The 144,179-nt window shown below is 32.6% G+C and overlaps 9 protein-coding genes across 10 annotated transcripts in view; 5 read left to right on the forward strand and 4 right to left on the reverse strand.

Moving 5' to 3' along the window:
• Nucleotides 1–3,120: 3,120 nt before the first annotated feature.
• On the reverse strand, nt 3,121–50,647 carry Nep1 (Neprilysin 1). The gene is made up of 10 exons (XM_065507863.1): nt 50,389–50,647; nt 31,396–32,532; nt 14,097–14,150; nt 5,693–5,820; nt 5,515–5,632; nt 4,447–5,450; nt 4,221–4,383; nt 4,034–4,153; nt 3,775–3,971; nt 3,121–3,718 (listed from the first exon to the last, which is right to left on the reverse strand). Exons 2-10 carry the CDS (start codon nt 32,090–32,092, stop codon nt 3,446–3,448), a joined length of 2,754 nt encoding a protein of 917 aa, XP_065363935.1. The 5' UTR covers nt 32,093–32,532; nt 50,389–50,647; the 3' UTR covers nt 3,121–3,445.
• A 3,188-nt stretch (nt 50,648–53,835) lies between these two features.
• On the forward strand, nt 53,836–64,681 carry Mipp2 (Multiple inositol polyphosphate phosphatase 2). Its single transcript, XM_065507864.1, has 5 exons — nt 53,836–54,178; nt 54,244–54,671; nt 62,452–62,813; nt 62,883–63,071; nt 63,143–64,681. Exons 1-5 carry the CDS (start codon nt 53,962–53,964, stop codon nt 63,303–63,305), a joined length of 1,359 nt encoding a protein of 452 aa, XP_065363936.1. The 5' UTR covers nt 53,836–53,961; the 3' UTR covers nt 63,306–64,681.
• On the forward strand, nt 56,172–62,591 carry raptor. Of its 2 annotated transcripts, none has more exons than XM_065507861.1 (3): nt 56,172–58,835; nt 58,900–61,309; nt 62,452–62,591. In XM_065507861.1, the coding sequence occupies exons 1-2, from the start codon at nt 56,867–56,869 to the stop codon at nt 61,305–61,307; spliced, it is 4,377 nt and encodes a 1,458-aa protein (XP_065363933.1). In that variant the 5' UTR covers nt 56,172–56,866; the 3' UTR covers nt 61,308–61,309; nt 62,452–62,591. The 2 variants fall into 2 exon arrangements, with proteins under 2 accessions (XP_065363933.1, XP_065363932.1); XM_065507860.1 differs by having other exon boundaries at nt 58,900–61,299; nt 62,452–62,589.
• Nucleotides 64,682–73,351: 8,670 nt separating the features above from the next.
• LOC135957760 (protein THEM6) lies at nt 73,352–78,799 on the forward strand. The gene is made up of 3 exons (XM_065508558.1): nt 73,352–73,530; nt 78,148–78,362; nt 78,427–78,799. Exons 1-3 carry the CDS (start codon nt 73,368–73,370, stop codon nt 78,772–78,774), a joined length of 726 nt encoding a protein of 241 aa, XP_065364630.1. The 5' UTR covers nt 73,352–73,367; the 3' UTR covers nt 78,775–78,799.
• A 2,663-nt stretch (nt 78,800–81,462) lies between these two features.
• LOC135956891 (protein THEM6) lies at nt 81,463–82,848 on the reverse strand. Its single transcript, XM_065507493.1, has 3 exons — nt 82,769–82,848; nt 82,288–82,453; nt 81,463–82,083 (listed from the first exon to the last, which is right to left on the reverse strand). The coding sequence occupies exons 2-3, from the start codon at nt 82,421–82,423 to the stop codon at nt 81,638–81,640; spliced, it is 582 nt and encodes a 193-aa protein (XP_065363565.1). The 5' UTR covers nt 82,424–82,453; nt 82,769–82,848; the 3' UTR covers nt 81,463–81,637.
• A 14,453-nt stretch (nt 82,849–97,301) lies between these two features.
• On the forward strand, nt 97,302–105,743 carry Tsp5D (Tetraspanin 5D). Its single transcript, XM_065508561.1, has 5 exons — nt 97,302–97,386; nt 104,014–104,205; nt 104,267–104,461; nt 104,581–104,744; nt 104,808–105,743. Exons 1-5 carry the CDS (start codon nt 97,324–97,326, stop codon nt 105,046–105,048), a joined length of 855 nt encoding a protein of 284 aa, XP_065364633.1. The 5' UTR covers nt 97,302–97,323; the 3' UTR covers nt 105,049–105,743.
• Nucleotides 105,744–107,534: 1,791 nt separating this feature from the next.
• Nucleotides 107,535–112,891, reverse strand: LOC135958857 (uncharacterized). The gene is made up of 4 exons (XM_065509792.1): nt 112,691–112,891; nt 109,555–109,677; nt 107,873–108,004; nt 107,535–107,790 (listed from the first exon to the last, which is right to left on the reverse strand). Exons 1-4 carry the CDS (start codon nt 112,889–112,891, stop codon nt 107,707–107,709), a joined length of 540 nt encoding a protein of 179 aa, XP_065365864.1. The 3' UTR covers nt 107,535–107,706.
• A 3,422-nt stretch (nt 112,892–116,313) lies between these two features.
• Nucleotides 116,314–117,111, forward strand: LOC135959209 (uncharacterized). The gene is made up of 3 exons (XM_065510295.1): nt 116,314–116,436; nt 116,500–116,741; nt 116,804–117,111. The coding sequence occupies exons 1-3, from the start codon at nt 116,316–116,318 to the stop codon at nt 117,008–117,010; spliced, it is 570 nt and encodes a 189-aa protein (XP_065366367.1). The 5' UTR covers nt 116,314–116,315; the 3' UTR covers nt 117,011–117,111.
• A 1,455-nt stretch (nt 117,112–118,566) lies between these two features.
• LOC135956881 (GATA zinc finger domain-containing protein 14) overlaps nt 118,567–144,179 on the reverse strand; it is a 28,970-nt gene continuing 3,357 nt past the window's right edge. Inside the window, exons 2-7 of the mRNA XM_065507482.1 lie at nt 138,521–138,654; nt 137,137–138,430; nt 133,586–133,945; nt 124,662–124,820; nt 119,536–119,706; nt 118,567–119,458 (exon numbers count right to left, since the gene is read on the reverse strand). Coding sequence (XP_065363554.1) covers nt 118,727–119,458; nt 119,536–119,706; nt 124,662–124,820; nt 133,586–133,945; nt 137,137–138,430; nt 138,521–138,654 — 2,850 coding nt within the window. The 3' untranslated portion in view covers nt 118,567–118,726. The remainder of the gene's footprint in view (nt 119,459–119,535; nt 119,707–124,661; nt 124,821–133,585; nt 133,946–137,136; nt 138,431–138,520; nt 138,655–144,179) is intronic.

Raw genomic sequence — 144,179 nt, forward strand, 5'->3', positions numbered from 1 at the left:
AGGAAAACTTTAAAATGCCTGCAAATGTTAAAATTATATTTTTGGAGAAAGGGACGTTAATCTATGATCAATTATAATTTTTATCAAAAATCCTTTTTTTTTTTTTGAAAACGTTAAAAAAATTTTAAGGGGTTATAACATTGTAAATATTGAGTTTCTTGAGGAAAAAACTTGAAATTGGCTGTAGCTTTTTTAATATTAGGAATAGGTTTCAACGGGCGAGAGATTCAGAAGTGGTGATTTTGACACGGAAGACAAAGATAGCCCTGCCAAGAACTGGAGACATTAGTTAATTTTAGTTGGCACTTTCACTCGTAGACCATAAGTTCCATTGTGATTCCCTAAAGAGTCCGATAAAAAGAAAAATAATGCCTTTCCTGGAAAAGGGGGACATGAAGAAAACAAAGAAGAATAATGGTAGTGTCTTAGAGATAGCAAAAGGAGAAACAAAAAGAAAAATCCAAATCTGCATAAACAGGAAAAAGTGGTTACGGATTTTAATTCACTGTAGAATATCCTTTAAATAGCCAACCTATTGCCCTGATAAAACCTAGTATGTTACTCAATTTACAGCCAGCAACACTCCCAAGTTCATTTAGAAATCTGTTACCTAGCCATTTAAATATATGACTCTGTAGTCTCGGGCAGTTGTACATAAGGAGTGAGATCGAAAAAAGTCTGCTGTCAAACTGATTCCAATGTTATTAAACAGTATCTGGAGAACTTGGCCGTTGATAGAAAACCTGGTTCAGGTACAAGGAATGGTCCACATCATGTTTCTAAAGCCAATAAATAGAAAGCATTTACAAAAGAGCTCCCAACACATATGGTAGGAAAGCAGTCCGGTTAGCTCAGTACTATTTGGACTATTTGGTACGAAAAGTTAAAGCCAATGCAGGTTTAAAAACATACAAGGCTCAAAAAGTTCCTCACATGAATTCGGCTAAAATTTAGAGGCTAAAGACAGAGCAAAGAAATTTAAGTCAAACGTATGTTCTGGAAAATTTTTCGCAGCTTCGGGGTCAATATTTTTATGTTGCTGATGATGGCGGGAATGTTGAAGAAAAGTTTAGCACCCAAAAGCACAAAAAACATTATAAATAAATAAAATTTACAAAAGAGGATGCTTCCATTCATAAGACTTCTTAATGTGTCCACTTATTTTTGGCCTAATTTGGCCACCTGTCACTATGGTAAGCAAGGTCTTGAGTGGTACAAGAACAATAATGTAGTATTTGTACCAAGAGAGGCAAATCCTCCAAACTGCTAGGAGCTAAGGCCAGTAGAGAAATATTGGGCTCTTGTTAAAAGAGAATTGAAGAGCACAAAAAAAGTGTTCAAAAGTGTGGCACTATAAAAACCTTAATGGAAGGAATTCCGGAAAAATAATATTTTATGTAAATTGTAATAACAATTTCAATCAAATAAAAAAAAATCAAAACTGTAGTTTTAGTGTTTTCATTTTTATTAACTGCCTGTTTCTCTAAATGCGAACGAAAGTTTTCTTTCGCATTTTATATTGAAAACAACAAATAAATTTTATATTTTTTTTGTTTTCAATATAAAATACGAAAGAATATGTTCGTTCGCATTTAGAGAAACAGGCAGTAACATTTACGTATGTTAAGTTTTTTTCCGATCTCACTTCTTAATGTGCTATACTGTCTCCACTCCTCCACATCCCCACACACACCGTACAAAAATCCTGTGTGCTATTATTCTATTTACCTATGAACAGTGACCTGTTATCACTCCTAGAATTCTGAGATTACGCCTATCCAACCCAATTAGTGTTTTGGTTGGCTTTGCATCCAATTTTGGCCAAAAGGCTTTGGACACTTGACAATCCGTCCTAATATTTCAATTCCGTTCTCTAGTACCATGGTCTAGATCTGAGTCATGTCTGGCCAGTTAATCTGCTACCTCATTTCCCTGTATGTTACAGTGACCTGCAACCCAACACAATCTGATTGAATAGTGGAGCAATAACTCTTCAAGAGCTCTCCTGCAATCTTCCACTCAGCTAGAATGTATTAAATGACATTTCAAAGCCTTAAGCGCCGCCTGACTGCCCACATAATTTGTCACTATAGACATCTCTGTGGCGTTAGATTTTATATACTCTGTGGAGGCATTACTCCATGAAGATTGTTGTCAAACTCAACAAGAGCTTGTAAAATCATTGGGAGCTACTCAGCAGAACGTTTGCGAGCAGCAGGATTCATCCAAAAGCAGGGACATTTGGTACGAATTGAAGCCGAGAGACCTTGAATGTCTCTTCGAATCATTACTTGCGATGAAAAATGGATCCATTACTATAAACCGAAGCGTAAGAGATCGTATGTGAAGCCCGGCCAACCTGACAAATCGAAACCAAAAGGTAATGCTTTGTATTTGGTGGGAGCAAAAGGGTCTTATTATGAGCTGCTGAAATCTGGCCAGACCATGACAGCGAACCTGTACCGAACGCAACTGATTTGTTTGAAGCGAGAATTGGCCGAAAAACGCCCATAATATGCGGCCAGACAAGAAACCATAATATTCCATCATGACAACGCTCGGCCACATGTTGCAATACTTGTTAAATACTGTTTAGAATGAAGTGCTTGAGAAGTTTTACCTCACCAGCCTCATAGTCCGGACCTTGCCCAGTCCGAATACTATTTGTGTCGATCGATGCAGAACGCTGTCTATGGGATACGCTTCAATTTGGAACAGAGTATCCGATATTGGCTTGATTCGTTCTTGGTCTTAAAAGATTAGCTGTTCTTTTGACTGGGAATAGCAAATGTTTCCAGAAAGTTGGGACAAGGTCATAGCTAACAATGGCCAATACTTTGAATAAAATTTATATACAAATGTATATTAAATATTAATGATAATAATCTGAAAACAGTGGCTGTAACATTATTTTTGGAGTTTTTGAAAAAAGAGCGTTAATCTGAGATCATAGATATTAACTTTCTTAAAATTTATTTTTTTGTCATTAAAAAATTTAATTTTTATCAGGAAAATCTAAAAATAATTTTAATAGTTTGAGAAAAGGGCGTTAAAACTGATCAGTTATATCTTCTATTAAATAAATATCTTTCTCTATTATACAAAAAACAAAGAAAACTGTTTTTTTTCTTCTTTTCATTACTATATTTATTTTATTTTTCTTTTTTAATTTACTTAAATTCATAATGCATTATTTTAGTTTTATTTGAAGGGATATTGATTGAAATTTTGTGTATTTATGCATGTTGGGTTTCTTTACTTTTCGCTTATTTGTTGTTGTCTCTTAATTATTTGATTTTGTTGCTGTGATTATTTATGTGTGTGTGTATGTGATTTTTAAGTACATATGTATGTGTTTGTGTGTGTTTGTCTAAACTATATCCATTTCTAGCGCTTGGTTGGCAGGGTCGGGTCCATCTATCTGTCTAACATTGTTCTTTCTTCATTACCACACACTACACTTTTCGATGGGATTCATCGGCGAACCCAGCTCACAATGATATGCTTCGGCAAAGTCTTTTGAATTTGATAGAGGACCTAGAACTCTTATGGAACCGGGCGAATGTACAGAGGAACGTATTTTAGTTAGAGCATCTTCGGGACGCATCGAACCACACCATATTTGGGCATAATTCAAGAAGAATAGTTGATCGTGTGTTAGATTAAAGCCGGGTAAACGTTGTTCGGGCCCATGACGTTGCACCCATTTTTTATAGGCCTGTAAAAGTATAATTTGATTAAAAATAAGTCAGCTTAAAAGTTTAATAAACTCACTCGAAATGCTTGCTTCAGTCCTCCATTGTCGGCTATATTTTCTCCCTGGGTCATGCGTCCGTTCATAAACAGGCCAACTTCATCGATTTTGTATTTGGAATACTGATCTATGATACATTGGGTGCGTTCGCGAAAGGCTTCTATTGTGGCATTATTCCACCACTGCATCATATTGCCATCTTTATCGAATTGGCGACCTAATAATGAAATGATTATATTATAAAACCGGCACTTTCAAACTAAATAGGACAGCATTTACCTTTATCATCAAAACCATGGGTAATTTCATGACCAATCACCACACCTATGCCGCCATAATTTAAGGATTTGGGAAAATGTTGACTATAAAACAAGGGTTGTAAAATGCCAGCGGGAAACACTGTCAAACAAATAAATTGTTAATTAATTATAAATTTAAGTACATATGTATCTAAATATGTTCTTACCTATATCATTTTTATTAGGATTGTAGAAAGCATTCACCACAGCTGGCTCGGTAGTCCATTTCTCTTTGTCCACCGGTTGTCTTAAGAGTTGCATATTCTTCTCCGACTCCCATTTCAAAATACTCAAGACATTTTCCATAAAATTATCAGGAACTATGGTCAACTGTAATTGAAAACTTAAATAAAGAAAAATAAACATAATTTTGGGGCCAATGCCTAAACATACATTTGCAAACTCTTTTTCCAATTCCTTGGCATCTGTTAGGATCTCTGGATAGCCTATGCGTTCATTCATGGTATCTGCCTTCTCTTTAGCTACCGCCCTGGTTTCATCATCCATCCAATGATTCTCACTGAGCAGTTCATTGAATGCCTCCCTAATGGTGTGTATCATTTCCAAGGCTGTATCTTTGCTATTCTGATTGAAATTGTCCCTTATGAACAGGGTACCCACGGCCATGCCCAACTTTTTATTGGTCCAGTCAACACATTGTGACCAACGCACACGTTCCGTTTGTATGCCTAAAAGAATTTTACGAAACTCTACACGCTCCTTTTGATAGTCATCGATCATGTGCGTCATAATTGACATGACCAGACGCCATAGCACATAGTTGTGCAGCACTCTTTCATCCGTTTCATTGAGTATTTTACCCATATCCACCAAATAAGGCATGGCATAACTAACAAGTTCCTCATTATCTTTTAAAATCATTTCCTTGCCCAAGGCGGTCTGCAAAAACAAAGTCCAATTGATTTGTGGCACTTCCTGTTGCAGTTCCTTCAAATTGATTTTTCTATAAATGGCACTGGTATCATGACGATCGGCTTCGGGTAGTGTGGCATTCACCAATTTCACCTCCAATTGTAAAACATCATTCAGTTCTTGGGCTGCTGTTTTGGGATTGGCACCCATTAATATGGCCGTTTGGGTCATATAGCGATGATAGGCTTTCAAATCATGTTCACTGCTAGATTTCAGATAATAATCTCGCGAAGGCAAGGCTAAGGTAAATTGATCAATTTGCAGAATGTGTATTGAAGAATTTTTATCATCCGCACCCACATAAAGTTCAACTAGTACAGGTTCACCATAAGTGCCTCGGAGAGTGCCAATCAATTCCTCAATTGTCATGTTTGGTGATTTCCAATCAGGGTCTATTACCGGCCAGCCGCCCAAAGATTTCAGAACATTCTTAAGCCGACCTTCACCAATTTTGCGTATTTGGGCTGAGTTAGAAAAGGATCCAAAAGATACATTGAATTGGTTTTATTTTATTTTTGAAATACTTACGTATGTCTATACAACTTTTGTAAAACATTTTTGCCTTAATGGTGGCCTGATTATCCATGTCATTAATGGGCTCTTCTAAAACTCCTTTTAGAATCACCTGTTGTTGATCGGCTAGAACCTGTAATTTGCAAAATACTTTAGAATTATGTCGCTTAAACTTGTGTTTTTTTTATCCTACCTCGAATGTACTTATAGAACTTCGATCTTCTGGTATTATATGCACTTTATTCCATGTACCACAGGCATATTGAAAGAAGTTTTCACATGGATTGGCTGAAGTGTCCATGGCTGATAGTAAATAAGCCGCTAAAAATAAAATAAGGACATGAATAATACTTTGAAATGCTTAATTAAGTAAAAAATCTAGACAGTGCAACGGATTAGTATTCCTTAATAGAAAATTTAAGATCCCAGAGTTCCATGTGTGGAAATTTCTAAAGAAGCCAACAATATTTGAAAATATTGACAGCAGAAAGCGAAAGTCCTAATGAGTTTTTAAATTTGCAAGAAAACCTTGCCTAATTGAAGGCGGTAAGCACAAAAAAAGAGGTTTTAATTAAGTGGAATACTAAGATATAAAATCCCAGAGCTTAAACCTCCATATCCAACTGGATGTTTCTAATGAAGACCATCTAATTTTTGTTCGGGAGATCTAAGAGTACAACGCGATCCGCTGATTCACTTGCTTTGGATTTAGCCCACCAAATAACGACTTAATAATCCTTGCTTCATGATACTCTATGGTATTTCTCGGAAGGTTTGGCTCTACGCTATCGTGGAAATATAAGACTATAAGCAATTCGAAAGACTATAAGCAATTCCAAAGAACTTAGTGCCTTTTACATATGCAAGAGTAGCTTTGGGAAATTAAGGTTTCTCAAACTGTATAAAAATTGTAGTTTGAATGTAAACTTTGGTCATTGTTCCTATTCTAACCAACGTGGCACTTGTCTCTATCAACCTTGAATAAATTTTAGAAGTTAGGTAGTCTTGGAATTGCTGGTGCGGTATAATCTACTAAGTCGAAGAGAGTAAATGATTTTTGTTATCCAGTTTTTGTCTTTACTCGAAAATATTATGATAAACGATTCAGTTATGCCCGTCTATCTGTGTAAAACATGTTCATGTCCTAAAATTCATAACCGAAATTAATGAGATTTACCTACAAGAAGTTTCGTATTGAAAAAGAGCGAAATCGATTTAGTAGAAAAAAAAGAAATTCTAGTGGGGAGTATTTAAGATTCGGCACAGACAATCAGTTTCAGTTAAGCAGTTTACTTTTGCACTGAATACAATTGGTCAATTCACAAGGTCTCTTATGATGTCATATTGTCATAATGTCCTAAAATAATACTACTCTGTATGCTATGTTTATTGTGTTATCGTAACCAACCAGCAGAGACCTTCGCCGAATGCCTAAGAGTCGGTTAAGCCGACCTGCCGAGTCTTGATATATTAGGACATTATTGTTGTTATATACTGTAAAATACTTTGTATTCAACATAATGAATTTGATCAAGTTTTTATTGTTAAATATGTTTTTTGTAAAATGAAAATTTTCGATCACTTCAAATATACTTTTCATACTTATTGTATCTATTTGGATAAACGTATCGCTGTTTCAATTACAATAGTTATGGGCCCAGATCCCATACGGATACAATAAAGAAATTTAAATTGAAGAGATAAAGAGGCTGATAATTTAAAATTATTTAAGAAATTTCTCAACACGGAGTTCAGGAATCCAATAATGAATTCAATGGCTGGTAGAATTCCATTATTAAATGGATCAAATTATGGAACGTGGAAGGCTCAAATGGAAGCGGTACTACACAAAAACAGATTGCTGAATATCGTGTTAGGTAAAGAAAAGACTCCAAGAGTAAGAAAACTTCCAGAAAATCCAACGGCTGAACAGGAACGTGAGTTTGAACGAGAAATGAATGCATTACAGCAGTATATCGATAAGGATATGGATGCAAGAGCAGAAATTTTAATGGCCATAGAGACAAATATTGTGACAATGGTGAAAAATTTGAAAAGTTCCAAAGATGTCTGGCAATATCTTCAAGAAACCTTTGATCGTAAGTCAATAAGGAAGAAGATAGAGTGTTACCGTAAGTTATTGAATATGAAAATGCCAGAGAATCAATCGATTTCAGAATTTTTAATTGATTTTGATGTATGCGTTTCATGTATATTGGAAATGGGAATTGAGATTGATGAAGACCTTCTTGTTGTTGTAATGCTTGATGCTTTACCAGATCGTTTTTCGGCAGTCAAAGCTGCAGTGGATACTGCAAATGAATTTCCAAAAGTAGCTGTTTTAAAATCAAAATTACTAGAAATTGGAGACAAGGATGATAACGATGCAAGCAATTCAGCATTTAAAGCTAAGTTTTTTAAAAGGAAATCCCATAATCAACAAAATAACTATAAAAATCAAGAAGAAGGTATGTCCAAAGATAAATTTAATTATAAATGTTTTCGATGTGGAAGAAAAGGTCACAAAGCTAGAGACTGTAAGACTAGTGAAAACGCTCGATATGTTGAACAGGAAACCAAAGATAGCATTTCCAATGAAGTATTAGTAACCACGACAGAAGCAACTTTTTTCACTAGTTCTTGTGAAACATGGATTATTGATAGTGGTGCGTCATCTCACATGTGCACCCAAATATCATTATTTGAAAATATAGATTCTCAGTTTAGTGGTAAAATCAGACTAGCAGATGACAATCAACTAAACATAAAAGGTATTGGAAAGGTCAAAGTAACTGTATATGCAAATGGAAAAAAGCAAGACATAGGCCTATGTAACACTCTGTATGTCCCCGACTTACGATGCAATCTTATATCAACTAGTAAATTGACTGATAATGGTTGTACGGTTGTTATGAAAGGAACAGAAGTAGTAGTTTATAAGGAAGGAGACAAGATAATTGAAGGAAATAAAAAAGATAACCTATATTATGTCAAGTTATTTAATAATAACGAAAATATGATGCATACAACCGAAATATCTTGTGATTCAAAAACAGAGATATGGCATAAAAGATACGGTCACCTAAATATGAACCAATTAGGAAAACTAAAGATAGATGAGATGGTTAAAGGGTTACCTGAATTGAAAAATGTTGGAATAAATTGTGTTCCATGTATTCGTGCTAAACAAACTTGTTTGCCATTTCCTCATAAAAATGAGAAATCAACTTCTGAAGTACTTACGCTTGTTCATACAGATCTTTGTGGTCCAATGAAGACTGAATCGATGGGTGGTAGTTTGTACTTTGCAACATTTATTGATGACTATTCTCGAAAAGTATTTCTATATTTTATTCGAAACAAAAGTCAGTATTTAGACAAATTCAAAGAATTTAAGAAGATGGCAGAAACACAAACAGGAAAGAAAATCAAGATTTTACGAAGTGATAATGGCGCAGAACTAGTTAGTCAGAATTTCACAAATTTCTTGAAAGAAAATGGAATCAAAAGGCAGTTGACAGCAAGTTACACACCACAGCAAAACGGTATCGCGGAAAGAATGAATAGAACATTAGTTGAAATGGCCCGTTGCTTTATGATAGAATCTGGTTTACCTATGAGTCTATGGTCCGAACTAATTAATACATCGGGATATATAAGAAATCGTTGTCCGACAAAGTTAAATGGTACTAAAACACCAGAAGAGTTGTGGACAGGCAAAAAACCAGATGTAAAATATTTTAGATGCATTGGTTGCATATCATTTGTGTTAGATAAAACAACTAAACGATCTAAGTGGGATCCTAGAAGCAATGAGCACATTCTTGTTGGTTATTCAGAGGAATCAAAAGCGTATAGATTGTGGAAAGCTGGAACCAAACAAATAGTAACAAGTAGAGATGTAAAATTTATAGAAAGCCAGATGTACAATTCTACAGTAGATAATATTCCGAGTTTTTATGAGTTTGTACCTAATGATAAAATACGAGATCAATCAGATAAAATTATAGATGACCCAAATATGAGTAATACAATTGAACAAGAATCAAATAACAAATCTACAAACCCTAGTGATCGGAAAGAGCAACCAAAAGCTAATGACAAACCCGAAGATTCTATTAAAAATCGACTTAGAAGTAGAATAAATCAAGAGACAACTCAAATAGTAAAGGAGAACATAATAGATCCTAAAACAGTAACAGAAGCTTTGTCATCCGATTGTTCTAAAGATTGGCAAGAAGCTATGGAAGATGAATACAAGTCATTATTAAAAAATGATACTTGGTGTTTAACAGATTTGCCAAATGGGCGAAAGGCAGTTGGATGCAAATGGGTTTTCAAATCAAAAATAAGACCTGATGGAACAATAGAGAAACGTAAAGCCAGGCTAGTAGCTAAAGGCTATTCCCAAAAATTTGGATTAGACTATGTAGATACATTTGCTCCTGTAGTTCGTCAAACCTCACTCAGATTGTTATATGCTCTCTCTGTTGAACATGATTTACAATTGCGTCAATTAGATGTATCAACAGCATTCCTGAATGGAAATTTGGAAGAGGAAATATATATGGAACAGCCTGAAGGTTTTATTGAGAAGGCAACAAAAGAAAAAGTATGCAAATTAAAGTGGAAGGCAGTGGTTCAAGAAAATCGATTCTGTTATAAAAGATTTTGGTTTACAACAATCACAATATGACCAATGTATTTACTTTGTTAAAAAAGATGGAAAAATGATGATTGTCGCCTTATATGTCGATGATATTATAATTGCTTCTAATAATACGAATTTTATAGACGATTTTGTAAGTCAATTAAAACATAATTTTGATATTCGAGACTTAGGAGTTCCAAAACATTGTATTGGCCTGGAAGTAAATGTAAAGGATGGAGAAATTTCAATTTCCCAACCAGGATATATTTCAAACTTGATTAAGAAATACGGTTTGGAGAATTGCAAACCTGTAAAAATTCCGATGAATCCAGGTATTAAATTGGAAAAAGAGCCAACAATTTCCGGAGAAGCAGAAAAAGTTGATGAAAAGTTTTATCAAGAAATTATTGGATCTTTACTTTATCTGTCACTGTATAGTAGACCTGATATAACGTGTGCTGTTAATATGCTATCGCAATTTTGTAAGGAACCGCGTAAACAACACCTTAATTCAGCATATCATATCATCAGATATTTAAGTCATACTAAAAATGCGGTGCTCACATATAGAAAATGTGGTTTACCACTTGTTGGTTTTTGTGATGCAAATTGGGCTCAAGATGTAAATGATAGAAAATCTCAATCTGGTTTTTGTTTTCTTCTCGCAGGTGGTCTCGTTTCCTGGGAATCAAAGAAACAAAAGGTGGTAGCAACATCTAGTGCAGAGGCTGAGTATGTGGCACTTACCGAAGCAACTAAAGAAGCCTCATATTTAGGGTATATTTTGAATGAACTTGGCTATTCCAACCACTCTCCAGTGATGATAAACACAGATTCTCAAAGTGCTCAAAGAATGGCAGAATTTGGTGCTCATCATTCTCGTACTAAGCATATACATTACAAGTATCATTTTGTGAAGGATGCCATAGAACAAAATATAATTAAATTGCAATATCTACCAACTGATAAAATGTTAGCCGATGTTTTAACTAAACCTGTACCTAAACCTAAACATGTATTTTGTTGTAATAATTTTGGAATTATAAATTCATAATGTTGAGGAGGCATGTTGTTATATACTGTAAAATACTTTGTATTCAACATAATGAATTTGATCAAGTTTTTATTGTTAAATATGTTTTTTGTAAAATGAAAATTTTCGATCACTTCAAATATACTTTTCATACTTATTGTATCTATTTGGATAAACGTATCGCTGTTTCAATTACAATAATTATGACAATATGACTGATAAGAGACCTTGTGAATTGACCAAATGTTTCCTTCTCAATCCATTCTTAATACAACCACAAGTTAAGATTGCTTTTCTGTGGCGGGCTCTGCTCTTAGAGTATCCTGCATTTTTTCTGCGGAACGTGGAATAGTGTCCTTGTTTCGTCTTGATTATGATGGCATGTTTCATGGCATATAACGAGAATAGCTATGTGCATTTGGAGAACCGTAACCAGAGATAAATTTGGAGGTTGATGGTAGTGTTAACGGGTTATTAGATGAGAATGGCAGTAGACTCAGATTATCATTCAATGACTTTTGTCGCACCTTCCGAGATTTTGGAAAAGATGAGTCAGTTTTTCACCTTCTCTTTTCATCCAAAACACATAAGCCAAGAACCATTTGAAGTATCGGGAGCTCGACTGAGTAGCCAAAGCTCTTTCTGTCAACATATGGATTCCGAGCCAAAAGAACTGGTCCTATTTTGAGACCAAGAACGAATCAAGCTAATATCGGATACTCTGTTCCAAAGTGAAGCGTATGCTAGATACAGCGTTCTGCATCGATCGATGCAAATATTATTCGAAAGGGGCAAGGTCTGCACCAGGGCACATTTAGAAGGGTGACTGCGATGAAACAGCTGATTATTTTTTTTATTCAGTTTGAACTGTCAATTCACTTGTGGTTGTTGTAGCGAAAAATACAACAAACGCAAAAGCAAAAACAACAACAGGCAACTTTGACAGTTCACCTACTTTTTAACCAAAACAAAGTATCTGTTGTTTTTGTATTGTTGTATTTGTTGTAGTGATGCAGTCACCTTACTAATTGTGCCCTGGTCTGCACTATAAGACGGTTGTGGCTAAACTTCCCAACCACATATTTCTAAATAGTTTTTAACAGGTGTTTCAAAATGTGGCCTAGCGTTGTAATGATGGATTATTACGGTTTCATTTCATGTTACGGTTTCATGTTCATCTGGGCGTTTTTCGGCCAATCAGTTGCGATCGGTAGAGCTTCCCTGGCCATCTCTTACGCTTTGGGTTATCGTAATGGATTCATTTTTCATCGCAGGTAATGATTCACTGCAGAAATTATTTTCTTTTATAGCTTTCAAGCAGCATTTCAGACATACAAAATCGCCTTTAAAAGTCTCTCAGCTTAAATTCGTATGGTACCCAATTTCCCTACTTTTGATTGAATCCTGCTGCTAGCAAAAGTTTTGAAATTGCTGATTGAGTAGCTCCCAATGATTTTGCAAGCTCTTGTTGAGTTTGACAACAATCTACATATAGTAATGCCTTCAATTCCAACTTTTTTGGCAGGTCTGGTTGATTTTTCTCTTCCGTCTTAAAATCACCACATCTGAACCGAACAAACCATCTCTCCCACATTGAAACCGATGTAACACATTAACCATAAGCTTTGGCGAGCTATCGGTTTGCTTCAGTTGCACTAAAGAAGTAAAGCAAAACTTCCTGGATATGACGCTTTGTTGGCACAAAAATCGACATTACCCAAACAAGGACTGTACAACGAATACGACTTAGCAATATGGTGGCGATGATCACCGTGTACAGAAAGTTCAATACTATCGGTTCCCATGCTGCAAGACTTGGGCAGTCTCACCACGACTTCTGCAGGAGTTGTCAACATAAGGAGAAGGCAGACCCCATCTTACACCTCTGGGTGATGTGTGTGCCAGGCTTTTAGATGAACGATCTTTTAGAAACCTCTCCGAACTATCTGGGAAGGAATTAGGTACATAGACGACTTTATTAGGGAAAGCAGGGGGTTAATAAGACCGAGCATGAAAATTGCACCTCATAGTTATCCAGTAACTGTCTGCGGTCTTTAAATTCTTCTCTCCTCTAACTTCTATTTATATCTTCTTTTACTTCTCTCCTTTATCTTCTCTTCCTCAGTTAATACAAATTGTTTCTTTATTGTTTTCCTAAAAAGACAAGATTAATAGTTTTTTTTTCGTTAAGAGTTGGACGTCATTCATTCATTTCTTCCAAGATAAGAAAACCAAATCTTGATTTATGTTGCAGCTTTCCATATTTGAATTGGCTTTTTGAAAAACTGAACGAAAACAACGCATTTTCCAACAAAATCATTTTTAGTGATTACTAAAATTATGCGGTTATGCAAAGAAACTAATGTTGACATTAGAAGAATGTGATGCTCTGAAAGATGAGATTAGGTGCTGCATTGAAAAAATAAGAGAAGCGGTTTTGAAAAATGTTCAAAATTGTGTTAGAGCCGATGTGTTAGAAGTGGATTTGCCAGACATCATATTAAATCCCATATTTTAACTTCACATTGGTATCAATAAAACTGAATGTTTAAGTCAATTTACTTCCTAACCTCAAATTGGTCCATCCTGTACTAGAGCTAATCCATTTCAGATAGAACGCTAATGAGTATGAATATCCTTACCAAAGATAAAGATTATTTTTACATATGTAATGAAAATATCAAGGAAAGTCTATTTAAATTTAATTTTAGCTTTGTGCTTACGAATATTAAAAATATTCTTACTTTCCATCCATACTCTTATCTAACGCTATTGATGGTCATTATCTGCCTTGAGGTAGGTTTAACTGATTGATGTATTAATTATAAAAAAATGGATAAGATAAAAATATCAAACCGGAAGAAAGAAAGTTTATTTCAAAAAAGGTATGATTCCATAGGCATTCAAACTTACCCGTTCTCACACATTCCTCAGTCAGACAAATATCATCTCTTTCACATGTTAAATCTGTAAAGAAAATGTATAAAGAAATGAAAACATATTGTTTAAATTATGCAAACAACTATAAATACACTTTGTAGCTATTAAACAAATGAAGGAGAAGTTATTAAATTTTGCAATCAATGATGACAGCAAAAATCAACTTTAGATGCTAAAGGCTCTATTTTCAAATTCATTCAGCCATTCATTCATTCATCCATTCATTCACTCATACATGAGAACAACAATTGACAACTTTTACTACCAGCAAGACCAACTATTTATAGCCAGCAAACACATGGAAATATCTAATGGGGAATATGTGTACGTTGATTAGAATTTCTTAGCAAAGTGTCAACTTTCAATGGCGTACGATTGCAATATATTTTCCATGTTGTTTAATAATTGCCTCACATTTCAGGAAAAAATTGTGTCTTTTTTTTTTGCGTTTCGTTCGAATTGCAAAACATCAGTCAATGTTTGAGAAAATATTAAAAAGAGATACACGTAGCCATTCTGGTACGTACGAGTAACTATTTATGGAATATGAACTGTTTGCCACCAACACGGAGTGAACGATGACGCTTTTACTTGATACATGTTGAATGAATTTCAGAAATTTAAGAAAAGCTGAAAACGCCATCTACTGTGTCTTGGTACAATTGAAAATCGATAAGTTAAAACAATTAATTACACTAGGAAAATATTAGTTTAAATTTTACTCAACTTAGCTACTCGCTATTCAATAAGTCGTAAAAGGAGCTGTCAAACTGGATTCCTATTCATTGCTAAGCACTTAAATAATGTCCAAAAATGTTTACCTTTGGGCATAAATTTAAACTGTTACTGAATTCTCGGTAACATTACTTACATCGAGTTCAAGGAAAAGTAAGATGGAATGGTTACTAATAAACGAAAATCCAAATATTTATAAAGTGCGGATATTGAATTGTCAAGATTTATCGGAGACCCATCAATTGCGATACCATTTAGAATAACTAGGTATGAACTAGATGTGAAGAGAAGAAATGAAATTGAAGAGAAAAAGAAATAAGTCAGCTGATAGCCTATTACCTTGATAAAATCTAATAGATTTCCTAGATCATGTCTAGCTATATCCCCCAGTTCATCATGGAATCTTTCCCCAAGCCATCTTTGTCCTGAGACCCTGAAATCTAGGGCAGTTACATATAATATGTTCCACTGTGTCTAGTTCCTCAACATTCTCGCACAGCCTATAGTCCTGTACGTACATATCCAAATGAAGGCTCCAATTAAGCAGTGCTCGGTTATCACTCCTACCTGAGACTTTTCCTATCCAACCAAATTAGTATTATGGTTGCCTTTGCATTCAACTTTTACCAAATAGACCTGGATATCCAGCAAACCGTCCTACTACACCAGGATTGCTTCGTAGAGTCCCAGAATCTTTCGAAGATCAACCTATAGTAGTGGCATATAGGAGGTTTAACCTCCCAGTCTCTATTAATATAGTTCAGATCCGAACACTGTCCGGCCAGTTCATCTGCTGTCTCATTTCCAATAACGCTTCTAGAACCCTCAAATCCAGTTCAACTCTATGCTTTAGTGTACCCCTTATCCATGGCTTCCCAGATCGCTAGGATCTGCCTGGATGACGCTGTATTCGTCTGGGAATCTTTATGACATAAACTCCGGCTCCAGCGTCAGATTCTATATTGGACCCATCAGTGAAAACTGCATCCCCTTCAAACAGCTAATCAGATCCAATTTTAATCAGATCGCATTTTAAAGTCGTTAAACTATCTCAGTAGGGTAACCTACCTCGTACAAAATTTTCGTCTGACCTATCCGCTTTGGTCTTACCAGAGAAGACTCAAAGAATCTAAGCTAGTTCCTAGCTGCCACACTTGTCACATAGTCCTCAATTGGCAGTAAGTTAAGGATTATATCCAATCCTGCCTGAGGTGTGCTACCGATGGCACCAGTTATGCCAATGAAAGCACATCTTTGAACTTTCCTGAGTATCTTCCTATAACATTTTATCATTGCCTCCCACCAAACCGTGCAACCATAAGTAATAATGGGCCTAACATCCGATGTGTAAATCCAGTTTACCATGACTGGTCGTAATCCGCAATTCTTACCAATAGAATTCCTGCGTGTGTAGTAGACATTGAGACCCCGTTTAAGGGGAAGGATCCTGAATTTGTTATCAAGGAAGGTCCCACCTATGGACCTTCGACATTAGCCAACATTCAAAGTCCTGCAAATAGTAATTCAGCTAGGCCAACACTCATATTCAGGCGGATACAGATTCAGCGCGATCAGCAGCGATCGCTTACTTTATATTCAAATTACACTAAGGAACATTGAATCTATACTGCAGAAGGTTTTGGATAAATTAATATGAAAAGACGAGACTGGCATAGATGGACGTAGGAACTGGACTCTGTCAAAGTCAATGCCAAAGGGAATGCATTCCATATCGAAGGTTACCTGGAAAAATACAAAAATTGTCGTTCAAGGAAGGCTGTAGAATAGTCAATATCCACAGGGATGTTAGCGGGAACATTGCCAGTATTTTCTGCAATACTGAGCCTGACCAAGTTTAAAGCCAACTGTTTGGCCATGAAGTCGATCGACAAATAGAGCACTCGTTCCTGAGCATCCATTAGCATCTTCTCGATAATCCAGCAGTAGGAAAACCAAGAATTGTGTTGACATCTTTATGGATCCTACTTCGTATAGTTGAATGCACTTGATTAATTGAACCCCCTCAATAAAGAAACATAAAATAAACATTCTATAATTTTTCGCTCAGCGTATGTGATGCGTATAATAGAAAAAAAAGGAAATTTTCTTCGTTATTGAAAACTAAAACATAAAGTAAGAAAACATTACATGTATCTCTATCTCTATCTATATACGAGTATGAGTTAAATGTTTCCAATAAGACACGTAGCCACGTAGAACGTTCGAAGAAAATAAGTCAATTTCCATGGGTAAAAGAGGAAAAAAACATAAAATAAAGTTCTATAAAGTTTAAACTAAACGGAAGCTTGTTAAATGGATGTCATTTCTTGAATGTGTGTGAACAGTGGTGGCGATGAAAGTAGCACTGTATGAGGAAAATCTTATAAAATTTGATTTTCCCAAAACTAATAGATACACTCCAATTGATAATACAGTTATACGCAGTCAAGTCAAGAGTCTTTCCTGTAGTTTAAAGAAGAATGTGATAGTTTAGTAAATTTGTAGCCAATAGAATTTACAGAATTTTTGATATGTTTTATGGGGAATCTTTTAAATTACACAATGAATTCGATGGTTTGGTCACATTATTGCCATGTGTCATTTAGGTGTTGTTCTCTTCTGTACAGATATTTTACAACTACATTTTTGTACACCGCTGTTGCTGCTACTCTTACATGTAGCAAAATTGTTTGTTGAAAATCAATTAATTTTTCCACATGCACCTACAAACTCACCCTACGGAGAATAAAAGTAGCAGTATCATTTCATTTATAATTCAACTCTTGTGCAGAGTCATAAAATAATACATTCTACAATTAGACTGATTTAAAATGTCATTTGCATGATAGTTCATCTTTGAATTTATTTTTGAGACTGATAAATTATGCGAGATCCATCGAGATCAAATATTTTTCGAAATGCCTTTTAAGGATTTTAATAGGAATATCAAAGTTCTAATTTCTTCCAGACGGGAATTGAGAGGGATGCTGATGACATGAACTAGGAATAAAGTTCACAATAAAGTTCTACGTAGTATATTTCGCAATTTCGCTGGGGACAATTAAAACAGAAATTTTCAGACACTATCTTCAAAAGACTAATAACAAATTGCCAGGATAATGTGGCCTGTATGCGATGAGAAATGCAATTTACAGCTCTTGAATAGGAACTTTCTTGCAGCAGTTTCTGTAACAGCTACCAAAGGATATGGTGATGTTTTCTTACAACAACTGATTTTGGACGATCTTTACTTGCATGATTTACGACAGCGAATATAAGTGCGATTAAAACCGTAAAAATGTGATCCACAGATGAATCCAAACAGATAGATTGTAAAACTTTTCTAAAGACTATTCCCATGCGAAGATATACTTCAATTATTCATCGTCACCAAAAAAGCACAACATTGTGCTGTATATCTGTTCGTGAGCTTCATTCTAGGAAAGCTGATATCTATTGGGTCATAGAGCCTCTAAATCAAATCAATTTGACTACATAAAAGGTGGCTTCATCCTATCCAAAAATCTGGTTCTCTCATCGTTTCTGTAATGTAAAAAATATGAGCAAGTTGCTCAAAAATTTAATCCCGATCTCGAGCTCTACATGCTCGAGATTGGGATTACAGATGTATTATTCCATCAGAGGCTCTGAACACTCATAACTGTATTAAAACTTTACTTAATGCGTTATATAAATAGGTGATACAATCTGCCTTTGAATGTTGGAGATCTAGGACGTATGAACAAAACTGTCACTACATTAATGCCTCTTACGGACTTTAATAAGATGATCAACATTTTTATTCCTTCCAGACGGGAATTGAGGGAGATGATATGATAAATGAATATGGCATACTGATGGTTCTAAGATGAACTGTGGCATAGGATCTGGTATCTTCTCAAAATTGCTAAAACATTAGCGATGTGGGGGGTAAATAAAGTTCAACGCGAAAGGAACATTCTTACTTGGTCAGACAAAGGAAGAGCTGTGATACGACATCTATCTGACATTACCCTAATTTGGAACAAAGGCAGACGAGCTAATTATGATAATAATAGTCTCAAATGCAGTATATTTCGCAATATCGCTGGGGTAAAATTTAAAGAGAAATCTTCAGAAACCAATTTTTTCCATTACCCCTCTTGGGAGCATATGGCTTCCACAAAGTAAGACTGCATTGTCTTAGTTCTTGGAGTATCGTGCGTTTCCATGTGTTCTTAGATCGACCACGGCTTCTTGAGCCTTGAGGATTCTACACTAGCACTATCCTTGTAATACTATCGGGCATCTTCCTGATAGCATGACCGATCCACCTCCAATTTCAGCGTTTGATTTGTTTCAGTATGAGTTCCTTATTAGTTAAGTTGCAGAGATCCGTGTTGCTGATGGTGTTGGGCTAGAATATCCTGCATATGATTCTGAGGTACTTATTGCTGAATACAGCAAAAGGCAGCTAAAAGGAAATTTTTGTAATTTTTGCGTACTTGTGCTCGATGTTAGCCAGGTTTCACTTCCTTACAACAGAGTAAACTTTACCCATGCATTGAATATTCTGAGCTTGTTTTGTCTGGATATTTGCTAATTTATCCATTAAGAATACGGTCGCCTGAATGCCGCTCTGTTGAGCCTGTTGCTTGCGTCTGTTTCCTGTGCCGCCATTAGTTTCTTAATTCTCATGTCTTTGGTTTTCTTGATATTTATCTCAAGTCCAATATTACTCCCTAATCTTTACAAATCTTGTAGTTTCGTTTCCATGTTGGAGATTTTGTGCGAATATCATTCGCATAATCCATATCCTCGAGTTGGCGTGAGAGACTCCTTTAATTCCTCTTCTCTCTAAATAGTATTCGCTCATTGTATCATCCAGCACGATGCTGAACTGTTGAGGTTTTAAAGGGCATCCTTTTCTAAAGATTGCTCTATTATAATGCGTAGAATGTTTGCCTGATCTATTTGGCCGGAAACCTACATGTTTATCTCGTACTATAGGAACCGAAAGGACATGCAAGCAGTATTGGACTTTCTTTCAGCAGTTTCTGTAACAGCTGGAGATGATTTTTAACCTTCTCTGGGAATGTGCGGCTCGTCATTTATTAAGAGATTTATTCCTGAGCGAATATATGAAAAAACAACATATCTCAGTCATAAGAAAGCAGACTGTGAGACCTAATTAGATTCCTGATTCACTAGTATCTAGGCTAGAACTAGTTCGTCGATCTTATTGATTGTTTGCGGGCAATGAACTAACAATTATCCATTACAGCTCATCAGAGTCGAAGGAATTGTGAAAACAGTTGGATTTTTCGGACAAATCGAAGACGAAGTAAAAAGTCAGGTAGTTTTATTTCATGGTTCTTTGCTTAAAGGTACAGAATGGACACCTCAAGGAAGCCGAAGAAGGGGTCGCCCATCCAACACCTGGCGCAAACTAGTGGAAATGGAAACAGCTGAGGCTGGTGTATCCTGGAGCAAACTCACATGGAAAACCTTTGTTGAAGCCCTATGCTCCTAAATGGAACTACGAGAAGGCCAAAAACCAGTGTGTTTCTATAAAGAGATTGCATTGCTATTATAGAAATTTAGAGTAATTCGCTACAATTTTATGTCTGACTATTGTGAAAATTGAAATTTGCATGAAATAAATGGGAGAATACATTCATTTACATTCTGTTTAAGTTGACAATTTCTCAAGTGTACGGTTACAATTAAGTCGATTTGTACTCTACATACGTTTCAAAGGGAAGAAAAAAGAAACAAAACTAAACCTTGTTGCTCTTATTTTATGTTGGACTCGTATTTTATTTATTTCTTTTTTTAAACTTTTTTTAACGCAATAATCGAGTTTAACGATTTGTGTCATAAACTTGTGTTTGCTCATATGTGTAGTTTGTATTTGTAAAAGAGAGTGTGTGTGTGTATGTCTATCAGTGTATTTGTGTATAATTGTAGATGTGTTGACAAAAAGGAAATGAAAATGTTGAAAAGGTTTCCTTTTAGCTGCCTGTTGCTCATGATAAGACATGAAAGGAAATTATATATTTTCTTCTTGTTGCTGCTGCTGTTACTGCTGTTGTCTGTATGTCTGCCTGTCTATTTGTTGTAGATTTTGCTCTTATTATTTACAAATTTATTGTAAAAGTAACAACAACTATAATAGCAATATATACAACTATAAACGACACAAAGTTGTTGAAGAAATAGAAGAAAAACAATAAATAAAAAGAATGATAACAAATAAAAGAACAATCATAAATATTTACAGCTACTGGCATGACAAACAGACAGACAGATATTTCTACAAGCATACACACACTCATACTCCCATCTACATATATAAACAATCACACAGTCTTTTTCACAGGATATATGATGTGTGAGTGACACCTTCATACCCCAGCAGTTCTTGGTAAATGTCCTGAACTACAGATTTTACCTATTATTTGGGATGACAACTAGTTATATATGCAGTTACGTGACTAGTTATTTTAACACGTGCATGTCCTAATCAGGGAGTCAATTGACCCATTTTGATTACAATGAGACTGTCTGATAGCTGGTCCAACGGTAGTAAACGCATTGGATTCATATGCTGGTTACGTTGAGTCAGTTACCTTACTAGTTCCTAACTGGTTACTTGATCAGCTACACAACTCAAATAACCTCAAATAGTCAGTTAAAAAGGCATTTCATAGACAGTCTTATAACCGATTGCTTGTAAACAAACCTTTCTCCGTCAACTCTCCAATAGATTACATCTTTTGGGTAAAATAACTACTTTCTAAAGTGACTACACTCTAGGTTACTTAGAGACACTAAAGTGACAATTGGCTTCAAGCTACGTTAAATGGAAGAAAGAAAATAAACTATATGAGAATTATATCAACACAATTTGTATGAAACCAGTTTGTAAGTTACTCGCAATAAGGTACAGTACAAAATAAAAGTTTGAAGTGACTACTTTCTATATTACTTAGAGACACTTAAGTTACGATTGACTTCATGATAGATTACCTGGCATGTATAAAGTAAACAACTTTTATTAATTTATAAAATGAATTTAAAAAAATTATCTTCAGCCATTTTGTAAATAGATTTGAATTGAAGAAAAATAGAATCATTTCGTTGGGAACAATTAAAGAGAAATCTTCCGACAATATCGTCAGAAGGCTGATAATAGGAAAGATTGTCTTTTATTTGATTAATTTAGATAAAAACAAGTACGAGAGCTATATTCGGCTGTGCCGAATCTTATATACCCTTCACCAAATTATACTTTAAAATAATTTGTTTTAAATATTTTTAGGTAAACAAAATTAATTTTTTTTTTAATTGTTTTTCAAACATTTTTTTTTTTGAAATTATTTTTTAATTTTTTTTAAAAAAAGTTTTTTCTAAATTTTTTTTTTTGTAAAAAAATGTATGACAAAAAATGTTTTGATGAAAAAAAAATTCGGGTTAAAAAATATTTTTCCCGATTTTGACCCATTGTAGGTCCAACTTACTATAGCCTTATCTACATCGTTGCAATGGACTTTGAAATATCTATCATTAGATATCCATATTGTCTATATTAATGACTTAGTAATCCAGATATAGATCAAAAATAGGTAAAAAATCGAGGTTGTCCCGGTTTTTCCTTATATCTCAGTCATTTGTGTGCCGATAGCAACCGAGCCGGGAGAATTCTCGATATATTGATGTATCAATCAAGTTTGTAAGTTATTTGGTGGCTACGGAAAGTTGATTTCATCATGGCTATATCGACCTAGCTATCTATAACGATCCAAAATATATATACTTTGTGAGGTCGCAAATGAAAAATGTTAAAAAAGTTTCAGGAAGAATAAAAAGCAAAAAATACTTACTATGCTAATCGGTTAATTTAAATAAATAAAGCTGAGGAGAAATGTAAGACTCAATATGACAAATATTCGTGGAGACTTTTGCCACACAAATCATAGTAACCCGTACAATGTAAGGAAGAACTCTACGAACTCTCTATGCATAGAGTCTAATATGGTAATGAGGAAAGGAACGAACCAGTCGCAGCTTTCAAATAGGACTATTAAAGTGAAATCCTTAAAGTGCTGAAAACAGTTGAATTAAAATGGATATTTGTAGATTTGAAAGCATATAGAAGAGCGATTAAAATGAAAAACTTCCTTTACACCTTTTGAATTGGATGGACTTTAATAGTTATTTCCAAGGGATCATGGAAAGGAAGAATAAGTTTCTTATATGTTTAGCGAATGTCCGACTATTAATGGGGAAAAAGTGCGAAGGAAAAAAATCGGCTCTGATATTTGATATTTAATGTGGTACACATGTTTCTTCTTGTAAGCTGTTATACAAAACTATTAAATGGCTAAAGATATATGGTTCAACGAGTCCACTTGCTCCAGAACAACAGAAATATGTCCAACAGTTTACCCAATAGGAATTGCATTACACATTTGATTGGAGTGTACACAACTCGGCAATATGACAATTACTAGCTAATATAGGTTCGGGATCCGTGCGCGACAATTCCGCGATATGTGGAACGATATAGAGTAAATGACATTTTTAAGGCAATTTTGTAATGGATTTGAATTAATGAAAATTTGAATGATACAATATGGAATGAATTCAATACATCTGAAGTACAAACACAGAAAAAATTATATTTCAATTCAAACATTTATCCCATATTGAACTGGTTTCAATTATTTCATAATTAAATCAAGTATTCATTTGCTCAAAACAAAATTTCTTGATATTTTCTATTGAATTTTGAGTTTTGAATTTGATTATTTTGACAATTGAATATACAATTTTCGTTATTGGTTGAATTTTAAATACAAAAATTATTGAATAGATAATTTTCGTAATTGAAAACACATTTTTGTTATTTTTTGTGTTTCAATTACGAAAATTATCTATTCAATAATTTTTGTATTTGAAATTCAACCAATAACGAAAATTGTATATTCAATTGTCAAAATAATCAAATTCAAAACTCAAAATTCAATAGAAAATATCATGATATAAAAAATACAAGGTAGTTTCATTTTCTCTTTATGTCAACCTAATTAAGCATTTGACAATAAAGGGGATTTGAGTTTATGTCTAAAACAAAGCTACCATATTCATTAAACTTAATCCGATTTTTGCCTTTATTGAAGTATATTTAAAAATATTTTATTCAAAATATTATTGTGCGTTTATCCAAGGCATTGAGCATCAACACAATTCTGGCCAAGGTTTTCAATTCCTGAGTATCGTTAATATAAGTATTTAGTTTATGCTTGATTGTGGTTATATCTGCAACTAAATCACAAAGCTGTTTGCCGGCACAAACCTCTTGCACCTCTACGAATAAGAGAACAATTAATAAGATTTGAGAGACAATTTCATTGGGACAACTCTCCGATACTTGGTATGATGAATGATACAGTGGAATAGTTGACGATATTCCACTATATCATTCAACAGCTGGCTCTTGAAGTCGACCACAAAATCCTTTTGATGCAACATTTGGGACAACGTTAGAATTCCTCTGATAAATTTAAAAACATCCAATTTTTAAAGTCTGATTGAAAAAGGCAGCTCTTAATTGTCATGGCCTATGTGATATAAAGGCACACGTCTTAGATTAATCCGTTTTTTATCTATTTTAAATATAAATTGCGGTATTGTGAACTGTTACTACACATATTTCATTGAAAATTTCTCGGATTATTGTAACATTTTTCTAAATGTGGCAACGCTTCACTGAATATTTACAAATAAAATAAACTTCAAAAATCCCCTTTCTTGTCATGAAAATATAAATGAAACTACCTTGTAATTTGTTTATATCATGGAAAATATCAAGAAATTTTGTTTTTGAGCAAATGAATACTTGATTTAATTATGAAATAATTGAAACCAGTTCAATATGTGACAAATATTTGAATTGAAACGGTTTAAGAAATAGTTTTTTCTGTGAAGGAATGAAGCCTACGAATTATTTGATAATGAATTCATTAACGGAATGGTTAAGAGATCAAATTCATTTCGATTTCGAAAATGAAATTATGAATTCTTTCGAACCTTTGATGCACAGTATTGTCATCTGTAAATATCTTTAATGTAGATAACAAACTAGCGATTTTGTTGGAGAAAATCAATTGACTTTGCATGATAAAAGTAACTATTTCGACATATAAAGACGTGTTGAAGTAACTAGTGCAAAGTACAAAATTGATGTCTTAAAACAGCAGGGCACTTTTTTTACATATATGACAAGACATGTATTTGTTCATACACACAAATCCAAACTTATATTTAAATAAAATAAAAAAAGGGTGGTTTGATGTTGGTCACTTTAATATAGACATTTAAATTTTATTCATTATAATTACACTAGTCAACAGAAAGTATTGATAGATTTAAAATTCTATAGAAGTTATTGATTTTTATTTACACACAAACATACTTACATTCCCATTTATTTGTTTGAAACAAATAAACGTTCTCATATTATTTAATAAACTGTTGCATTTGCAATTTGTACTTATACTGCAAAGAGGTGCCATAAAAGGAAAAAAGTATTTTTTTCAGAAAGTCGTATGAATTCTTCAGACTGAGTGTAATTGTAGAGAGATAGATATTGATGCACAATCTCAATATTTTTATTTGATAAAATTACGGAAAACAAACAATCCCACGTATTGGACATAGAAATATGGGATTTACAATAGATGGCGTATCTTTTGAACACGATTTTCTTTTTTAACAACTTATATGTAATTTTTAAGGGTAAATCTCTGTAATTTATTGTCACTTAGTTATTGAACATTATAGTGTAAACAACAAAGTTTTCTTTGCTTCGAAAAAGTTGAATTTTGTGTCAACAAAGCCTCATATGCGGGAAGTTTTATTTTACTTCTTTAAATTGAAAAAAGTGCCGCTGAAGTCTACCGATTGCTCACAACAGCTTATGGTGAATGTGTTCCATCGGTATCAACATGCGAGAGATGGTTTGTGCGGTTCAGAAGTTTGAAGTCCAAGAATTAGAGGCATTAATCCATGAAGATTGTTGTCAAACTCAACAAGAGCTTTCAAAATCATTTGGAGCTACTCAATCAGCAAATTTCAAAACGTTTGCAGGCAGCAGGTTTTATCCAAAAGCAGGGAAATTGGGTACCTTGAAAATCGAATCATTACTTGCCATGAAAAATGGATCCATTACGGTATCCCGAAGCGTAAGAGACCCTAAGCGAGGCCTGGCCAGCCAGCCGAATCGATACCAAAGCCAAATATCCATGGCGCTAAGGTAATGCTCTGTATTTGATTTGCTGCTGAAATCTAGCAAGACCAGGATCACAGGTAACCTGTACCGAATGCAACTGATTCGTTTGAAGCGAGCATTGGCCGAAAAACGGCTAATATTCGGCCAGACATGAAACCATTATGACAACACTCGGCCACATGTTGCAATACTTCTTAAAAAGTATTTAAAATGAAGTGTTGGGAAGTTTTGCTTCACCCGCTTTATAGTCCAGACCTTGCACCGTCTGACTACTATTTGTTTCGATCGAAGCAGAACGCTCTCTCTGAGATATGCTTCACTTTGGAACAGAGTATCCGGTATTGGGTTGATTTGTTCTTGGCCTTAAAAGATGAGCAGTTCTTTAGGCTTGTAATCCATATATTACCAGAAAGATGGGAATAGGTTATAGTTAACAATGGCCAATACTTTGCATATATTCCTATTGCACAAATGTTTCAAAATAAAAGCTTAAAATTTGACAAAAATCCCTCATTTTTAAGTCATTAAAAATTACTGAAATGTCTTCCAAATAAAGCTAGCTTCAGGCTATCTTTGTTACGGGACTGTGAACTTTAATATCAGACTGTACACGAAATATATTATTCAGGGTTAACACTAGCCTCTCAATAATATGTCCTACATCTCTAGGTTGGTGGACCGTAACTGAAATGTCATATATTGTGTACATGATCGAAATAGTTCCTCAGAAGCTATGCAATTTATATTGCATCTAACTATCAGCCTCTGGATGGTGGAGATATAGAATGTATAATAAGGATCTTGTATATGTTTCCTGGACCCTAAATCAAAACTTTGGCTGCATAACGGATATTACGGACTTTAATAGGATCTGCAATGAAGTTATTCCTTTCAAACGATAATTGAGGGATATGACTAAGAAAATACATAGATTGGTTCTAAGATGTGCTGTGGCGTAGAATCTGAAATCTGAATTAGCATTGAAGTTCTCAATAGTTTCGAAATATTGGCAATCAGGGAGGTAATCAAAGTTCTATGCAAAACTAACAGGTGGCACTTATGTCACTGAAATCTTTTACAATGGCTTGTAACATAATCAGACAGGTCAGGATAGTAAATACCGGTAAAGTGATGTATGGTTCAACGAGTCTACTTGCTGCATAATAACAGATTTACCCAATAGGAACAGCGTATTACTTTTGACACAAGACACAACACAATTACTACACACAGAAAACTGTTTGGTTGGAAATCGGTTACAATTATTAATATTTAATTAAATGAACTAAAAGTTTATTATAACTATTGAAAATGTATTAATTCAACAGATTTTCCATATTTACAGCTAAAAATATATATTTATAATTGTATTACGATTCCAACAATTGTTAAATTGGTTTATGTAATCAATTTGTGTGAGACTAAAATAAATTGAAGTGATTCGGTAACTTCAACCGATGTGTATTCAGGTTTTAATAGTAAATATGGTGGTTACAATCAAATTCTCGGTTGTATTAAAATATGTTCTCCTAAAAGTATGCTTCTAGTTAAAGTAACCAATACTTATTCAAACTAATTTACAAAATTCGATGTTCACAACCGAAAAAATAAGTACATAATCCAATCGAACTATTTGTTGATTTATTTGACAATTCAAAATATTTTATTAAAATAAACCAGAAAATAAAAAATATTAAAATCAAAAACTTAGCCAAAAATATTGAATAGACTGCAGTTGCGATTATAAATCTGTAGAATGGTAAGTTCATATGAAATCTTATTAGAAACATTAATTTTAAGAGATTTCCTTGCTACTTTTAGATGTACTCTGATTTAGTGAGAATAAGGACGAGGTGTAATATTTTGAATCTCCTTGCTTTTCCATTTGATGCCGTATTGAACTGTTACGTATTTGGTGCTGCTGTTGTATCTGCTAAACCGTTTTAAAGGAAATATTAAGAGTTGGAAATAGAAGATTTCAACTGTAATGCAGATGTAACAAAAAAACGGTAAAAATAAATGTTCTACCATTTCTGGACCCACCGCCAATTTTAAAAATCAATTTTTGTATTTTATGTTAATTGTTTTTGGATAATAAAATAAACAAAAATCATTTTGTATTAATTTGTATGGTAAACATAGTATATTCGTTACTTGCAATCGATTTATGGATTGGTATGGTAACCGAATGCATGTAAAAAAATTCGGCTGCCATAACAAATTTATTTTCTCTGTATACCAATAAAGTGTCATTAGGACCTCAAAAATTCGGTAATTCCAACTGATTTATTTGATAGTAGATGTAACCGACTAAATTCGATTGGCGACAAATTCGGTTGCCATAACGAATCTGTTTTCTCTGTGTAGCTAGTCTTGTTTTGGGACTCGGGACCTAAATTGGATCCAACAACTCCGGAAATTACAAACTTATGTGAGAGTTACTTCACATAAAATTAAATAATAATTTGGCAGTAAATTCTTCCCGCCAACTGTAAAATCCCAAAATGATTTCAAAGTTCGCTATAAAATTAATCATTTATGATTCCATTCTCTATCTATGATTCAATATTCTACAAATATTTCCATTCGCTAGCGAAACTCAGTTGATATCATCATCATAATTTTAATTTTCTACCATATCGGACAGCTCATTTAAGAATATTATTAAATTATAATTAAATCGCGAAACACTTTTTTTTAGTCCAATTTCTTATGTATGTATGTAGGCTTATAGTACATTCTAAACATTTTACTATTTTGGACTTTATTTATTGTCAAACTTTGTGATCTATGTAGATAATTTTCTACATATTTTTTTTTTCATAAATTGCGCGATAATTTATATATTTTTTGTTATAATTAGTTCAGCGCGCTTTGTTTAGTACTTGTAATAGAACATGTTATCAACACATAGAAAATAGCGATTTCATAGCAAACAGACAGACGGACGAACGAACGAACGGATAGACAAAACAATATTTCTATAGATAGATGGAGAGATAGATAGTTACTTCAAAATACCACATTGTTATAATGATGGATCATGGGGTGAAGACAGTTGTGACAGACAGTTATTTTCAAAATTCTGAGGTTTATGAAAACACAATAAGTAAATACAAAATTGAACAGTATTGAGGTGAAAAAGAGCAGTCTTTGGAAACTGAATGTTAAATGTTCTTAAGAGGGAAACTTTAAATTAATCTAATTGCGAAACTAAGAGCCAGTTTTTGACTTCGTATTTAAATATGAATTATATTTAAGTTCTATTTAAATGCGAAAATGAGTTTCTCAGTGCTTTTTTAAATGATACTTAAATGGCCGACGTTGGTCATTTAAATTCTATTTAAGTTTCATAAACTACCATATGTTTTTGACAGCTGACTTTTGTTGTTTGGTTTTTTTTTCACTCTATTGTAGTAAAAAAAAAAACAAACAACAGCGTCTTGCTAAAAAAAGCGTCTTGCAAAAACTACAATTCCGATGCGGGGCAATTGGAGCTTCTTTTGTGCATTTTCCTACCAATAATTTTATTGTTTAATAAACTTTTATTTCTTATTGGGCAAAATGTATCAATTTTTGTTTTGGTTGAACGGCTGTTTTAAGCAAAACTATCGATAAATTTTTTATATTTAGTAGTGATACCATACTTTTATCTTATTTAAATAAGACAAATTATGTAGCACTGAAAAACTCAAACTGTATTTAAATACAACTTAATTTTAAGTTAAAATTAACTAAATACGTATTTAAATAACAAGTCAAAAACTGGGCATAAGAGACGGAGCCAAAAGAACTGCTTATCTTTTGAGGGAAGTACGAATGAAGCCAGATAATCCGCCGGATAATCTGTTTGAAAGTGAAGCGTATCCCAAAGAGAGACTTCTGCATCAATCGGAACGAGTGACGGGTCACGTTCTGCACTATAAAGCGGGTGAGGCAAAACTACACAACCATTTCATTCTAAATACTTTTTAACAGGTATTACAACATGTGGGCGAGCGTCATGATGGATTATTACGATCTCTCTGGCTTCATATTCTGGGCGTTTTTCGACCAATACTCGCTTCAAACGAATCAGTTGCGTTCGGCACAGGTTCTCTGTGATGGTCTGGCCACATTTCTGCACCTCCTAATATATAGGATCCTTTTGCTTCCTCCAAATACAGAGCATTACCTTAGCGCCATGTATATTTGACTTTGGTGTCGATTCGGCTGGTTGGCCGAGCTTCATATACGATCTCTTATGCTTCGGATTATCGTAATGGATCCATTTTACATCGCAAGTAATGATTCGGTGCAAAAATGATTTTCTTTTTAGTGTCAAACATCATACGGTACCCAATTTTCCTGCTTTTGAATGAATCCTGCTGCACGCAAACGTTTTGAAATTGCTGCTTGAGTAGCTCACAATGATTTTGCAAGCTCTTGATGAGTTTGACAAGAATCTTCATGGAGAGTAATGCCTAGAATTCTTGGTCTTCAAACTATTTTGGCCGGCCTGGGCGATCTTTATCTTCCGTGTCAAAATCACCACTTCTGAACCGCAAAAACCATCTCTCGCTCATTGAAACCGATGGAACACATTCACCATAAGCTTTGGTGAGCAATCGTAGACTTCAGCGGCACTTTTTTTTAAATTAAAGACGTAAAGCAAAATTTCCCGCATTTGACGCTTTGTTGGCACAAAATTCAACATTTTCGCAGCAAAAAAAACTTCGTTGTTTACACTATAATGTTCAGTAACTAAGTGAGAATAAATGACAGATATGTACCCTTCAAAATGACATAAATTATTAAAAACAAAAACCGCGTTCAAAAGTTATGCCATCTATAGTCATTTGAGAAGGTAAAGGGTAAAAGAATGAAAATAATTTGAAAATGATTCAAAAATATTATCGTTTTGATTGTTCCAAAATGTTAACCAAGGGTTTCTAGAGTTGTGACAGATGAATAATCATAGATTCATTCATATGATCGGTAAACGAACTAGTAGTCGACTATTTGAGGCATTCACGATCGGAACTTATTCAAAATATCGCCAAACAAAGATCATTCTCTTTTACGAAGCACCGGTCAACTCAAACCTTTTGCCTTTTGATCACTCAATTCAGGGGATTGTCAAATGCTAAGCGGTTTAAGTTTCACTCCTTATTATCAGACTTCTTTTAGGACTAACATCAATTTTAGATTTTCTCTCAAATACCTGAACTAGAGTTACAACCATAACTGTATAATTAATAAACATTTGAATTTGACACTTACCTGTGTTATTGTGGTTGTTGTTGTTGCTGTTGATGTTGCTGTTGATATTTCGGCTTTTATCTATTGTTTGGGTTGTAGTTTGACAACGATAATTGCCTGCAAAATAAATTGCCAACGCTCCGATGGCAGCCCCTAAAACAGTTAAGGCTACAGCCAAAACCAACAGTCTACATCGGAGGGTGGATTCTTTAAGTAACCATTCGCTCTGGTGGGGTGTAGAGTGTGGCGAATGTGTTGAGATGTTGTAGGTGTTGACAGGAGCATTGTGTTGTAGTTGTGTTGTTATTGCGGCATTTGTGGTGGGGCCAACTGCTGTAAGGGGTTTGCCACTGTCGGTGCCCAAGTAGACAACGGTGGGGAATTTCATATGACCCACATTATTGGCACATGCTGATGATATTGGTGGCTGTTGTTGTTGCTGTTGTTGCAGTGGCGTTGATGAGTGATGCATGACTTCTGTTTCGGACAATTCCGATTTGTTTTCAGCACCCAATAAAGGTGATATTACAGTAGCTGCATCAATTTCTTTTATTGAGCCAACACCACCGCCTCGACCTCCGCCGCCGCCTCCTCCATCATCATCGGCATTATTAGTGCGGTTGGTTGTGGCTGAGCCATGTCCATTGTTTTTGGTAATGTATGGTGTTCGTAGATAACCATTGTTTATGAGTTTATTTGTATTATTATCCATTGGCATCTCTTTCTCCTAACCAGTTCTCCTGAATTTCAGTGGTTTAAATATTGTGGTTGGTTTAGCTGTTGGTTGACTGATTACTGTTTGCTGCCTTTCGTAGGGAGTAAGAGGAGCTCGAAGTAGTTACTACTGTGGCTCTTACTTAAGTTAATTTATTGGTGTGTTGGTTGGTTTGAATTTTATTTTCTGTTTCACAGATTTTCCTTTTTGTTGATGGAATTTAAAATTCCCATAGATCTTGTTTTTAATCACGTTCAAAATATGCATTAATTTCTATTTTTTTTTTTATTAGTTTTGAGATGTTTCTTTTTGTTTGTTATTGTATTAAGGGTTCCACATCATTTTATGATGAAAAACTTTTGATTTTTCTTTAAATTTTTAGTTTGTTTAAAACAATTTACTACTTTTTGATTTTAAATTATAGTTCTGCATTTGCTTTTTATCTAAATAAATATTAAAGCAATTTTATAAAATTAATTTAAATTTTTTGGAGTGTAACAATTTAATTTATTGTAATTTATGGAAACGATTTTAAATAAATGAATAGTTTAACAAAAACCAGTTCAACGAATAATTAGCATTTCATAATGTGTCAAAATTAGTTTTCAATTGCACTACTTTGCCTTACGCAATTTATTTGCAACATACAACTTATTCAGCCTAATTATGAATAAAAATTCCCCGGGAGTTTTTTCCCTCTTCCCATTTTTCCTATTCAAATTCAATGGGAAAAAACTCCAGGGGAATTTTTATTCATAATTGGCATGATTATCTTTATCTTTTTTAACTGTTAATATTTTTCTTAATAATCCAATTTCGCCAATAATATAATACTTATTTCTTCTTTAATAAAATATATTTGAGACATATGAATGAGAGATTAAATACTTGTTTGAGTTTTTAAAATCGGTTGGTTTGTAAGATCGCAATAGAAAGCTAAAGTTCACCCCAAACTTTCAAAATTTCAATAGAGTTACATGTGACATTTCCAAATTGGCCTCAAAGTTCAATAAGGAACTAAAAGTGAGAGTAACGGACAATACAAAGGGTATAGAAGACGAACTCAAAGTCAAAATGTTGAAAAATGTTCCAAAACCTTATACACAAAATTTCCAGATATGAATGCTAGGAAGAACGTTAAGATCGAAAAGAGACAAGCTCCTTCTAAAATAGGGACTTGAATGAACGATGTCCCAAAAACCCAGGTTTCAGAGTGCAGGACAATAATAGACGACGTTATAACTTATCTGGTCCTCTTCTTCATATGTAAAGATTCTACAGAAGTAAATGAATGACAAATTTACAGTGTCCAACGGAGCAGAGTTTGAATCAATCATCCTACTGATTTTACTACCCCTTTTACTTTCCTAGTCGTAATGAGTCTCATTAATGCGTGTTACCAGTTAGCTGACTATCCGATTGATAGCTAGATCATTAGCTCAAATTCCTTTATATAGACACTGTGTTTGCCAACTCGCTTTTCTCTTATAAAAGTCCGTATAAATTGAACAATTCTCGTATTGTCCTAGATTGATTAACTAAAATTTATCGAGGTGAAACGTCTTGGAGTGCATTAATTTATATGATTGGGGAAATTGTATGGTATGGTATTCAGGCAGCCGTCCAAAACCTTCGTCTCGTACAGCTCACTTGGGTCCAATAATCTTTCCCTTTGTGATACCTGAAGAAGAAAAATTAAGACAGAAAGAAGGAAAAGGGAAATAGAAATTAAAGAAAAGGGAAATCTATAAATTAAGTTATAGTGAAATTTCGAGAATAGAGTGTATATAAAAAAGAGAAAAGAAGGAGGAGAAGGGTCGAGAATTCAAAGAATTCGAATAACGCAAACCATCATGGGATGGTTGCTGGGTCCCTAAGAGGCATAATATGCATGTCCGGTCTTATCAACCATCCGCTTTCCCTAATAAAGGCGTCTATACACCTTAGATCCTTCACAGATAATCCGGAGAGGGTACTAAGGCATCGTTCACCTAAGTGCCTGGCACGTAGATCACCCAGTGCCGGGCAATTACAGAATAAATGTAGAATGGTCTCTTCCTCTTCCTCATTCTGACAACTTCTACAGTAGTCGTGATAAGGTAACCAAAGTCTTGCAGTATGGGTACCGAAGGTGCAATGCCCGGAAATTGTATGATCCCGATAAACCGATAGGGCCCCATGTTCTCCCATGTCCCAATCGCTTTAACTTTAAATATCGTATTCAAAGCCTGGGTCCAGTTTAGCATCGTTATGTGTGAATATATATGGACGGATTGTCGAGAAAATGTTCAAAAACATCGATTTAACGATCAACTTTTCGAAGACTTACGGACATCAATCCACATATGTATATGTCTGAATTATAAAAATATGATTTGAAAGTTGTTTTACGCGGCTGTATAATTTGGTACCTTTGTGATACCATAAATGGATAATATTTCGTGAGCGGTTCGATGTCAAACTAACTCTATGCACGAATTTTCCGAATATCCACCCCGATATATCCGATTGGTCGTACGTAATCGGACTGCCAATTGTTACGGTCCTTATTTCCGAGAGATCATAGTAAAGACCACCAATACAAAACCCCACCAGAGCAATCCACTTACGACAGTCATATAAACATCGATGACGAACATCTTGTCAGAGTAGACGACTTAATGCTTGAAATCGGAACATCATCATTTCCTTATCTTGCAGGCGAAAACCGGTTGTAACCGGTTCCTTCACACAAATACGTCAGCATGACCCAGCAACCTGAGTAGCTTAAGGTTAGAATGTCACGTCATGAACTAATCTAGATGTCGTGTAGGTAACTATCAGAGAGATAGAGTTTACTGTCTTTACATATACGGATATTCTCAACACATAACCAGTTGTTTTTCAACCAGTGTACCGCCCTTTTTATTGCCGATATTAGCCTGGATTGTTCCGGTAATGCATGCGGGAAGTTTTGCTTTACGTCTTTAATTTGAAAAGAGTGCAGCAGAAGAACACCGATTGGTCACCAAATCTTATGGTGAATGTGTTCCATCGGTTTCAACGTGCGACAGATTATTTGTTCAGTTCAGAAGTGGTGATTTTGACACGGAAGACAAAATCGCCCAGGCCAGCCAAAAAAAATTGATGACCAAGAATTGGTGGCATTACTACATGGAGATTGTTATCAAACTCAACAAGAACTTGCAAGTTCGGAAGTTTTGTCTCACCCGCTGTATAGTTCAAGCCGACCCACATTTGTTTCGATCTATGCATCGATCGCTCCCTCTGAAATACTCTACATTTTGGAACAAATGATGAGCAGATTGGATAAAGTCATATCTAGCAATGGCCAATACTTTGAATAAATTTATATTGTACAAATGTTACAAAATAAAAGCTAAAAATTTTAAAAATTTCCGCATTTTTAAGTCGTGCACCCAATAAATAATGTTAACGTTTCGCTGTTATTAACATTGTTGCGGAGTATGACAGAACAATCAGCGTATAAAAATTAAAAAATCTTGCATACCCATTCTGGAAGTAGAATACTCTCTAGTGTTTCCGCTAGATAATACTGGAAATAACTGGAAGATACCGCTCGTGTGTATAAATAGTAACAGCAATTTACTGTAAATGTCAGTATATCGTAAACACTGCTTGAGTTAACATCAATCCGTATTACCAACGTCTTTTAAAAGTGTGTAATATTCCTTAAACCGGTAATTGAATGTATGAAAATAACATTGATTTATTTAGCAAAATTTGAGAAATGTTTGTTAGAGATTTTCAAAAATTATTAAATTTTATGAAATTCTTCAGAAACTTAATAAAACATCTTTTTAAATGCTTTAATTTATGCATGTTTCTAACTAAGCTCTACAATATTTTAGTAATAAAAAATATGATGCAGGATTTAGCTGTCTCTGATTTATGGTCAAAGTTGGAATTCAATTTTCTTTATAACAATAGTTACATTTGTTTATTTTTGTTTTTAATAAAAATAAAGATAAAATACAATAAACACAAGTTCATAACAGAACAACTAGTAAAAGTTATAATAAATTTCAGTTTTATTTTCAACACTTTTATTGTCTGCCGACTAGTTGATATTATTAAATCATAAATTTTGTATTTTTATCTCTAGTTGGCAAACAAAAATAAACAAAAAAAAAATCAAAATTTAGTTTAATCTATACACTTTTTGTTTCAAATATTCATACTGTATACGGTGTTGTATATTTACAATAAATTAGAAAAATATTAAAAATTATATTACCACAAAATAAATCAGTTTCAGTTCTGAAGTAATTAAATTTTTATGTTTCAACTCGTTTTATTATTAATTAAAGTCATAACTAACACTAATTCCAATACTAAGTAATAGAATTTAAAGTATTTTTAGTTTTTTTATTAAGCAATTATTCAAACAAATTATTAAATACATATGTATGCATTATACATTTTGTTTACATTCATTTCAAAATGATCGATCATGGTCAACGTGTTTGGAGTTTTTCAAAACATTTTTTGTTTTTGGCGGGAGAATTTTAATTTGTTGTAGTTGCTCACTTTCAATTAAGGCAATTATGCTGCACATTAATATTATAATACTTTTATTGCTTTTAGTATTTCAGAAATGAAAAAATAGCACTTAAGAAATTGAATTTATTATGCAGTCAATTAGCGCCAGTGTTGTCTACATGGTTATAAGTGTGTAAAACCAGAGGGAAATGTATTACATGGTTGTAGTTTTAGTTGGCTTACTCATTATGAAAGTATCCTATCTATTTTTGAAAGGTTTATATTAAATATAGGAATGAGGGAACAAAAAGCTTACTTTCCATATTCTATATGTCATAAAAATAAATTCAAATCAATGATTTTCAATTGTTAAAAATAGTAAGAAGTTAGAGTGTTATATTCGGCTGTGCTGGATCTTTTATACCCATCATCAATATGACATTTTTCTGATATCATTATGGACTGATCCTCACAAATGTTGGTAGAAAAATTTTGAGTTCATATAAAACTTATTTATGTCCACTTTCATCATGATATTAATTCTTATAAGGTAATTATGAATGCTGTGAGTGGGGACCGTGTATGGGGACTAGTTACCTGATTTTCGCTTTACAGTTTAATTTCAAAGTACTTTGAACTAATTTGTGCAACATTTTATGAGGATTACCGCATAATCATAATATGTATGACTGCTCAAACAGTACAAGGTGGCGCAAAAGTAAACTTCCGATGTTTTTTGGCTGTAATTAAAAAAAAAAAATGAAAAACTTTGATTCTTCTTGTGGATTATTTTTATTTGGTCTTTTAATTTTTTTTACATCAAGTCGAGAATATGATGTCATATAAATGGCCGCCGCCATAGTTGATTGTCATTTGATCCCTTTTTATGGCATTTTTCATCACTTTGGCCAAAACTTCCGGCGATAGGTCATCACATTCCTGATGGATATTGTCTTTAAGAGCTGCAAGAGTCTGAGGCTTGTTGACATAAACCCGCGACTTCAAAAATCCCCACAAAAAGAAGTCTGGAACGGTCAAATCAGGCGATATTGCTGGCCAGTGCAAATCGCCAAAACGGGAGATTAGGCGCCCGGGAAATGCATCCTTCAGCATATCGGTTGTGGTACGTGCAGTGTGTGCCGTTGCACCGTCCTGTTGGAACCACATGTTTTCCAATCCCAATTCATCAAGTTGCGGCAAAAAGAACTCGTTGATCATTGCTCTGTAGCGCTGACCATTCACGGTAACCGTTTGGCCCGCGACGTCTTCGAAGAAAAAAGGTCCGATGACTCCTCCAGAGAAAACAGCACACCATACAGTGACTTTGAGCGGGTGTAATGGTTCTTCGTGGGTTACACGCGGATCTTCAGTGCCCCAGAAGCGTAAATTTTGCTTATTTACGTACCCGCTAAGATGGAAATGGGCCTCATCACTCATGCTTATTTTTGATGAAAAATCATCATCCTCTTGGTGGTGATTATATTCCGCGTTCTGGAGCAGTGTAGCGTAACATTGTTTATTAACGTGTATTTCGCATGTGTTTACTACATGTCAAAACAGAACTGAGATTGAGGGGACATTTGTATGGGGACTACAATCAAACCTTATATTTTCATTTGGAATCTATCGTGTTTTCAACAGACAGACAGACGAACATAGCTAGAATATTATGAGGACCCAGAATACATACTTTTCTGGGTCTGCGATGAATATTTATATGTGTTACAAACGGAATGAGAAAATCGATATAACCCCCATCAAAAAAGGATGGTGGGTATAAAAATGTGTCTCATTTACTGTCTGAATCTATCACGAAAATTTTGATAACAACCATTTAATTTTAAATGAAAAAATTATATATATTTATAAAAAAAAAGACTATTGAATTTTTAATATAAACATTAATGAATAGTTAATTGAATTAATTAAATTACTAATCAGTTTGTTTAATTTAAATAAAAGCTAATTCCGGTTGATCTCGCAAGGCAGTATTGGTATATTTAAGACCAATACATGACACAGAAAAAAAACATCTAAGATTTCTAAAAAACTGCGACGGCTCTACTACCTTTAGATAGGGCTACACTGTGGGATAATTCGTGGATTTATGTGCCAGTGGTAATATTATTAATTTTCTAGAAATCCTCCCATTAAAAATCTTATTGTAGTTTCCATTACCTTTTTGGAAGAGGTGGTCGACTTACATGACCTGGGATACCTTTCCTGTGATCTTTAATTCTTTTTTGCAAGAGCCTAAAACCTCTCCACAGACCGAAATTCTGAACAGTTGAGTGGATTTGCCTCCTGTGGTGCAAAATTTACATTATTGTTTGAATATTTTTTTTTTTGCTTGGACCAGCACTCATGTAATGCATTGTGTTAGAACTAGGAAAATAGGATATTGGAAGGAGGATAGAGGGAGTAGAGTTTGTGGACATTTTATTTGAATTTTCATGCATTGAAAGGTCAGGAAATACTTCGATAGGAAGCTTATTTCACATATGATCGGAACGATTTTCTATATAGTGTGTTGTGCGATCCACTGACCAATCGATCACGAATAGATAAGCCTCCGCTGATGAACACGTATTTCGTACGAAACTATGGGTATCGGGAACAAGTTCCCTAATATCATCAGAACACATTTTCATTGTTGTAACGATAGAATAGTGGAACAGCCCACATTGCGACGATGCTACTGAGAATCAATAGAGCTGGATACTGGATATGTGATCGAAAATACGCGGTCTCATAACTCCTAAATAGACTTGGAAGTTCGAAGATTGTCACAATCTCCGGAAGGATTGGCATGACAAATGTTGCTGTCATCTACAAAAGAATGTAAGAATAACTTAGAAGGTCATTTAGAAAAATAAGGAATATAGTAGGAGAAAGAATGGAGCCTTGTGGTACCCCTGAATTTATCTTGGAGCTCCCATCTACAACAACTCGTATAGTGCTCGATATAAATCGAGAGAAGTCGTTAACGACACCAAAAGGAATAAGTTTTGATAAGAGCGCACCATGACACATCCTATCGAACGCCATAGAAATATCAAGAGCCACCACTTTTCTTTCACCAAAACGGTGAATGGAACGAAACCATTTTTTCTATAGGAAGACAAGCAATTCCTCCGTAGAGAGTCCTCTACGAAAGCCGTGCTGCTAGTCGCTAAGCAAATAGTTCGACTCTATATATTTCACAAGATGGTAGTTAACCATACACTTCATAACTTTGTTAAGTGCAGAGCAAATTGCTATTGAGAGATCATCACCGTCACGGTATAATATGCTGAAAAGGTTTGCTAATGGGCGGGCTAGCGTCGAAGAACACTGCTGGTATACCATACGGTCCAGGAGACTTTTTTACATTGAGATCCGCTAATACCTTTTTTAACTGCGCGAGCGCCAAAGTATATATTCAACATAGTTAATGATACTCTTTCAAGCTCGGGTAGAGGTGGATTGCTTTTCTGTAAGTTTGAATTATTTACAAATAATTCAACCAAAAGTTTAGCTTTATCAACCGGATCAGCGGATGATTAGCTATACTTTAACTCTTTCGGCCACGCTTTTTTTTGTGTATAAGTTTAAAATCAAAACAATTGCATTTTTACTTTAATCAAGGTTAGTTTATTATAAAAAGTAAGAAAAAATAAATCAAAACATGAAAAAACCACCCCATTCAAAGGTTTTTTGTGAAGTGGTTAGTTTACTAACCACCGTGGCGGTTGACATTAAAAATAACTATGATAAAAATTTTAGTTTCGTATAAATTTTGTTTGAAATCGAATAGTTTTGACTAAATTTTCTGAGCAAACAACCGAAATATCAAAGTAACACTGAATTCGATGATCAATAAACACTCTGTGCTATTTTTTATTGAATGCCTGAGTCTCTTAAAAAAACTGATTTTTACAATATTTTCAAATTAATATATTTATCTCGCCAGAGCACCCTGACGGCAAAGTTTTGCAAAAAATCATAAACGATAACTTCAAGAAATATAATTGTTTAGCAAAATGGCAATATATGCCAATAAACTATGTTTAAGGGACTATAGAAAATGTGGTTAGTAAACTAGCCACCCAACCGCAAAGAGTTAAAAGAGTAGGAATTGAGGAACTAGCATTATCCTTTATTCGTTTAACGAATCACCAAAAGCTTTTAATGCTCCGGGCAGCATCAAAAACTTTGGCTCGGAGACGTTGCTTGTGTAGAGTTTTTCACACCTCAGCACTTAGGCACACGAAGATCTGACCCTTTTGCGCAGCGATTCTGTTTTGGAATTTTTGTTATTACGCTAGATTCTGAATGCTTCCTCTGTAGATCTGATTGCAGTTTCCACTTCTGATTAAATCAGGACTTTTCCATAAATTTAATCGAAATTTTCTTTGTTGGAATGAAGATTTTCAACCGTCCAGAAATATGAAAGCACTCTGTGCTGTTTTAAGAAAGGAACTGTTCACCAAATTATACTTAAAAATAAAAATTTTAAATATTTTTAGGTAAACAAATTTTTTTTTTTAAATTTTTTCGAATTTTAATTTTTTTTTTTTAAATTAAAATTTTTTTTTTGTTTTTATATTTAGCGAAAAAAAAACTTTTGGTGAAAAAAAAAATTTGGGTTAAAATTTTTTTTTTTTAAATTTTGACCCATTGTAGGTGCAACTTACTTATACGTCGTCGCAAAGGTCTTTGAAATATCTAGCATTAGATATTGTCTATATTAATGACTTAGTAATCCAGATATATCTCAAAAATCGAGGTTGTCCTGGTTTTTTCCTTATATCTTAGCCATTTATGACCGATTTTCTCGATATTAAATAGCAACCGAGCCGGAAGAATTCCGAAGATATTGATGTATCAATCATGTTTGAAAGTCTGTTGAAAGTTGATTTCAACAGACAGACGGACATGGCTTAATCGACGCCGCTATCTGTAAGGATCCAGAATATATATACTTTATAGGGTCGGAAAATTATATTGTGGAAATTACAAACGGAATGACAAACTTATATATGTATGTATATGTACCCTTCTCACGAAGGTGAAGGGTATAAAAATAATAATTTGTTGACCCAAGGATAAGTTTTGGCTGTATAATTTTTTTTCGACTCACTCTTTATATCAGGCTTACAAAATCTTTAATATAGACAATATGGATATCTAATGATACATATTTCAAAGACCTTTCCATCGACGTATATATATCGATACAATAATTCGGACCGACAATGGGTCAAAATCGGGAGCAATATTTTTGAAACAGAGTTTTTTAGCAACATTTTTTTATTATAAATTTTTTTCATTTAAAATAAGTCAACATTTTTTCCACTCCACAATTATCAAACATACTATTATTAATCCCAGATATCAAAAAAACATATATGTATAACTGTGGTTTTAATTTCCTCACACATAGTACTATTCCCCACGAAACACATGCACTACCCAAAATGCATTCAGATAAAGTTTTGCTTTTATTTAAAGCATTAAAACGAAATGAAAAACAAAAACAATAAAAACGTGTAAACATTGTTGGCCTGTCAGTTTGTCAGAGAGAACAAGCAGCAGGGGGCCTGTCACCGAACACGATCGAAAAGTTTTTAATTTTAAATTCTTATTTTAAAATTTAATACAATACACTCAAACGAAGCAGATGCATAAATATGTAGTTCTATTACTTATTCTTATTTAATTCATTCAATAATGATTTTGTTTCTTAACATTTTTTGTACATATTTAACTTTATCGTATGTTTGATAATTATTTAAATTTTTAAGAACTTTTTCTTACTTTTTTGTATAAAAAAACATGAAAATCCAGTTAGTTTTGCAAATACTTTATAATGAAATATTAATAAATATTTATTAAGTTAGAAATGTTAAGACACCAAAAACAAAACAATAGTTTTATTTCATTTTTTTAATTTCATTCTATTCAATTCATTTATTTATTGTTATTTTATTTTTGGAGTTAAAATTAGCTTTTTATGTATGGAAAGTTTGCATAATTCTTTTTTTTATTGTTAAAATAATAGAAGGTTTATTTTCACTTTGAATACTTGTCAACAGTTAGTTCTTTTGCTGACAGTTTAAAGCTGTCAACTTTACATCTGCTTTTTTTGTAAATCTCTTTTGTTTTGTTTTGCTTTACTTTGCGTTATTGTTTTGTTTGTTTCGAAATGTTCCGTTAGGTTTGAGATGCAAGTTGAAACTGAATTAAAAAATTGAATTTGTATTGAATGTAACCGGTAAATTAAGGATGGCTTGAAACTACACTGTAAACTTGCTCAGATAGTTTTGTTTGATGGTTGATTGTTTGTTTGTTCTCTCTAGTCCTTTTGTAGTAATAATAGTATTTTGCTCTTTACAATGCGCAGGTCTTGAATTTCAAAACTGTTTCTCTGTGAAGTTGATACCCTACAGTTGTAGTGTTAAAATTAAAAGGAATTTTGTATAAGTTTACAAAATTTTAGCCTGAGTTTCTTCCAAAAATTTAAATTTTCAAACTTTCATTTCAAATCTTACATGTTTCCTTAGAACTTTAAAATTTTTGATTATTGTAGAGTAAAATTAAATTCCTATATACCAGCTTAAAACCATTATATATTTTATTTACTTCTTTTATTTATTTTCTTTCTTTAAACCCTGACAAATTCCACAGCATTAGGAAAGGTTGCTGCTTATATTCATTTACCATTCTATTCGACTACGAATTCCTTTGTGTCCTGTCCCTGTTGGAGTGTGTGTGTGTGTGTGAGAGAGTTCCTTCCGTTCTTTGTGCACCATCACCCGCACTCACATAGACACATTGATTTGTATTTATTTTGTATTTTTGTTTTTCCCTTAAATGAAATTTTCGATCTTCTTGGTTCTTTTCAATGAATTTCAACAAGTTGTTGTCCTATATAATTTTTTGTTTTTGTTATGAATTTATAAAAATGTGAGTTTAAAGGATAACGACGACGGTATTTACTTTAATCGATGTACAAGTGAGTGTGTGTGTGTATATTCCCAGCGGGAAAAAATGCTAGGGTTTCACATTGTAGGCCTGTTTACTAATTTTAAAGGATGCGTTACTCATTCCACTCTGCCTTTTCGAAGAAGATTGTTCTAGAGAAATTAGCATATTCATTCAAAATTCCATTATAAAATAAGTTCTAACAAAACTGTATTTAAAATTCAAACGTGTTGGTTTTGCAATTAGTCTCTCCATTACCCCCCTCTTGGGAGTATTTGGCAACCACAAAGCCTCTCCATCTTATACGGTTTGTTTGCAGTAGTTTTTCGCGTATTTCCCATGTAGATTGGACTGTCCTAGTTATTGGAGTATGGTGCGTCTCCTTGTACGATGTTGCCATTATATCCAGTCTATTGTTATTTTGTATCAGTTTCGTTAAACGGTTGTTGTTCCAGCTAAGTCTGCTGTAGCGGTTCCAAGGATGTTGCCTATTTTTATTTTTGCCTTGTATCATTTCGTTGTTTAGAGGGGGGTTTATTTTAAAAACTCGAAAACCAAGATGAAAATTTGTTTGTCCTCTGCCAGGGATCGAGGCAAGCACTATAACCACTACACCATGCCGCCACTCTCTATAATAAAATTTATTTTGTTATTTGGTGGGTCAATAAGTCCCCTGTCAACAGGTGACTTTGACACCTGTCAAAACTTTGAACATGCTGCGTCATTTAGTTTGTGTTTGACAGCCATTGATAGCAGACTACCTCGTGACTTGAGGGGAAATTTTAAAAAAGTGAATTTCAACGGTAAAAAAGTGGTTTACTGAATTTCTTTGTGGCAGTACATGCACGGACGATAACGAATGTTCTGGACGACCAGTTGAGTTCTCTACACCCGAAACAATTGAAAAAAATCATGATCGGAGATTGAAAGTGCGAGAGATTGCATAGGGTTTTCCAACAAGAGGTGTTTCTTTGGTATTTAAAGAAAATGGAATTGTTTGAGATAAATGATCGGATGTTTATTTCATAATTAAGAGGAAGGTATGCCGGTAATAATGAAAAATAACATCAGCCAAATGGCCACCATGACCACGCTTACAGGTCCATTTCCTTTTAATGAAATTTTCCATAACCAAATCGCAAAGTCGCTGCCCTATGTCCTCGATAGCCTCACGAATTCTATCTATTGAGGTCTTGAATCGACGCTGGGCTGTTGGCGTAGACCTTATTTTTCACGTGGCCCCAAAGGAAGGAGTCGCAAAGGTATTAAATCACAAGACCTCGGTGGCCAACTGTGATCACCTCTTCGAGAGATAACACTGTCTGGTAACTTTTCCCGTAAAAGAGCAATGGTTTCGTTGCTTGTGTGACACGTAGCGCCGTCTTGTTGAAAGTAAACGTTGTCCAGATCAATATCATCCAACTCCGACCATAATGACGTTTGTGGAATTCCCAATTCCAAAGAACGACGAGGAATGGACAAACCCCGGGTTTTCTTCAACATTTTGGGCTACAGCAGCAATATTCTCATTTGTTCTTGAGTGACGTGCACTGGTTTTATTCTTCACATCACTAACTTGTACCAACAGCTGGAATTTTTTCACCAATTTCTGTATTGCAGTCTGACAAAGTGCTTCACGACGACCCAAACATGCTTTAGTTTGGCGAACTCTGAATTTTAGTGAATTTTAATAATTTCAATGCGTTGTTGAAGCGTGTATCTTTTAATTTTTAGTAATGGCGTAGTTTCTACTTGTCAAATGTCAAAGAATAAAAGCTTCAAAAGTGATAGCTACCGAAATACCGGGTTGGAAACCCCTTTAGAAGCCATAGGTATCTCACATGACTCAGTAGTTTCAATTTTGAATGATTACTTGGGCATGAAAAGGTTTCCGCAAGATCGCTGCCGCGTATGCTCACAATCTGTTGCACCAAGGGGAACAGACATGAGCACTTTCCATGGCAAAAATCCATGAATTAAGCTACGAAATTCTCCATCTCCCAAATCCTATTCTCCGGCTTTAGCCCAGAGAGACAATTTCTTGTTTACAAACCTGAATAAATGTCTCAGCGGAAAGAAATTTGACTGGAAGACCATCTAAAGACCACCTTCTTAAGATGTTTGTCTTCTATAAGTCATAGAACAAGTAGTGCGTAGACAAGGCCTTGTTCCCAATGACACTGAAAAGATTTTGTAATGCGGCAAGTTGTCCTTGTGTCTGCAAAATAAGGCCTTTTAAGAAGGCCTCTTTAATTCATATTTTTCCTGCTGGGTTTGTTTGTTTGTTGTATATTCTCACACGTTTGTAGTTTTTTCACTGGAATGAGAATGTCATTGTGGCATGTTAAATTGTGTACAAACTGTGCTGTGTGTTGAGCATTATTAACACGTTTTGTGACCGCAGGGGTCATATGTGATGATGAGTTTTTACACAATTTATATCCTTTATTGAAATGAAGACCAAAAACTCAGCTCTTTACTCTGTACAGAGACTAACGTGTCTTTACTCTTTACTCTGTACAGAGACTAACGTGTCTTGCTGATACTGGCTCCATCTAATCCGGATGCTAAACATACATAATCCTAATATATACATCAAATGTATCTCTGATAAGTTGCTTATAAGACTAAAGGAGTCAGGTGGATTGAAGTATGACCGTATTGGCACCATTATACAGAAAATCGGCAAGGCAATCTTGAAACAGCAGATAGATAACATAGTAGCTACACCTATTTCGATATGACCTATAAGTTCAGAATACCGGGATTACTAACTCTGTACTCCGATGTGATGTCAGTCTACATTGACGAGCACTGGCTCGGAAATTTTCTCTTATGAACTTTTACTCATAGTTTCTCAGATTGCCCACCTATACAGCGAGAGAAAACTCGGATCTTCGATTACCAAAATCCTCTGGCCCTCTCTGTATGATTGGATATATGTCATCTTCATAACAACTATTGCTAAATCTGAATGAATAACAGGAAGAATCCTCATTAGTTTCTATATTTATTGCTATTTATTTAGTTATCAACCATTTTGTTTGTACAACAATTTGATTTTTAAAGTTTTATAAAATTTATTTAATTCATAATTGTCTTTTCCAGAATAAAGTAAATTGCTGTAAAAGGGTTAATGAAATCAAAATAAAGATTCAGTTGAAGGGGTTTTTATGCTTTGCATACTGTAATTTTTTAAAATATATGTAGATATGTATGTAAAACAAATAAAGTTATTTTCGAAATAATGTAAATGTAAATGTGTATGTTTGAGTTTGAATTTTCCGTTCATATTTTGTATTTTATTTTTTTACAAACATACAAACATATAATAAATAGTTTATAAGTCCTTTGGGACAGGAGTTTATATTAGATTTTTGTCGCTTACTGTATACTCAAGTATACACACTGACGAACGATACTATATTGGTATCTGTACATGGTTTTTTATGTATTACAGTGGGAGAGAATGGTAACTAAATGATTGAGTCAAATCCAAATCGAATTTTCGATCAAAACTCCATTATTCGGCTTAATCCGAAACAAACCGAAACATTTAAAATGTTATGTTAATTTTTTTTAAAAAAAAAATTTATTATTTTAATTTTAGAACAAGTTTCATCTCATTTTTAGTTACTCTGCTGTCTCTGTTTACATTGAGGACTCCGTTAATCCTATTTTTCATCTTGAATTGAAAAGTTTTTTTTTTGTACTAGTATTTCGGAAGTTTCTAATTGTATTTGCTGTATGAACTAAAAATTCGGGATTTACAATAGATGGCGGATAGACGCGGTTTCTTATATCCTTCACCACGAGTGCCAATTGTATATATGTATAAGTTTTTCAATCCCTTTGAACTATTTACATTTTTCATTTGCGACCACACAAAGTATATATGTTTATTAGAGTGTCCCTTAGAATTAAATTTTTTGAAATGTTGAGACGGTACCCGCTGAAAACTTTCGTAATGACCTAAAATACCACAAAAAAATGTTAGCTTGTTCTAAGACTTAGCGTTTTAGGTTTGAGGTGCATTTACAAGGGAAAAAATGCATTTTTTTCAGTTTTTGTAAAAATTTTACCATTAAAAAATTACTTTTGCAATTTAATTTAAAAGCATCGATATGTGTACATAATTGTCGTTCTAATAAGATATAAAATACAAAAATTGGTTAAAAAATGTTTCTTAAGTTTAAGCTTAAGTTTGATCAAAATCGGTCCAAAAATATATAACATTTCGCTATCTTTCCATGAGAAATTCCAAATATTGAAAAAATTTACCTTTGACCTTCACGATTTAAGGGTTAATGTTTTCTGATTTTAGTAGAACTTTCAGACTATATTTAGAATTACTTGGACTATAATATCCTGAATAGCGTTTATTTAAAAATCATAACAGTAAGAAAATTCGACTCATTCGCCAAAATATGGCCAAAAAATTGGTTTTTCTCGAAAAATGCAAAATTTAAATCGCAGGTACGGAAAAACTGTGGGAGGTTTTATCATACTTTTTTCATATTTTTATTCCCTATTATGTTCTCAATAAATCCCAATGTGATGATCAAAAAATTATGAAATTTGTTTAACAAAATTTTTAAAAAATTGAAATTGGTGTTTTGAAATTGCCGTTAAAAAAATTTAATTTTTTTGTTTATACCTGCGAATAGATTAACGGTATCCTACGAAGACAAAAACTCATATACAAGTAAATGTGGATATATTTTAAGTAAAAATAAGCTTTTATTTTAATATTTCTGAAAATATGTTAATTTTGTTCCTACATTTCTTGTTGTAGTGGCCTGAGACACGTTAATGGCCTGAAGATTTTTCAATAACTTTAACATTTTTTAACCAATTTTTGTCCTTTATATCTTATTAGAACGACAATTATGTACACATTTCGATGCTTTTAAATTAAATTGCAAAAGTAATTATTTAATAGCAAAATTTTTACAAAAACTGAAAAAAATGAATTTTTTCGCCTTCTAACTAAAACCTCAAAACTAAATCGCTAAGTCGGCACGGGTTGCCCTTCTTAGAACAAGCTAAAAATTTGTTAAGTGGTATTTTAGGTCAATATGTGTAAAATATAAAACGATATCGAAAAATAAGGGACACCCTAGTATCCTAGTATCATGTCATATTGTCATAATCAGGGCAAGGATTTCTATGCCCCCTAATATAAAGTATTTTTGCAAGTACAATTTTTTTTTTTACCGAACGTAGGGGTCGTCTTTTTACATTTTTCATTATATCTTTGCCATTTACAGTCAGATCTTAAAGATCTTAAAACATTGTCTCGGGAAGACCAATGTTTTGCCCTAAGGGCCATAGACCTCAAGTATCCCGTTCTAGTATTTATCCACCAGATCTTAGTTCCTACCACCCTAATGTACACACTAATGTCAGAATATTAATGCTTGCAAGAAATCATTAAACTTTTGCTAACGAAGTAATTCGATAATACCTGCAGAATAGTATGCATTTACCGTCGGATGTATGCATATGATCGGGTCTTTTTGTCAAAGATAATTCAACAAAATTTGGTACAATCTTTTCTATAGCTCCAAGGACGAAGTCTATTGAATTTGGTTATTATCGATCCATTATTTCTCCTAGCCCCCGTATAATTGCCCTATCTGAAAATAGTGAAATTTATAATTTCCTTTTATTAATAAATATTTTTCAAATGAAAAACTTGTTTTTATTGCATATTTTTGTCATTTTTAGTGCATATTTTTAATTTTTTAGTGCATAAAAATCCTTGCCTTGGTCATAATGTTGTAATATTTCACGACTTGACGGCTCGGCTTAACCTACTCTTACGCATTCGACGCAGCATACAGAATAGTATTATTTTTTGCTTGAAAGGCAATAACAAAATTTTTCAACCATTGTGAAATATTAGAACATTTTGACGTGATAGGAGACCTTGTGAATCGACCAAATATTTTAAAAGTTTTTTATTGGTAGTTTTTTTATGTTTTTTTAGGACATAAGTCTGTAGTTTTAAAATTCAATTTCAAATCGACTGTCCCACAGTGCCTAAATATGTATGAATGTTTAAAAAAATTATATGCATTATTATGCATGCATACATACATACATACATACATACATACATATATATGTATAACAACAGTTGTGTTGTATTATTTTGGAACGTGTTGTATGAATGTACGTCGTCTTACATACAGTAGAAATATGTATGAATATTTTATAACTTATTTACATATCAGTCAGTCAGTCAGTTAGTAAGTCAGTCATATTGTTTAAACTAAAAGGATGTAAAGTACTCCTTCTTTCTTTATAATGCTGTGTACTTGCACTCGCACTTGTACTTGCACACACGTACAATTTGTGTTACTACTTTATGTATAAAAGAGCATGAAAAAAGGATTATTCTCTACATGACTGAATATATTTTGTAAATGAGTGGGTTTTTGTTTGCTTTAGTTTAAATTTTCATCAAGTTTTTGGCGCAATTTAATTTGCAACATATGTTAACGTTTCCTTTTCTTGATTTTAATCGAAACTCTGGTTATTTTTTTTTTTGATTTTTTTCACTTGTTGTTTTTAATTTTTTTTTATTATTAAATTATAATTTGTTTTTATTTAAATTGCTATCAACAATTTTTGTTTTTTATTTCTTATTTAATAAATCACTTCAGTTTTTAATCAAACGTTTTGAATTAAATGCATTTATTTCTTTTTTAATGAAAACAATATTAAACAATAAAACCATAAAAATGTATGAATGAATAAATAAATATATAAAATGTTATAGTAGGTATATTTTTGTATATAAAAAAGTAATCGTATCAATTTACGCCTTAAACCACAAACATCTGGCTGCTGGTTTTAAATTTAGTATTTGAACAAATTTTGTTATTTCGTTCAAAATATCTAAGCCAAAAATAATTCACTTTAGCTATTAATAAACTAAAAACATCTTAATAATTATTGAAAAAACTGAACAAAAATATAAATCAAATTTGGCCGCGTTGCGTTGCGTCGCTTTTTTAGAGTTTTTTTTTTTTTTTTTGATGCGACCAAACACGTCTAAACCAACTGATAATTCGCACACAACTAACTAACTTGTTTTCTTAAAATTCGGTTCGGTTGACAAGAACTTTAACTGCTACTACTGCTGCTGCTGGCGTTGTTGTGGCTTCTGCTTCTGTTACTACTTGTGCTTCTGCTTGCCACTCGCCACCAGTGGCTGTCATGGTCTTGGTCTTAACACTGTCTTTTTTGGTTCGTTCCATGTGTAAACAATTGCAAATGTCTCAAATCAATATGCGGCCGTTGTTATCAATATTATTTGTTGTTTACTGTTATTGGTTTTTTCTCTCTTGGTTGGTACTTGTAAAACTCTTAGGGGAGTTAAGAGAATTGGAATTTATACTCTTAATGGTTATCTTGTCAGTGATTATTTGTCAGTAAATAACATATTATGGATTTGTTTCTGATTGGATCAAATTCTTTTGTCTTACATTTCTTTTAAATCAATTTTGATTACCCATTCAAAATTTAGACGTGAAAACCAATATATCTTTTCATGCGGGGACTTTTTAAGTCATGGATTTATTTGAAAAGACTTCAACAATAAACTCTCAAAAATAATATCTGACTTATCGTCCGAAGTTCTAGCAGGCGCTCATTTGACCAATACCATCTTCAAAAAGTAGCGATCAAATTATGAAATTATGAAACGATGCCGGCAGCTCGAATCAACTTATAGAATTTCTTAAGCAAATAAGGCTAATTGTTTCTTTTGTCACATGACACTGTATTGAACCTACGGTTTAACTACTACTGTAGAAGCTGTCAAAATGAAAGATGATAAGATTGTGTCCCATCTATTCTGCCATTGCCCGACTCTGGCCAGCATGAGGGAACGTATGCTTGGAACTTCTTCATCAGAAAATCTGGTTGGTTCAATATGAAAACGACGAGTGTCGAATTCGAATAAAAGAACTGCAGTTTGCTTCTGGATCCAAATGTGCTGCTTGAAGAGTTGCTACCCACGGAAACTAACCTATTTTAAAAAGAAGTAATAGAGCTATATTCGGCTGTTCCAAATCTTATATACCCTTCACCAAATTATAATTTAAAATAAAATTTTTAAATATATTTAGGTAAATTAAATTTTAATTTTTTTTTCAAAATTGTTTTTAAAAAATTTTATTTTAATTTTTTTTTCGAAATAGTTATTTCCAATTATTTTTTTAAATTTAAATTTTTTTTTTAAATTTATTGAAAAAAATGTATGACAAAAAAATGTTTTGGTTATAAATTATTTTTGCCGATGTCAAGGTCAAACTTATATATACATACATCGTTGCAATGAACTGTGAAATATTTATCATTGGACATCCATATTGTCTAAATTATTGACTTAGTTATCCAGATATAGATAAACAAGTAAGAGAGCTATATTCGGCTGTGCCAAATCTTTTAAAATCAAAATTAAAATTTTTTAGGTAAACAAAAAATTTGTTTTTCCAGAGTTGTTTTTTTCTTATTTTTTGTAAAAAAAAATTTTCGAATTATTTTAAAATTTATTTTTTTAATTTAAATTTTTTTTTTTAATTTAAAAAAAAAGTTATTTTTTTTGGTGAAAAAAAATTCGGGTTAAAAATATTTTACCGATTTTGACCCATTGTAGGTCCAACTTACTATGGTCTTATATACGTCGTTGCAAGTTCTTTGAAATATCTATCATTAGATATCCATATTGTCTATATTAATGACTTAGTAATCCAGATATAGGTCAAAAATCGAGGTTGTACTGTTTTTTTCCTCATATCTCAGCCATTTGTTCTTCTCGAAAGCATATCTGATAGAATTATTGAAGATTTGGATCCCGTAGATATCTGGGGTCTTCAGAAAATTGATTTCAACAGACAGACAGACGAACTTAATCGACTCCGCTATCTATAAGGATCCAGAATATATATACTTTATAGGGTCGGAAAATTATATTGTGGAAATTACAAACGGAATGACAAACTTATATACATATACCCTTCTCACGAAGGTGAAGGGTATAAAAATATGCTAAAAATCGAGGTTATCCTGGTTTATCCTTATATCTCAGCCATTTGTGGGCTAATTTTGTCGATTTTAAATAGCAACTGCGCCGGAACATTTCCCATATATATTGATGTATGAAATCACTTCCACTCCTTGGTGATCTTTGGTGGAGGGGTTTAGAGAGGTACATGTTAAACAGGAGTTGCGACAGGACCTTGTCCTGAGAAAATCCTTGCTTAAATCTAAAAAGTTTGTCTCAAATCTTCACAAACAACTGACGGCCACTCAGACAATTTACAACACATCTCTTTTAATGGATGTCCTAAAAGACAAGCGATCCTTGCGTCGTCATCGTTGGAACTTCGGATGTCATTACGCCCGTTTGCGAGTCCTAATACTTCTGCAGGGAAGTTAAGCAGGTATGAAATAATCAGTAGCTGCGTTGATAGTTTCGTTGGAGGGTTTCGGAAGACCATTAAAGATTCAATTGGTAAATTACGGAGCCGATACGTATGAATTTCGTTGATTGGCAGCAAAGGGTTACACAAATATCTAACGATTCCCTTCCCAGATTTAGTCCATTTCTTGAGGTGAATCTATCCCAAACAAGTATTGAACCTTAATTGCATCGTTATGGAGCAACTGGTTCTGGCATTCTGTGTAGAGATGCATGGTCTGGGATTTATTTCAATTCCGACATGCACTAATAGGTTGCGGAGAAGCCATACCGGAAAATGGAGAAAATTTTAGAGTTCATGGTCGAGTAACTAGGGTCATAACAGTGTAAATTTCTCATATTTACCACGATTTCTCAATGAATCTTGAAATATCAAATCAATAAATTAGTAGACGTTTCTTAAAATTATTTGTCATGTCTGCCATTGTGAAATTTTGCCTTATTTATTCCGTTCTCAAAACATATACATGTCTTGTGTGGATGTCGCATAACTTGTTACCTTTGTAATACAGAAATGTTCTGTAAATAACCAAAATAAACAATTACATATACACAATTGTTAAAAAATCAAATTTTGAAATTCTTTAAAAATAACCAACCCTTATCACAACAACTCACATCTCTAACAGTAAATTAATTGAATTCTTTAGTCACCCTGTTATTTGACATGTAATAGAATAACGAGCAGCTGTTTGTTGTACTTGTCAAAAGTTTGTTTACATTTCTAATTTCGTAAATATTGCAACTATCTTCTCCCTGCGTGTGTGCTAGAAAGTTTTTTAAAAATCTTAATCATTTTATTTATTCTTAACCTTTTTAATCTTCCTCACACAATTTATTTATTTTTACTACAACTGACAAGTTTTTGCATTCAAATGCAAAAATACTAAAACTAATTTATTTTACAATGTTTATACGTCTATTTGTTGTTGTGTTTACATTTCTAATCTATAAAATCAGTGTCACTGCAGGCGATAATAATAATAATGTTGTTGGTACATTATCATTGAAGGAAACGGAATTTTGCAATGAAATACCCAGAGCTGACATTGAGCAGTATTTGTCGACAAAAACGCCATATCGTGTGGTGGCCAATTTGGATGATAAACCCATAAATTATCCAGGCAAGTAAAAATAAAATACTGTGTCCACTAACTGCGTACTTCTATAACACACAATTTTATTTCAGGTTGTCATGCTACACGCATTTGGTCAGTTATTCGTCATGGTACACGAAATCCGGGTAAAAAGGTTATAGCACGCATTAAAACTCAATTGAAGTCTTTAAGGGATCACATTTTGGCAGTCAAAGATGTTGAAATGTGTCCCAAACAATTAGAAAGTTTAAGTAAATGGAATTTTACCGTCACAGCTGAGGAAGAGAAATATTTGGTGGCGGAGGGAGAAGATGAACTAATAGAGTTGGCTGAACGTATGCAAAATAGATTTCCAATGCTATTGCCTGAAACTTACAATCCAAAGCAGTATTTCTTTAAATACACCGCCACTCAAAGAACCTTGAAGAGTGCACAGAGTTTTGCTACCGGCTTATTTGGTAGACATCGTATTGGTAATATAATTTATCCAGAGGCTTTACATAAAGATCCTGTATTGAGGGTAAGTGTCAAACAAGGATTTATTTTTTGTAGTTTTCAAACTAAATGTAAATCTATTTTGGTTTAAATGATTCGTCCTGTTAAAAACAGAAAAACCACATTTTAAATATGGCAATGATGTTTTTTCCTGAGAGTTGCCTTTATTTTAAAAGTTATTTATTTGAGAGGGGAAAAATAATTGGTGCTTGGTCAAAACTATTCAATTAATTATGAATATAACAATTGCTTAAAATGTTTGGAACGTACGAGTAAATCGGGGTTGTCATAGAATCCAATCATTGTCGGAATCGGTTTTGAAAAGGACAAAAAAGGTACATTTGACTTATCAAATCCAATGTAATTTTTTGTTTAACCGATAACTTTAGATTTCACGAGACCAATGTACTTTTTCTGTCGTTTTCAAATCCGATTCCGACAATGATTGGATTCTATGACAACCCCGAATAAAACATTTTAGATATCTTTCTGATTGGATCTTACTTTGGATTTACATTTCTTTTAAATCAGTTTGATTAACCATTATCCAGTCCACTTTTTCATTGCCAATAAGAATCAGAAATTTATGTTTAGGCGTAGTTAATTAAAATGAATTTATTATCAATATTTTATTGAATTTAACTACTTTTATTGAAGTATTAGTTAAATCATAAACAGTGTTGACATACAATGGGTCAAAATATTTAAAAAACAATTTAAAAAAAAAATAATATTTTTTTTTACCCAAAAATTATAAAATTTTAAGTATAATTTTAAATAAATGGTATCAGCAGCTGCAGGAGCCAGCCATATTTCATGTGTAATTTCGTTCGTATCCATATCCACCATTACTTTAGTATATAATTTATATTTACCTTTAAATACTAATATTGAAATTTAATCCTAATTGTCTTGCCAAATGAGCTTTAGAAAATATAATTCATTAAAACCTTCTTACAAAAAGAGATTTGTCAAAAAACCGAAACAAAGATGTTTCAAAAACGTCATTCTTTCATTAAAAAATAATATAGGTCATATCAAATCATTGCTATTTTGGTATTTTGATTATAAGGACAAGCTATTTTTGATCTCTGATTTCTGAATTCATACATATTTATGTGCAAAATTGGTTCTATAGAAAATCCCATTAAAATTAACAGAAATATCCCAACTAAACAAAAACATGTGTTTATCTGGCAACATCGATTATTTTGACATTTGCTTGTTCTATTAATTGAAGAGAGCGAGAGAAAATGGGTTATTGTGAAATGATGCCACCATTTAATCAACGTGTAACCGGTAAATTAACAAATAAAAACAAAATGGATTTGTTATTATATAAACTGGTATTTCATATTGTTTTTAAAAATTTGTTTATTTATATTTGTTAGTGTGTCTATGCGCAATATTGTTTTTGTTTATTTTAACGTAATAGTGTACAAATTATTTATTTTTTTCTATTGTATAGCGCTCTGGCAACTCCATTCCTTTCATTATGCATGCGACAGTAGTGAGAGTGAAAAAGTAAAAAAAAAATTGAACTGTGAAAAAATGCTGCGTATTTTTTCATATTAACGTGGTTGCGTTTTTATTTTATTTTTATTTAACAATAATACCAATTAGAAATTGTTAAATACTCGAAATCTACAGAATATTTGATGGATTTTTCAAAACTGATGTGAATAACATAAAATATTTAAGTGAAAGCGCATAAAAACTCAAGTGAAAAGTGTTGGGAAAAAATCGTTAGGGAAACTTTTCCCTACGCAAAAAAATTGTGGTTATGTTGTTTTGATTGTACTACAACACACAGTTTAACGAAGAGAATTCCAAGAATTCAGCCGCAATTTGTGTAGAAAAAAATAAATAAATAAGAAAATAGAAACAAAAAGTGAATAATTGAAATTTATTAAGAAGAAAAAAGAACAAAACCGCGAACAATTTTAAATGGATTTATAATGAAAATTCAATAAAAAGGCCAATATAACGCCCTCTCACTCTCTGCATCCATAAATAAAGGCCAGACAAAAGACGCCTTGTTAATTTACACACAACACAGACTTCAACAATCATTGTTGTTGCCGTTGCTGCTGCTGGTGTTATTATTGTTGTTGTTGCCGTTAATGTTTTCTACGACTTCTGATTGTTGTTGCCGTTGCGGTAGTACCTTGTAGTCGTTATTGTTGTTGATGTGCAAAAACCAATTTTAAACATTGATCAATGTTCGAGTCTCACTATATAGGCGCACCAGCAGTAAATACAGTGTCCACGGGAGCAGGTGGTAACGCTACGTCTGGAAATTGTACAACAAAAGTCGCTGCATCTTATGCCTCCAGTTTGGGCACCAACACCAGTGAAAGTTCGAGCAAGGTGGCCACTTCACTGACTTCGGTAGGCAGTTTTTCCAACATGTCCATCAGCCGCAAAACTTCCATGTCCAGTGACAGTCAACAAGTAACCAAAGCGTTACAGCAGCTTTCAATGGGAGAGGGTCTAGAGCCAGTGTCCGACAGATGCTGTCCCTTGTGTTTTCAAGCCAAGCGCCATCATGAGGCTATAGAGTCCATAGATTGTGATCGCCAACCCTGGCGTATACGTGAACGCATGAAAACTGCAAGTGTGGCTTTGGTGTTATGCCTAAATATTGGTGTGGACCCGCCAGATGTGATTAAAATACAGCCTTGTTCCCGCTTGGAATGTTGGATAGATCCCTCTTCAGTGTCGGCCGCCAAGGCTATGGATCTAATTGGTTCGAATTTACAAATGCAGTACGAGAGATGGCAGCCGAGGGCCCGTTACAAAAAATGTCATGATCCCACCGTAGAGGATGTGAAAAAGTTGTGCATCTCCCTGAGACGCAATGCCAAGGGAGAGCGTATTCTGTTTCACTACAATGGTCATGGCGTGCCGAAGCCTACCGCTAATGGTGAGATATGGGTGTTCAATAAGACCTTTACCCAGTACATACCCTTAAGCATCTTTGAGCTGCAGAGTTGGATGGATGATCCCTCGATCTATGTATACGACTGCTCAAATGCCGGCATTATTATCCAGTCCTTTTTGCAGTTTGCTGAACAACAAGAGCGTGAAGTGCAAAAGGCTATAGCAGCGGCCCAACGTTTCAATCTGGGCGTCCAGTCATCTAATCTGCCTCCCAGCTACAAGAATTGCATCCACTTGGCCGCCTGTTCAGTGGGTGAGATTTTGCCCATGAATGCCCAGTTGCCGGCTGATTTATTTACCTCCTGCCTTACCACCCCCATAAATATTGCCTTAAAATGGTATACGATGCGAGAGAAGTTTGTTTTGGTTCCCCGCCTGCACACAGAATTCATCGATAAGATACCGGGCAAGGTAAATGATCGCCGCACTATGTTGGGAGAACTCAATTGGGTATTTACTGCCATAACGGACACCATAGCGTGGAACACCTTGCCACGAGAGTTGTTTCAAAAACTTTTCAGACAAGATCTACTGGTAGCTAGCCTGTTTCGTAACTTCCTGCTGGCCGAAAGAATTCTTCGTTCCCACGATTGTACGCCTGTGTCCCATCCGGCATTGCCACCCTGCTTCCGTCATCCCATGTGGACGGCCTGGGATTTGGTGGTGGATTTGGCTCTTCAACAATTGCCGGATATTTTAGAGCATGGTGCTCCCTACAAACAGCTGCCCTTCTTCGAGGAGCAACTGACAGCATTTCAAGTTTGGCTGGATCGTGAGTCAGAGTCACGCACACCACCTGAGCAACTGCCCATCGTGTTGCAAGTTCTGCTATCGCAGGTGCATCGCCTGCGAGCTCTGGAACTTTTGGCTCGCTTTTTGGATTTGGGTCCCTGGGCTGTGGATCTGGCTTTGGGCGTGGGCATATTTCCTTATGTACTTAAACTTCTGCAAAGTTCTGCGAAAGAATTACGTCCCGTTTTGGTATTTATATGGGCCAAAATATTGGCCGTAGATCCCTCTTGCCAGGTGGATTTAGTTAAGGATCACAAATACTTTTTGGCTGTTCTGCAGGACGCTACTGTGGCCAAGGAATATCGCACTTTATCGGCCTTTGTGTTGGCCTGCATTGTAAATAATTTCTTGCTGGGCCAGACAAGCGCCTTACAGGGTTCCCTAGTGTCCATCTGCCTGGAACAACTGAATGACGAAAGCTGGCTTTTAAGGCAATGGTTGGCAATATGTTTAGGTAATAGCAACTTAATTATTTTACCAATCTTCTTGTACTCATTATTTTCTCTTCACAATTCAAGGAATGCTTTGGCAAAACTTTGAAAAAGCTCGCTGGTCTGGTGTTCGAGATTTGGCGCATGAGAAACTGTATCCGCTACTTAAAGATCCCATACCCGAAGTAAGAGCTGCCGCTGTGTTCGCTCTGGGCACCTTCATCAGTTCTGTTACAGACCGCTCCGAGGAGCATGCCAACAATATTGATCGCATTATAGCCATTACGCTGATTGAAAGTGTTAGCGAAGACATGTCGCCGCTGGTGCGTTTGGAATTGGCGTCCGCCCTGCAATGGATGGTTCTCTTATTCGAATCGCAATTTGTCACGGTCTATCTGCAAGAACAGCCCATGTCCTCGTCTTCGTCTAGTGATCGCAGCGCCAGTGTTAGTCATGTTCTGACGGGAGTCTCATCACCCACTGCCAGTGCTGGTCATGGTGGCATGCACCATCATTCCACACACAGTCTAGAACGTCATGCCACCATGCGACGAGGCGTTAGCTCGAGTTCTATTTCAAATTTAAGTTCAGCCGCCATACCGTTTCAATCGATTTTCTTTAAACTGTGGCAGGGTATTTATCTGCTAGGTCAAGACCCCTTCCCCAAAGTGGCGGAGACAGCTCTAGAGATTATAAAATACATAGAGAATGCTGCACTCTGCTTGATTACAGCCAAAGAGGCCACCAATGAAAAATGTATTAGTCTGAGTGTAAGTTTACCACCAAGTCCTAATACACGCGTCTCTTATCTCACCGGTGGAGGGGCAGGAGAATCACCGCCTGTAGGTGGTGGTGTAGTTGCCCAACATGTTAACCAGTCAAATCACTGGACGCCGAAACTAAGAAACCTAGTAAACGATCCACAGGCCTTGCTGCATCGTAAGCTGCGCACCACCTCCATGAATGATGAAACAGACAGTTGTGCTGGCCCCTCTGCAACAGCAACCATTATCAATGAACATAATGCAGCCAGTGGTAATGGCAGTGGAGGCGTTGGCGGTGTGGCAGGAGGAGGTGATGGCTCAGCCTCCGGTCATAGCAGCACAAGTGATACCAACTTTGAATCTAAATCACATTTACTGAAACCGATTGTAGCGACTGAATTCATACCCTGGGCAATTTCCTATTTCACCCGACCAGGCAAACATCGTTATGCAGCCGATAAGACCAGCGAACGAGTGCAAGTTTTTCCCATCGACAAAAATGATCCGGTGTTGAGAACACGCGCTTGTCGCTACCTACGTAACCAGCAGATAAGAAGTCAGGCCAAAGATCAACAAATCCGATCTTTACGTATCGACACTCAAAGTTGGTCGCGCAAAACCCAGTCAACCCCCTCTCTGGTCAGATTGCTGCCATATGAACAACAAATAGCTGTGGCCTACAGAGAGAAGGTATTGGTGTACGACTGGCAACGCAATACCCTTAGAACTTTTACACCAACCGCTGTGCCATCGAATGCTGCTACTTCACGACGAAGAACCTCATCGGCTTCACCACCACCTCACACCGCCCACAGTTCTATGGCTCGTGTTAGTGCTATTGAATTCTTGAATGCCCATGATATGCCGATGACTTTGGTCGGTCATGAGGATGGAGTGGTGCGCATATGGCAACCCAACACGGGTGTTGGATCCGAGGAACAAGCGCGAGAAGCTCCGGGTCGCCTGGTAACAGCCTGGGTAGCCTTGCCAGCCCTGCAGGCCAACTATTTAGGCTCTTCACCTAGTTTGGGTTCGAATTCGAAGTACACACGCAAGGACATTACCGGAGATGGCTGCGGTTTGGTAACTGCCTGGCAGCAGTGTTCTCAGCAACTGGTTGTAGCTGGTGGAGCAAGTCGCTTCATACGCATTTGGGATGTAGAGCGCGAGTTGCGTGTCAGTGACATTCCCATCGGCAGCGAGCACAGTATACGCGTTCTCTCACCCTTCTCCAGCAATAAACCGAGCGAACTAATCGTGGGTGGCTGTGGTGATGGCAGTGTTCGTCTGTACGACAAACGTTGTGCACCACAAGAAGCTCGTATTCGCGTGTATCGCGAACATCCCGGTGCAATACTGAGCTGTTGCCTCAAGGACAATCAGACGACGCTAGTGACTGGTTGTTCGCAGGGCAAAATAAGTGTCATAGATTTGCGTTCGAAAGCGTCCAATGGTGGCATTCTGCATCAGTGGGAGGTGGGCAATGATGTGACCGCTATAGCGGCGCATCAGTCTGCCAATCTAGTGGCTAGCGGCAGCGCCAACAAAATTACCATCTACAGTACACAGCAAGGTGGTCGTGTACAAAGTACTTTGCGTAGTAACGATAGTTTTATGGGTCCAAAAATTGGACATCCCACGTGTCTAGCTTTCCATTTACACAAAATGTCTTTAGCTGTAGGTTTTGTAGACAATACGGTGGCTGTATATGAACCATCACCAGGTACTTAGAGGTATTTTTTTTAAAAAAGGTTTTCTTTTTGGAACAAAAATGTATTTTTTATTTATTAAAAGAAATTATTATTATATTAAATTGAATTTTTAAAACCTTATTCATAATCAATATTTAAATTTAGTACAGGTTTATAAAACAGATTTTGTGTGGAAATTTTGTTTTATAAACCTTATAAAATTGATTATGAATAAGGAGGTTAGTGAATATTTTAATACAAAATTTTATTTTTGGTGAAAAACTTCGAATTTTTAATATAAAAGTGTATTTTAGGGGTAACCTTGAAATAATCGATGTTTCACAAAAAATAATTTTTTGTAAAAAAAAAAATAAATTTTTCATTCAAAATTAAATTTTTCTTTTATGTTTACGAAAAAATTAAATTTTTTTTAAAAATTAGTCAATTTAATGAAAAGTTTAATTTGGAATAAAAAATTTAATTTTTCATTAAAAATTTAATTTTTCATTAAAAATTTAATTTTTCATTAAATTGATAAATTTTTCATGAAAAATTTAATTTCTGATTGAAAACTGAATTTTTCGTAAACATAAATTTTTCATGAAAAATTCATCAATTTAATGAAAAGTTAAATTTTTAATGAAAACTTTAATTTTTCATTAAATTGATGAATTTAAAATTAACCCCCTTATGCATAAACAGTTTATAAATTTATCAAAGGTTTATAAAACAAATTTTGTATGGAAATTTTGTTTGATAAATTTATAAACTGTTTATGCATAATGAAAAATTAAATTTCTGATTGAAAATTGGATTTTTTCGTAAACATAAATTTTTCAATGAAAAATTAAATTTTTAATTAAAAAATTCAATTTTTCATTAGAAGTTAAATTTTTCATAAATTGACTAATTTTTCATTAAAAATTTAATTTCTGATTGAAAACTGAATTCTTCGTAAACATTAATTATTCAATAAAAATTCAATTTTCACTAAAAAATATATTATATATTTCACTATTATTCATTAACATTTTCACCCAAATCCCGGTTTTTTCTTAAACCCCGATTTAAAGTTTCCTTTTGTATTAGAAAATTACCAAAAGAAAATCCAAAAATATAGAATCAGAAATTTATTGTTATTTAAAAAATACTAATGCTGAGCATTTACCTTAATTTCTTTTCAGTTTTATAAATTATGTAGTCGCTGGAAAACTGATGTCGATAAAAATCCCCAAACATTTGACAATGTGCGTAAATTTTTGCAAACAGATCACATGCTCGACGTTCTCAAACATCTGCGAAAGAAAACTAAATTGTCTAATATTGATGCCCACACAGCGCGACTCATCTACACAGTGTGTGCCTTTGAAACAGCCTGGCAAAGACGCAAAGAACCATCGGTATGGTGTCAATTGCTCGATCGTAAATCTATACAAATCCTAGAATTTGCCGAAGATTTAGAGTACTATTGGAATGATGGCTATGGCTATGAATTGACTCACCAAATAGCCTGTCCGGCCATAGCCGATATGTTCGAGCATATTGAGTAAGTATAATAGGGAATTGTTTAGTTTTATGGCAGATTAATTTATTAAAATCATGTATTCTTTTATAGTCCACTGTCTACTTTGCCAAATTCCACATTTTATTTTACACATTCTGGAACTTTGCTTAAAGTACTGGCACATTTGGGTCTGTATAAGGATGAGGCTCCTTTAACGTATCAAGATTATGGCAAACAACGTAAATGGCGTACCAGTGCCATTGATGCTTTTGCCACAAATGTGGCATTTGTTTTATACGAGTGAGTGTAATTCGGCAAATCTTGCAAAGTATCAAAAACTTTAAGTTTGTTTTTATCTTTATTTTGTTTAGTTGCCAAAACGAGGGACCCAAGGTGTTAACCTTGCATCAAGAGCAAGTCGTACATATACCAGGCTGTCCGGTCAACAATGACCTCTGCAGTTTAAACACCCTGCGCAAACTCTTTGCCCACAGTTTAGACAATTGTAATTTCAATGAAATGTGTGCGTTTTAAATGAAAAGATTTTAAACGAACTAGATTTGTTTGAGCATCACAAAACTTAAAAACCAGCAATCAAAATACTACGCCTACAATGTCAAATGCATATTTGGAGATACTTAGATAAGATTTAAAAACCAACCATATTTCTTTAATTATTTTATTTTGTACATAATGTATATCTGTTTGTGTGCTGTACTTTGTATGTACCCTCAGAATTTCTAGGAAGCAGCGCGACTACCATTTAAACATTATCTACATACAGCAACTAAATGCAACAAAATATCAGATGCTTTATTTAATTACTATTTTTCCTTAACTTTCTTTCTAAACTTTCCCTTTCCTTGTCAATTTTAGTAATTATTGTGTACATATATTGTTTATCCTTCTACTACTTATAGTACTACTTTGATATGTTGTTCTTTAACCCCCCCCCCCTCTTTTTCATCGCACTCATTTTTTTTTAACATTTTAAACAGGTTCTTAAGTAAATATAATTTCTAGGCTGGAATAGCTCTTCTCCACTTATGGAATTTCTCTTTCATCTTAGTAAAATTATTCTCTTGTTATTTATATTTGTATTAAATCTTTATAATTCTTTTGCTAAAAAAAAAGAATTATTTGTCATGTTAATTAACTAAAAAAAATTATGATTATTTTCGAAATATTAGAGATTTTTGAATTTACACTTTTCTTTTAAGAATCTGTTTATTAATTTTAAGAATCTGTGTAGTTGTGTTTTATAACGTAATGTAGCGTTATATACGTAAATCTAAATGTATAATTTATTTCTTAATTGTTTCTCTTAACAAAACTTAACTTTATGCAGTGACTGAAATAATTGAAAAAAAAATAATAATAATTATACACATTTACACACAAAAACACACCTTTACACACACACATACATACAACAAGTAGTTAGGATTAACTAAAAATATAACAAATATTAATTTAATTGCATTATATTGTGTTCCAGTAATTTAAAAAAAAAAAAACTAAAACTTAACTCACAAACAATCTACTAAACTATTGAAACAATCACCCACTACACCAATCCACCTTCACCACTATTTTCATTACTTTCCTTCCTACTCCCCTCCCACACTTTACAACTTTCTGTCTTTTTCCTTAATATTTTTTTTATTATTAACTAATATTAAAATTTAAACAAATAATAATGTGGAAAATTACAAGAATTATGTTAAATTGTGTTAAAAACTTAATTTCTTTCTATTTGTTTGCTAAAATTGTTTTTTCCTTTATAAGTTAAATTTAATATATACAATTACAAACATAATTATAAACAAATTATTCTATTTTATTATAATGCAATAATATTTAAAAAGAAAAAGGAGAACATTAATAATAAAAACAAACAACAAGAAAAACTATTTCAAAAAAAAAAAATCAAAAACAAACCCAAAAGCATCTAAGGAATATTTGTCAAGTTCACGGGAGAGTCATATAAAATAGTGAGTGTTGTAGCCAGCAGCTGTTTTGGCCAAGATTGTAAGCAAGTTTCCATATACACTTTGAAGGTAAAATGAGCTACTTTATTAATAACTTACAACGAGTTTGGGTAAGTATTTTTTAAACAAATTGTAGAATTGTTGTTAAAGTTTTGCTGTAAACACCAGTTTTACTATGATTTTATTCAATTCCTTGTTGATTATGAACTGAAGAATCTATATTTAATATCACTCCTTCTCGTATGGAATTGCTCAAAGTACATATCGAAAGATATGCAAGAACATGCAATTTTTCTCACCGCTATATCTTGGAAATCTATTCGACCTTGGTTTTCCAGTCTTCGGCAAAATTGTTGCCATAGACTAGGATAAAAAAAAGTGCAATACAAACTAACCCGAAAAAACTGCTTCTAGTAAAGTAAAATTTCTAAATTGTCGAACAATTTTAATTTTGTATATGTTTTTCACCATTTTTAATGTATTGCTTGCAGAAGTTTGTTGGTGGAGTCATAATGTACCCCAGTATGAAGATGTAGGTACCGAAGTCGCGGAGGAGGATAGATTTGAAGGACACACCGAATGAGATATGCCATTGAATGTCCTACTCATGTTTTTTTTTTTTGCCTTTTCATACATTTCTCGAATTTTCGATGTATGTTCAACATTTTAGCAATTTTTAGGCACTAGATGCAGTTTTCGGGTTAGTTTTATTGTGCCGAAGACAATAAAATAAAATTCCAATTTGTTTCCGAGATATAGCCGTGAGAAATATTGCATGTTCGTTGGATAAATTAAGTTTTAGCCATATTTTATTTCGCTTATTTATGAGGAATGTTTAATTATACCCTACACCACCATAGTGGGGAGGGTATAATGCGTTTGTGCAGATGTTTCTAACGCTCAAAGATATTAGTCTAACACCCACATTAAAGTATACCGATCGACTTAGAATCACTTTCTGAGTCGATTAAACGATGTCCGTCCGTCCGTCTGGTCGGCTGGCTGGCTGTCCATGTAAACCTTGTGCGCAGAGGACTACAGGTAGCAATTTTGAAGATATTTCGATGAAATTTGGTACATATTTTTTCGGCTCAAGGACCAAGCCTATTGAAACTGTTTGAAATCGGTCCATTATTTCACCTAGCCCCCACAAATGTCCTCCCGAAATTGGACTTTATCGGTCATAAATGTTTAATCTATATATGTATCTCCACAAATTCCGCTCCAAATAAGTTTTATATATACAAAATTCATGTCACCAAATTTTGTTACGATCGGTCCATAATTAGTCATAGCTCCCATATAGACCCGCTTCCGAAAATCACTTTAACGTGCATAAATCGCTTAAAAATGTTGGTATACACACAAAATTCAACATATTTAATATAGACATAAATCACACGACCTAATTTCATGGTGATCGGTCCATAATTGGTCATAGCCCCCATATAAGGCCCACTTCCGAAAATCACTCAAAAATATAAATTATTGAAATTTTAAAAGAAAAATGTTTTTGCTCTTTTACTTAGTGTAGGGTATTTCGGAAATGCATCACTGCGCTGCATCTGATGAGCAGTACATTCTAAAATGCAAAAGTTGCCAACACTAAATGTCATGAGTTCTAAAAAGCAACAGTGAAACATATGATGCGCAGTGATGCATTTCCGAAAAGGCCCATGGTCGGGCTTGACCGATCATACTTTCTTACTTGTTTTTATTTTGAATCATTTGTTAACTATGATCTTTTCCCATCTTTCTGGCAACATATGGATTCCGAGCCAAAAGAACTCATCTTTTGAGGCCAAGAACGAATAAAGCCAATAACGGATACTCTGTTCCAAAGTTAAGTGTATCGCAGAGAGAGCGTTCCGCATCGATCGAACCAAATAGTATTCAGAGGGCGCACGGTCTGGCCGTATATTCTGGACATTTTACGGCCAATGCTCGTTTCAAACGAATCAGTTGCGTTCGGTACTGTAATGTAATATAATGGTAATCTGTAATTGTCTGACCAGATTTCAGAAGCTCATAATAGATAGGACCGTTTTGCTTCCACCAAATACAGAGCATTACCTTAGCGCCATGTATATTTGGCTTTGGTGCCGATAGGTTATCGTAAATTTTTAATCGCAAATAATGAATCGGTGCAAAAAATATATTCTTTTTTAGCGTTCAAACATCATTTCGGACATGAGAATCATCTTTCAAGGTCCTTCGGCTTCAATTCGTATGGTACCCAATTTTCCTGCTTTTGGATGAATTCTGCTGTTTGCAAACGTTTTGAATTTGCTGCTTGAGTAGCTCCCAATGATTTTGCGAGCTCTTGTTTTTCAACAATCTTCATGGAGTAATGCCTCTAAATATTGATCTTCAAACATTGTTGGCTTGTCTGTGCGATCTTTGTCTTCCTTGTCAAAATCACCACTTCTGAACCTCACAAACCATGTGTCGCTCGTTGAAACCAATGGAACACATTCACCATACGCTTTGGTGAGCAATCGGTATGCTTCAGAGGCACTTTTTTCAAATTAAAGAAGTATCGCAAAACTTCCCACATATGAAGATTTGTTTGTAAAACTTTCAAAATTTTCGAATAAAAAAAGACCTTGGTTACTGTGTAACTCAATTCGAAAACGGAAATGTTCGAAATTGTGTGCTAAATACATTGTAATTCGAAACGGTTTCCTTTCGAATCGAATTATGGAGTAACCCCCCTGAATAATAAAACTGTTGAATATGCGGATGACGTAGCGGTTGCAGTTTCATGGATCCACCACAACGAATGGAGACTGCACTCAAATAACTAAGTCGATGGGAGTAGTGGATTAAGTATAAATCCATTAAGTGTAAATCTCAACGAAATACAAAATTCCTATCTTCCCGTTACCCCGATTGAACATTGTTGAACTCTCGGATAGCGCAAAATACTTGGGCATAATTCTGGACAGAAAACTGTTCAGGAAATTAAACACTTTGGCAAGAACATCAAAGGCTATGATGGCTATGTATGTCTGCAAGAAAGCCATAGGTTCAAGATGAGGTATTAAACCCAGAAACGTAAATTGGTTTAATTATTCTATGGATATTATTCTATGCGGCCTCAGTCTAGTGGAGGGCAATTTTCGGTGCCAGATTTTAAGATTAATTTGGATTATTTTGTAACGAAGTTTTAGCGGTAATTTAATAATAACCGTAAGTTCAGTGTGACTTGAATTATTAATCAAGTTTACAAAAATTAAAAATAATTTAACAAACGTGGTATTATAAGGTATGTAATAGAAATCGATTTTGGAAATTTAGAACATTTGTTTTTTGTGTTGTTTAACATTCCAATTTGAAACTTATCCCACGTTAAAAATAAACTTGAAATCTAACGAAATTTGGCACAAATCGATCATTTTGAAACTGATCGATTTCCACCACATACCTTTTCATTTATGTGGAGTTTAATAAACTAAATTACGGAAAACAAAAACGGGTATTTTTAGAATAACGGTATTTTCGAAGAAACGTTATTTTCGATTATTACGGTAACGATATTTTTAAGTTAACAGTAAGTAGTCTAGTTGATAAGGTATTTTAGGGGTAACATTTACCAATAAAGTGTTGTTTATCCTTTCCCATCTAAAACTAACAAATTAATCACCTTGTTGCACTTCCATTATTTAATTCAATAATCTCTTTATTATTATTTCTTATTATACTTCAAAGGCCTGGCCTGTCTGTGTGTGTCAATTAATATTACGTAAAATTCCTTTTAAACCTTGCACAATATCAACATAAAAATAGATGGTGATGGTTAAGGTTATGGAAAGAAAACATGTTTTATTTCAAATTATCTGCGAAAATGAAAATTAAAAACAAACAATTTAAGGGTTGTTAAACAAGCAAATAGTGGAACAACACCTCGCAAGGAGAAATACCTGTAGTTGGCGGCGTGTGTGTGTGTTTAGAATGCGGATAAAAAGACCACAACAATGTAAGAAGATTGCAAATATTTATACACATTCTCGTATGAAGCGTAAAACAAGACACAGACCTAAATGGACGTAACATTGCGATGGTTAGATTAATCTATTGTAAAAAAGAAACAACCAGCAACAAACTGCATTGCGAACAGAATGTTAAAATGATTCATACTTTGGGTGTTATGCTAGAAGTGGGGTAAGTTTTGAAATCGATTGTGTTTTGCATGTTTGCATTTAAAAAAAGGTATATAATTCGAGTACATAGTTTGCTTTTATCCGCTTTGAGGTAGAAACATTAAAATAAAAACAAATGTCAACAGGACAAAGGAAGTAGTTAGTAAGTAGTGCAGAAAACATTAAACTTGCGCCATAACTGTACAATAATACAGATGGGATTGTTCGAATTGGGGATTCGAAAGGAAATGTTTTCGGATTGAGTTACGCAGTACCGCCTTGGTACTAAAACTTTCGAAAGTCGACACTGAGAAACCAATACGGATTTTATTGAAGTCCCTGAGTATTGTTGCCATGGAAAAATTCCATACATTTTAGAGGCAGAGGCCAAACCATTCTGATAATACAACATATTGGAGGCAGGATGTTGAGTGTCTGACAACTGTTTTTAACCTGTTATATACAATGCCTGGAGAAAGGCTAGAGTCACCCTGATAAAAAATCCCTAATGACAATTGTCGCGAATACTCTTTAGGCTCTTCTTCTTCCCCGGGTGACCCTTTACCTAAAATCAGATTTTTTAAAGGGTTAAAATATCAAAATCATCCAGTCTGGGAAACACCGCAGCTTTATACATCAACTGAAATTACATACTGGTACTAAAACCTGAGAGATAATTTACTGGTCGACACCCTGTGGCGAATATTCTTATGCTCTTCTACTTCCACAGATGACCTTTTACATATCAGCAGCTTTTTTAAAGGCCCTGAGAGACAAAAAGAATGGTTTGAAAATTTCAAAATCATCCAGATCACACAGTTACATCCTGATACTAAAACCTGGGAGACAATCTTACTGGCAGACATCCCTAATGACGCTTGTTGCGAATACTCTTAGGCTCTTCTCCTTCCCGGACGACTCTTAACCTACCAGCAGCTTTTTTTTTAAGGTCCTGCGAGAGACAAAGTTTAAGTATTGTTCGCAAATATAATCAAAATCATCCAGTCTCGGAAACACCACAGCTTTAAACATCAACTGAAGTTGCAGCTATTTATTTTTTTTAAAGAGAAGTAACACTCAGGCAATTAATGCCTATATAGTAATTAAAGCTTTTTGCTTGACAACTCTAATTGCGCATTATATTTATTTTCAAGCTAGTTTATAACCATTATAATAATAATAATAATAATCATAACTGATGTTCTTGATTTGAAGCAGCTGGGAAGGCCACAGCTCCCACACTGAAATTGCAGTTATCCATTAAAAAAAAACCATTCAGGATGATAAAATACCTTGGGGATGGGGAGTTGAGTACTTGACATCGGTTTTTCAATTGTCAGTGAAGATCCAGATTATACTCAATGTCTGGCAAATTAGCGAATTATTGGCCGATGTCCCTATTGTCAGCTGTCACGAAGTATTTCGATGCTCTTCTGCAGATTAGCGGTCATCTACCAGTAGTTCATCACCAGCATGTATTCAGTAAAATACTCAGTATCACAACTGGATTAACCTTCAGTGCCATTCAAAACTAACAGGGCTGAAGACAGCATAGGCCACGCCACACTCTTCCTGGTAATATTGCAATCCTCAATGGTCAACAACATGATGGTGATTTACAAGTGCCCAAAATAACGTACAGTTAAATAAGAAGTTCATAAGAGCGGGGTCCTGTCGCCATTGTTGTTTGACTACTACCCGAACATACGGAGGAATGGATTTGATGGTTATCTCAGCGAAATACACATCTTCTTTACTGTGCGTAACCTGCAACTATCACCAACGAAATCATCATCAACTGAACAAATAAGGTAAAGCTTAATCTTGGCGTCGTGGTTCATCTGGTCTAAGTTCTCACTGAATCGCGGAGTTTAGAATTTCGATTACGAGTGCGAGAACTTGACCCCTGTTTTAATGTGAAAAATCGTGCGAATTGCAGAAGATAAATTTATCAATATTACGTTTTTCAAAATCGCTCGTTTTTTGAAATCATTCAATTGCTGATCACTTAAATGGAAATAATATGTTTTATTGGGTGTGTGACTTACAAATGCGGGCTTTTTTTAATTTTTAGCTTTTATTTTGAAACATTTATACAATATAAGTTTATTCAAAGTATTGGCCATTGTTAGCTATGATATTTTCCAATTTTTCTGTCAACATATGGATTCCGCGCCAAAAGAACTGCTAGTATTTTGAGGCCAAGAACGAATCAAGCCAATATCTAATACTCTGTTCCAAAGTGAAGTTTATCCCAGATAAATAATAGTCGGACGGGCTAAAGTCTGGACTATAAGGCGGGTGAGGCAAAACATCCCAACCACTTTTTTCTAAATACTTTTTAACAGGTATTTCAACCTGTGGCCGATCGTTGTCATGATAGAATATCACGGTTTCATGTCTGGCCGCATATTCTGGTCGTTTTTCAGCCAATGTTCGCTTCAAACGAGTCAATAGCGTTCGGTACAGGTGGCCAGCTTTCAGTAGCTCATAACAGAACATTAGTATTTTGGTCCTACCAAATACAGAACATTACCTTATCTCCATGGTTATTTGGTTTTGGTGTGGCTGGTTGATCGGGCTTTACATAAGATCTCTTACGCTTTGGGTTATTGTAATGGATCCATTTTTCATCGCAAGTAATGATTTGGTGCACAATTTATTTTCTTTTATAGCGTTTAAGCATCATTTCGGACATACAAAATCGTCTTTTAAGATCTCTCGGTTTCAATTTGTTTGGAACCCGATTTCCCTGCTTTTGGACGAATTCTGCTGCTCGCAAACGTTTTGAAATTGCTACTCTTTGCAAACTCCTCTTGTTGAGTTTTTCAACAATATTCATAGAATAGTTCCTCCAATTCTTGATCTTAAAACTTGTTTGGTTTGGCCTGGGCGATCTTTGTATTCCCGTTCCAAATCACCACTTCTGAACTCAACAAACCATCTCTCGACCGTTGAAACCGATGGAACAAATTCACCATAAGCTTTGTTGAACAATCGGTTCAGCGGCTAATTTTTTCAAATTAAGGACGTAAAGAAAAACAAAATTAGACATTTTCGAAGCAAAAAAAAAACTTTGTTGTTTTCACCATAATGTTCAATAACAAAGTGAGAATAAATTACAGATATGTACCCTTCAAAATCTGATATAAATTATTAAAAATAAAAACCGCGTTCTATTGTAAATCCCACATTATTAATATATTTTGATATTTACATAGAAATGCAATTAAAAGCAAATCAATTCAGTGAATCAGATTATTTTAATTTCTAAATAGAGTATTATGATGTTTACATTTTTTATTTTCTGTTTTACATACCAAATACCAATGCATGAATTCATTCCTTTCCAAATTCCCCACAATAGTTGCTAAAATTCCGGAGTAATTTTAAGAAAGGCGCAGGCGCCAATATTTATTTCCAATTGTCTGATTCTTACTCTCTCGTTGCCTCTCATTTACTGTGAAATATGTGTAACTGTGGTCCGCATTTAAAAAACACACATAAAGTGAAAAGAAAGAGGAAGGACAACAAGAATGAAAATAAAATCAAGAAATTACGAACGTCAGTCAGTTGTTAGTCAGTTGTAGTATTTAGTTCTTTAAGAATCGTTGTTTATTTATCAAAAGAATTTATTTTGCCTATAATTAAATAATCGTTTTGTTTTTTAACGCCACCAATACAATACATCTAGAAAAAATTAATAATATTTTCATAAAAATACATAAAATAAAGTAAATTTAAAATTGAAAACCAAGAATAGATACATAATTTAAATAAATTTTAACTATCGTAACTAAAATTTTGTTGAGCTTTAAACAAAGAGACAAGAAAAGTTTCCGCCTTATACTACAATATTTTTTGCATGGTCCTTTTTCAAAATTATACTACATATACACACAGACACATACAAGTTGTATCTTTTGGATATTAAACATATTCATGAACAAATAAATGAAGTATCTTGGGAGTATAAAATGAAATGATGAAATACTACTATTACTACTACTACTACCACTCATCAAGTTAAGAAATTGCTTTGCTATTGACCCGAATTTAATAATTAAAATCGTCATCATCATCATCATTAGCTAAACTATTCTGAAAAAAGGATATTTAATTGTTTTCAACAACAACATGTATTATACAACTACAACTGCAATGGCAATGACATCGGAAAACTCAGCATTAATTGAGTCAGCAACAGTGTAAATTGTAATTAAACAAACCTAATTGGGAATTTAACCGAGACTGTCGGACAAACATTGAGAAGAAGACATAAATCACATCAAATTAAACAAATATCAAACTAAGCCCACCACCACAACCAGCTACTTAAATAAATCATTATTCAAACATATTTAGATACTAAATATATATCTTATATACTATACAAATTACAAGTACTACTACTATTTGTACTACATAAATTTTACTACAATAGTAATAAGGGCATTATAAAAATGGCCTCTGAAATTGGCTTTTGGTTATTTTGCTGTTTGGTTACAATTTTATTATTGTATTGTTTATTTGAACTTCATTACTTCCTACGTATGTGCCTGTGTGTCCTGCTGGCCCGTTTTGTCAAAAGGAAATGTCATATTTTAGAAACAACAACAGTTTCCGGTATGTATTTATGTCTATTGTATTGGATATTTTCTTGTTTTCTTTTAATTAAAATTATTAAAACTGCCTTACGTTTATTTATAATTGAAGTCCATGCTCTGTAACCCGAATCCCAGTAAAGTTTTCGTATTTCGAAACGAATTCACATATTTTGTTGTTCCGTAATTCGAATCCACATGATTTACTCGTTTTACTTTGGAGTAAACAAACCTGTTTCATTATACAAAATTGTGATATTTTTATCAATTTATATATTGGAATTTTTTTAAAATTTTTAGCTTTTATTTTGAAACGTTTGTACAATATAAATTTATTCAAAGTATTGGCCATTGTTAAATATGACCTTTTCCCATTTTTCTGGCAACATATGCATTCCGAGCCAAAAGAACTGCTCATCTTTTAAGGCCATGTACGAATATTGGCTTGATTCGTTCGTGACCTCAAAAGGTTACTCTGTTTAAAAGTGAAGCGTATCCCAGAGTGACCGTTCTGCATCGATCGAAAGTAATAGTATTCGGACAGGGCATGGTCTGGACTATAGTGCGGGTGAGGCAAAACTTCACAAACACTTCATACACTCCCAATCACTCACCTAACATATGAAATGTTGTTCCTATGAAATATCCATTTCCTTCGAAAGGAAAATTGCTATCGTGAAATTCCCCATGAACTTTTCATTCACAGTAGTTGATTTTGTTCGAAACAGCTGTTTATTGTTTACAAAATTCCATCTAAAAATTCCACAATATGGGGAATTTTTTCACGTGAAAAAAGTTGATGAACGAAACAAGGAAAAGGGAACATATTTCATGTGAAATATTGATTTGCGATAGGGGTGACTAAATACTTCTTAACAGGTATTGCAACATGTGGTCGAGCGGAATATTACGGTTTCATGTTTCGGCCAATGCTCTCTTCAAACGAATCAGTTAAGTTCGGTACAGGTTTCATGGCAGATTTCAGCAGCTCATAATCAAGTATGTGATGAAAAACGATTTAGATGTAAAAATAATTTCAAAACGACAAAAGGTGTGATGTGTTTGTTTGAATCATTTTGTCATATTAGTTTCAAATTCCAATTTGCTTCAAAAGGAATTTATCGAAATTTAATTTTCACATTAATTAAGATAAACAAATGGAGAATCGCATATTTTGTTGTTTATTTTCTCTTATAGCGTTCAAGCATCATTTCGGACATGCAAAATCGTCTTTTAGAGGTATCTCGGCTCCAATTCTTGTTGAGTTTGACACAGTGTTGCCACCAATAAAATTATAAACTACACATGCCTCATTCCTAAATTACACATACGAGAAAAAATTACACATGTAATTTTCGTGATTGCAATAGGAGAAATTGTCTAAAGGTGGTCATATTGTGAATACAAGATTTTTAAAACGTACATGAATACAAAAGGTTTGGACTATGGGATGTTTGGACCAAATACGATCACTTAGTGTCAATTATGGACAATTTTCACTTGCGCAGATTTTAATTTATCCAGGAATTGGATATATGAAATTATTAAAGCAAAGTCAGCTATCTCTTTTTATACCTTTCGCCATGAATGGCTGAGATATTAGGAAAAAACTGGGAAAACCTCGATTTTTGGCCTATTTTTTATATATATCTGGATAACTGAGTCACTAATATAGACAATATGGATTTTTTTTCATCAAACAAATTTTTTTTGTCGCAAATTCTTTTTTGAAAAAAAAATGGGAAACTTTTTTTAAAAAAATTAAAAAACTAATTTAAAAAAAATATTTTTAAGTATAATTAGGTGATAAGATATAAGATTCGGCACAGCCGAATATAGCTCTCTTACTTATTTTTTAGTGAACTTTTCTAATTTAATGAATTCTTGAGATCAGTCAAATATGTCAATCCCAAATACGATTTTAACAAATAGATATTAACCAATGTTCATTCGAAGATTGTTCCAATTTAAATTGTTACATTTCTATTAAAAATTTAACAATATTTAAAAAAATAACACACTGTTTGCCTTCGAATTTGAATTTTTTCCTAATTTATATTAAGCACCTAATTTTGTAAATCACGTCACCTAAGTGATATTTATATGGATAGCAAAAACAAAATTTAAAAAATTTTAAAAATTTGTTTTTGTTTTATAACAAAATTTTCAAATTATTTTTGAAACTGCTAGTGTATACTGAAACCAATAACAAATCGCACGGTTTTCAGAACATGGTGAAATGCGTTTTTCGTTTTTTAAACCATTAGCGATTTGAAAACGCTGCGTTTTCCAGAACATGGGTGAAAGTTAAATATTTTTTACTATTTGTTATAAATTATAGCGAGAGAGAAAAATAGAAAAAAGTAAATGAACACTTTACCGGTAAAATCTTGTAGGTAAAGAAATGTATAATTTTTGTAACGTTTATATTTTTAAAATATTGCGAACAACATAGCAATAATCTCCAAATTATTTATCGTATTTTTATGCAAACCTTAATGTTAATTTAGTTCAAACTTGATTCATATCTTCATACATATAATTAAATGATATATATAAATTATAGTAAAATATAATAAATATGAATACATTTAGCGATACTAGATTTGTTATTTATCAACTAAAATAGAGGATATAGCTACTTTCCTTCATATAAACGTACATATTTATTTTCAGTCGGTTTTGAAATCTGAACAATACCAAAAATGATTGAAGACATACATTGACAATATACTTATTTTGGATATAATTGGAATTTAAAATTACACATGAATTACACATTCATTCAATTACACATGGGCTACACATCCAAGTTGAAATTACACACAATATGTGTAATTACACATGAAGTGGCAACACTGGTTTGACAACACTCTTCATTGAGTAATGCCTCCAATTCTTCGTCTTCAAACTTTTTTGGCTGGCCTGGACGATTGTTGCTTCCGTGTCAGAATCACCACTTCTGAACCGCACAAACCATCTATCGCAGTTTGAAACCGATGAAATACATTCACCATAAGCTTTGGAGAGCAATCGGTGTGCTTCAGCAAAATTATCCGCATATATGACGTTGTGTTGGAAAAAAATTCGACATTTTCAAAGCAAAAAAAAAACATTGTTGTTTTTACTATAATTTTCAATAATTAAGGTTACGCTAATTTGGTTTATTTCGTTAACGATATTCTTGCGGCAACGGTAATTGCAGTTATTTCGGTAACAGTAGCCAGCCTTTGAAGAATCTTTGAATGTTGTTTGTTGTGTAAATCGAATGATTTCAAAAACGATTAAGATTGATGTTCAAGTTGTATGTATCGACTTTATAGAGTCCGAGGGAAACAGTTCACACAATTATACGACTATAGTTTCCGCTCATGGATCCGTGGTAATGCGGTTATCTCGGACTACATGATATCGGAAATAATAATATCGATAGGATAATAAAGATCCCGAATAGGGTTGTATTGAAGAAATTATTCCTTCATCCTATGGAAGAGTTACGGCAGTATCGAAAATGGGCACTGATTCGGTTTTCTACATGGTGGAGATGGACACTAAAAACGATCTTAAAAGGTATATATCGCAATTTTCAAGCCATAACCTGGGGAAATAAGGTTACTCCACCCGAATAAGGGCTCGAAACCAAGCTTGTACATGACTGTAAGCGAACTCTTGAAATGTTGATTGGTCACTTCAAATCCCAGGACAAGGTGATATTAAGATAACGAGTTTGCAAGGCAGGGCTCGGAATTATCCTTAAAGGTGAGGGACCATATTTTAGCCATTGCCACATGATAGTATTGGTGGGGATTTTGATACGGACTAACCGGTCATGTAGCAGTATATTGGACTGTAGTATCTCCACCGCCCTGAGGCCCAGACTAAATACATCAGGTACCAGATTGCTATTGGATCTGGACAAAAGTAGTTTAAAAGTGATCAGGTCAGTTAGACTTTTGTAGAATGTACGTGAATGAAGCAGTGTTGGAAACTGTATATTATCTCACAATACCTGGGACTTCAACGCCATAGGTTTAGGTGGACAATTCCATGAGGGATTAGGAAATGTATTGGGGACTTATGCCAGAAGTTATCTTTATTATTCTCCAGATTTTCTGTCCTATGGAATTTTCTGGAATTGTCAGCTTTATATCTTTATATCTTTATTTTCTATTTTGTCTCATTCTTTTTTGAAGAGATTCACAATGGACTCCTAAATTAAACTAAACAGTTTTGTCTACTCGAAAGAAAACTGAGTGTATTTGATTTACAGAACACCGAAATACATATGTGAATTCGTTTAAAAATATTACTCGCATACAATTTATACATATAAATTAGTAAATTAGTAAAAAACGTTATTCAGTTTCGGTTTACAGAACAGAGGGGTTTATTACGAGGAACCGGTGCACCATTTGATTAAAGAATACTCCTTAAGCTACGATTCCGCATACACCGTAATCGGCACCGAAAACGAAACTCTTTACATTTGCACCGAAAAAATTTTCTGAAACGAACTTTTTTTCGGTGCAAATGTATGGAATTTCGTTTTCGGTGCCGATTACGGTGTATGCGGAAACGTAGCTTAATATGTAATTCCGAAACCATAAACTAACTAAAGTGACACTTTATTGTTTTACAGGTATTTGTTTAACCAATGACATCGACACCCTGCTGTATCACATGAACAACGCTCGTTATTTTCGAGAATTGGATTTTGCACGAGTAGATTTTTATGAACGCACCAATTTATATCGTACAATTCTCGCTAAAGGAGGTTCAGTATTTCAAGGGGCTGCCACAATACGTTACAGACGTTTTATACGACCATTTCATAGATTCAAAATTGTGTCCAGGGTAAGTTTAACAGAAAACTATTCCTTAACCTTCTCAACCATTTATTTATTTATTTATTGTATAGATCATTTACTGGGACGACCAGTCCGTCTATATGGAACATCGTTTTGTCCGGCCATCCGATCAATTCATCCACTGCATAGCCATTTGCCGTCAACGCATCATAGACTGTTCGGCCGATGATGTTATGGCCGAATTGTTGTCACCGAAAACGGCTCAATTACAGGCATCACGTAACACACTCAGCTCCACAGTTACTTTAGATCATGCCATTTCTAGCACGAATGTCGATCAGAATATGGCCGAGAATGGTGAAGTGCGAACAAAGTTGAAGCCGGATTTGCCAGTGGAAATACAGAAATGGATAGAATATAATGATTTGTCTAGTAAAAATTTGAGACAACAGTGCTGATAAATAGAATTTTATTTTAGTAAATAAATTTTATTTGTTTTTAGGTTTTTCTTTTTTAAATAAGAACAATTTTTGTTATTAGTGTATTGAAAATATATTGTAATGAAATGTATGTACATGAAGACATTTGTTTGTATTTGTGTTAATAAGTTATTTGGTGAGATTTAGAAATTTAAAGGTTATTCCCCTAACTGTTCCGAAAATCGAGTTATTTCAAAAACGAATAGTCGAAAAATGTATGTTCTGTGAATCGCACGATTTGTACACCTAAACAGGTTCATTTACTCTGGAAATCATTTGTTCTGGAAATCGCACGATTTTATACATTAAACAGGTTTGTTTACTCGAAAGTAAAACGAGTAAATCATGTGAATTCAATTTAGAACGCCATGAATTGGTTTTAAAAACGAAATCGTTACTCGAGTTCGGTTTACAGAACATGGAGCCAAAACTGGACAAATTAAATTTCTTCAAATGGTTTAAATCTATTCAGCCATGGTTTAAATATTGGGTGGTTTCAAAAACGAATAATTGCCAAATTTTCAATTTTGTATTTGAAAGTAAAACAAGTTAAATATGTGAATTTGTTTGAATTTGTAATTTTATGTATTTATTTTTTTAATTTGTAATTTTTTCATTTATTTATTTTTAGTTGTTTTCTTCTTTGGTGTGGTAATAAGTCATTTTAATAGAGATTAACAAATGTTTAATGACAGCTGAGATGTTTCACGATTTCCAAGATTTTTAAGTTTAAAGCTGGTAAGTTATCTTCTAAATATGTCCTGTTCATATTATCAAAATCAGTGTCTGTTACATAGAATCAATTTCTTTCGAATAAATAGACCTGTTTTCAGTAAGTTTCGAAAGAATTAAATTTTCAAAATTAAATTATATCTCAACCATTCCACATAGGTCTGACGAACCACTTTTTTTTGCCCAAAACTAAAATATTCACTTATATAGTACATGAATTCAAACAAAAGATAGAAAAAAACATAAATTTTATTAAATTTTTTCTTGTTTTTGACTTCCACTCTGCTAAACTCTGAGTAAATCATAATTTTTGAAGCAAAAGTTTTCTGAAACAAAAATAGATTTCTTCAAAATAAGCAAAAACTAGCAGAAAGTTATTGATAATTCGTAAGCACAAAATATCACTGTAATTCTGTGCGTTTTTAGTTCGTTGAAATCGGTTGAAATTATGTAAGTTATATACTATTTTTTTTTTATAAAAAGTTAAAATCACTAATTTTTAGGTTATGAAAGTTTTTTATTAAAAATTTAAATACTTACCATTGTCATTAATATCCATAACTAACTGATTTAAAAAGTTTTTTTTATTTTCGTGTAACATGTGACTCAAAGAAAACAAAAAAATACACCACGTGTTTCAGTTTACCACTGCACTTAAAACATTGAATGTATATCCACAATCAAGGGTCAATTATGGACCAATCCCCACAAAAGTTGGTAGAAAGATTTAGGTTCATATGAAACTTATTACTGCTCAAACAGTATTCCGGTGGGACATTTCCATGAGGGCTAGGTGAAATCATGGCCAGATTTTCAATACCAAACAAACCTTAACAACAGAGTATTTGTATAAAATTTCAGCCAACTAACTACGTTTGTTTGGGACCGTGTTTTCAATAGACAGATCGTTTTAGAATCTTATGAGGATCCCGAATATCCCAGCAGTTCTAGGAGACAGTACCGAACTAGTGATTTTACCTATCATTTAGGGTGGGTGCTAGTTACTTCAATAGCCACGTGACTAGTCATTTTAACACAGGCATGTCCTAAGAAGGGGGTCAATTGTCTCTTTTTAATTACAATGGGACTGTCTAATAGCTGGCCCAAAGTATGCAACTCATTGGATCCACATACTGGTTACATAGCGTCAGTTACCTTACTAGCTTTGTAACTGGTTACTTGAGCAGCTCCTTGACTAGTTATTTTAAGCAGGGGGTCACTTGACCCTTTTGAATACAATGTGACTATCTGATCGAAAGTAGTCAACGCTTCTGGTGGGTAAAATAAAGTGCAGTACAAATAAAGTTTGAAGTGACTTTACCATAGGTTACTAAGAGACACTAAAGTGACTATTGACTTTATGCTATGTTACATGGGATATCAGTATACTTCAGCAAAAATAAAAATAAACTGTATGAGAATTATATTAACACAATTTGTATAAAACCAGTTTGTACGAATTACTCACAAAACGTTTAAAGTGACTACACTCCAGATTACATAGAGACACTTAGGTGTCAATTGTCTTCACGCTAGATTACTTGGGATGTATAAAGTAACCAATTGTCTTCTCTCTGCACTACAAAGTGCACACACTTGTCAAATGACCAAAATATATAAATTGGAGTCAGCCTAGTGATAAGACATTGACTACTTGCTTAATTGCTGGTATATAATATAATGTGGGTCTGCGACAAATAGTTTGATGTGTTACAAACGGGATCAATGAAGGTACCATCTATTTTGATAGTGGATATACAAATTTAGCTGTTTAATTTGGACATTTTGAAATTATCGAAGATTAAATACTTTTCTAATGTACTCTGAAAATAGCCTTCAGAAAGCAACATTAATAAAATTGTATTGCTTAATGAATTTGTATAAATTTCGCCATTTCATTTGAACTTAATATAAACAACAAACGCAACTCATTAATTATACGTTTTATATAAAAAAATAATTCTTTATTAAAAAAACATTACAACCTAAAGAAAATATGTAAGTCGTCATTTACAATTAAAATACAACATACAATAATAAAAAAATATACACCTTTAACACATACTGCTCACATTAAAATTATATACAAGACCGAGTACAACACAACTCCCTATTTGTCTTTGCGCAATTTCTGACTAGACACCTCAATTGCCTCCAACCACAATTTCAAATCTTCGGGCATTTCAGGGCGTTTAGAGGCCTCCTGATAGGTCTTCATTATATCCATGACATTGCAATTGGTGATGCATTGTTTGGACAAGGCAACGGCACGTACAAAACCATCGGTCAGGGTAATGAATTGTTGTTCCAAATAGATGGCCTTATCGTCCCACCAAACCAATTTGGTTTGGATTTTATAGGGATGGAAAATGGGTATGGTGCGACGATAACGTACACTGGAAGCACCCTGGACAGCACCGCCATGACGTTCCTTAACCTTCTCATAAAGTCCGGTAAGGGCATAGAAATGGAAACGGGCAAAATCTAATTCGCGCAAGTAGCGGGCATTGTTCATGTGTCTAATGAATATGTCGACATCTTGGGAGGTGCAAAGGCCTAAGGGTTACAACAAAGAGAAGAAAATTAAATGTTAATTTTTAGTGATATTTAGTAATTTGAACTCTTCTGATATACAGAGTTTTTGTTTAATCGAATTGTTTAGGTTTATAAAAAGAATTAATTCTTTTAAATCTCTATTTACAACCGGTAAATAGATAAATAAATAAAAAGTTTAAAATCATTGCATTTATCGGGTCTTACCATAAATTGTTGTAGTGTCAGTAACTTTCCGTTTACTTTGGAATAAACGTCCGGCTAATACTGTAAAGACGCAACGTATAAAGTAGTTAACATCCCAGATGATGTACAAGATGAGAGCAAATATTAAAAATCCCATTTCGTAGCTATGCGTTGGCTGGCTGGTTGACTGCAATCGATTTTAAAATCAATTAATTATGAAACAAACAAATTTACATAAGATTTTGTTTAAATATGCACATGGGTTAAAGTTTAAAACCAAAATAAAGCAAAAAATTAAAGCGAAAGTTTTAATTTTGCTTTATTTCTTTCTTCCATTCTTTTTTTTAATTTTGTAACATTTTTAATTAAAGAGCAACCATCATCATTATAATAAAATAAATAAATACATAATACTTGTGAGCTATTGTATAAATATTTATATATTCGATTGCGAAAATTTTGTTTTACAAATTTTAAATCCAAGTTCAACTAATATTTTTACCTTTTTCTTGTTGCCGTTTCTCCAAAGTGTCTTCCACCTCTGAAGAGTTGTATAAACAAACTGACAACTCTAAGTTTTTAGTTTATTTCTCAACAGGTGGAAAAAACGCTTTTGATCGCTTTCGTTTTGTGACAAACATATGAAAAGTTTGTTGAAAAAGCTTTTATGCTCAACACAATTTTTAGTTTAAGATTGACAATGAATCGAAAATACCAGTTTATGTGGGATTGAGTGGATAGTTGCCACAAATAATAAGCAGACAAATAATGGTTACTAAAAAATAATAATAAAAATTAAAAAAAAAAATTATTTTTTTTTAAATTTTTTTTTTTGTGAAAAAATTTATTTTATATTTTTGAATTAATTTATTAGTGAAAACAAGTAAGGCTGTGCCGAATCTTATATACCCTTCACCAAATTATACTTAAACATAATTGTTTTAAATATTTATATTTAAACAAAATTATTTTTTTTGGGATTATTTTTTAAACATTTTTTTTCCCAATTTATTTTTATTATTATTTTTAAAATATTTTTTTCAAATTTTTTTTTTAATTTTTAAAAAACATTTTTTTTTTGGAAAATGAATTTATGAAAAAAAAAATTCGGGTTAAAAAATATTTTCCCGATTTTTACCCATTGTAGGTCCAACTTACTAAAGCCTTATATAAATCGTTGCAATGGACTTTGAAATACATATACATATATCATTAGATATCCATATTGTCTATATTAATGACATAGTAATCCAAATATGGATCAAAAATAGGTAAAAAATCGAAGTTTTCCCGGTTTTTTATCTTATATATTAGCCATTTGTGGGCCGATTTCTTCCGAGTCGGAAGAATTCCCGATATATTGATGTATGAATCATGTATGTAAGTTATTTGGGGGCTACGGAAAGTTGATTTCAACATACAGACGGACATGGCTATATCGACTTCGCTATCTATAACGATCCAGAATATATAACTTTGTGGGGTCGCAAATGAAAAATGTAGAAATTACAAACGGAATGACAAACTTATATATACCCTTGCCACTCAAGCTGGGTTTCCGCATACACCGTAATCGGCGCCGATAACGAAAACTGAAACTGAAAAACGTTGGTGTTCGTCACCGTCTCGTTTCTGAATTGCTTTCGTTTCAGTTGGGTGCGTTGCGGCATAAAACAGAAACGAAATTATTTTTCAATTTTGGATTCGCACATTAAATAGAATTTCATTATTTTTAACAAAATCTATTAGTTTTTCCCTTCCAATAAAGAAAATTTATTTTTTTTATTCATTTTGATTTTCTTTAAATTTGAAATAAAAAAATAATTACAGCACCGAAAACAACCTACTTGAAGTTGTTTTCGTTCCGGCCCCAAATGACAGGTTTTTCGTTACTGATCGGTGCCGTTTCGTTCCCAATTTTCGTTGCCGATTTCTGAAACGAACTTGATTTCGGTGCAAATGTATGGAATTTAGTTTTCGGTGCCGATTACGGTGTATGCGGAAACGTAGCTTCACTCATGGCGAATAAGATAAAAAAATGTATGAAAAATAAATTTGTTTGCTGAAAAAAAATTCGGGTTAAAAAAATATTTTTTCCGATTTTGACCGATTGTATGTCCAATTATATACATCGTTGCAAAGGTCTTTAAAAGATCTATCATTAGATATCCACAGATTAGATATAAAAAATCGAGGATGTCCTATTTATAAAATAAGAAAGAAAATGTTCATTCGCATTTACTGAAACAGTCATCTTTTATAGTTTACTAGATATTAAATTTTTGACCTACTTTAGTCTGGTTTTTCAGGTTTAGAGGCGGACACTCCGTCAAACAAAATTAAACAAATCCCAGCCGTTCTAGGAGATGGTACGGAGCTAGTGATTTTACCTATCATTTACATAACTAGTTACATAACTAGCTATGTGACTAGTTATTTTAACATGAATATGTCCCAACCAGGGGGTCAATTGACCTTTTTTGATTGCAATGAGACTCTAATAGCAGGTCCAAAGTAGTTAACGCATTGGATTCACATACTGGTTAAGTAGAGTGAGTTACATGGAATGTCAGTATACATAAGCAAAAAGAAGATAAACTGTATGATAATTACACAATTTGTATAAAACTAGTTTGTATGAATTACTTACAAAAATATGCTGTACAAAAACCAGGATTAAATTGACTACTCTCTAGATTACTTAGAGACACTTAGGTGACAATAGTGTTTACGCTAGATTACCTGAGATCTATAAAGTAACCAAGTGTCTTCTCTCTGCACTACAAAGAGATCACACGTGTCAGTCAAATGATCCAAAATTGTCAACCAAGTGGTCAGACATTAGGGACAATTACTGTCTATAAGGAATACATTGACTACACTTGCATAACTGCTGGCCAGTTTTTAGATGTGGCAAGAGTTAGGTTTTTAACAATAAGTCATCGTCTCTATGTTAATTTATGGTATTGAACCTAATTGGGATAAAGATTCCCAAAATATAAAGAAACCAGAAACAAGTGGCATCACCACTTAATATGTGGAATGTCAACAAACAAGTTGTACGTTGTGTTGTGGTGGTGTTGTATCGCACAAATTCTTGTTTGATAACAAACGAAAATTTAAAAAAAAGATACAACAGACATGTGCACACACAGCGACAACATCTTCTTCTAGCGAAGATTATTATATTTTGTTGTAATATTTGAACAATTTCAAAAATTTTCAATTCAGTACGTTTTGTATGCTCGCGGCGTTAAGAACTTTTTTGAAATATCAACCTTTTTTGAACGTGATAAATTGACGAAAGCTAAAAAAAAGTAAATAAATGAATAGATAGATATAAAAGCAATCAAATCAAATGTGGAAAATCTCATTATAATGTTAAACACTAAACGAAATAATAATAATCACAACAACAACAGCAGCAGCAACTATTTAAAAACTATTTACAAATCTAAATTAATTTAAATGCAAAACAACAAACCACAAATTTGAGCACAACAATAAACCAAGTTAAAATCATAATATTGAAATTTTAAAAAAGAAAAGAAACCTGTAAAAACATTATTTTCACTCAAAACTACAACAAAAAAAAAACGATTTAATTCAGAACAAGGTGTGTAATTGTGTTTGTGTATATTAACAATTGCAATAGAGTAGATACAATTTATTTATTTCTGTATTTCTTAATTTATTTATGTGTATTTAAGTGTCTCAACAAAAAGTACATTTTAAAAACAAACACAAAATACCATTGTACATAGATATTTGAATTTACATAAAATTAGAAAATTACCACAAAAAAAAGTGAAAATTTAAATTCAAAACAAATAAGAGATTTTGAATACCCAAAATAAAATGAGGCATATTTTGAATTTACCTAAAGAGTGGATTAATTTGTTTGTAATTTTATCATGTTTTGGATTATTTTTAAGATTTTTTGATATACAAAAATCATGAATTTATTACAGCTAAAGCAGACATTTATTTAAATGCTCAATTTGTAGCACAAGGATCTTATTAAATAATATTAAATCATAAAATATAATAATGATGTGTGTGATGATGATGATAGTATTATTATTAATTTAAAAAAATAAATAAAATAAATTGAAATTGATTACAATTTCCACTGTGCGATTATAATTTATAAAATAAAATGTGTTCAGAAAATATTATTATTATTATTATGATTATGACTACTTAACAGGCGGCGGACAAGTGGTATTTGTGTTTTTTTGCACTACATATATTCGAAATCAGTGTTTCCCAAATTGTGTTACAAACCTGTCACAAGTTTTCAAGTCAAAAATATTAAATAATAATTAGTTTTAAAATTTAATTATCGAAATCGACTAATTTAAAAGTTTACTATTGCATATAATTATAATGGTTATAATTTAAAGGGTTCAAATATAATTTATTTCTTATTATATTTCAGAATTTTCAAAAATTAAACTTGATCCATAATAAAAGTACCTCGTTTAATTTATAAAGAAATATATTCAAAATTTCCGAATTATCCGGCCTGTCACAGAATTCCATTCCGATCGAAAGTGGAATTAATTCCGTATTTTGCTTCTTCAGAAAATGTAAAACGAAAATTTATTTCGGAATGAAATCACTTTCAGTTTTCAAAGTGGAATTGATATTTTCTAAAATTTTTATTCAATTTCTGTACCAAAAACTTCAATTTTGTTTTAATATAAAAAACGCTCTCTATTTAAAATCCGAAATACAGAATTCTATATAAATATATAAATGTCTTTGTAAGTTTGTTTGTTGGTTTGTTTATTTGTTTGAGCATCACGCCTAAACGGCTGAACCGATTTTATTGAAATTTGGAACGTAGATAGATCCTTACTGGGAAGCGTCAATAGGGTATATATTTTTTATTTTACTACGACAGGGGTAGCGAAGCGCACCGGGTCAAGCTAGTTATTAAATATTTTTGGAATTAATAAATTACACGGAATCTGAAGAATCTAAAACGAAATCGATCGGAATAAAAACTACGGAATTGGAACCATTCCGAACAAAATGTGTGACAGGCCTGTATATTTCAGAATCATACATGAACTTTTTGAAATACAACTGCAAAAAATATAATTCAATTACAATAAACGATTTAATACGCCACGTAAGGAATATTTAGTAAATCTGACTTTAGACTATACGATTTAAAAGATTAGTATGAAAACTTTTTTTACAAAATTTTAGCTATTGAGGGGTGTCATAAAACTGTAAAATTTTATTAAGAATTTACTTTTAATATTAAATGGTTTCATTGCAAATTACATTTAGACTATTCCATTCGTACTCTTCTGCACAAAATTTAGAATAATATTTGGCGTATAATTTAAAAATGCGGTATTTTTTAAAATATTTAACTTTAATTTTGAATCATTTGTACAATATAAATGTATTCAAAGTATTGGCCATTGTTAGCTATGACCTTTTTACATCTTTCTGGTAACATATGGATCCCAAGCCACAAGAACTGCTCATTTTTTGAGGCCACGAACGAATCAAGCCAATGTCGAATACTCTGTTCCAAAGCATCGATCGAAACAAATAGTAGTCGGACGGTGCAAGGTCTTGACTATAAGGCAGGTGAAACAAAACTTCCCAACCACTTCTTTCACAGGTATTGCAACATGTGGCCTAGTCATGATGGAATATTAAGAATTCATGTCAGGCCGAATATTCTGATCGTTTTTCGGCCAATGCTCGCTTAAACCGAATCACTTGCATTCGGTACATGTCCCCTGTGATTGTCTGGTCAGATTTCAGCAGCTCATAATAGATAGCATAGATGCAAAATCGTCTTTTAAGGTCTCTCGGCTTCAATTCGTATGGTACCCAATTCCCCTGCTGTTAAATGAATCCTACTGCCCGCAAACATTTTCAAATTGCTGCTTGAGTAGATTCTAATGATTTTGCAAGATTTTGTTCAGTTTTACAACAATCTTCATGGAGTAATGCATCCAATTCTCGGTCTTCAAACTTTATTGGCTGGTCTGGGCGATCTTTTTTCCCGAATTTTTAAGTCATACACCCAATATTTCAGAAATATGCACTAAATTTCTGAAATACTACTGTAAATAGTATATTTCGAAATTAAGATTTTAATACGTCACATAAACCCTTTGGAGTTCAAGACCTACATACATTTGTGGAATATTTAGTAAAGCTGATTTTAGACAATTCGACTTAAATGCTTGTAGCGTTTAAGTCGTTTAACAACTGAAGAGAGCCATAAAACTTTAAAATTTTCTTAAAATATTAAAAGAACATTAATACTGCCTTGGGTAACATAGAGATAAATGTTAGTCAAATTATTATTATACTATCCAACTCGTAACTCTTCAACACAAAATTTAGAAAGACAATATTTCTCGTGTGCCAATGTAAACTGGCTGAACATGAGCCATTTCTATTGTGGACCAATGTGACTTGAAAGATGTCAGATTAAGTTTTTTGTTTTAGCAAACTGAAGACTACCAAATTGAGAAACAACACCTTAGCATAGAATCATGAGTTTGAACAGTTTACCGGTGTTAAAAGAATCGAATGTTGTTAGATTGGATTAAATTGGTTCTAAGCACCAACCCCAATAAATCTTCCGTACAGCCCTATATAAATGAAACTCAAAATTGTATGTGATGAAAGATTTAAAACATCACCTCTTTGAGAAATTTCGCAACTCTCAGAATCTAGACAGTTCCACAGAAGTATTGCGTTTTAATAGTATCAATGACTATAATATCCAGTTAACAATTCCATAAGTATCCTAAGGCCGCCCAGTGGGATTACTGGTCCCTTAAGGTACCCTGATGTAAATGTCACTCTCAAATATTTTGAGACCACCAATTTAACGGCTTTTATGCAGGATATATTATGTAAGCGAATTGCGCATTACATCCTTTACCAAGATGTTGTGACAGTGGAATATGCAAGTTCTGATGGCTCCAGTTATTGATATACAAATGATTAGATAGACATTATCCTGTGATATGTTATTTCATGACTATTCATTTTAGATTTTAGACTTTCAAAGATAAATCAGCCATAAATCGCCCTTATGTTATTCCTGATAATGCAGGACATATGACTGTTCCAGCTTAGTGGTTTGACAAGAATAATCCCAAACTCCTTAGGGAACTCAATAGTAGAGTTGTTCAAAGTTGGTTTGACAAGAGAGATCTTGTAAAAGGCACATGAATAGTATTGGCCGAGTTAATTGTCATCTCTAGCCTGTTGTATCCTTTCCAATATTATTACGTCGTCAATAACCATATGCGCGGAGACTCAAGTCAATAAGTCTATCTAAACACAATATCGTGGACAACCTCTAGTCGTCCATACGGTTTCCGTTATTCCGCAATGGTCAAACTTAATGATGGCAACAACTCCATAGTCCAGTTTCTAATGACTACCGGAATGGAATGTGTTTCATCAATTGCGTTATATGAGGTATTATTGAAGTCTCAGTATGTTAATATTTGTCGAACTTCTTGGGAATGTTGTTTCAACATTCAAACATTAAGGTCTTCAGTAAACGATGGGGCTGATTTGGAAAGTTTAACGATATTAAGTGTATCTGTACTCAGATCGCTTTGCAATTTTAATATTGTTTTTACTCTCATTAATTTAAATTATCTCAGGTAGTTGGTAGTTAAAATATTTATTAGCGATGCATAAAGAAACATTGATGAATGGTTCCAAAAGGAAGGCTAGATTGATGAAGAGAAATGCTCAAAAAACCGATAGTCGATAAACATATAAGCCGACATGGGCTTATATGTTTTGCGTTACTTCTTTAATTTGAAAAAAAACACACAGATTGCTCACCGTAGCTTATGATTTGTGCGGTTAAGAAGTGGTGATTTTGAGATGGAATACAAATATCACCCAGAACAGGCAAAAAAGTTTGAAGACAAAGAATTGGAGGCATTACTCCATGAAGATTGTAGTCAAACTCAATAAGAGCTTGAAAAATCATTTTGAGCTATTCAATCTGCAATTTCAAAACGTTTGTAAACAGCAGATTCCCGTCCGACTACTATTTGTTTCGATCGATTCAGAACGCTCTCTCTGGGATACGCTTCACTTCAGAACAGAGTTTTCGAAATTGGCTAGATACGTTCTTGGCCTCAAAAGGTGATCAATTATTTTGGCGTGGATCCATAAGTTACCAGAAAGATGGGAAAATGTCATAGATAACAATGGCATTGAATAAATTTATATTGTACAAATGTTTCAAAATTTTAGCATTACAAACTTATGGAATCTCGAAAAATATACGAAATAAGTACCAGCCTATAAGTTTATCTCCTAGATAAGTAACATTTGCGAATCGCTGATAGACAGATTTGTTTTTTGACGGACTGACTATGTTGTCGTTTATACATATTTGTTAAAAATACATAAATTCATTTTGGCTTCAGTTGTTGTTCTTGCTGTTTTGTGCTGCTGCTGTTGCTGCTACATATTGTTGCTATTATAACGATTTTTTCGCTATTGTTTTATTAGATATAATTTATAAATTAACGGAAATGCCATTTTTTCATTGTTACTACTGTTGTGTTGTTCTTGTTGCGATTTGTTGGCGGAAACTGCAGTTTTTTTCTATTTGGTTTCAAATACAGATTTAATTTTCCAAAAAAAAAAAAAATGAAACTGTTTGTATATGTATAGACAATAGTTTTTTAAATAGAGTGTGAATGTGGTTTAAAAATATAATTAATATAAATAACAAAATGAAAATAAAAATAAAAAATATGATTTATGAAGATGTTTTGTTTTAATACTCGTACGTACATATTTACTTGTTTGAATGATGCGACTGTTGCATGATGTTACAGTGATATTAGTTGGGGGAATAGTTGAATCAAAAAAACAAAACAAAAGAGGGTCATAATTCTTGCACTCGTTTAAAAACTGTTGCAAATTTATATTGTCAACTTGACCCAATTTAGACTTAAAGCTCAAGGTTCTAGTTTAGAACAGAGGATGGTCAAATTTAAAGTGTTTATTAAATTTAATGCTAGTTTGTTTGAAATTTATTAAAAATAATATTATGTTGGATTTATTTAATATGCTTAATATCTTTAAGTAATTCTAGTATTGTGATTTTACAAAAAGTAACAAGTTTGTAGATTTGTTAATGAATTTTCATATTAACGACCTTGACTTAATTTATAATAATTCACACATTTTAAGGCCTTAGTACTTTGGAATAGTCTTGATATAGAAAGAGTATTTATGAATGAAAACTGATTTTAATACAAATCTACGGATAAATAAATAAAGAAGATAAAAATAATCAGTTTTGTTAACAATTGGGTTTTAGTTAATTTTAGTAAAATTAAATAATTTTAAAAAATTTTGGGACGTCATTTACCTTAAAAACTAAAAAAATTACAATATGGTGATTTTCCACGTATAAAAATACAAAATTTGAATGAATGTAAAATTTTAACAGTTAAAGATATCATAACAAAATTTGTGAACCAATATCGACTCAAATGTCCTTAAACCAATGGCATTAGAATTTTTGACATTTTTTATTTTCAAATACCGAAATTCCTAAAACGGGGAAAATGTGTTCCAAAAACTGATTTTTTTTTAGAAAAGTGCCTACTGTGACGTTATTTACCGTTTGATAGTAAAAACACTTAGTAAATATTTAAGAAACATACGGGGTTATACAAATATGGTGCTTTTTCGTGGATGCGTGCTTTGCCTTTTTAGAATTTTTTACTCAAACCGAATTTTTTTTTTTTAAATTGGCCAAGTTTGGATAGGTCTGCGAGGTGATATGTCCGATTAAGTGAGTCAAATTTTTCTTTACACGCTTTTGCATTAAGTTGTCCTTCCGGATCATGTAAAAATTCTATATAGTCCCGAAGAAAATTTTTTTCTACAAAAGAAAAAATATATGGGCTTTTTTGGGACAAAACGAAAAAATACGGCCCTTTTTACAAGTTCCATCTTTGGATGCGTATAACTTTTTATAGGGAACAGATAACTGTTAGCAAGTTGTTTTTATTTTATTTAGAATTTTATCGCCAATATAGCTGATATTTTAAAATTAAATTTCGACCCCCCGAGGCCCGCCATATCTAAAAAACCATAAAAAGAAAGAGCAAAATTGGACAAAATAAATAAATAAACCTGAATATCTCTTCAACTAATAGAGATAACCTACACTTGTAAGCGTATTTTTTGTAGACTTACTCAAGGACTATTTATATTTAAAATTTCAGTTCATTCGGATCATAATTGATTTTTGGCGATTTTTTTAAAAAATTGGAGACCCGAGGTGACCAACTTTGGGGGGCTACGCATTGGCCCCCATTATCGCTGGGAAGCTGAACAAACGTAAATCAACTCAAAAACACCTCAGCTCAAACCATGTGAAATTTCGTAACAATATATCCAATAATTCCCAAGATACCGAATTATTTCCAAAAAAAAAGTTTCTAAACCACTGTGCGGCATTGAACAGTGGGGTCGATCGAAAAAAAGTGGTAATAAATCTGTATATTCTAAACTATTGATCCGATTACAAAATAATGAACAAACGCATCATAGAGGATGACATAAGCTTTCAGAAAATCAAATACCACCCTGTTGGTGGAATACATGGTGATATACAGGGTGACAAAGTCTATCACCTCTGGCTTGCAAAACTTTGTAGAGCTCGTAACAGAATCTAATCTGGACATATTTTAAAGAATTTTACTTTATTCTAAAACAAGTAGGAAAATAAAAAAATACACTGTTTATTTTTTTATTTAGTTCTTATACTTTAAAATACTTTTATGTTTAAATTTTTAAATTGTCGTTTTATGCCATTTCTTCACATTCCGTTTGTAATTTCCACATTTTTCATTTAGGACCCCATATATAGTATATATTCTGGATCGTTATGAATAGCGGAGTCGATGTAGCCATGTCCATCAGTCTGTTGAAATCAACTTTCCAAAGCCCCCCTATATCTTAAAAACATGAGTGATTCATAAAAATATTGGTTAAAGTCCTGGTTCTGTTGCTATTTAAAATCGGGAGAATCGGTTCATAAATGGCTGAGATATGAGCAACTACCTCTATTTTTTTTACATATATCTCGACTACTAAGCCTACGTTATGCATCGATCAAAACAAATAGTATTTGAACTGGGCTCAGCCTGGACTATAAAGCGGGTGAGGTAAAACTTTACAGCCACTTCTTTCTAAATAGTTTTTAACAGGTATTGCAACATGTGGCCGATCGATGTCATGATGGAATATTTCGGTTTCATGACTGACCGCATATTCTGCGAGTTTTTCGGCCAATACTCGCTTCAAACGAATCAGTTGCATTCGATATAGGTTCGCTGTGATGGTATGCTCTGATTTCAGCAGCTCATAATATTTCATAATTTACTCATTTTGATATAAAATACTTCTCTATGATTTTAAAATTACTAATCAGCTTTGAAATAAACTTATACCTTGTGATGACTACCCTTAATAATATTTTTAATGAATTGCAAAAAGTCTACATTTAAATTAACAATCAAACCTGATTTTCCTACAACTTTTTTTTTATTTTAATGCCACTGGTCCAGTTTTAAATTAGTTTTAATGTTATTTTTAAAATAATAAAAATATTAAACAACAAGAATAATATGTTAAATAAAAACAAACAAACAAATTAACAAAACTCTAACGCTTAATAGACTAAAACCGATCACTTACTATCTTAAATATGCAATAATTTAAACTAATAAAATATATAAGTGCTAAACGAGAGATTATTTAGCACCTACATGTGTCCCTTAATTCAATTTAAATATAATTTATATTTCAATGTTAAAGCTAAAGTTAATAACCTTTTAATAATAGAAACAAAACGAAATTACTTGTTAACTCACCCAAGTCAATGTAAGCCATACATATGAGATACAATACAAACAAATATCTAAAGTAGTTAGACAAACGGACAGACTGACAGACATATGAACAACTGAACGCTAAAAATACAAGACTCTGACTGTCTTGTCTTCTGTCTTCTATTATACAATATAATATATGTAGCAACAAATAAGCAAACAATCTACTTAAGTAGTTTATGCAATTGTCAATCATAGTTATGAAAGAAAAGAAAGAAGTTCGAATAACCAAAACATAATAAGATACTTTTAAACATATGTATCTACATCTATAAAATACTTTTATGCAAGTTTGTTGTTCGCAACATATTGCATCTTTATTTCAAATAAATAATAAATAAATAATGCCTACTATTCACACACAAAAGACATTTTTTAAAAAAGCCATTGAATCGAGAGAAAAACCATGAAAATATCTGCTAGATTTGCACCAATAAGATAATGGATGGATGATTCAGTCATTTAGATGATTGCATTTAATAAATATAACTCTATAAAATTATGACACATTTTCCTCTATGATGTGACAGTTATTAGGCAATTAAATCAAAACCTTTTTTGTAGTTGAGTGTACGGAAATTAAAGAAACCTTATTGTGATCGTATACAAAAATTTTCTAGTCGAAATTTTCACATCTTTGGGAATTTTTTTATCGAGCTATAAAAGCTGTTGACAACCTCAGATACACTTAATTTAAATAAAATTTTTAAGGACAATTGTGAAAAATCGAATACAAATTCGAATTTTTAGTGAAAATTCGATGTTTAAATAAATTTTTATTTAAAATCGAGTTATAGTAAATGATTGAATTTTTAGTACTATGAAAACTGATTTAAGACGTGTTATAATAGAAAGTCTTACTGACAGATCTGTTTCTCTGGATTTTAGGTTTTCTTGCTTATTAAGATAAGTAATACGTGGTAAATATTTACTCAAAAAGCTTTAAATTAATTAATTCAATTTAAGCTTAATTCGCTAAAATCTTAATTCAGAATTAAACAATCGCAGTCATTCATTCCATAAATCTGTCCCCAATATCTAATTCTTTAGATTTATTCAAAGTTGAATTAATTCATAACAGAATTCATTGAATCCTTGAATGATTAAATTTTTGTTAATTCAAATCGAATTCAAATTGAATTAAACTATTTTTTACATTCAGTTTTGTTTTTCTTTTAATCCTTTACAAATTGTAATCCTAGAATTATACTAGATTTGAATTCAAGAAAAATATATATTGTAATATATTTGAATTCAAGCTAATTTGAATGATTAAATAAAGAATTAATTCTATAAAAAATAATATATAAATATAATAAATAATAATATATAAATATACGGAATCCGAATAAAGTTTTCGTTTTTAAGTAAATCCACATGATTTACATTCTCATATAGGAGTGGACTTAAATTGAACCCCGGGAAAACTCATCTCTAAAGCCAAAGTATACTTCAAAATAAATATTTTAAATATTTTTAGGTAAAAAAAAATTTTTTTCCAGTTTTTTTTAATTTTTTGGAAACAAATTTTTCGAATTGTTTTTTAAATTTTATATTTTTTTTTAAACTTTAAAATTTTTTTTAAACTTTAAAATTTTTCGAATTGTTTTTTAAATTTTATATTTTTTTTTTTAAACTTTAAAATTTTATTTTATGTTTTTTAAATTTTTTTTTAATATTTAGCGAAAAAAATCGGGTAAAAAAATTTTTACGATTTTGACCCATTGTAGGTCCAACTTACTATGGTTTTATATATAATGGCTTGATCGACTCCGCTATCTATAAGGATGCAGAATATATATACTTTATAGGGTTGGAAATGTAGAAATTACAAACGGAATGACAAACTTATATATACCCTTCTCACGAAGTTGAAAAAAGACACGTATATCGGCGTTTTGAAAGTTTCCCAACTCTGGCACATTCTTATTGTTAATCGTCATAAGAAACCATGTGATCCTTACATTTTAGGTATAAAATGTGTTCAGCAAAGTTATGAGAAATGTTAAGGAGAACATTTTTTTAGAATATATTAACCCTCTAAATCCACAATGCATGGGTTTTTTTGTCTTTCTTTTAAAAAAGAGCAACAAACTCAATTAACCCATTTCTTACCGACGTGTGTTTGAACAGAAGTTTATCATTTCTAACGTTGAGTAAATATAAAACACAGATAAATATAAATAATTAAATGTATGAGGCATTTATATTAAGGTTTGGTCTCTTACCAACAAAAAATATTTTTGGAAAATTTTCTTTTCATAAGTGGTGATTGAAAAAGGGTCCAAAAATGGACTCTTTTTAAATTAATTATATAATATATATAAAAAAATCCGAATTATATGTATTGCCGTATATGTATTGCCGTGTGTTACTAAATCTCCAAAAAGGAACCTGAGGCCATTTAACCAGCGTACTGGTGAATATACAAGCCGCTAGGTGTGTTTCACCACACGTTGGTACTGATAGTGACATTGGTAATTAAATATTTTTTGTAATTACGACACAATCGATCTATTGGTAACCTTGGTTTACGTCTAACTACTTTGAAACATTAATTGCTAATATACTTTCCAAAATACATACCATAAACAACATAAATAACTAAAAAAAATTGTACCAACAAATGATTTCAATACACTTAACAGTACCAACGTGTGGTCAAACACACGGCAATTTTCAGAAAAACTATGCGTCAAAAAAAATTTGTATTAAAAAAATGCGTATTAAAAATGATACATAATACGTTCCTGAAATTTTCATCAAAAAATTCCAACGTTTAAATTTCCGGTAATTAATGAGTTAAAACGGATTTAAGGGGTTAAAATGTTCCGCAAAAATATTATCCGTGAAATAAGTTCCTGAATACACCAAAACGGAAAATTCAACCAGAAAGTCAGAAATAAGACACAACAAGATAGCTGTCACATCGTATTCTGCCACTGTCTTTGCTTACCACGGATTGGAAATTCTGGGATACTTTTTAGAGCACGACCTGATTGATATTTTTAGTATTTCTTGATCACCTGTTAATGCAGTTTAATCTTACTACGTCTGAAACTAAAATTATAATAATTACATTTTTTTTTCTTATTACAGTTAACATCTTACAAATATGGCAAATGCAGGTTACACATGCATAAGAAGGACATTTTGCTGGCTCAACATTATTTTATGGGTAAGTCATGATAAATCACTAGTCACGTAAACGGGTATAGGGACTGGCTGGGAAAGACTGTTAGCTTTAACGCCGATTTTTATGCTCTACTCCTCTATAGTTGGGAGGCTAATATGAGTTTGTGCTTATGTTTGTAGCGTCAAAAACTAATGGTAAAATATTCACCTTAATGTATAACAATTGACTCAGAATTTCATAGAATCACTGAATGTAATTCTATCTCATAGAAAGTAATACTGAGTCGCAATTCTTATTACTAAATTTTGTATTGATCATGGTCGAACATGACCGACTCTATATTCTTACTTTATTTAGTTTGGAAATCGGTTTCCTCTTCTTTAATAGAACACAAATCTTTGTCTTTTTATAAATATTAGGCTATATTTATGCACTAACATACAAACTCTTCTACAATAAAGGGTCTTCCAATAGGGACTTCTGAACTTTGACAATTGATAGCGGCCTTATTGTTGAAGCTACATATGACTACTACAAATCACAGTGGACACATAAAGCGTTCTGCAACACGTGCCAATAATAAAATAGTTTTATCAAATGGATGTACTGTTCGTTTTTCATCAAAAAATCATATTCAGCGATCAGGTCCATTTCTGGATGAATGGGTACTTCAATAAACAAAATTGTCGAATTTGGGACGATAGAAATCCACATGAGATCCAAGAGCGTCCAATGCATTCCGAAAAAGTCACCATATTTCTTTGAGAATGTCGCGACATTGGTCAGGTCATAACTGTCAGCGGCAAGTGCTATAGGTCAATGATGAACAACTTATTTTGGCCTGAATCTCATGTTATGGACATCATGTGGTTACGTGCCACACAGCTCATGCTACTTGGACATTCTGCACGAGCGATTTGGGGACATGGTGGTGGTGATATGAACTGTTCACCCAAATTGTGCGATTTTACTCCGTTAGGCTTCTTCTTATGGGGTTTTCTTTAGTCAGACATGCGAATAAGCCTTAAACCACAGAGACCCTTAAATCAAACATTAAGCAGATTTATCCGCCATGGAAAATTGGACATTAGGTGTGAACGAGCGGCAGTCATTTGCACGATGAATTCTATAGGCCTTTCAAACGATTAAAAAATTTCGATGATATCTGACACATACTTTATTTTATTTAAATTTAAAGATAGGAAGCTCTCAATGAAATACCCTTTACTTCAGTTACATATGAACTTGTATCTTGTATCGTATAAATATAAAAAAGTATAAAGGTAAATGGTGTTTATCTTTCATTGTCTGAAAAGTTTTTTTTTTTATTTGAAATTTCCATGATTTTTTAAACTGTTGCAGCCCATCTACAGACATTAATAATGTACGTTCGTACGGGTATTTACAATTTATGAATACTTTTATTTAACAATAAATAATCTTTAACGAACAATCTTTGTTGTCTGCTACGGAAATTATATTGTATTGCAGTTTATTTCATTTGATTTTTTTTTTTTAAAAAGTTATGAAAATAATATGTAAGTAAGGGAGGTGGAGAAAGTTGTTTTGGGGATGAGTTTGCAACTAAAAATATTTAATTATTAGAGACTTTGCTAAAAATAAAACTAAACATTACTAGTTTCCAGTTTCCTTAAAACTTGAGAAGTGAGTCCATATTTGTTAAAAACTAAAAGCCAACTTTTCATTCAACATTTTCATTAAACTAAACATTGCTATCATTTATTCATTCATTCATATTTGTGTTGGCTGTTGACAAAATAATTTCAGCAAAAACACTAAATAAAAGAGAGAATGGATGGATATCTTTGACAGTTTTTGATAATCTGTACAAGAATAGAGTGAGACGTGATAGAAAGAAGACTTTACTTGACACTACAACACTCCTCCCCACTCTAATAGGCAGACATTAAGTGAAAGCTTGGACATTGAACTTAAAGAAAAGAAACAAGTTAAATAAACCACTGCTGCTCGTACTACGTACCTCAATGTAATAATAATGATAATAATAATGATAATGTACAGTGGTACGTGTAGAATGGCATCATTTCAGCTTGTAAATGACAATTTAACTGCCAACAATTTAAAATTAAGCTCATTCAAGATGAGTTTACAACTAGAACGGCAGACAGCAAACTACACAAAATTCGTTTAGTTCCGAATGGCCTTAATTTCGATTTTAGCAAAAGTTTTTTTTTTTTTGGGAAGTTGGAATTTAAGTTGGTAATAGCAATTTATGTTCATAATAATTATGAAAGTTAAAATATAAACAAATCTGTAAAAAATTGTCATGACTTGAGCTAGTAATTATTAAATCTCATATTACAAACAGTTTTCTTTTTTTTATATACATACATACTTAATTATACAAATACATACACAAATTTGTAATTTTTGTAGTAAAATTAAAACAAATATTTAAACTTCTAATACAAGTAATAATGGAAGTCACTGATTCCCACGCTAATGACATTTAATTGTCTGTGTAAAAATGATTTGTAACTTTTCTTTAACAACAAAATACAGTGAGTGACAGTAAGATATCATTCAGTAATATATCAGCCATTACGTAAACAATTCTATAATCGATTTTACATTCTTAGCTCATAACATTTTATTAATGACTTCTTCAGAAGTCTTCACAACGGGGCACAGTGGTACCAATAGTAAAAATAATGGTTTTATATATGAATATGTTTAACTTCAGGTCCGTTGGAAAAATAATGAGTTTTGTTTGGACCTAAGCGTTCAGTAGGTTAAACTTTAAAAAACCCTGTTGGAATAGAATGTTAGTTTACAGGCTGTCATAGTTGGACACCTGGAGTGTAAAAAAAACCTTTAGAGCTCGTAGCTTTTACAAAAGTGAACCGATTTTTCAGAAATGTATATAGTCGAGGTTGTCATAGAATCCAATCATGGTCGGAATCGGTTTTGAAAACGACAAAAAAGGTAATGGATAAAGATGCCTCGTATACTTAAAAAAGCACGTGCAATTGACGGGCTATGTTTCACACGCTTCCCATTTTACGGTGAGGCACATTTCTGGATGAATAGGTAAGTCAACAAATAAAATTGTTGATTTTGGGACGATACCAATCCACATGAGATCCAAGAGCTTCCAATACATCCTGAAAAAGTCACTGTTTGGTGTGGATTTTGGACTGGCGGAGTCATCGGTCGATATTTCATTAAGATCGACGTTGGCCATGCCATCACAGTCAACTTCCTTTGGCTTGGTATGTGGTATCTAGAGGACGGCAATACGTACCACACATCTCATGTCACATTGAACATTATGCACGAGTGATTTGGAGTCAACTGACAGATGCCTGTTGACAGTAGCAGTGTTACACATTCAGTTAAGTCGGGAAATTCAAAAAGTCAAGGACTTATTGATCCGGCCTCGTAAATTCGTTAAACGAAAACTTTACTCGGATTTGGTTTATAGAACTAATTTATCAAAGCTTTATAAAGAAAATTTTGTTTGAAAATTTTGAATTATAAACCAGACAAATTAAAAATATTATTATCAATAAAAATAAGCTCAGAGTAGAATTTAAAGATTTACTGTTTATTCTGTAAATCGAGGGATTACAAGAACGTGTGATTTTTTAAACTGATGTTCTGCAAATCGTAAAATTTTGTTTAATGAAACTGTTTTGTTTACTCGAATATAAATCTTGAAAATCTTGTGGAATCGATTTACAGAACATCAAAATATTTAGTTCGTTTTAAAAACGAAAATTTTACTTTTTTTTTATTTATACGTTTATTATAATATTATTATTGTTCTCTCAGTGGAGAATCATATTTGGAAAATTAGATGAGTGGTAAATCAGCTCTACGCAGCCTTGAGCTATCTTGAGTTACTGTAAGTAGCCTTGCGAGCGGGTTCGGATGATGACGTTTCTTATGTACCATGAAGCTCCCGTCATGGTTCTAAGAATGTTGGATTGTGCCCTCTGTATCTATACTGGTATTGCTTGCTGTTCCCCATAATTGGATTCCGTATGTCCAAATTGGTACACCGTAATCGGCGCCGATAACGAAAACTGAAAAACGTTGGTGTTCGTCACCGTCTCGTTTCTGAATTGTTTTCGTGTTTTTGCGTTGCGACATAAAACAGAAACGAAATTATTTTTTAATTTTGGATGTCGCACATTAAATAGAATTTCACAATCTTTGACAAAATCTATTATTTTTTCCTCTTCCAATAAAGAAAATTTATTTTTATACCCTTCAGCTTCGTGAGAAGGGTATATATAAGTTTGTCATTCCGTTTGTAATTTCTACATTTTTCATTTCCGACCCTATAAAGTATATATATTCTGGATCCTTATAGATAGCGGAGTCGATTTAGCCATGTCCGTCTGTCTGTCCGTCTGTCTGTCTGTCTGTCTGTCTGTCTGTCTGTTGAAATCAATTTTCTGAAGGCCCCAGATATCTCCGGGAACCAAATCTTCAACAATTCTGTCAGACATACTTTCGAGAATTTTGCTATTTAAAGCAAAATCCGTCCATAAATAACGGAGATATGAGCAAAAATCCGAGACAACCTCTGAAAATTTCATCAAAAAACACAATGTATTGCATGCTTTGACAAAAAAACAACAAAACGTATGTTTGGATGTGCAAGTTTTGTGTATTTTGTTTTTTTTTTTTGTGTTTTGTTTCTTTTGCCATTGTTGTTGTTTTTTATACAACTAAACGTTTGTTTGGTTGTGTGTTGGTTTTTTTTACAAAAAAGCAACAAAACGTATGCTTGGTTGTGCATGCTTTGCGTATTTTGTTTTTTTTTTTGTGTTTTGTTTCTTTTGGCGTTGTTGTTGTTTTTTATACAACTAAACGTTTGTTTGGTTGTGTGTTGGTTTTTTTGACAAAAAAGCAACAAATTGTATGTTTGGACAAAAAAGCAACAAATCGTATGTGTGTTTTGTTTCTTTTGGCGTTGTTGTTTTTTATACAATTAAACGTAAGTTTGGACGTGTGTTGGTTTCATTGGCTTGCGTATTTTGTTTTTGCTTTTGGTGTTTTGTTTCCCAGCAGTTAAGCAAGTAGTCAATGTATCCCTTAAAGACAGTAATTGTCACAAATGTCTTATCACTTGGCTGACTCCATTTTATATATTTTGGTCATTTGACACGTGTGTGCACTTTGTAGTGCAGAGAGAAGACAATTGGTTACTTTATGCATCCCAAGTAATCTAGCGTGAAGACAATTGTCACTTAAGTGTCTCTAAGTAATCTAGAGTGTAGTCACTTTAAACGTTTTGTGAGTAATTCGTACAAACTGGTTTTTTACAAATTGTGTTAATATAATTCTCATACAGTTTATTTTTGTTTTTGCTTAAGTATACTGATATCGCATGTAACATAGCATGAAGTCAATAGTCACTTTAGTGTCTCTTAGCAACCTATGGTGAAGTCACTTCAAACTTTTTTTTGTACTGCAGTTTATTTTACCCACCACAAGCGTTGACTACCTTCGATCAGCTATCCAATAGTCACATTGTAATCAAAAGGGTCAATTGACCCCCTGCTTAGGACATGCATGTGTTAAAATAACTAGTCAAGTAACTGATCAAGTAACCAGTTACAAAGCTAGCAAGGTAACTGACGCTATGTAACCAGTTTGTGAATCCAATGCGTTGCCTACTTTGGACCAGCTATTAGACAGTCCCATTGTAATCAAAAAGAGACAATTGACCCCCTGCCTAGGACATGCCCGTGTTAAAATGACTAGTCACGTGGCTATTGAAGTAACTAGCCCCCACCCTAAATGATGGGTAAAATCACTAGTTCGGTACTGTCTCCTAGAACTGCTGGGTTCGTTTGGCGTTGTTGTTGTTTTTTGTGTTATTGATAAATTTAGGATGCTGTACGCTGAAAGTGGGCAATGTACATACATATATAATAATTATAAAAAATAATAATGCATCCACAACAAAGGTGAAGGGTATATAAGATTCGGCATAGCCGAATATAGCACTCTTACTTGTTTTTTATTCATTTTGATTTTCTTTAAATTTGAAATAAAAAAAAAAATTAAAATAATTTCGTTCCTACAGCACCGAAAATAACCTACTTGAAGTTTTTCGTAACTGATCGGTGCCGTTTCGTTCCCAATTTTCGTTGCCGATTTCTGAAACGAACTTTTTTTATGGAAATTCGTTTATGGAAATTCGTTTTCGGTGCCGATTACGGTGTATGCGGAAACGTAGCTTAAGATTAGTTTTACAGAACGGGCGGGCTAAAAATTTTTCTAACTAAGATTTCAAAATAAGCATGTTTTGATTTTGCTTTCTTGAACTTAACTAACTAAATTAAACTATTTACTTCCTGTTAAAAATGTCTTGTCATTGTTTTAAATTTCCCCTCCAAAATGTTTACAACTTAATTCAACATTTCTGTTACCCACTGTGTGTATGAAATGTTCCCCCTATTCTCCCGCATATTTAAAACTTTACGTGTAGTATCATAGTAATGGCAGCTTATGTATTTTTTTAAGTCTTTATTATTTTACTTATTTTTTATCAAATAATGTGTTTGTAATTATGTTTAAATACCTACAAAGTAACAAAATTTCCATTTCAATTATTTTTTATTTTCATTTTACACTATATTTCCAACAAAAAAAAAAAAACTACAATAGCTTTGTAGTTGTGCTTTTCTGGGAGCTGGTATTTGGTTGCGTTTATCGTATGAAGGCTATGCCACACTACTGCCAGATCATGCTGCCTTAAGTGCCGACTCTGTGTTCATGTGCATTGGTGTCATTGGCTTTGTGACATCTTTCCTGGGCTGTTGTGGAGCTTGGGTGCAATCACGTTGTCTTTTAGTGTTGGTAAGTATGGAGGAATATGTAATCAAATTTAATAATAACTATTATTTTCCTATTATTACAGTATTTCATGTTAATTATTACGTTGTTTTTGAGTGAGTTCTTAATCGGTTCGATTGCATTTATATTCCGTGGTGGCCTGAGTCGTACTTTGGCAAATGAGTTACGTTTTGGCATAGAACAACATTATAATGCTACGGATCGTGGCTCGCTTATAGCGCCTTCGGTTGCTACAATTTGGGATAATGTGCAGACATCGGTAAAATCTTTTATTAATAATACTGTTCAGTAACATAAAATTATAACAAATTTACTTTAAAAACATAACAATTTGTTATATATTTAAGTTAAATGTTAATTAATTTTATTTATTCCTAGTTTGAATGTTGCGGTGTCTCCTCCTATGAAGATTGGTATGACATACAGTCCTGGAGTGGCAAACGTTGGGTGCCTGAATCTTGCTGCAAACCTTTATATGAAAATCGAGGCATACTCACAGAGGGATCGGGCGATAGTCTATTAATAAAAGTAGATTGTGGCAGGTTGGTTCTAATAAAAACATCTTAAAACAAAATATACAATAATTTCGAATATTAATTTCTCAGATCTGAAAATCCCTCCTTATGGTGGGATAAGGGATGCGTTCACTCCCTACAACACTGGCTAACAGATAAATTAAATATAATCGGTGCCGTTGGCTTGGGCATAGCATTTGCCCAACTTTTCGGTCTCATAACATCCATGTTACTCTTCTGCACTGTCAAGCATAAGCGAGAATCCGATACTTATAAATCCTATTCACCCTCTATTGATCCCCAGACACGACCGAGTAGTTGGGAAGATTGAACAAAACTCTAGGTGAAGCATGGAAATTCTTCTTCAACCTAGAACTTCACTATAGAGAAACCAGTAAATCAGTGACAGTTAAAAGTTATAAAATCGATTAAATCTAAGAGGAAAAGTAAGTGTGCCTTTTTTTCTTCGCTAAAAAAAAAGTCATAACAGTGTGTGCCAAAAAACTAATTTATAGTCTCCTATAGTCTTATATAAAGTGAAATATTATTATTTTATTAATTATAGTTTTATTAGGTTGATATAACTTTAAAATAATCCCACAAAAAAATCATAAATCAAAAAAACAAAAGAACCAATTTTGGTTATTGGTTCTTAAGTATTAAATTATAAGAGTTATTATTTAATTATAAATTTATATATTATCAAAATGTTAAATTGCAACTTAAGGGATCGGTAAATGGGGTTTTTGTATATAGATTTTGAAACGTTTGGCTTTAAGTCATCTAAAATGCAAAATAATGAAACAATCAAGGGGAATTTATTATAAAAGACGGGCGAATTCATGCATATCTTATATATGGAGCAATGCGTATTAAATTTTGTTTAAATGTAGAATAAATGTCAAAATCAAGGCGGGCAAAAATATTGTTATTTATAATAACAAATGTAAACATAAAAAAAGATTGCCAGAAGACCTACATTAAACCACGGCGTTTTAAGAAACGTCTGCTTTTATGCGGCCACCTTGTTATTACGCCTTGATATGGAGTTTGACATAAAAATTAATAAATTCGATCGATTTTACCTGCATTCCCAACTTCCACCACCAAGGCGAATTTAAATACCAGGTGATGACAGTGGCGAATTCAGTCAAATACGAACGAATTCATTAATTTTTTATATATGAAGTTTGACATTCTTATTAATGAGTGAGTTGTTTTAAATGTGAAACTCCATATATAACAAATTAATGAATTCGCTCGTATTTGCCTGAATTTGCCACCGCCACCACCTGGTATATAAATTCGACCTAGTAACAAAAAAAAAACCGAATTACTTATTCGCCATACAAAAAAGCTCCGAACTCCTAATTTTTGAGGTTATTTTCTTAAATCTTAATTCTGAAAAATTAAATTTTTATGTGAAACACTTTTCATTTCATAAGTGTGTTCTTGCCTCCCACCACTACTGTATTAAAAAAAATATTGTTACACTTTTATTCGATTCAAAGTAGATATTTAAGAATTTGTATATGATTACCCCATTTGTAGGTTTATTAAGTTGCAATTAAAAAAATACTGCCTAAAAGAAGTAGTGATGAGTCACATTCCTTTAAACCTTTGAGCATTTTTACATGAAAAATTATATAGAAATAGATTGGCAACCGAACTAAAGTTGCGTTATCAGTTTCCAAAATGGTGTTACAGATGGCAACTGACAGCTATAATTTTCTGTTGCCAAATTGGAAATCAGAAAATTGTGGTTGTCTTCTGACAACGCAACTGAAGTTCGCTTGTAACAAGAATTTAAAAAAAAATTTAAAGAACCCTTTCAGGAGAAATCTTAGTCATTGAATATAAATTTAGATCCAAAAGCTGCGTTTACAATATCTGAGATTTCAGCTGAGTTGAACAACTGAGACACGTTCAAGTAGTGTATCTGTCTATTCAGTAGCTAAAAAGATGGTCCGGTGTGGACTGAAGGTGCGTCAGAACTTATCTAGTGTAAATGCAGCTCGGCATGGTAATTCAAAACGGCATTGATCATTTTATTAGTTTATCCACTAGCAGATCCGTAGTTACATTAGAATATGACTGGCATAAAATAGCTTTATTCGTATATATTTCATTACATTAAAATATTGTATTCAAAATGTATAAGAACCTGATTCAGAAACAAGAAAGCAAAACAATTTTAAAATTTTTGTATGAAAATCACTCAGTTTTTACATCATTTTTGAGTGCTTTTCATACAAAAATTTGGAAATTGTTTTGCTTTCAGGTATAGACAGGGGGTAAACTTTTAAATTGATCTTACCTTTAAAGGAAATAGGTTTTTAAAGATGTAATTCAACTTTACATACAGTAAACATGTACAACTATTTTTTTCTCTGGATGTATAGAAGTAAAGTTGAGTGAAAGTTTTAAATTTGGACTTTACATATCAATGAAGGATGGATAACATGGCCTCAAAGTAGGTCCCTACGGTGCTGATTAGTAATAATTAACAGTAACAACATTTAAAACAAAATTGTTTAATTTAATACAATTTCCCAATTCATTTTAAATTCAAATTATTTTACCAACTCAACTAGCTCAAAGGTTTAACTCATAATTATATTATTAAATAAAAACAAATAAAATATATGTATGTATGTATGTGCATAAAAATGTATGAATTATAATTAAAATATAAATAAACGAAATAAATATTTAAATAGTCTTCCAAAAACCAATGTAAAATTCATACATTTCATATGCAACTATTTACTTTAACCAAAAAACAAAAATCTCTTTAAAAATCAAACAAAATATTAGTAAATTTTATATTATAATATACAAAAATTAAAATCATAACGATTAACTTATTTATTTAATAAACACTTAAAACTAATACAGAATGTGTTTTACGAAATGGCAAATGTAAATGAAAACAAATGTTTGCTAATAAAGTCAATATTTAATAAAAACCAAACACTAAATATCACTACTACAGCCCCACTATTTTGCCACCTATAACATCCAGTTGTGCAGTAATGCCTTTCGAGATGGAACGAGCAATTTCTTTGGGTTTCTAAAATAAATAAAATGAAATTAAATTTTAGCAGTCTTACGGTAAGTAATTAAGTTAATTATTGTTGATATTTATTATTTACCTGTATTAAAGTATTTAAAAGATTGGAGAAGGCCTCATAACCATTCACCAGACTGCGGGATATGCCATCAAACATATCGCCATTATTGCCATATTTCTCATGTTCGCTAATGGTATCCAAAATGGGAAGGGGCTAGAAATATAGAAACAAATTTTCAGAAACAATAAATGCTATTTTTAGTATTGTAAAGTTCATATTGTTGAAATGTGTTTACCCTATGTCTATACTTGATAAATTTGTGTTATTAATAATTATCTTGACAACCATTTGTCTGTCAAAATAATTGTTGTCAAAATAAACAATTAGGAGTGTTATAAGACAATTATGAATATTTAAGTCATTTCCTGAGGGGGGCCTTGAATGTGGACTAGGGAGAAATGTTGGCCCATTTTCGTCATACTTTACGGTATAATTTCAGAGTACTTAGAACTAATTTGTGCAACATTTTATCAGGATTGTCGCATAAACAACATATTTATGACTGTTCAAACAGTATTCCGAGGGAAATTTGTATGGGGCTAGGTGAAATTATGGGCCGTGGGAGTGTCTGTGGAAAATTTAAGCCAGCTATCTATGCCCCATCGTGTTTTCAACAGACAGACATAGCTAGATCGTCTTACAATTTCATAAGGACCCAGAACATTGAATAAACGCATAGAACGGAAGGAGAGAGTAAAAAATTACTCTCTTTTCACACATACGGGTGATACAAAATACATGTAATACATTGTCATGAATTTGGTTTTTGACAACAGACTTAGGTGTTTGGCTCTCAGTTACCTATCTAGTTGTCTATGACCCAGAGTATTTTTCAATTATTCGTTTTTGAAAATCACTCGATTTATTAGTGTTATTGATTCGTTGTGACAAAATTGTTAGTGCTTTGCGTTGACAACAAATGTCATGTATTGTTATGATAAATATTTGTCAAGTATAGACAGGGGGTTCAGGAAATGTGCTAATAACCCCCATTAACACGAAAGTTTTTGTTGAGTATGTCATCCACATTTATTCGTTATGTACAGAAATGTCAAAAACTGAAAAGCAAAAACTTCACTGTGTGGACACGAATGCTGTTTCAAAAGAGAATTTAAAAATGTTTTACAGCAAATGTTTCACAATGTGAACCGGGACTTAGCACCTAACCAGACTTTGTGTTAATGGGGGGTAAGAATAATATAAAATTGGATATTTATCTTTCTTTTAAACAACAATAACTCTAATTTGTAAGAGATCACAGTAGAAGTTTATTACAAACATAAATATTTGCTGGAAACAGTGGTCGTCAAGAGAATAATTGCACACTGTTAAAGAGTCCAAAGTGAAAAGGGCCGTCTTATTGAGCAAATAGTTGATGAAATAAAGATGATCACCAAACTAAACTCTAAGCCTGTTCTGTAAATTGAGTGATTTTCAAACACGAAGAGTCGAAAAACTGATGTTCTGCAAATCGCAAGATTTTTTTAATCGAAAGTAAAACGAGAAAATCATGTGGACTAGATTTACAGAACACCAAATCATGTGAATTCGTTACTCGGATTCGATTTACAGCACAGTGGGTTTATTTATTTGATTTTACTCTCAGTAGATTTCAACTATTACCTTATTAAGTATTTGTATCTTAAAAGTATTGAAAATATTGACTTGGTTAGATATTTCAAAGATTTACTTATTTCACCAACCTGTGTTTTATCTAAAAATTTCTTTTGACTTTTATCGTAGAGACTTAAAACTTTCGATGGTACTCCTTCAGTTTCTAAATTGACAGATTCTCGGGTTTTTTCGGCAGCTTTAAATAATGAAATCTGAAAAACAAAATTGTATTAGTTATTTGTTGAAAACATTCTTAAGATTGCATAAATTTTGGAAATACAGAAGTTGGCAATGCTAAATCAATACTAAATATTGAATACATCCTTTTTAATACACTAAAACATGAGGTAAAAGAATACATACATATACTACATGTATGTTTCTCATTCCGTTTTTTTTTTACAATTTTCTTTTGCGACATAATCAGCCAATTATGAATAAAAAATTCCGCGGGAGTTTTTTCCCATTGAATTTGAATAGGAAAAATGAGAAAAGGGGAAAAACTCACGGGGAATTTTTATTCTTAATTGGGCTGAATAACTTTCCAAGGCTCCCAAATAACTCACGAACAGGAATAATCACCCTTATCGTTGTTTTCGTAAACGTCTTACGCCTACGACTGTTTCGTACTAGATTAAAGATAAAATGCAAACTGTTTCTTTAATCTATTACGAAACTGTCGTAGGCATATGACGTTTACGCCAACCACGATAAGGGTGAATATATCTGTATACTCCCGATTAGGAAAAAACGACATCTCTCCCTTGATAATTACATTGAAAATTTGTTTTCAAGACATATGTATTTTCAATGTTTTTTTAATTTCTTCTTATTAAAACTCCTTGCATATTTCGTATTTAAAATCGAATTTTCGAACATATTTAAAAAAACGTAATATAATGATAGTATATTGCAAATACTTTAAAAAAAATTTAGTTCGAAATTGGAAAATGTAAGAAATTGGCCTCAGATAAAACTAAAAGTATTTTTTTATAAATCTTCATGAATTAATTGTATCAACTTTTAAAAATGTTCGAACATATGTTCGAATTGTCGAAATAAAATTAGAATATTCGAATATAATATTGCATTATTATCAGGTTTATGCATGATATTAAGAATTTTTCGAACATATTGTAATATAATATTCAGTTACAAATTTTTACCTAAACTAATATATAAACAAACTAACATAGCAAGTTAAATGCATAAAAGCTTTTAATAAATTGAATGAAAAATATTTTAATTCAATTTGTATTAGATTTAAATTAACAAAAATTTAAGAATGTGGTTGAATGAATTCAGTTAAGATTTCAGTTATGATTTAATTCAACGATGAGTGAATTATATTTAAATAAAAGCCTTTGAATGAAGCTAAATAATTATATTAGTGTTACGAAATTGTACTTGAATTCAAATATAACGATTTTAACACGGCTGATTTAAAAGTAGCATAATGCTTTCAAATAGCAGTGCTGTAATAGCAAACTGTGACATATCTGTGGGCATTATTAACATTGAATAAAAGCTTTCAGTTGACCATTGATCGTAAGTTGGCAACGCTGTTTGCTGCGACCGTATATTCGAATATTCAGTTAAAGAACATTGTAGAAAGTACACCACATATGGCGTATGTATTAGAAAGCTCTAGACAGTTAAAGAGCAATCTAGAGAGCAGATGGCAGTGTTATAAATATTGGCAGAGGTTGCAGTCGTTAGTGAGTTTATCAGAGACGCTTTTCGAACAAACCTCAACTGAGTGCTGTGTTTTTCAAGTGAATTCGTGTACATTATAAAGTGTGCCAGTATTTCTGCGAATTTATAAACGTGTATAAAAAACATTGATTGACTATTTAATCCTGTGGTTGTTGTACATTTTAAATAAATAAAGAGTTGTTACAATTTTCAAACAACTAAACGGCTTTTATTTGCAATCAACAGTATCCGGTTTATTTAAAGGAAATAAACCAGCGTTTTGAAAAGGTTAAAACGTAACATTAGATTAGGGAATAGATACATGTAATGAATGGCAGACATTTATTAATTCCAAATTAAAATTTTAGTGAATTAAGCTGAAATTTAATTAATTTGAAGCTCTGGGGGGTAACTCTCTATTGCGATGCGAAAGCAATTTCGACGCGAAAGGTAAATGCGTTAAGAATACAATTTTGTACTCTGTATCGTCTACGCAAACGCTTTCGCAAAAAGAAGCAATACTGGCACCACAAAATAAACAATAGCGAAGAATGACAAATTGAAATGTCAAAACTTGTAAATAAAAACATTTTAAACTAATTTTTTGTGCGATGCGAAAACGCAATAAAGGGTACCAATTGTACCACTTTTCTTTCGCATCGCAATAGAGAGTAACCCCCCTGATTCTATATCAGTGCCTCGTTTCTATATCGTATGTGACAAACTTTTCATTTCAAATAAATATTTAAATTTATTACAGGCTTATAAAACAAATAGTGTTTGGAAATTCTTTTTTATAAATAATAAAACTTTTATCAAATTAACAATTGATTATGAATAAGGAAGGAAATTATAGGGTAAAGAAGAGACGAGACGCAATTGTCAAAAACCAAACTACACTACAAACTGCCCCCATTATCACAATGTATACTTATGTTGTAACCTCGTATCTGTGTATAATTCTCTATGGTCTCGACTCTATGTATAATTCTCTATGGGGAAAATATTTATAAACCTCTTGTTAAATACAGGGCGAGTAAGAGTAAATTGTTTACTTTGTCTGGTTTACTGTTAGTTTGAGCATTTTTGACTACGATATCTATTTTTTATTTTGATTGCAAAACCTGGATTCAAGTTTTTTTTATTCGAATACAATTTTTTTAAATCTTAGCATTAATAATCCGCGCCAGCGCAATTGTATTTCTACTGATGACCTTTTCGTTTCTCAAAGGTTAAATTCTGAGAACTTTATACTTTGTATAGCAACAATTTTTTAAATGTTTTCATTATAATTTGTCGCATATTTGTTTGTTTTAATGTTTTCTTGTAAAATACATATTTATGAGCACTTAAATTATAAAAACGCACTGTTAATCAAATAAAATCATCTTTCAAGGTCACCGTTACCAACGTAAATATTTTAATAGTTAATTTTTTCAAATCACTACTTCACACTTAACAATTTTGTAAATTTCGAAATGCAAGCGTATAAATAAATTCATAATTTTATTTAAGTTATTATGGAAATACCCTAAAACCGGAATCAGATGAAATTTCCGCCTGAGAATGTAAAGCTAGATCATCGGATAATTCCGATTGATGGGCCAAAGCTGGTTCAGAAGTTTCTGCATGGTAGGAGCCATCACTATTGACCACTGGCTGTGTTTGGCAGATAGCCACTAAAAAACTTAAATAAACAAATAATTTCGTAACACGGCACACTGAATTCATTTTTAAAACTTTGAATTGAGTTTTTTTTATTTTTGGCCAAAACAAAAACCGTTAAAAGATTTACGTACGAACACAACCAGACCGAATTGACTTAATAACTGAATTAAAGTACGGCTGAGGATTGAAACACATTTAAAAGTCTTGGTTGAAAATTTTGAGAGTATTATTTGTTTGTTGTTATTGTTGGTATCAGGTAAAATATTCGTACTAGTGTTACAACATTTAAAAAAAAGCTTTTTTATTTGTGGGTAAAAATACATACAAATATCTGACAGAAAACACTCATCATTCCATGCATTCATTCATTATTTTTGTCCATGACCATATATATGCATATGTATAACAACAATAACAATTACTCTATAAATTTAATAAATAAAATGGGTTAGATGTCTCCATCACACTAGGAAGGAAGTATTAAAGGCGGCTAAGTATAAATTAAGTGGTTATCTATTGAATGGTCCACTGGCCAACATAACAATGTATATATATTTGATAATTGATCCAGACACTAGGAAAAATGTGTAAAACTTTTCTTTTAATCAGTAAACAAAGCCAAAAACCTCAAAACCACTATTAAATGTCTTTCTTATGACTAGTAATTGTATGTACATTCGAAAAAGTTGTGTAATAACCTTGTTTATTTGTGTTTTTTGTTAACGGAATGACTGACTGACTAACTGACTGACTGACTTAAAAGAGGTTGTAGTTGTTGGCCAAAAACGTTTTGTTAAAAATGCTGTTACCAATAATTGGCCTATTGACTGACTGTTTTAAAGAGACACTCACATTTAACAGTTAATTGCTTTTAGAAAGCTTTTCGAATTGTATGTTGTGATATTAACATGTTTGATGTTAAATAAAGGTTTGTGTATTTGTTATGTACATAAATAAATAACGGAGATGTTTAAAAAGGTGTGTGTTTTTACTATAAGCTTTTTTAAGTTAAATTGAAAGCTGTTTACTGTAATAAAGGAATACCAAGAGTTGGTTGTTCTTTTAAATAATTCGAATAAAATAATAAAATAATCGACTATTAGATTTTTATTTTTCGTAATCAATGTAAAAACGTATTGAAATCTTATTATTAGGAGGCGGATTTATATGAAAACGCATGTTTTTCTCGAACGTCAAGATTATTTACAAAGTTATTAAAGATTTTTGAATTTTAGTTTTCATATAAAAATCCGATTTTTGGTCACAAATATGAGTGATCACAGATCGAGCTCCTTTTCTCGATTAAACGTTTATTAACAAAATTATTAAGGATTTTAGATTTTTGGGTTTTTTTATATAAACAAATTGATTTTTGGTCACAAATATGAGTGATCACAGATCGAGCTGCTTTTCCAAAATCTATTTTTGGTCAGAAATATGAATGAATAAGATTGATCACAGATCGAGCTTCTTTTCACGATTAAACGCTAATTTACGATGTTATTCAGGATTTAAAATTTTTGAAGTTTTTCATATGAAAAATCGATTTTTGGTCAGAAATATGAGTGATCACAGATCGAGTTCCTTTTCTCGATTAAACGGTTGTTTACAAAGTTATTAAGGATTTTAAATTTTTATGAAAAATCGATTTTTGGTCAGAAATATCATTTAAAATGTTATTAAGAGTTTTAGAATTTTGAAGCTGAAAATCGATTTATGGTAAAAAATATGAGTGATCACAGATCGAGCTGCTTTTTTCGATTAAACGCTTATATGCAAAGTTATTAAGGATTTTAGATTTTTAGGTTTTTTCATATGAAAAATCAATTTTTGATCAGAAATATGAGTGATCCCAGATTAAAGATTTTAGATTTTTGAAGTTTTCATATGAAAACCCGATTTTTGTTAAGAAATATGAGTGATCACAGCTCGAGCTCCTTTTCTCGAAATATGAGTGATCACAGATCGAGCTCCTTTTTTCCATTAAACGCTTATCTACAAAGTTATTAAGGATTTTATATTTTTTCATATGAAAAATCGATGTCTGGTTCGAAATATGATGATTACAGATCGAGCTCCTTTTCTCGATTAAACGCTTATTTACGAAGGATTTTATATTAAAGTTACAAATGATTTTAGAATTTTTCATATGAAAAATCGTTGTTTGGTCCGAAATATGAGTGATGACAGATCGATCTTCTTTTTTCGATTAAACGCTTATTTACAAAGTTATTAAGGATTTTAAATTTTTGAGTTCTTTCATATGAAAAATCGAAATATGAGTAATCACAGATCAAGCTGCTTTATTCGATTAAACGCTTATTTACAAAGTTATAAAATATTTCAGATATTTGATTTTTTTCATATGAAAAATTAGTTTTTTATCCGAATTATGAGTGATCACTGATAATAAAAGCATATATCGTACTCGTTCAACAATACTGTATTAACTCAAAATTTTTAAAAATTTTCTTTGCAAAAAATCAACTAACAACATCAATATCTATCTACTGTAAAAATTTCAACGTATTCCGATTACTCTTTCATCTCGATAACCACATTTGAGAGCAGTTTCGTGATAATTAGTGACTACCTTGTATAAACAAAAAGGTATTATTTTGAGTTAATACAAAAATTTAAATAGAAATACATCGTATATTTTACTAAAAAAATGTATTATTTTGAATTGAGCCTTTATTCAAGTTAAAAATAATCAAATTGTTTTATTTAAATTTGGATGTATTCATGGCAGAATCAACCAGGTACAATTATTAGGGAGAGTTGTCAATATTTACCCCTACAACGTCAAATAAAGCATCTACTCTCATCACTTTTTAATTTATTTTTGGGATGTTTTGCACGTTATATTAAAACCATCACATAATTATTTGGAAAAATTTTAATTTGAATTAAATATTTCACGAAAAAAAGTAAATACATAAAAATTTGTTTAAAAAAACCACAAATAAATTTATTTTTGTTTTAGACATTTCGTTTTGTTTTTTCTAATTTTCTTTTGTTTGACGTTAGAGGGAATGTATAATTGAGAACATACTTTCCAATAATTGTACCTTGCTTGTTCTGCCATGGATGTATTTTTTGATACTGTTTTGTTGATAAAATAATACAAACAAATATCGAGAAGTTTCAGAAAAATGGTATTAACTCGAAAAATAGCTTTATTTTGCAATAATTGCAAAAATTTTAAAGAAAAACGATGTAAATATATTTTCAAATGGAATGATGTATTCGGATTTTCAAATTCACTTAAAATGTAATCACAAACAGTTTTTGCCCTTTACTGAACATTTTAAAATTTTGAGTTAATACAGTATTGTTGAACGAGTGCTATATGTATTAAAGTTAAATTTTTGCAATTTAACAAAATCTGAAACACCTTTTTATTTCAATTCCATTTGAAACGAAAATTGTTAACAGAAAAACAAACAAAATATAAATATATTTCTTAGCTGCTCATATCTAGCTGATGTTTCGTATACAAAAACTAATGCTAGAAGAATATCGCGACATCTATGAACCGGTTATAGTGGAAAATCCTTTTACACAGGTTACAGAATACGGAGAGGGTTTAAGGCAATACCATATAGGTAAGTTTTTATATGTACTAATAAAATTGTAATACATATGTATTTACTTTATTTTAAATACAGGACTAACACGTTCCAAAATCATATTTGGCTGTGATGACTTTGATGCAATCGATTTGGAGGATTTTGTTTATAAAGGTCTTGATCCCGAAATTGAAACCTTCCGGTTGGTCAGCCTAATGCCTTTGCAATTTCTTAAGTTAAATTTTTATCGCAAAAGAAATAGAAATATTATGCGCATTTGTATATGTGGAGAAGAGGAGAAACCAATGCTGTTTGAATTTGGTGGTCATCTTTATAAGAGTGTAGGTTATCTTTTGACTTTTTGAAATAAAATAATTGATATTATTGTTTGATTTTGTTTTAGCTTTTCTGGAAAACTTGGCGTGAACGTGTGGCCACTATACGTATGTTACATTCCAATTTGTTTCATATATCTTGCTCCTCTCCCTTTTCCAGTACCGATGTCTTGGCCGAAGAGGACGTTTGTTATGCTCAAGTTCATGGGGGTTCCAATTATTCGCCAATGTCATGGAGAAATTATTCAACAAATTGTAGTTTGTTGAGTCAGTAGTTGAAGATTATTGAATGAAGAATTGTATAATAATGTATTGTTATCACCTATTTTAAATATATATTGTTGGAACGATTTTTATTTCGGGTCATAATAAAGGTTCCGACATCCAATTCTATTTAAATTAATCAGGATTTTATATTTTTCACGATTTATTGTATTATTTCCTTATTTTTGTGCAGAATTGGTTACATGATTGTAGAGATTTATAGAATTTCCTAAATTTTTTTTTAAAAATTTATAGAATTTTTTTATTATATATTCGTTTTATTATTAGTTTTTCTTTTATTTATATACAATTTGAGATTATATTGCACATAAAACTAAATTAGACGCAGCTTATAACTTAAATTTATATTAAATTTATCTTCTTTTTTTTAACAATTTTTTTTAAAGAAAAATACAAAAACAATCATAAACATAAATAAGCCAGGCAAAGTAATAAAATTATAACAATTTATATCATGATTTATAATAATACATTAAGCAGAAATTAACAAAATTTATTGTGACACATTAAGGGCCATTATTACAACTTGCCGTTATAGTTAAAGTTACCTTTAAGGGTATCATTTTCTATTGCTTAAAGTTACCTTTAAGTATAACGGCAAGTTGCAATAATGGCCCTAAGGGATTTAGAAAATGTTAAAGATTTTCAGCTGTTTACATTAATTTAACTTTTACTGGATATTGTTGGCGTATTCAAAATTTCAATTGCTCAATTCACAATCGGTGTCGTAGCGTTGTATGACATAAATACGACTTACAACGATACAACGCTAAGGCCCCGATTGTGAATTGGGTAAATATATTTTGTAAATCTGACAGGAACAGACGCTTATAGCCTGTTTCACAATATTGAATTAAAGATTTCTTTCGCATTCTGAAATACATATGAAGTTAGGGAAACCCACATCAGTTTTATTTCACTTAAGCTGGGTTTCCGCATACACCTACTTGCAATTTCGTTTTCGGTGCCGATTACGGTGTATGAGGAAACGTAGCTTTAGTTGTGAAACAGAAAGATTCAGAAACTGATTCATTATAAAATTTAGAAACTGATTTAAAATTACTTTGTTAGAGAATTAAAGATTTTGTACATTTTACACCATTTCCGATTCAATTTCAGAATTTTCCATTTATATTTCAGAATTTTCCAATTGTATTTCAGAATTTTCTAATTGAATTTCAGAATTTTCTAATTGCATTTCAGAAATTTCCATTTGCATTTCAGAATTTTTATTTTACACTTAAAAAGTTTCTAATTGTATTTTAGAAAATTCTAATAGCAATACCAATGGAAATTTCTGAAATACAAATAGAAAATTCTGAAATACAATTAGAAACTTTTTAAGTATAAATTAAAAATTCTGAAATACAAATGGAAATTTCTGAAATGCAATTGGAAAATTCTGAAATATAATTGGAATTTTCTGAAATTCATTTAGAAAATTCTGAAATTCAATTGGAATTTTCTGAAATTCATTTAGAAAATTCTGAAATTCAATTGGAATTTTCTGAAATACAATTGGAAATGGTGTAGTCGTTGTTAAAAATCTTAAATTGAAAATAATTTTATAAAATTTTAAAACAATTCTGGCAAAATGTAAAAATCTTGAAAAAAGTTATTAGAAAATATTAAAATCATTCTCAAAAACTGTCTTATTTTTAAAATCCCTTTGTATAACTCTATTTAGAATTTAAAATATCCACTTATTAACCAAACTTTATCGACTTCTCTGTAGATTTACTACTACTGCTGCTGGTGCCATTGCGATTGCCATTCTTCAGTATGCCCACTCCCGTCGTACCAGATCCACTATTCGCCGAGCGATTATTTGTTTTCGCCAGTAACTCCCCTGAGCTATTGTCATTCACCGAACAGTTTTGTAATTTCTTAGACATTTCGTCCACCGTATAACCATTATTGCCATAATCCACACTTTGGCGTTGCTGGAATTGCTGCTGTTGCTGGTGCAAAGGACAATTACGCTGATGTTCGGTATAAGAACTGCCATTGGATTTCCTTAGATTTGCCCTGGAAAGTGTGCTTTGTAATTCACTTTGTAACGCCTCATTTGTGGGTGTGGTATCACCGGAATCTCTACCCTTCTTTTGGGCCGAAATAAAATCGAATTTTTCTGGTTCCCTTCTCTGTGTTGTCTGTTGGCGATATTCTCCTATGGTAACGGTGCCCAAGCGCAAAGTTTGCCGGTTAGCTTGATTGTTGCCGTTAGCGGGAGCTGGAGTTTTATTTGGTCTACTGTAAGTTTCATTGCCATTGTAAATATTTCCATTGTTATGGTTTTGAGAACTATTCGATAAACGATGCCCAGATATTTGTTCATTTATAGCAAACGTCTTGGTGTTATTGCCGGCTGCTGTTGTTTGTGTATTGTTGGCTTTGTAGGTGTTGTTGTTGTTGCTATTGTTGGTCATTTGTAGTGGCTGCAAATCGTAGATAAGAATTTATTGAATATCTTGTTGAATTAAACAATATTTTTAAACAAATTGCTTATACCTACCGGTGGTTTTGGTATATTACTATATGTATCCGGTTTCGGCTCTCTATTGTCCAATGTATCGTTTTGTTGTTGTTGTCTGGCTTGTGGTATAGAGTTTATTTTGGGACCTTTGGATCGACAGGTGCCGGCATCATCCAATATTGTGGTGTTTAAAAGAGCCTCCTTTCGATCCTGCAAAACATTAAAGAAAAAAAAACATGAATTAGTTTTTCACATTGATTTTTGTTGTTAACAGGTGATGGTTTAGGTCCCTGGCTGATATAAATGCCGACCACTGGTTTAAAACAGAGCCGGGAAAACAGAGAATCAAGAAATCATCTTTCATTCAATATTAAATTTGATGCACATTCAAACAACAAGTGGCTACGTAGCTCTGGCTTAAAACAGGCTTTACTAATGGTTTTAAACTGCTAAAAAGTATCGCTAATCTGAACCCAAAAAGCCTTTTTAGTGCAATCCAGTTGAATGCAAGTGTAATTCAAGCCTTTAATTATAGTCAAGCACTTGAATTACACTTTATTTTAATAGAATTCTCCAGTAAAAAGGAAACATAAATTCAAGCCAAATATTTTTCAAGTTTAAAACATAATTACATTTGCATTCAAGTCAAATTCCAACAAAATTTTCCACTGCTTGAATTGTTGGGGCTTTGGTGCTTATTGGGAGCGTTTTTATTGGAATTGAAGTTGGAAGCAAGTGCAATTCAAGCCTTGAATTTAGTCAAGCACTTGAATTACAGTTGTATTACACTTAATTTCAATAGCATTCTCCAGTAAAAAGGAATTATAAATTCAAGCTATAAGTTACTTGTTTGAAAAATATTTAATTGTTCAAATATTTCTGAAGTTTAAAACATAATTAAATTTCCATTCAAGTCAAATTCCAACAAAATGTTCAAGTGCTTGCATTTTTGGGGATATGGTGCTTATTGGTAGTATTTTGACTGGAATTCAAGTTGAAAGCAAAAGTAATTATATTCAAGCACTTGAATTATAGTTAAACACTTGAATTACAGTTGTATTACACTTTATTTCAACAGCATTCTCCAGTAAAAAGAAAACATAAATTCTAGCCTTTTTTTTGTATGAAAAATATTTAATTTTTAAAATATTTTTCAAGTTTAAAGCATAATTACATTTGCATTCAAGTCAAATTCCCACAAAATGTTCAAGTGTTTGAATTTTTGGGTATTTGGTGCTTATTTTGTGTATTTTTACTGGAATTCAAGTTGAAAACAAGTGTAATTCAAGCCTTGAATTATAGTCAAGCACTTGAATTACAGTTGTATTACACATTATTTCAATAGCATTCTCCAGTAAAATGGAAATATAAATTCAAACAATACGTTTTTTTTTTTTTTTTTTTAAATGACTAATTTTTCAAGTTTAAACATAATTACATTTGCATTCAAGTCAAATTCCAACAAAATGTTCAAGTGCTTTAATTTTAAGAATTTATTCTGATATAAGTATTTTAGGGTTAAAAAAAAGTCGACCTTTCATTGTAAATAATTTAATTGTTGAAGTCTAGAAATATCTTTGAAATCTTTCGCATCAATGCCATGTTATATTTGTGATTGTTTTTTTGTTTTCTGATAAAAAAAAGAAGATAACAATATTAAATAAACAATAACAAGGTGACATATATTAATTGTAACAAAATTACATAAAATTCTATAACTCTGTACCATTAATTACCAATTACACTGTCTAAAAGTTATTACAATTGTTTATTTAAACACACACTATCATAATTTCATTGTTTTGATTACATTTTAACGCAAAACTTAAGCAACAATTAATTATTAGGCGCTCAGGAATGTTTCTGTAAACATTGTTTTCGTAGCGTATTTATCTTTGCATCCGGTTAGATAAAATATTTAATTTTTGTGTGTAATCAATTAATTGAATTGGTATTTGAGAAATTTCATTTAATTTAATGTTCTTCAAAATATAAACTTTCCATTTCGTGTGACACACGATTTATGGGTCTAATCTTTTTCGACACTTTTAAGACAAAACCACAATGGAAAACAGTAGAAAACATGTAAAATACGCAGTTTATACAGACAGACTTGTGCGAAAATAACAAAAAAACACTTGCATAGAAAATTATATTGCCATATTTAATGTGGTGTACGAGGGTTTGTATGATATGGTTGGTTAAATTGCTAAAATTTCTTTTTAAGTCCGTCTTGACTAGGCATAAATTTATTTACTCCGCGAACACTTTTGTGTGCGTACATGAATTTGTCTTGTTTGGATACCTTTTGTCAATATTATGGTCCTGTCCACACGAAACAAAAACATGTGTGAGCAATAAATTGTCAGTTAAGTAAACAAATTGATGGATTTTCAAGATGTAGGATAAGTAAGAGTGCGAAAAAAATTTTCATTCCATTATACTAAATATTAATAAAATCTAAAGAGATTAACCCCCATTTGCATAAACAGTTTATAAATTTATCAAAGGTTTATGAAACAAATTTTGTATGGAAATTTTGTTTTATAAACCTTTGATAAATTTATAAACTGTTTATGCATATGGGGTAAAGATATAGAAAATTTACTTCGTAACATAAACCGAATAAGTTATCTTTTTTATACCGAACCCTCCTCAAATTTTATGACGAATATACCAGATTGATCTGACTGTGACAAAATGTGGTATGTATTCGGACCGTTTGAGAACTGTTACTTAGTTTACCAGATTTTGGTAGGGATAATTACTGATAAAGCGGCTATCCATAGTGAGTGTGTATATCACATCGATAAAGAAGATAGCAAGACATTCATTGGTTACACTTGCTTGGTTTCATTAATGCAGGGACATTAAGGGAAACTGTAAAGCTGGCACCACCCTAAATTCAAAAAAGTTCACAAAAATTTCATTATTGGTCACTGGCCCTTAGGTGCACATGCTAAAGGCTATGAATATCTTACATCGACTTCTCTAGAAGCTGTAGCATATAGGAAGAAGACTAGACATCTTCTCTGTCACTGTCCGGCATTTGGTCACTAAAGACGTATAATTTGGGGTCAACAAAATTTGTGTTGACAAAACCTAACTCTATTGGGTGATTTGACTAAGATTGACATATTCATTAGAACAACAGGGTGGCTACAAAATGACGGATGCCAAGAAATATAGGAATAATGTGCGATAGACATATTATGCTTGGACCCAAGGCAGCTATGATTCAGAAGGCTGTCAATTAAAGCCACCCTATTAATAATTTAAATCAGACAAAATTACCATTATCCGTTATCCTTACAGCTAAAATACCGGTACCGAAGTATGCTTAAATAACCTTAGCAAATGATCAAAATTTGCGTTACCTTCATACCATTTCGAATCGGTAGCCAATCTGGGCAAAAACATTTTTATCCTACTCTTATAGGTTGTAAACATTTATTCATTCATTCTCTAGTCTTCTTATTAGAAAAATTGTATCATTCCAATTACCGTTTTGGCAAAATATATTTCCAAGGCGCCCCCTTGAGTCTGATCATTCATATGCGCACCAAATATGAATGATGCGCATAATCGAGATATTGTGAACATTTTTAAATGGGTTCATACGAATAAGGTTGTTTATAACTTTAAGAATTGTGAGATTTAACACTATAGGTTTGGTTTTTATTCAACATATTGAGGCAATATCGGATACTCTGTTCAAAGTGAAGCGTATCCAAAAGAGAGCGTTTTGCATTGATTGAATCAAATAATAACGGTCTAGCCTATAAATGGGGTGAGGCAAAACTTCCCTACCACTGCATTCTAAATAATTTTTAACAGGTGGTCGAGCGTTGTCATAATGTAATATGACTGTTTCATATCTGGCCGCATATTCTGGTCATTTTTCGGCTAATGCTCTCTTAAAATGAATCGTATAGATTCCCTGTGATGTTCTACTCAGATTTCAGTAGCTCATAATACATAGGACCCTTTTGCTCCCACCAAATATAGACAATTACTTTAGATCCTCATTTACTTCACATACGATCCTCAATTACTTCACATACGATCTCTTACGCGTCGGGTTATCATGTAAAATCATGCAAAAATGATTTTCTTTTATAATGTTCAATCATCATTTCAAACATGCAGAATCATCTTTTAAGGTCTCTCGGCTTCAATTCGTATGGCACCCAATTTCCCTGCTTTGGGATGAATGATGCTGCTCGCAAACGTTTTGAAATTGCTGCTTGAGTAGCTCCCAATGAATTTTGTAAGCTCTTGTTGAGTTTGACAACAATCTTCATGGAGTAATGTCTCCAATTCTTGGTCTTCAAATTAGTTTGTCTGGCCTAGGCGATCTTTGTCGTCCATGTCAAAATCACCACTTCTGAACCGAACCGAAACCATCTCTCGCACGTTAAAACCGATGGAACACATTCATAAGCTTTGTTGAGCAATCGTTGTGCTGCAGCGGCACTTTTTTTTAAATTAAAGAAGTAAAGCAGAACTTCTCGCAAAAAAAAACAGTTCGTTGTTTACACTATAATGATGTTCAATAAGTAAGTGAGAATAAATGACTCAAAATGACATACATATAAGAAATATTGTAATCTATTCTATTGTAATTCCCGCATTTTTAAGTAATACACCCAATATATAAATGTAAACTAATATCCAAACTTAGGAGCCGATGCTGCAACAGTTAATGATATGCGTTCTGCGTAAAATTTTGCCGAAATCTATTTTACAATCCAAGGAAGAATTTTAACGAAAGTTAAGGCCAGTAGCTTGAATTTATTTAAACTTGCAGCACACTAGAGAGCTACACACAAACATTTTATTTAAATCTTTGAATAAATTTGCAGTTTATTGCAACTCCTACATTAAAATATGAAATTTAACCACATGCAGGGCCCTCGTTTAATGAAATTATTTATTCCTACACATTAAAAACAACACACACCTGATCTCAGATGCACACATGCATATGATGAAAACACCATGGATTGGAGTGAAGTGGAGTGGAGTGGAGTACACGACTCGCAAACAATATGCATGTTGCTTATTTATGATTAACACACAAATATGTTGTTAGTTGGATGGATGTTGTTGTTCGGATTGTTGCTGCAGAAGTTAATATTGTTGTTATTTTTGTGGCTACATACCTCATAAGTACTCAAAGTTACCAAACACTTTTCACCACGAGCCGGTTTCATTGTTGCGTGTAACGCTGATGATGTTGCTTCATTGTCAAAATAGTTTTGCATTATTTTTTTTTTTGTTTCTTTAACTTCTTGTAATTGTAAATTGTTTGCGTTTTTTTTCTAAAATTTTCTTTTGATATTTTTTGTGTTTTCTAGTTTTTTGATTTTCCTTATGTTAGAGATTTTAAAGCTGATGATTATTCACAAAAATTGCAAATAAATTATGAGTTTTTTTTCTTCTGTTTTTAACTGATTTGTTTTTTATCGTTGGTATTCCTCCGAACCATTCAACGTTTTAAAATAAAATAACAATTTATTTTTCTTGACGCACTCTATTGTTGGGCTGACTTGACTGACTGTTTGAGTTGGTTGGCTATTGCCAGTTTATCGTGCTTTGGTAAAAAGAGTGTGTGGTGGTTGGTTGGCTGGCTGGTTGGTGGTATGAGTAAATATTAAACAAACGTACTAAATTAGTTAGTAAGTTGGTCGGTCGGCTGCTGATATTGTGTTATTTTTCCATTATTAGTTTTTTTTATTTATTTTCTACTATTATTGACAATTTTGCACAATACTTATTTATATAGAGACAATCTAAACAAAATGAGACAACAATCACCCAACAACAAAAACAAACACAATAACAATAACAACTGAAAAGATAAGATAAAATATTTCTGATGCAGATGTCAGCGCGCCGCTGCTTGACTAGTACTAGTAAGAACCCAAAAATATTTATTATATTTTTTTTTTTTGGTTTCGTTTATGAATCACACACTCCGATTGTATCATCTATTCGTTTCTATAACAGCACCAACCAACCAACAATCGTTAAGACCCTCCACATTACAAATGATATAATTTTCGGCTCGTCGTTAGCTTTGTTCCGTTGAACGGTCTCTCACACTCTCTGCCATCTCTTTGTTGGGTGAAATGAACATGTAACAATCGATTAGCAGCGATAGCAAAATCAACAAACAATAGCAGCAACCGTACAACAACAATATGATCATTAAGCCAGATCTTTAAAGCTTTAACTTATTTGAAATTAATGATTTGAAATAAATTTTTAAATTGTTAACCATTTTAGAAATAAATAAACCATTAGATACACAAAGAAAAAACAGGATTGTGGTGATCATAATAAAATATCATTAAATTATCCTATTTAACCATAATTTAATCCGTTGATAATCTTATTATAGTTCAATGACCATATTATAATAGTAGCACAACCATAATGTTATTGTGTCCAACCATATTTTGATTCCACCGTAACTATAGTATGGTGATTATTATTATTATTATTTCTATGATGGTTGAGTCCATCCAGATTATAATTGTATTGGTTGTAAAATAATCATATTATGGTTAAGCCCAATTATATATTTATTACACATAAAACATAATATTGTGATATTACCATCCAAAAAACTTTTAAGACCAAGAACTGGAGGCATTACTCCATGAAGATTGTTTCAAACTCAACAAAAGCTTGCAAAATCATTGGGAGCTACTCAATCAGCAATTTCAAAACATTTTCAACGATTTTGCATGTCCGAAATAATGCTTGAACACTATAAAAGAAAATCATTTTTGCATCGAATCATTACCTGCGATGAAAAGTGGATCCATTACGATAACCCAAAGATTAAGAGATCGTACGTGAAGCTCGGCCAAACAGCCGAATTGACACCAAAGCCAAATATTCATGGCGCTATTATGAGCTGAGTACAGACAAAATAATGAATTCGCCTCAATTCGCCCTACTGTCACCTTCTTAAATTTGTCTTGATTTTAATATTACTGACCTTCGACTTGAACTTTATTTTAATTAAACAGTAGTGCGACTGCCAAATTAAAAAATACTTAATCGTCTAGCATATCGTCAGATATCTATGTTTAATTGTCTAATTATTTACAATCGTTGTCTGTGCGGCACCAAAAGTCATTAAGTCTGTAGCTTTATTCCGATCTCTGTTATACCAAATCAACTATTGTTTTCCGCGGCAGATTATTTTCTATGTCTGTAACGACATTCATGCGACGATTGATGACGTCTCTATGAATGTCAGTTACAACTGACATATGTTCTACTCGTACATACGAAATGATCTTCTGACATGTCTCCTGGGAGACTCGATCTGAATGATGTTGTAATTTTGATGACTCCGATGATATCTCAAGAGAAACTGTTCTCCCAACATATCATTTTATTCCATGAATGAGAGAGCACTCATTTCTTCGTGTAGATTGTATTCAATAGTAATTTACTGGCTGGTAGTCTGTTAGAGTTCTTAACGTTTCCAGTCAAGAAAAAGTTGTCTGAGCTGAAGCACTAATAATTTTGTCATAACTATGCAGCACCAACATACACGGTTATGTTATTAAAACTTATAGAAATCTTAAGATCGCTTTATTTCTCTATTTCAATAGTTATTTTAAGATTTATTGTGTGGTTAATAAAATACAATTTTAATATTACAATAAATTACAATATGTTCACAATATGTACGGCCGCAATTAAGTAGTAAATATTTGATGACGTTTATTCTATTTAGAATTGCATGATTTGCTTTTAGAATTATAACTAATTGCAGCAACATTTACATACATATTTGTAGAATGAGCTATTATTCATCTTTATTTATTGAAATATGCTACTTATCTTTAGAGAACTTTTTAGTTTTTCCTTACACAAATAGTGTAACCATTCACCCTTAGAGACGAAGACCTTTCGCTCTTTGATGACTTTGTTATTCTTCAAAATTGCCGCATTTGGAGTTGAGAATAATTACAAAAACAACATGTCACTGTTTTAGGCTGGAGGCATCATTGGACCATACTTCTTTATAAATGCTCACCGAAGCTTATGATGAATGTGTTTCATCGGTTTCAATGTGAGAGAGATGGCTTCTGCGTTTCATAAGTTGTGATTTTGACACGGAAGGCCAGTTAAAAAAGTTTGAAGACCAAGAATTAGTGGCATTACTCCATCAATATTGTTGTAAAACTCAACAAGAGATTGTAAAATCATTGGGAGCTACTTAATCAGGAATTAAAAAAAGTTTGCGAGAAGCAGTTTTCATCCAAAAGCAGTGAAATTGGGTACCGTATGAATTGAAGCCGAGAGACCTTGAAATACGATTTTACATGTCCGAAATGATGTTTGAACGCTATAAAAGAAAATCATTTTTGTACCGATTCATTACTTGCGATGAAAAATGGATTCATTAGATCAGTAAGAGATCGTATGTGAAGCCCAGCCGAATCGACACCAGAGCCAAATATCCATGGCGCTAACGTTATGCTCTGTATTTGGTGGGTGCTATCTATTATGAACTGCTGAAATCTGACCAGACCATCACAGGAAACCTCTATCATATGCAACTGATTCGTTTGAAGCGAGTATTGGTCGAAAAACGGCCAGAATATGCGGACATGAAAATTTGTACTGTTTCAAAATAAAAGCTACAAATTTGAAAAAAAAAAACTCCGCATGATCGCTGAACCTTAATATGATTACCAACAAACAAGTAATTATCACAAGGTATTAAATTATGGTTAAGTAGGATTATATACATATAACTTGTGCGATTATGGTTACTACAACCATGTTATTTTTTTAGCTTGAAGGTCTGTAAAGAAACTCTAAATCTATTCAAATTCGTTTACTCGCGAAACACTTTAATTTAAGAGTAGACGGAAAATATGAAAGCCTCCATTTCTTTAGAACCAAGAAAAGTGGTTTGTTTGGAATAGTAAATCAATTTGTTTACCACAAGTCTTTGGAGAAATAAGAAAAGCAACAGCCAAACAATGCAAGATTTCTCCCATCGAAAGAGCCGCTAAGACTTTGGACCCTGATTTGGAATCCACTAATTCCTTTATAATCTCGCTCATCAAAAATAAATTGCAATTAGAAATGGTTGTGTGGAGTTACCTTTGTCGGAGTACTTTTAAAGTCGGTTCAAATGCCTACAACACTGTACATACTGATCTTATTGGAGAGCATACAATTTCAGACCTTATTCAATTAGTGTAAACTTCATTTCACTCTTTTAAAACTCTGTGCCAACATCAAAATAACAACATCTTAAGTAAATGTATAAAAATAGCAAACCGATATTGTACATTATAAAGTTATTTACACCAACATTAGTGGCTGGAAATTCATGTAGTCGTGCAGTGGTACTGGGTACAAAATATTAATGGTACAAGTACCTGAACAACAACTATTGCTATTTAGTATTTAGTTTGTATTAAACTCGTAGTTACATACTACAATACAAAAACTAACTAAGAAAATACTCTTACTTATAAATATTTTTTGAATTTTTTTTTTTAAATTTTTTGTAAATGCAACAGTTAAAAGTTGAAGCTTGGGTTTAATGTTGGTTGGTTTAAGGTCGTTGGTGTAAATCCAATAAATAAATTCATAAATTAATATACTCCCATGAATGTATTGTAAATGTATAGGTTCATGTGATTGTTTCGGTGTGTATGAATGTTTATTATCACAGTACAACACAAGATTTTGGGACTCAATTCTGACAATTGCACGTGAAAGTAGCCCCAAAAATAAGAACTTCTGCATCATTAGTTTTGTCAAGTTGGCTGCCGTAATAATTTAATGGCCATACGAATTTTTTTTCCTCAAGGTGGATTTTTATCACTTTTTCTATATTTTAGCATAGTTATATCTCGTATACCGTACGGAATATCTCTTTTGTGGCTGAAGCAAAGTGGTAGATATTGAATAGTAGAAAAAAGTACGAAACATACCTACCCGAAAAAGGTGCATTAAAAATCGCAAAAATTCCCATTTTTTTAAATTTTTTACCAATTTTTCACTTTTTTTGCTCTATAACTGGATTACAAATCCAATTATGGACCTATAACCATGAAATTAGGTCGTGTCTATATGAAAGTTATTTATCATAAATTTTGTATGTATACCATCATTTTTAACAGATTTATGCACTTTAAAGTAATTTTTGGAAGCGTGTTATATGGGAGTTATGACTAATTATGGACCGATCATAAAAAAAATTTGGTACATATAATTTGTTCGGCCCAAGGACGAAGCGTGTTGAAATTGGCTGAAATCGGTTCATTATTTCATCTAGCCCCATGCAAATGTCCTCCCGAAATTGGACTTTATCGGTCATAAATGTTTAATTTATATATATATATATCTACACAAATTTCGCTCCAAATAAGTTTTATATATACAAAATTCATATCAAAAAATTTTGTTATGATCGGTCCATAATTAGTCATAGCTTCCATATAAGACACGCTTCCAAAAATCACTTTAAAGTGCATAAATCTGTTAAAAATGATTACAAATCCAATTATGGACCGATCACCATGAAGATCGGTCCATAATTGGATTTGTAATCCAGTTATTGAGCAGAAAAGGTGAAAAATTGGTAAAAAATTTAAAAAAATGGGAATTTTTGCGATTTTTAAGGCACTGGGTGCACCTTTTTCGGGTAGGTATGTTCGGTACTTTATTTCTACTATTCAATATCTACAACGTTGCTTCAGCCACAAAAGAGATATTCCGTACGGTATACGAGACATAACCGTGCTAAAATATAGAAAAAGTGATAAGAATCCACATTGAGGATAAAAAATTCGTATGGTCATTAAATTATTACGGCAGCCAACTTGACAAACCTAATGATGCAGAAGTTCTTATTTTTGGGGATACTTTCACTTGCAATTGTCAGAATTGAGTCCCAAAGCAATGAACTGAAAAATGTTGTACTGTGTATGGATACAGGTGTGATGTGAAAATAACGTATGTGTTGGGAAATATGAAACTGTATCTCTTAGATAATTTATTATGAGTAGGTACTTAGAGCGAGTGTTAGTTAATAAATAATATTTTGTATTGAATTCTTTAAAATATTGTGGTGGATTAAATTAATGTGAGCTTAAGGGTAAATCAAAATATAAATAGTTTGAGAGAATTTTTGCAAAAATACCTTGACTTCAAATGAAGATTGAATGTCAAAAGCAATGTTGTGTAATGAAAATTATCTTATTGAGAAAATATTGTATGTAAATTGTAAGATAAACAAACGTATGACACTCTTGTCGCAAATAAGAGATTGTTTTTAGGTAAACAAATATTCACTTATTGGATAATAATATTTGTAAAAATTGCTATACTACTATGTATGAAAGCAAAATGTCCAGGGTTTCTAATGGAATAGAGGCATAACCAAATATCTATTCTAACTTTAGTCGCTACAGATCGTTCCACGTTTTCTTCATATCTCTCAATTTTACGTTAGAGTTGCACCTTGGTTGTGGTAGACCTCTATTTGGCCACGTTTTTCGATATATCCCAGTTGACCTTAAAAAGACGTGCCCAAATAGAGCTCACCCTACTTCAGATTATGTTCGAAAATAGAGAATTTTTTAAACAAAATACTAAGTTTATTATTAAAAACCAAAATTGGGCAGTCCAGTTTCTCAAATTTCTTTAAAAATTTTAATAAAAATATTTATAGGAATTAATGTGCCATTTAAAAATGTGGACAAGAGAGCAGATTTTGTAAAAATAGTAAAATTTTCAGTAGCATTTTATTATTTTTGCAAAATTATAGTTTCTATTATTCATTTAAAAAATAACAATCTTTTTAAGTTTAATTATTGCGACATCTTTGAATTAAAAATTTATAAATTTATTCAAAGTATTTGACATTGTTAGCAATGACATTTTCCCATATTTCTGGCAAAATATGGATTTCAAGATGAATGAACTACTCATCTTTTGAAGCCAAAAACGAATCAAACCAATTTTGGTTACTCTGTTCTGAAGTGAAGAGTATCCCAGAAGAGTATCGATCGAAACAAATAGTAGCCGGACGGGGCAAGGTCTGGAATATAAAGCGGGTGAGGCAAAACTTCCCAACCACTTCATTCTAAATAGTTTTTAACAGGTATTGCAACATGTGGTCGAGTGTTGTCATGATGGAATATTATGGATTCATGTCTGGCCGTATATTTGGTTTTTCGGCCAATGCTCACTTCATAAAAATCAGTTACGTGCGGTACAGGTTTCCTGCAATTGTCTGGACCGACTTCAGCAGCTCAAAATACAGAGCGTTACCTTAGCGCCATGGATATTTGCCTTTTGTATTGATTCGGCTGGTTGGACGAGCTTCACATACGATCTCTTTCGCTCCGGATTATCGTTAGTCCCTGTCCATACTGTGAAACATTTGCTGCAAATACATGTTTAAATTCTCTTTTGAAACTGCATTCGTGTCCACACAGTGAAGTCTTTGCTTTTCAGTTTTTGATGTTGCGGTACAGAACAAATATGAACGAATAAATGTGGATGACATAGGCCGACTTCATAAACGCAGTAATGCAAAGCAATTACTAGGCAAAGCAATACTTTGTGACATTCATGAACGCATAAATGTTTTGTAAAGAATCATAAATAAAAACAGTTCCCAAATTTGGCAGATGCTGCGCATGGGCAAGCATTGCCATACAATAATGAACTTGCGACATTGCCAAAACAAAATCTATTGCGTTTATGAACACTATGCATCGCAGTGTTGCTTTGCAAAATGCGTTTATGAAGTCAGCCATACTCAACAAAAACTTCATGTACATGAAACAGAGTACCCTTTTCCATTCCTCTTTCCCCTTTCATCGACAAATGTCGACTCAAATGTTTTGCAGCAAATGTTTCACAATATGGATGGGGACTAATGGATCTATTTTTCATTCCAAGTAATGATTCGGTGCAAAAATTATTTTCTTTTATACCGAATCATTTGCTTTTCAGACATGCAAAATCATCTTTCAATGTCTCTCTGTTTCAATTCGTATGGTACCCAATTTCCCTATTTTTGGTTGAATTCTGCTGCTCGCTAACGTTTTGAAATTGCTGCTTGAGTAGCTATCAATGATTTTGAAGCTTTTGTTGTTCATGGAGTAATGATGCCTCCAATTCTTGGTCTTCAAACTTTTTTGGCTGGCCTGGGCGACCTTTGTCTTTCGTGCCAAAATCACAACTTCTAAACCGTACAAACCATCTTTCGCACGTTGAAACCGATGGAACACATTCATCATAAGCTTCAGTGAGCAATCGGTAAAATAAAGCAAAATTTCCAGCATATGAGTGAGAATAAATAACAGATATGTACCCTTGACATATAAGTTATTAAAAACTAAAACCTCGTTCAAAAGATACGCCATCTATTGTAAATTCCGCATTTTTTAATCATACGCCCAATATTATTCATTTAAAACATAACAGTCTTTTTAAATTTAAAAAATGATTATCTTAATTGATATCTCAATTGGGCACTTTTTTATGAGCTTTTAAATCCGCAAAAAAAATTATTTAAATTTACTGCTATGTATAGTTATAGCAGTAAATTTACATATTTTTTTCCGTTTAGAAATATCTGAATTATTTTTACTTTTGTGAAAAATCCCCCTGGACAGATATTTAAATTTGAAAGGACTTTCTATACAAAACCTTTTTTTTGCACTGAAAAAATGCATTAATGCATATTTAAGAAATTAATGCATCTTAATAAAATCTCCCGCACTATACAAGTAGATCAATGAAATCTGATGCCGGTAATAAGCAGTAAATAGTGCGTGTTAAATTGAATTGAGCTTAAACAAACAAGTCATTACCACAAATACAATTGTTTTTTATGGGAATGGTAGCACGTGTTACTAATAAAATTATCCTAAAACATATTAAATAACAGTTATTTCAAAGTAATTACGTTACTTAGAACTATAAAATTCCCAATCTATATTCTTAACCTTAACTTTAACTAACAACATCCATTTCCGAAACATTTACTCGCTTACAACTAGAATTATTTCCTACTTACCCTAATTTCCATAGATTCACCGCCGCCAGCACCGCCGCATTCTTTGAAACCATTTTTGAACATGCGTTTATGGGCCTGTTTGAATTCATTCATTAAAGCGCTGTGTTGATCACCCACGACATTGAGAGTGTTATTGCTGTTGTTGTTATTATTATTACAAATGTTGTTGTTATTTGTTGCTGCATTTTTATGATGATCATTGCCATTCAATGTATTTGTAGTTGTTATTGTTTGGCTTGTATTTGTTAAAGAGTGATGATTGTGATGATGATTGTTATTATTCTCACGTTTCGCTTCGTATTGTAGTGGTTTCATTTCATTATGTGGAGCATGTTCTTTAAAGTCGGGAGGTTGACGTCTCTATAAAGAAAACAAAAAACAAAACAAATCAAACACCATTTTGTTAATAAAACATGAAATAATGTTATACGATATTCTTTATAATTCAATTGGCCTAATTTTGATTTTAATCAGGGTTGTTTTCATGATTTTTTTTTATTTAATATTCAGCATAAAATAATATTTATAATGCTAAAAGCATAGAGAATAGACATACAGTCAAATACCTAACTCAGTTGTCAGAAACCTAAGTGGTGAGAATGTATTAGTAGAAAAAACTATGCGAAAACAAAAACAACACTTGTACATGTGATTATTTTGAGTAAATTTTTTGTTTGAGTTTTTTTCTAGTTTCCTCTCTATGTTTCTCTATGGCTAAAAGTATGAATTTGTTTTAAACAAATATTTTAGCTTATATTTTTAAATTCTTGAGCTTCTTTTAAGATATTGCTATGAATTTTTAAATTAAGGATGTATTTGGAAAAATTTGCTGAATTAATAGTTTAAGCATAATTTTAAAATCAGTTTGGTTATATAATTGTTATATTTTTATTGAATTTTTTTCTTGATTGCAAATTTTTTTTTAATATTTTAAGCAGATTGCTATGAATAAATAGCAATTGCTTTATAGATTTCAAGCATTTTAACTAAAAACCTTGAAATAAATTTAGTAATATGTTTAGTTATGCAGAACTAAACCCTGGTTAACCATAGTATAGGCTTAACATTTTGATAGGTTTGAAGGCTTAATAATTTACAACCATAGAGAAAAATAGATAGAGCGGAAATTAGAAAAAAACTCAAACAAAAAATTACTCAATATAATCACATGTACCATAGAGAATAGACATAGAGCGGAAACTCTCCTGTCAAAGACCTAACTTAGTTGTCATAAACATAAGTGGTGAGAATGTATTAGTAGAAAAAACTATGTGAAAACAAAAACAACACTCGTATGTGTTTGAGTAATTTTGAATAACATTTTCACCACTTAGGTTTTTGACAACTGAGTTAGGTTTTTGACAGCAGAGTTTCCGCTCTATGTATATTTCTCTAAGTTCTCAACACTTAGGTTTTTGACAACTGAGTTAGGTCTTTGGCAGGAGAGTTTCCGATCTATGTTTACACCATAGAGAAATACACAGAGAGTGGAAACTAGAAAAATTCAAACAAAAAATTACTCAAAAAAAAAAACACACCAACGAGTATTTTTTTGTTTTTGCATATTTTCTTAACTAATACATTCTCACCACTAAGATTTTTTACAACTAAGTTAGGTCTATGACAGGAGAGTTTCCGAACTATTACGTGTTGGACGATATATTAAAAAAAGCTCTATCTGAGATAGGGGTAACTCCTGAAATATTTGTTCACTTGCTATTCTCTGCAAATAAATCAGACAATATTGAGTAGACATGGAGAAATCTTGGTCTCTGTATCAATACTGTCAACGATGAGAAAAATAATCCAAGCGACAGATTATGCTAGCTGGGAAATCAGAATACACTCTAGTCAAGAAGACTATTTTGCAGCGAAAGGATATTTCGTCGACAAAACAGTTAATCTGTATAAATCTTGTAAATTCTGGTCCATAATATTTAAGCAGACCAGCTAAAGCCAGTTTGGCGAAAAAAGGTGCCATGATGCTTGACGAAGACATAAACTTCCTATGCGGGATTCCGTTATCTAATTGCAAGCTACAAATTAGTAACATTTACTATGAGCTCCGACCTGTACGATAACCAGAATGATATGTCCCCGACTAAACCGAGGGCGGCAACATATCTTCTAGGCTTGACACGCTCACAATTTAGTAATGTAGTGGCGGTGATAACCGGACACTGCATATTTAACAAATCATGCAATGAGACTTGGTCTGCCCCTTAACGACTTCTGTAGAAGTTGTCAAAATGAAGATGAGGATGATACCAGTTTTCATCTTCTTTGTCATTGTGCGGCATTAGGAGATCTACGCTCAAGGTTTTTGGGACATCGTTTCAGACATGAAGTTAGAGTGCATCAATGCCTTTATCAGGAATAGCAATTGGCTTATCAAACCAGACACGGAAATCTCCATTAACTGGTGTTTAATATGCTCCTCTCTTCTTCTAATCTCCTTCCCCTTCACTTTTTCAACTTCTTAATTCCATCTGACTGTCCTCTTGTTATCTTACTGTTCTTTTGTCATTTCTATCTATCCTGTTGTATCTTTATTTTCAGGTAACACAAAGGGACCTACTACTTGGACTCAACTGAGCTACTCTCTTTTCTGTCTCCACCATGCTGCTGCCTGTTAACCTAACCTTCTCAAATAGATGTCTTAAAAAATCTCCACGGAGAGACTGTTAATTGACTGGTGTTTAGTATTCTCCTCTCTTCTTCTGACCTCCTTCCTCTTCACTTCTTCTACTTCTTGTCAACTGACTGTTCTCTTGTCATTTCTATCTGTCCCTCTTTTATCTTTATTTTCGGATAACACAAATGGATATATTGCTTGTACTCAAGTGAGCTGCCCTCTTTCCCGTCTCCACCATGCGGCTGCCTTTTAACCGGTCCGGATAAAGTTGGATGCTTGTGTCATCTCAAACGAACAAGCTGAGATCCCAGTTCATATTGAGATCAAAAGATGGATGGGCCAAATCTTTAGAAAGAACAGAACACAGATATTGTGTGATGGTTCTATATTCTAACATAAGCGTAATATTGTACCTAAAACATCGAATGAATCTGCCATCTCCTTTGTCATTAAATTACTTATTTTTAAGGCTGACTACTGTTACCCCTAAAATACCTCTACAGTCCCTTCCTTTAAACAGTTTGTAATCGGTAGCCAACCTTGTTTCTTTTCATATAAGAATTTATTGCTATTGGGCTCCCAGTGCTATTTTTCCTGAGTGTACTTCCGGAAGATCTAATTGTCATGAAGTTGACAGTTTTTTATAGTATGACTTGGTTAATTTTGAAATTGAGATCAATAGTCAAGTTATCTCTTTCATCACATCTCTTTATTAAATCTTTCTCAAAACGTTAAAACCCGAAAGGTTTTTAAAGAGTCAAGATGCTCTACAATTAAAGGAAGAATTCACCGATTTTTATAATTATTGAAGAAGCTTATGTTCTTTAAAATTCTCACTAACTATTGGATGAAAACTTTATAATAAACAACGTAATGAGAATAGAAACCTAAGTATTTATAAATTGCTACAACTTACCGCTTTTCTCTTCTTAAGTTCCTCCGTAATGGCACTAGACAGACTACATCCATCGTTATAACTACTGCTAATCGATTTCTCACTTTCCATATTCAAATTAACATTTGAGTATGTTGAGCTATCGACTGCCGCTGAGCCCGCTTTATTCAATTTGGCCAATTGAAGGTTGGCATATTGATAACGTTGCATGGTGGCAGCCACACCACCAATTTTTATATCGCCATCATCATGACCCAAACACTTGGTATAGGTGTTGGATGATGAAGCTGCTGTGGCCGCTGGAACAGACGTTGAAGTTGAGGTCATTAAGGCATCACTTGGAAAATTGAATTGATGATGTGAGTGTTGTGCATGATTTAACATGTTCATGGGTGGTGGTGGTGGCAAAACATTTGGTGTTTTGGGTGTTTGATTAAATTTCGTTAGAGTTCCTTCCATGGCTGCGGTTTCTTCTCTGTTTTCTTTGTGTGTTGTGGTCAAGGTTTTTCGAATAGTGCCAGTGCTAGAGGAAAGTGGTGTGTTATTGTCCACAAATGTATTGTTAATGGAAGTAGCACCATTTTCTGATAATTTAATAATGGTTTTATTAATTTCCTTTTTAACGTTTGCCTGTATTGTAGGAGGGCATGGTGTGGTGATTGCACAGGAAGTTTGTCGTATTGGTAGATTTGTGGCGGCACATAAATTCGAGTTGGCACTTCTTTCGGTTATGGTTTTTGAACGACATTTCCTTTCATTGGCATATAAAGGTTGATTCCAATTTGCCGAAGCCTGTTGTGTTGAGCTTGAGCTTTCTTCCCGCACAGCAGTTAAACGTTTAGATTTCACGTCAGCCCAGCAGGGACTTTGATCGCCGGTCACTGAACTGGCCGAACTATTGTAACCACTGGATTCTCCCGGAAATAGATCACAACCAGCTCCCGTATGTACTGTCATATCCAGTTTATTTGAACTCTTCATAACTGCCACCGCTTCACTGAATAGTACATCTGAAAAATCGATGCTATTTACCGTCAAAATTTGATCTCCTGGTCTTAGACCAGCTTCACGAGCTACACTTTTCTCCTTAGTAAATTGCACAAATATGCCGGGCTTCCATTCGGGACCCTTGCAAATACCCAAACCCAATTTGGTGCGCGGAGCCACATTAAGCACCACATTTATAACACGTTCACCATGATTACGGCTGTGAGTACGTTCCGTACGCTCTGAGGATTGATAAGAACATTCAGAGGTGGTGGAACTAATACTAGGTGCCTTAACCACATTCCAGGTAAGACAGTCGTTATCTTTGCTAGAATTTTGGAATAAAAATTTTATATAAATTAATTACTTACACTTAAGTACAACTAAGTTATACTTTTAAAGCATTAATAATACTCACTCTTTAACTGGCAACATGCCAACACTGCGTACTTTTAGTGTTAAACGTTCTTGATGGCTGACAAGTTGCACGAATTCTTTGTGTATGGCATCATCTATTCTGAATCCATTAATACGCAGTATTTGATCACCAATCTGTAAGTAGACATAACCACATAAATTTCAAAAAAGAAACACTTTAAAATAATAAATATTGTTTGTTTGTTTTTATTTATAAGTAATGGCGTATGAACACTCGTCATTTGGGTCATTTGAAGTATGATGTCGTCTACCTCAACATAGTTATGGCAAGAGTGAGAATGTGTTTAAGCTGTACGTCACGTAAATGTGTTCGATGTTGCTGTATAGAATTTATTTATGTCTCTCTTTACATTACGCACTTTCTGTAAATGGTACGTGAAACACCTTCCCTGAATAGTTTGAATTTTAGCTTAAATATCGGACATCTGGTCAGTGAAAGTAAAAATGCAGTGTCTTCAGTGTTTGACTGTTCTAATTTAAAAGACTTTCTGTTTGTTTTTTATTTATTTTCCCTATTGGCATGCGTCTTTATAGTTTAATAGAAAATTTTCTAGATTTTGGTGACAATACTGAGGTGCTAATTACATTAATTTAGTTTACAAATATTAAAACAATTTCTTAAGATACCATTAAGCGATCAAACATGTGCAACAATTTCCATTTAAAATTAGCTTACTTAGGTTCATGTTCGAAAGAATTAATCCTAAATTAAATCTTCAAAATTTAATTAAATTTTATCTCTTAAACATTTCTTTAATTCTTAAGTACTTTAAACATACTGAACTCCTTCCTTTGATAATTCATTCTTTATTGAAACATTCATTCTTAGTTGAAAATAAAGTTTTTTATATTATACGAGTTAAAATTAATTTATACCAAATACCGATATTTATATGAATAATCTAAAATCCCTCATATATCGTTAAGAAGTCCTAAAGGAAGAAGGACAATAAACTGTGATCATTCCTATTTCCCACCAAATATCGATTTTTATATGATAAATTTAAAATCACTCATATATCGTTAATAAGAGGTCCTAGAGGAAAAACGACAATAATCTGTGATCACTTTTATTTCCCACTAAATATCGCTTTTTATATGAAAAATCTAAAATCACTGATATATCGTTAATAAGAGGTCCTAGAGGAAAAACGACAATAATCTGTGATCACTTTTATTTCCCACTAAATATCGATCTTTATATGAAAATCTAAAATCACTCATATATCGTTAATAATAGGTCCTAGAGGAAAAACGACAATAATCTGTGATCACTTTTATTTCCCACCAAATATCGATTTTTATATTTAAAATCTAAAATCACTCATATATCGTTAATAAGAGGTCCTAGAGGAAAAACGACAATAATCTGTGATCACTCTTATTTCCCACTAAATATCGAATTTTATATGAAAAATCTAAAATCACTCATATATCGTTAATAAGAGGTCCTAGAGGAAAAACGACAATAATCTGTGATCACTCTTATTTCCTAAATACTAAATACCGATTATTATATGAAAAATCTAAAATCACTCATATATCGTTAATAAGAGGTCCTAGAGGAAAAACGACAATAATCTGTGATCACTCTTATTTCCCACTAAATATCGATTTTTATATGAAAAATCTAAAATCCCTCATATATCGTTAATAAGAGGTCCTAGAGGAAAAACGACAATAATCTGTGATCACTCTTATTTCCCACCAAATATCGAATTTTATATGAAAAATCTAAAATCACTCATATATCGTTAATAAGAGGTCCTAGAGGAAAAACGACAATAATCTGTGATCACTCTTATTTCCCACCAAATATCGAATTTTATATGAAAAATCTAAAATCCCTCATATATCGTTAATAAGAGGTCCTAGAGGAAAAACGACAATAATCTGTGATCACTCTTATTTCCCACCAAATATCGAATTTTATATGAAAAATCTAAAATCCCTCATATATCGTTAAAAAGAGGTCCTAGAAGAAAAACGACAATAATCTGTGATCACTCTTATTTCCCACCAAATATCGAATTTTATATGAAAAATCTAAAATCCCTCATATATCGTTAATAAGAGGTCCTAGAGGAAAAACGACAATAATCTGTGATCACTCTTATTTCCCACCAAATATCGAATTTTATATGAAAAATCTAAAATCACTCATATATCGTTAATAAGAGGTCCTAGAGGAAAAACGACAATAATCTGTGATCACTCTTATTTCCCACCAAATATCGAATTTTATATGAAAAATCTAAAATCACTCATATATCGTTAATAAGAGGTCCTAGAGGAAAAACGACAATAATCTGTGATCACTCTTATTTCCCACTAAATATCGAATTTTATATGAAAAATCTAAAATCCCTCATATATCGTTAATAAGAGGTCCTAGAGGAAAAACGACAATAATCTGTGATCACTCTTATTTCCCACCAAATATCGAATTTTATATGAAAAATCTAAAATCACTCATATATCGTTAATAAGAGGTCCTAGAGGAAAAACGACAATAATCTGTGATCACTCTTATTTCCCACCAAATATCGAATTTTATATGAAAAATCTAAAATCACTCATATATCGTTAATAAGAGATCCTAGAGGAAAAACGACAATAATCTGTGATCACTCTTATTTCCTAAATACTAAATACCGATTATTATATGAAAAATCTAAAATCCCTCATATATCGTTAATAAGAGGTCCTAGAGGAAAAACGACAATAATCTGTGATCACTCTTATTTCCCACCAAATATCGAATTTTATATGAAAAATCTAAAATCCCTCATATATCGTTAATAAGAGGTCCTAGAGGAAAAACGACAATAATCTGTGATCACTCTTATTTCCCACCAAATATCGAATTTTATATGAAAAATCTAAAATCCCTCATATATCGTTAATAAGAGGTCCTAGAGGAAAAACGACAATAATCTGTGATCACTCTTATTTCCCACCAAATATCGAATTTTATATGAAAAATCTAAAATCACTCATATATCGTTAATAAGAGGTCCTAGAGGAAAAACGACAATAATCTGTGATCACTCTTATTTCCCACTAAATATCGATTTTTATATGAAAAATCTAAAATCCCTCATATATCGTTAATAAGAGGTCCTAGAGGAAAAACGACAATAATCTGTGATCACTCTTATTTCCCACCAAATATCGAATTTTATATGAAAAATCTAAAATCACTCATATATCGTTAATAAGAGGTCCTAGAGGAAAAACGACAATAATCTGTGATCACTCTTATTTCCCACCAAATATCGAATTTTATATGAAAAATCTAAAATCCCTCATATATCGTTAATAAGAGGTCCTAGAGGAAAAACGACAATAATCTGTGATCACTCTTATTTCCCACCAAATATCGAATTTTATATGAAAAATCTAAAATCCCTCATATATCGTTAATAAGAGGTCCTAGAAGAAAAACGACAATAATCTGTGATCACTCTTATTTCCCACCAAATATCGAATTTTATATGAAAAATCTAAAATCCCTCATATATCGTTAATAAGAGGTCCTAGAGGAAAAACGACAATAATCTGTGATCACTCTTATTTCCCACCAAATATCGAATTTTATATGAAAAATCTAAAATCACTCATATATCGTTAATAAGAGGTCCTAGAGGAAAAACGACAATAATCTGTGATCACTCTTATTTCCCACCAAATATCGAATTTTATATGAAAAATCTAAAATCACTCATATATCGTTAATAAGAGGTCCTAGAGGAAAAACGACAATAATCTGTGATCACTCTTATTTCCCACCAAATATCGAATTTTATATGAAAAATCTAAAATCCCTCATATATCGTTAATAAGAGGTCCTAGAGGAAAAACGACAATAATCTGTGATCACTCTTAATTCCCACCAAATATCGAATTTTATATGAAAAATCTAAAATCACTCATATATCGTTAATAAGAGGTCCTAGAGGAAAAACGACAATAATCTGTGATCACTCTTATTTCCTAAATACTAAATACCGATTATTATATGAAAAATCTAAAATCACTCATATATCGTTAATAAGAGGTCCTAGAGGAAAAACGACAATCTGTGATCACTCTTATTTCCCACTAAATATCGATTTTTATATGAAAAATCTAAAATCACTCATATATCGTTAATAAGAGGTCCTAGAGGAAAAACGACAATCTGTGATCATTCTTATTTCCCACTAAATATCGATTTTTATATGAAAAATCTAAAATCACACTAGAGGAAAAACGACAATAATCTGTGATCACTCTTAATTCCCACCAAATATCGAATTTTATATGAAAAATCTAAAATCACTCATATATCGTTAATAAGAGGTCCTAGAGGAAAAACGACAATAATCTGTGATCACTCTTATTTCCTAAATACTAAATACCGATTATTATATGAAAAATCTAAAATCACTCATATATCGTTAATAAGAGGTCCTAGAGGAAAAACGACAATAATCTGTGATCACTCTTATTTCCCACCAAATATCGAATTTTATATGAAAAATCTAAAATCACTCATATATCGTTAATAAGAGGTCCTAGAGGAAAAACGACAATAATCTGTGATCACTCTTATTTCCCACCAAATATCGAATTTTATATGAAAAATCTAAAATCACTCATATATCGTTAATAAGAGGTCCTAGAGGAAAAACGTCAATAATCTGTGATCACTCTTATTTCCCACCAAATATCGAATTTTATATGAAAAATCTAAAATCACTCATATATCGTTAATAAGAGGTCCTAGAGGAAAAACGACAATAATCTGTGATCACTCTTATTTCCTAAATACTAAATACCGATTATTATATGAAAAATCTAAAATCCCTCATATATCGTTAATAAGAGGTCCTAGAGGAAAAACGACAATAATCTGTGATCACTCTTATTTCCCACTAAATATCGAATTTTATATGAAAAATCTAAAATCACTCATATATCGTTAATAAGAGGTCCTAGAGGAAAAACGACAATCTGTGATCATTCTTATTTCCCACTAAATATCGATTTTTATATGAAAAATCTAAAATCACTCATATATCGTTAATAAGAGGTCCTAGAGGAAAAACGACAATAATCTGTGATCACTCTTATTTCCCACCAAATATCGAATTTTATATGAAAAATCTAAAATCACTCATATATCGTTAATAAGAGGTCCTAGAGGAAAAACGACAATAATCTGTGATCACTCTTATTTCCCACCAAATATCGAATTTTATATGAAAAATCTAAAATCACTCATATATCGTTAATAAGAGGTCCTAGAGGAAAAACGACAATAATCTGTGATCACTCTTATTTCCCACCAAATATCGAATTTTATATGAAAAATCTAAAATCACTCATATATCGTTAATAAGAGGTCCTAGAGGAAAAACGTCAATAATCTGTGATCACTCTTATTTCCCACCAAATATCGAATTTTATATGAAAAATCTAAAATCACTCATATATCGTTAATAAGAGGTCCTAGAGGAAAAACGACAATAATCTGTGATCACTCTTATTTCCTAAATACTAAATACCGATTATTATATGAAAAATCTAAAATCCCTCATATATCGTTAATAAGAGGTCCTAGAGGAAAAACGACAATAATCTGTGATCACTCT

Source organism: Calliphora vicina, chromosome 4 (assembly GCF_958450345.1).
Source record: "Calliphora vicina chromosome 4, idCalVici1.1, whole genome shotgun sequence".
Classification (NCBI taxonomy): Eukaryota; Metazoa; Arthropoda; class Insecta; order Diptera; family Calliphoridae; genus Calliphora; species Calliphora vicina.

Excerpts from the sequence above, each read along its gene's own strand:
- raptor (XM_065507861.1), top strand. The coding sequence starts at position 56,867 with ATGTTCGAGTCTCACTATATAGGCGCACCAGCAGTAAATACAGTGTCC. Across the intron at positions 58,836-58,899 it reads ATGGTTGGCAATATGTTTAG|GAATGCTTTGGCAAAACTTT; the intron begins GTAATAGCAACT and ends TCACAATTCAAG.
- Nep1 (XM_065507863.1), bottom strand. The coding sequence starts at position 32,092 with ATGCCAATGGATAATAATACAAATAAACTCATAAACAATGGTTATCTA. Across the intron at positions 4,384-4,446 it reads TGGAAAAAGAGTTTGCAAAT|TTGACCATAGTTCCTGATAA; the intron begins GTATGTTTAGGC and ends TTTCAATTACAG. Across the intron at positions 4,154-4,220 it reads TCCTAATAAAAATGATATAG|TGTTTCCCGCTGGCATTTTA; the intron begins GTAAGAACATAT and ends TTTGTTTGACAG.
- LOC135957760 (XM_065508558.1), top strand. The coding sequence starts at position 73,368 with ATGGCCTCTGAAATTGGCTTTTGGTTATTTTGCTGTTTGGTTACAATT. Across the intron at positions 73,531-78,147 it reads AGAAACAACAACAGTTTCCG|GTATTTGTTTAACCAATGAC; the intron begins GTATGTATTTAT and ends ATTGTTTTACAG. Across the intron at positions 78,363-78,426 it reads GATTCAAAATTGTGTCCAGG|ATCATTTACTGGGACGACCA; the intron begins GTAAGTTTAACA and ends TTTATTGTATAG.
- Tsp5D (XM_065508561.1), top strand. The coding sequence starts at position 97,324 with ATGGCAAATGCAGGTTACACATGCATAAGAAGGACATTTTGCTGGCTC. Across the intron at positions 97,387-104,013 it reads GGCTCAACATTATTTTATGG|CTTTGTAGTTGTGCTTTTCT; the intron begins GTAAGTCATGAT and ends AAACTACAATAG. Across the intron at positions 104,462-104,580 it reads GGGATAATGTGCAGACATCG|TTTGAATGTTGCGGTGTCTC; the intron begins GTAAAATCTTTT and ends ATTTATTCCTAG.
- LOC135959209 (XM_065510295.1), top strand. The coding sequence starts at position 116,316 with ATGTTTCGTATACAAAAACTAATGCTAGAAGAATATCGCGACATCTAT. Across the intron at positions 116,437-116,499 it reads TTTAAGGCAATACCATATAG|GACTAACACGTTCCAAAATC; the intron begins GTAAGTTTTTAT and ends TTTTAAATACAG. Across the intron at positions 116,742-116,803 it reads GTGGTCATCTTTATAAGAGT|CTTTTCTGGAAAACTTGGCG; the intron begins GTAGGTTATCTT and ends ATTTTGTTTTAG.
- LOC135956891 (XM_065507493.1), bottom strand. The coding sequence starts at position 82,423 with ATGGGATTTTTAATATTTGCTCTCATCTTGTACATCATCTGGGATGTT. Across the intron at positions 82,084-82,287 it reads TGACACTACAACAATTTATG|GCCTTTGCACCTCCCAAGAT; the intron begins GTAAGACCCGAT and ends TGTAACCCTTAG.
- LOC135958857 (XM_065509792.1), bottom strand. The coding sequence starts at position 112,891 with ATGAATTCAGTGTGCCGTGTTACGAAATTATTTGTTTATTTAAGTTTT. Across the intron at positions 109,678-112,690 it reads CATCTGATTCCGGTTTTAGG|ATTTCATTATTTAAAGCTGC; the intron begins GTATTTCCATAA and ends TTTGTTTTTCAG. Across the intron at positions 107,791-107,872 it reads TTTTAAATACTTTAATACAG|AAACCCAAAGAAATTGCTCG; the intron begins GTAAATAATAAA and ends TATTTATTTTAG.
- Mipp2 (XM_065507864.1), top strand. The coding sequence starts at position 53,962 with ATGTTTATACGTCTATTTGTTGTTGTGTTTACATTTCTAATCTATAAA. Across the intron at positions 54,672-62,451 it reads ATAAAGATCCTGTATTGAGG|TTTTATAAATTATGTAGTCG; the intron begins GTAAGTGTCAAA and ends ATTTCTTTTCAG. Across the intron at positions 63,072-63,142 it reads GTGGCATTTGTTTTATACGA|TTGCCAAAACGAGGGACCCA; the intron begins GTGAGTGTAATT and ends TATTTTGTTTAG.